The 144,179-nt window shown below is 49.9% G+C and overlaps 1 protein-coding gene across 1 annotated transcript; it reads right to left on the reverse strand.

Annotated features, from left to right (window-relative positions):
- Nucleotides 1-7,914: 7,914 nt before the first annotated feature.
- Nucleotides 7,915-59,470, reverse strand: LOC132208080 (complement C5-like). Its single transcript, XM_059643819.1, has 3 exons — nucleotides 59,400-59,470; nucleotides 54,881-54,993; nucleotides 7,915-8,238 (listed from the first exon to the last, which is right to left on the reverse strand). Exons 1-3 carry the CDS (start codon nucleotides 59,449-59,451, stop codon nucleotides 8,017-8,019), a joined length of 387 nt encoding a protein of 128 aa, XP_059499802.1. The 5' UTR covers nucleotides 59,452-59,470; the 3' UTR covers nucleotides 7,915-8,016.
- Nucleotides 59,471-144,179: the final 84,709 nt, after the last annotated feature.

The raw sequence follows: 144,179 nt of genomic DNA on the forward strand, positions 1-144,179 counted from the left end.
GCCTCACATTTTATTATCTTGGATTCTCCAGCATCTGCAGTTCCCATCATCTCTGACATCAGCTTCCCTGCGTCTCTGATGCTGCTTGTCCTGCTGTGTTCATCCACATCAACACCTTGTTACCCCCCATTCTCCTTTGTTTGTGTTTTCTTGCTCTTCCTCCCTCCCTCTGATTCTCACCTCTGCTGGCTCTAATTTCACTCCCTTGTCATGTTCCCTTATTTCCATCTTTCTGTCCCTTCTCTCTCTCTCTCCGCCCACAAACTCACTTTGGCTTTATTCACAGGGGGAGAGAGTACAAGAGGAAAGGAAACCAAAGCACGCAGCGCCTTCGGCTGAGAGAGAAATGAAGAACTATCGGAGATTTTCCAAACCCTGACACAGGGGTTGCCTCTCTCTCTCTCTCGACAGTCTCTGCGACTGCCCCATCAAACCCCACACCCATTCCCGTCCCATGGTGTCTCTCCACAAACCCACCTCCGGGTGGAAATGCAAACACAAGTTGCTGGAAATGCTCAGCATCTGTGAAGAAAAAGTCCCGAGGTAGCGTTTTGGGTGCGATGACCCTTTCCCTCCGAGCTCCGGCTAGAAATGCTCCAGCCTCTGAGACAGGGTCCCCTTGAGGTCGGAGAGCTGCGGCTCCATCTCGGCTGTTCGCTTGGCATCAGGAGCTCCCCTCAGCCCCAGGAAGGGGAATGATCACCCCCTAACCTTATACTGACAGTGGTTGTGTTCTTCCCTCATCCCTGGGAGCCCCTCCTGTCTTCTCACCTTGTCGCCGGGGTGCTATTCGACTACGGAGGGCTGTGCGATAAAGATCCTACTTCCCACAGCGGCAGAGGGAGGGGGCATCCCTTCGCTCCTAAAACACCCCCTCCCATCCAATCTTGTGGCAATGGCTGTTCGGCTGCAGAAAGCGGCGCTGCCTGTGACCCCAAACCTCCCTACAACACCCCTCTCCTAATCCGACCCTTTTGCAGTAGCTGCAGGCCACTCAGTCGCTGGGCTGTACAATAGTGACTCTCCCCATGTCCAATCACTTCCAGGACGGCTATCCTCCAACCCCGACCCCATCCCATCCGCCTCCTTCCCTCTACCATGTAGTATGAGAGCTGCAGGCTGGTCGGCTACGGAAACCCGCGCAAGCCTGGATAATAGACACCCTCCCGATGTCCCCAGCCTTCCCCTCACCCGGGGAGGGGAATTCTCACCCCCAAAACATCCATTCCCAACCCCTCGCTTTGGGATAGGAGCGGCGCAGGATGTGAAACAGGGACCGTGCTCATGTCCCCAGTCCTCCCTTCACCCCAAACCACCACCCCGCAGCTTACCTTGCAGTAGGAGATAGTTGTCGGCTGCTCAGCTACGGAAGGCGTCGCGGACCCGTGGCCGGATGCTCGGGGAGCGCGGGCTCGGTGCCAGGCAGCTGTGCCCAGGCGCCGGGTGAAGAGGCCTTCTCCCACCTTGGATCCCCGCTCCCGACGCAGGGCCGAGCCACTGAGCAGCGAGCGCTCCAGCAGCCCGGATGCCTGCTCCCAGCCCGGTGGTCATGCTGGAGGCCGCTGGAGAACATGAGGTTGTAGGGGTCCGGGAGCGTGGTGCGATGATCCCCGCTGCCGAACAGCTGGGTCCTCAGAACCCTCCTGGGAAAAGGGATCCAGACAGCGGACTCGTCGCCGAGGGAGAGCGGGGGAAAGGCGTGAGTAGGAACAGGAGAGGAAGGGGATTTACTGAGAGGGAGAAAGAGACAGACTCTGTGTGTGTGTGTCTGTGTGTGTGTGAGAGAGAGAGAGAGGGGATCAGAAATGCAGTCTGATTGCGGATGGGTTGGGTTTAAATAGAGATTTTTAAACTTCGTTCAAAAAAACTCACAATGCTCCCTGCTGAGCGGGTGGAGAGGCTCGGATAGAGAGGAAGAGAGACACAGGGGGGCGGGGGAGAGGGGACAGAGAGAGGTTCACAGGGGAGACAGGGGAGAGAGAACGGCAGAAGCACACAGAGAGGGAGCCAGATACAGGACGAGAGATAGAGAGGGGCGCACACAGAGACCAAAGAGACAGAGTGAGAGAGTAGAGAGGAGAGAGACAGAAGTGCACAGCGAGGTGGCAGAGACAAGACGACAGAGAGAGACAGAGACATAGAGTGAGGCACACACAGAGAGATGGAGAGACAGAGATTGTGTGTGTGGCGGGGGGTGGGTTTGGAGAAAATGGGAGAGAGAGAGACAGAGTCGTCGAGTTGTACAGCAGGGAAACAGACCCTTCAGTCCAACTCCTCCAGGCCGACCAGACACCGTAACTGACTAGTTCTGTTTGCCAGCCTGGAGCCCATATCCCTCCAGCCCCTTCCTATTCATGTGTCCCTGCAGGTGACTTCTCAATACTGTGAGTATAACAGCCTCTGTCACTCCTCTGGCAGTTCATGCCACACACAAACTACACTCGGGAGAACACGTTGGCGCCAAATCCCCCTCCCATCCTCTGAGAAAAGGATCCGGAAATGACATCACCAACCCAAGGAAACCGGAACACTTAAAGAGAAGGCGGGACCTAACTCCAGCACTTCCCTGGATGCTCCCTGAAGATTTTACCCGGAATGGTGCCGAAACGTCTGCAAACTAACCTTCCAGCTCAGTGAGCAATCTTACATCCAGAAACTCAACCCTGAGCTACAAATCTTCTCAAAACTCGATAATGCTTTGCCACTTGATTAACAGGTGCATCCTTTTTTTAAAAAAAACTAAACTTTTTTTGCTGGATGTATGACTGACTGACCAGTGTTTATTGTCCTTCCTTAACTGAGCCTTGGGAGCTCTGCAGACCAATGCTATCAACGTGGATTTCACAAGCTCCAAAATCTCCCCTCCCACCACTGCATCCCAAAACCAGCCCAGCTCGTCCCCTAATCTGTTCTTCCTCTGACCGATCCCCTCCTCCCAGCTCAAGCCAAACCCCCATTCCCGACCTCCAAACCTCTTCCCGCCCCCTTGACCTGTCCGTCCTCCCCAGACTGACCTAACCCCTCCCTACCTCCACACCCACACTCACCTCTACTGGCTTCATGTCCGCCCCTTTTACTTAAGACCAGAAGACATCGGAGTGGAAGTAGGGCCATTCGGCCCATCAAGTCCACTCAACCATTTAAATCATGGCTCAGGGGCATTTCAACTCCACTTCCCTGAACTCTCCCCGTTGCCCTTGATTCCTCGTGAGATCAAGAATTAGTCGATCTCTGCCTCGAAGGCATCCAACGTCCTGGCCCCGACTGCACTCCGTGGCAATGATTTCCACAAGCCCGCCACTCTCTGGCTTTACAATTGTCACCTCATTTCCGTTTCAAATTTACCCCCTCTAATTTTAAGGCTGTGCCCACGGGTCCTAGTCTCCCGGCCTCACGGAAACAACTTCCTAGCGTCCACCCCTTCTGAGGCAGACATTATGTTGTAAGTTTCTATTAGATCTCCTCTCAAACTTCTAAACTCTGATGAGTACAATCCCAGGATCCTTAGCCGTTCATCATATGTCAAACCTACCACTCCAGGGATCATCCGTGTGAATCTCCGCTGGACACGCTCCAGGGCTAGTATGTCCTTTCTGAGGTGTGGGGCTCAAAATTGGACACGGTATTCTAAATGGGGCCTAACTGGAGCTTTATAAAGTCTCAGAAGCACATCGCTGCTTTTATATTCCAACCCTCTTGTGATAAAGGACAACATTACATTCGCTTTCTTAATTACGGACTCTACCTGCAAGTTAACCTTTAGAGAATCCTGGACCAACACTTCTAGATTCCTTTGTACTTGAGCTTTACGAATTTTCTCACCATTTAGAAAATAGTCCATGCCCGTATTCTTTTTACCAAAGTGCAAAACCCCACATTGAATTTCATCAGCCATTTCCTGGACCACTCTCCTAAACTGTCTAACTCTTTCTGCCGCTTCTCCACCTCCTCAGTACTACCTGCCTGTCCACCTATCTTCGTATCATCGGAAAACTTCGCCAGAATGACCCCGGTCCCTTCATCCAGATCATCAATACGTAAGGTGTACAGCTGCGGCCCCGACACCGAAACCTGCGACACCAATCGTCACCGGTTGCCATGCCGAAAAACAGCCTTTTATCCCAACTCTCTGCCTTCTATCAGACAGCCAATCCTAAATCCAAGCCAGTAGCTCATCTCGAACACCATGGGCCCTCACCTTGCTCAGCAGCCTCCCGTGAGACACTTACGTAAGGCCTTTTGGAAGTCTAGATAGATAACATCCACTGGGTTTCCCTGGGCTAACATACTTGTTACCTCTTCAAAGAATTCTAACAGGTTTGGCAGGCACGACCTCCCCTTACTACATCCATGCTGACTTGTTCTAATCTGACCCTGCACTTCCAGGAATTTCAAAATCTCATCCTTGACAATGATTCAAGAATTTTATTAACTACCGAAGTCAGGTTAATCGGCCTGTAATTTTCCATCTTTTGCCTTGATTCTTTCTTAAACAAGGGGGTTACAACATCAATTTTCCAATCATCTGGGACTTACCCTGACTCCAGGGACTTTTGAAAGATCACATCCAAAGCCTCTGCTATTTCCTCAGCCACCTTCCTCAGAACTCTAGGATGTAGCCCTTCGGGGCCAGGAGATTTAGCAATTTTTAGACCTTTTAGCTTTTCTAGCACTTTCTCTTTTGTAATGCCTACTGTACTCAACTTTGCCCCCTGACTCTCCCTAAGTGTTGGCATACTACTCATGTCTTCCACTGTGAAGACTGACGCAAAGTACTTATTAAGTCCTTCAGCTACTTCCTTATCTCCCATCACCAGCCTTCCAGCATCAATTTGGAGCGGCCCAGTGTCTACTTTTGCCTCATGTTTGTTTCTTATGTATTGAAAGAAGCTTTCACTGTGATTTCTAATATGACTAGCTAGCCTAGCTTCATATTTGATCCTCTCCTTCCTTATTGCTCGTCTGTCTCCTCTGCACCTATCTTCCCCTCTGTCCATCTTCAATCTGCCTTCCCCCTCTCCCTGTTTATTTCAGAACTGTCTCCTCCTCCCTCTTTTCTGATGAAGGGTCTCTGCCCGAAATGTCAGCTTTTGTGTTCCTGAGATGCTGCTTGGCCTGCTGTGTTCATCCAGCTCCACACTTTGTTATCTTGGATTCTCCAGCATCTGCAGTTCCCATTTTCTTTTTATTTTGGGGGCAGCTGCTGTCAATACCCACCCAAACAAAAGCTTCATTTGTCATTTTCAAAATTGGTAATAGCCCACAATCTGCTGAGTGAACAAAAAAGTACCCATTTGCCTGTGACTCTCAGATGGATTTCTTTCCGATTTATTTATTCTTTAATGAGACATAGCTGTTGCTGATTGTCCAGCATGAACTGACTTCTTGAACAGCTTCATGTTGCTGTACAGAGACCCACAATGCTGTTCCAAAAGAGATTACAAAGATTGACTCAGTAACAACCATTCATTTCCAAATAAGTTTGTGAGTAGCTTGGAGGTGATTTTTACTGGGGTTAGTGCTACCATGTCTGATGTCCTTGCCCTTGAAGATGAGTTTTCTAAGTCTGGAAAGGTGTGTGTCAGAATAGTGGGTAAAAAATGTGGCAGTGCATCTTGTACAGGGACACATTATTGTCTCTTGGAGTTGGCTGTGGAGAGAATGGATACGGTGCCAATCAAGGGGCTGCTTTGGCCTCGACTCAAGATTGTTTTCAGTGTTGTTGGATCTGCACCGTCATTGACACACTTCTGACTTGAGAATTGGAGGAGGGCTGCAGGCTTCGGAGTGTCAGCAGTTTCTACATCAAATCGCAGAGTCGTCTTGCTTTGTCTCTGAGTCTGTGGTCCCGAATGATATCTAAAACCAGGTCATCTCTCTTGTGAGCTTGTTATTCTAAACTGGACATTGCGGTTTCTTTACTCAGAGAGTAGTCAGCGAATGGAACGCTTTGCTTGCAACGGTAGTAGATTCGCCAACTTTCGGTACATTTAAGTCGTCAATGGAAAAGCACATGGACGTACATGGAATAGTGTAGGTTAGATGGGCTTCAGATCAGTATGACAGGTCGGCACAACATCGAGGGGCGAACGGCCTGTACTGCGCTGTAATGTTCTATGTTCTAATGGTCTCTTCATTATAGAAAAGAGGTGATTGCATTTGAGCATGTGTGGAGGACATTCATCAGGATGTTCTGAGGGGGTGAAGCATTTTAACTCGATGGAGAGTCTGGATAAGTTTGAGATAATAGGAACTGTCAATGCTGGAGTCTGAGATAACACAGCGTGGAGCTGGAGGAACACTGCAGGCCAGGCAGCATCACTGTTTTATCTGGATAAGGTTGGCTTGTTTTCTTCCGAACAGAGAAGGTTGAAGAAGGTCCTGAAAAAATGGTCTGCGTTCTGATGGGTCTAGGCGAGGGAAGCAGAACGACCATTCATGGAGTGGGAGGTCGGGGGGGGCGGGGGGGAAGAGATACATACATTTAAGCTAAGAGGCTCAGAAGGAATTTCAGGAAAGAAAAGACACCCAGAAGGTGCTGGGTGTTTGGAATTCATTGTCTGGGACTTTAGTTGAGGTGGTGGATAATCTTTTCACATTAAAGAAAAAGGGTTGGTGCAGCACTTAAAATGAAATAACATTCAAGGCAAAGGGCCTATTGCTAAAACATGAGCCGAATGTGAACTTAGTGTGGCTTCAGTGGTTACAGACACAATGGAATGAAGTGCTTGTTCAATTCACACGGATGATCCCTGGAATGGTAGGCTTAACCTATGATGAATGGCTAAGGATCCTGGGATTGTACTCACTGCAGTTTAGAAAGTTGAGGGGAGAACTAATAAAAACTTACAAGATAATGTATGGTTTAGAAGAGGTGGACGCGAGGAGGTTGTTTCCGTTAGCAGGGGAGACGAGGACCCGTGGGCACAGCCTTAAAATTCGAGGGGGTCAATTTAAAACTGAAATCAGACGACATTTCTTCAGGCAGAAAGTGGTGGGCTTGTGGAATTCATTGCCGCAGAGTGCAGTGCAGGCCGGGATGTTGGATGCCTTCAAGGCAGAGATCGACAAATTCTTGATCTCAAAAGGAATCAAGGGCTATGCGGAGAGTGCAGGGAAGTGGTGTTGAAATGCCCATCAGCCATGATTTAAATGGTGGAGTGGACTTGATGGGCTGAATGGCCTTACCTCCACTCCTATGTCTCATGGCCTTCTGGTCTAATTCTGGAGAATTCTCTTATTCTATGATTCTGGAGCAGGGGACAGTGAGTGGACAGCACAGGACAGTTCACCTAACTTCTCCTTTACCAATCTTCTATCTGCCTCCCCACTTCTCCCTATTTTTTTCAGAATCCCCTTCTCCTCCCCCATTTTTGAAGAAGGGTCTCGACCCGAAACGTTAGCTTTCTTGCTTCTCTGATACTGCTCGGCCCGCTGTGTTCATCCAGTTCTACACCTTGTTCTCTCAGATTCTCCAGCATTGGCAAGTTCCTACTATCTCTTGAGGAAACTTACTTGTTTTTGCACCCAACCTGTGGTGAGAATGTGGAACGCACCGACTGTGTGGGTGGTAGAGGCAGAAAGCATGATAACATTTAACAAGTCTTTGATTGGGCATTTGCGATGCCAAGGCATACAAGGCTCTGGGTCGAGTGCTGGGAAATGTGATGAGAATAGTTCGGGACTTGCATCTTGTGAGGGCACATACAATTTGCTGAAGGGTCTGTTCCATTGCCATAGCACTCTATTATGCTGTCCCTCAATGATCCTACGACAAGTAAGTGAAGGTTTACAGAAACAGGTACTTTTCAAGGACAATGCCAAGAGGAAAAGTGATGCGCAGGCAAAGTGCATGTAAGAATTTAACCAAGGATTAACACCATTGAAGAACTGGAATTTGTGCCACTGCACCAAACCTGCAGATGAAAATGCAGTGTCCAGTTTGATTGCAAACTGCAACAACCACCAGTTAGTAACATGATCAATGGAAATATCTGAATGCCTGTTGTTGTGATCTCAAGCATTTACCTGCGTCGAGTGAAATCCACCACCATAGTTCTGTTGCATCGTTGGCCACCTCGCAATCGGTGTTGCATAGTCAATATCATTCCTTGACAATGCTTGAAGCAAGGCATAAGCAGTGGTTTCCACAGTCATCGCAGAAGCCTGTGCTGCTTCAATTGGATACGGCTTCTCGTCCTCCAACAATGGAGGCTTTCCAGTTACCAACATCAGAATCTGTCATTTGTTAAAGGGATTAGCTGAGAATAAAGTTTACATCATATAGATTTTTGTTTGCATTTTACCAACACAACAATGGTTTTGCTGGTCAAGATCCAGCATTATCTCACCACTGATGTCTATAACATTCTCCATACTTCCCGCTCAGTGATGGGTCCTTTTGTTTGGGAAAAATAGGCACCTTCAAATGCAAATGAATCAAGGTGAGCTTTAGTTTCTCATCAGGCTACATGGCAGTTATTACAAGATGTTACGAACAAAAGGTGAAGGAGCAGATGAAACCATTCACCAGTCTGGATGATCTTCTTGCCCTGCGGTGGCAAATAGCTGTCAGGGGGTCAGGGCTGCGGGGGCCAGTCTCTGGGAGCGGGTCAGGGCTGCGGGGGCCAGTCCCTGTGAGCGCGTCAGGGCTGTGGGGGGCCAGTCCCTGTCAGCGGGTCAGGGCTGCGGGGGCCAGTCCCTGTGAGCGGGTCACGGCTGCGGGGGCCAGTCCCTGTGAGCGGGTCAGGGCTGCGGGCGCCAGTCCCTGTGAGCGGGTCGGGGCTGCGGGCGCCAGTCCCTGTGAGCGGGTCGGGGCTGCGGGCGCCAGTCCCTGTGAGCGGGTCGGGGTTGCGGGGGCCAGTCCCTATGAGAGGGTCAGGGCTGCGGGGGCCAGTCCTTGTGAGCGGGTCAGGGCTGCGGGGGCAAGTCCGTGTGGCGGGACAGGGCTGCGGGGGCGAGTCCGTGTCAGCGGGACAGGGCTGCGGGGGACTGTGCCTGTGATCTGGTCATGGCTACGGGGGCCAGTCCCAGTGAGCGGGTGAGGGCTGCGGTGGCAAATAGCTGTCAGGTGGTCAGGGCTGCGGGGGTCAGTCGCTGTGAGCGGGTCAGGGCTGCGGGGACCAGTCCCTGTGAGCGGGTCAGGGCTGCGGGGGCCAGTCCCTGTCAGGGGGTCAGGGCTGCGGGGGCCTGTCCCTGTCAGGGGGTCAGGGCTGCGGGGGCCAGTCCCTGTGAGCGGTCCAGGGCTGCGGGGACCAGTCCCTGTGAGCGGGTCAGGGCTGCGCGTACCAGTCCCTGTCAGGGGGTCAGGGCTGCGAGGACCAGTCCCATTCAGGGGGTCAGGGCTGCGGGGGCCTGTCCCTGTCAGGTGGTCAGGGCTGCGGGGGCCAGTCCCTGTGAGCGGGTCAGGGCTGCGGGGGCCAGTCCCTGTGAGCGGGTCAGGGCTGCGGGGGCCAGTCCCTGTGAGCGGGTCAGGGCTGCGGGGGCCAGTCCCTGTGAGCGGGTCAGGGCTGCGGGGGCCAGTCCCTGTGAGCGGGACAGGGCTGCGGGGGCCAGTCCCTGTGAGCGGGCCAGGGCTGAGGGGGCCAGTCCCTGTGAGCGGGTCAGGGCTGCGGGGGCCAGTCCCTGTCAGCCGCACAGGTCTGCGGAGGCCAGTGCCTGTGGCGGGACAGGGCTGCGGGGGCCAGTCCAGTTCAGCGCGTCAGGGCTGAGGGGGCCAGTCCGTGTGAGCGGGTCAGGGCTGCGGGGGCCAGTCCCTGTGAGCGGGTCAGGGCTGCGGGGGCCAGTCCCTGGGAGCGGGTCAAGGCTGCGGGTACCAGTCCCTGTGAGCGGGTCAGGGCTGCGGGTACCAGTCCCTGTGAGCGGGTCAGGGCTTCGGGGGACAGTTCCTGTGAGCGGGTCAGGGCTGCGGGGGCCAGAACCTGGGAGCGGGTCAGGGCTGGGGGGGTCAGTCCCTATGAGCGGGTGACGGCTGCGGTGGCAAATAGCTGTCAGGGGGTCAGGGCTGCGGGGGCCAGTCCCTGGGAGCGGGTCAGGGCTGCGGGGACCAGTCCCTGGGAGGGGGTCAGGGCTGCGGGGGCCAGTCCCTGGGAGCGGGCCAGGGCTGCGGGGGCCAGTCCCTGGGAGCGGGTCAGGGCTGCGGGGGCCAGTCCCTGTGGGGGGACAGGGCTGCGGGGGCCAGTCCATGTCAGCGGGACAGGGCTGCGGGGGAGAGTGCCTGTGATCGTGTCATGGCTGCGGGGGCCAGTCCCTGTGAGCGGGCAAGGGCTGCGGGGGCCAGTCCCTGTGAGCAGGCCAGAGCTGCGGGGGCCAGTCCCTTTGAGCGGGTCAGGGCTGCGGGGGCCGGTCCCTGTGAGTGGGTCAGGGCTGCGGGGGCCGGTCCCTGTGAGGGGGTCAGGGCTGCGGGGGCTGGTCCGTGTGAGCGGGTCAGGGGGGCGGGGTCCAGTCCCTGGGAGCTGGTCAGGGCAGCGGGGGCCAGTCCATGGGAGCCGGTCAGGGCAGCGGGGGCCAGTACCTGGGAGCGGGTCAGGGCTGCAGGGGCCAGTCCCTGTGAGCGGGTCAGGGCTGCGGGGGCCAGTCCCTGGGAGCCGGTCAGGGCCGCGGGGGCCAGTACCTGGGAGAGGGTCAGGGCTGCGGGGGCCAGTCCCTGGGAGCGGTTCATTGCTGGGGGGGCCAGTCCCTGGGAGCGGGTCAGGGCTGCGGGGGCCAGTCCCTGGGAGGGGGTCAGGGCTGCGGGGGCCAGTGCCTGGGAGCGGGCCAGGGCTGCGGGGGCCAGTCCCTGGGAGCGGGACAGGGCTGCGGGGGCCAGTCCCTGGGAGCCGGGTTGGGCTGCGGGGGCCAGTACCTGGGAGCGGGTCAGGGCTGCGGGGGCCAGTCCCTGGGAGCGGGTCAGGGCTGCAGGGGCCAGTCCCTGGGAGCGGGTCAGGGCTGCGGGGGCCAGTCCCTGTGAGCGGGTGAGGGCTGCGGTGGCAATTAGCTGTCAGGAGGTCAGGGCTGCGGGGGCCAGTCCCTGGGAGCGGGTCAGGGCTGCGGGGGCCAGTCCCTGGGAGCCGGTCAGGGCAGCGGGGGCCAGTACCTGGGAGCCGGTCAGGGCTGCGGGGGCCAGACACTGAGAGCGGGTCAGGGCTGCGGGGGCCAGTCCCTGGGAGCGGGTCACGGCTGCGGGGGCCAGTCCCTGGGAGCGGGTCAGGGCTGCGGGGGCCAGTCCCTGGGAGCGGGTCAGGGCTGCGGGGGCCAGTCCCTGGGAGCGGGTCAGGGCTGCGGGGGCCAGTCCCTGTCAGCGGGTCAGGGCTGCGGGGGCCAGTCCCTGTGAGCGGGTCAGGGCTGCGGGGGCCAGTCCCTGGGAGCGGGTCAGGGCTGCGGGGGCCAGACACTGAGAGCGGGTCAGGGCTGCGGGGGCCAGTCCAAGGGAGCGGGTCAGGGCTGCGGGGCCCAGTCCCTGTGAGCGGGTCAGGGCTGTGAGGGCCAGACCCTGTGAGCGGGTCAGGGCTGCGGGGGCCAGTCCCTGTGAGCGGGTCAGGGCTGCGGGGGCCAGTCCCTGGGAGCGGGTCAGGGCTGCGGGGACCAATCCCTGTGAGCGGGTCAGGGCTTCGGGGGACAGTTCCTGTGAACTGGTCAGGGCTGCGTGGGACAGTCCCTGTGAGCGGGTCAGGGCTGCGGGGGCCAGTACCTGGGAGCGGGTCAGGGCTGGGGGGGCCAGTCCCTGGGAGCGGGTCAGGGCTGCGGGGACCAGTCCCTGTGAGCGGGTGAGGGCTGCGGTGGCAAATAGCTGTCAGGGGGTCAGGGCTGCGGGGGCCAGTACCTGGGAGCGGGTCAGGGCTGCGGGGGCCAGTCCCTGTGGGGGGACAGGGCTGCAGGGGCCAGTCCATGTCAGCGGGACAGGGCTGCGGGGGCCAGTCCCTGTGGCGGGACAGGGCTGCGTGGGCCAGTCCATGTCAGCGGGACAGGGCTGCGGGGGAGAGTGCCTCTGATCGTGTCAGGGCTGCGAGGGCCAGTCCCTGTGAGCGGGCAAGGGCTGCGGGGGCCAGTCCCTGTGAGCAGGCCAGAGCTGCGGGGGCCAGTCCCTGTGAGCGGGCCAGGGCTGCGGGGGCCAGTCCCTGTGAGCGGGCCAGGGCTGCGGGGGCCAGTACCTGTGAGCGGGTCAGGGCTGCGGGGACCAGTCCCTGTCAGGGTGTAAGGGCTGCGGGGACCAGTCCCTGTCAGGGGGTCAGGGCTGCGGGGACCAGTCCCTGTCAGGGGGTCAGGGCTGCGGGGACCAGTCCCTTTGAGCGGGTCAGGGCTGCGGGGGCCGGTCCGTGTGAGCGGGTCAGGGCTGCGGGGTCCAGTCCCTGGGAGCTGGTCAGGGCTGCGGGGGCCAGTCCATGGGAGCCGGTCAGGGCAGCGGGGGCCAGTACCTGGGAGCGGGTCAGGGCTGCAGGGGCCAGTCCCTGGGAGCGGGTCAGGGCTGCGGGGGCCAGTCCCTGGGAGCCGGTCAGGGCTGCGGGGGTCAGTCCCTGGGAGCGGGTCAGGGCTGCGGGGGCCAGTCCCTGGGAGCGGTTCAGGGCTGCGGGGGCCAGTCACTGGGAGGGGGTCAGGGCTGCGGGGGCCAGTCCCTGGGAGCGGGCCAGGGCTGCGGGGGCCAGTCCCTGGAAGCGGGTCAGGGCTGCGGGCCCTGTCCCTGTGAGCGGGTCAGGGCTGCGGGGGCCAGTCCTTGGGAGCGGGTCAGGGCTGCGGGGGCCAGACCCTGGGAGCCGGTCTGGGCTGCGGGGGCCAGTGCCTGGGAGCGGGTCAGGGCTGCGGGGGCCAGTCCCTGGGAGCGGGTCAGGGCTGCGGGGGCCTGTCCCTGGGAGCGGGTCAGGGCTGCGGGGGCCAGTCCCTGTGAGCGGGTGAGGGCTGCGGTGGCAAATAGCTGTCAGGAGGTCAGGGCTGCGGGGTCCAGACCCTGGGAGCGGGTCAGGGCTGCGGGGGCCAGTCCCTGTGAGCGGGTCAGGGCTGCGGGGGCCAGTCCCTGTGAGCGGGTCAGGGCTGCGGGGACCAGTCCCTGTGAGCGGGTGAGGGCTGCGGGGGCCAGTCCCTGGGAGCCGGTCAGGGCTGCGGGGGCCAGTACCTGGGAGACGGTCAGGGCTGCGGGGGCCAGTCCCTGGGAGCGGTTCAGGGCTGCGGGGGCCAGTCCCTGGGAGGGGGTCAGGGCTGCGGGGGCCAGTCCCTGGGAGCGGGTCAGGGCTGCGGGGGCCAGTCCCTGGGAGCGGGTCAGGGCTGCGGGGGCCAGTCACTGTGAGCGGGTCAGGGCTGCGGGGGCCAGTCCCTGTGAGCGGGTCAGGGCTGCGGGGGCCAGTCCCTGGGAGCGGGTCAGGGCTGCGGGGGCCAGTCCCTGGGAGCCGGCCTGGGCTGCGCCGACCAGTACCTGGGAGCGGGTCAGGGCTGCGGGGGCCAGTCCTTGTGAGCGGGTCAGGGCTGCGGGGGCCAGTCCCTGGGAGCGGGTCAGGGCTGCGGGGGCCAGTCCCTGTGAGCGGGTGAGGGCTGCGGTGGCAAATAGCTGTCAGGGGGTCAGGGCTGCGGGGGCCAGTCCCTGGGAGCGGGTCAGGGCTGCGGGGACCAGTCCCTGTGAGCGGGTGAGGGCTGCGGTGGCAAATAGCTGTCAGGGGGTCAGGGCTGCGGGGGCCAGTCCCTGGGAGCGGGTAAGGGCTGCGGGGACCAGTCCCTGTGAGCTGGTCAGGGCTGCGGGGACCAGTTCCCGTGAGCGGGTCAGGGCTGCGGGGACCAGTTCCCGTGAGCGGGTCAGGGCTGCGGGGACCAGTCCCTGTCAGCGGGTCAGGGCTGCGGGGACCAGTCACTGTGAGCGGGTCAGGGCTGCGGGGGCCAGTCCCTGTGAGCGGGCCAGGGCTGCGGGGGCCAGTCCCTGTGAGCGGGCCAGGGCTGCGGGGGCCGGTCCCTGTGAGCGGGTCAGGGCTGCGGGGGCCGGTCCCTGTGAGCGGGTCAGGGCTGCGGGGGCCGGTCCCTGTGAGCGGGTCAGGGCTGCAGGGGCCGGTCCCTGTGAGCGGGTGAGGGCTGCAGGGGCCGGTCGCTGTGAGCGGGTCAGGGCTGCGGGGGCCGGTCCCTCAGAGCGGGTCAGGGCTGCGGGGGCCAGTCCCTGGGAGCCGGTCAGGGCTGCGGGGGCCAGTCCCTGTGAGCGGGTCAGGGCTGCGGGGGCCAGTCCCTGGGAGCGGGTCAGGGCTGCGGGGGCCAGTCCCTGGGAGCCGGTCCAGGCTGCGGGGGCCAGTACCTGGGAGCGGGTCAGGGCTGCGGGGGACAGTCCCTGGGAGCGGTTCAGGGCTGCGGGGGCCAGTCCCTGGGAGCGGGTCAGGGACGCAGGGGCCAGTCCCTGGGAGCGGGTCAGGGCTGCAGGGGCAGTCCTGTGAGCGAGTGAGGGCTGCGGTGGCAAATAGCTGTCAGGGGGTGAGGGCTGTGGGGGCCAGTCCCTGTGAGCGGGCCAGGTCTGCGGGGGCCAGTCCCTGTGAGCGGGCCAGGGCTGCGGGGGCCAGTCCCTGTGAGCGGGCCAGGGCTGCGGGGGCCAGTCTCTGTGAGCGGGTCAGGGCTGCGGGGGCCAGACACTGAGAGCGGGTCAGGGCTGCGGGGGCCAGTCCAAGGGAGCGGGTCAGGGCTGCGGGGCCCAGTCCCTGTGAGCGGGTCAGGGCTGTGAGGGCCAGACCCTGTGAGCGGGTCAGGGCTGCGGGGGCCAGTCCCTGTGAGCGGGTCAGGGCTGCGGGGGCCAGTCCCTGGGAGCGGGTCAGGGCTACGGGGACCATCCCTGTGAGCGGGTCAGGGCTTCGGGGGACAGTTCCTGTGAACTGGTCAGGGCTGCGTGGGACAGTCCCTGTGAGCGGGTCAGGGCTGGGGGGGCCAGTCCCTGGGAGCGGGTCAGGGCTGCGGGGACCAGTCCCTGTGAGCGGGTGAGGGCTGCGGTGGCAAATAGCTGTCAGGGGGTCAGGGCTGCGGGGGCCAGTACCTGGGAGCGGGTCAGGGCTGCGGGGGCCAGTCCCTGTGGGGGGACAGGGCTGCAGGGGCCAGTCCATGTCAGCGGGACAGGGCTGCGGGGGCAAGTCCCTGTGGCGGGACAGGGCTGCGGGGGCCAGTCCATGTCAGCGGGACAGGGCTGCAGGGGAGAGTGCCTGTGATCGTGTCAGGGCTGCGAGGGCCAGTCCCTGTGAGCGGGCAAGGGCTGCGGGGGCCAGTCCCTGTGAGCAGGCCAGAGCTGCGGGGGCCAGTCCCTGTGAGCGGGCCAGGGCTGCGGGGGCCAGTCCCTGTGAGCGGGCCAGGGCTGCGGGGACCAGTCCCTGTGAGCGGGTCAGGGCTGCGGGGACCAGTCCCTGTCAGGGTGTAAGGGCTGCGGGGACCAGTCCCTGTCAGGGGGTCAGGGCTGCGGGGACCAGTCCCTGTCAGGGGGTCAGGGCTGCGGGGACAGGTCCCTTTGAGCGGGTCAGGGCTGCGGGGGCCGGTCCGTGTGAGCGGGTCAGGGCTGCGGGGTCCAGTCCCTGGGAGCTGGTCAGGGCTGCGGGGGCCAGTCCATGGGAGCCGGTCAGGGCAGCGGGGGCCAGTCCCTGGGAGCGGGTCAGGGCTGCAGGGGCCAGTCCCTGGGAGCGGGTCAGGGCTGCGGGGGCCAGTCCCTGGGAGCCGGTCAGGGCTGCGGGGGTCAGTCCCTGGGAGCGGGTCAGGGCTGCGGGGGCCAGTCCCTGGGAGCGGGTCAGGGCTGCGGGGGCCAGTCACTGGGAGGGGGTCAGGGCTGCGGGGGCCAGTCCCTGGGAGCGGGCCAGGGCTGCGGGGGCCAGTCCCTGGGAGCGGGTCAGGGCTGCGGGCCCTGTCCCTGTGAGCGGGTCAGGGCTGCGGGGGCCAGTCCTTGGGAGCGGGTCAGGGCTGCGGGGGCCAGTCCCTGGGAGCCGGTCTGGGCTGCGGGGGCCAGTGCCTGGGAGCGGGTCAGGGCTGCGGGGGCCAGTCCCTGGGAGCGGGTCAGGGCTGCGGGGGCCTGTCCCTGGGAGCGGGTCAGGGCTGCGGGGGTCAGTCCCTGTGAGCGGGTGAGGGCTGCGGTGGCAAATAGCTGTCAAGAGGTCAGGGCTGCGGGGTCCAGTCCCTGGGAGCGGGTCAGGGCTGCGGGGGCCAGTCCCTGTGAGCGGGTCAGGGCTGCGGGGGCCAGTCCCTGTGAGCGGGTCAGGGCTGCGGGGACCAGTCCCTGTGAGCGGGTGAGGGCTGCGGGGGCCAGTCCCTGGGAGCCGGTCAGGGCTGCGGGGGCCAGTAGCTGGGAGACGGTCAGGGCTGCGGGGGCCAGTCCCTGGGAGCGGTTCAGGGCTGCGGCGGCCAGTCCCTGGGAGGGGGTCAGGGCTGCGGGGGCCAGTCCCTGGGAGCGGGTCAGGGCTGCGGGGGCCAGTCCCTGGGAGCGGGTCAGGGCTGCGGGGGCCAGTCCCTGTGAGCGGGTCAGGGCTGCGGGGGCCAGTCCCTGTGAGCGGGTCACGGCTGCGGGGGCCAGTCCCTGGGAGCGGGTCAGGGCTGCTGGGGCCAGTCCCTGGGAGCCGGCCTGGGCTGTGACGACCAGTACCTGGGAGCGGGTCAGGGCTGCGGGGGCCAGTCCCTGTGAGCGGGTCAGGGCTGCGGGGGCCAGTCCCTGGGAGCGGGACAGGGCTGCGGGGGCCAGTCCCTGTGAGCGGGTGAGGGCTGCGGTGGCAAATAGCTGTCAGGGGGTCAGGGCTGCGGGGGCCAGTCCCTGGGAGCGGGTCAGGGCTGCGGGGACCAGTCCCTGTGAGCGGGTGAGGGCTGCGGTGGCAAATAGCTGTCAGGGGGTCAGGGCTGCGGGGGCCAGTCCCTGGGAGCGGGTAAGGACTGCGGGGACCAGTCCCTGTGAGCGGGTCAGGGCTGCGGGGACCAGTTCCCGTGAGCGGGTCAGGGCTGCGGGGACCAGTTCCCGTGAGCGGGTTAGGGCTGCGGGGACCAGTCCCTGTCAGTGGGTCAGGGCTGCGGGGAGCAGTCACTGTGAGCGGGTCAGGGCTGCGGGGTCCAGTCCCTGTGAGCGGGCCAGGGCTGCGGGGGCCAGTCCCTGTGAGCGGGCCAGGGCTGCGGGGGCCGGTCCCTGTGAGCGGGTCAGGGCTGCGGGGGCCAGTCCCTGGGAGCGGGTCAGGGCTGCGGGGGCCAGTCCCTGTGAGCGGGTGAGGGCTGCGGTGGCAAATAGCTGTCAGGGGGTCAGGGCTGCGGGGGCCAGTCCCTGGGAGCGGGTCAGGGCTGCGGGGACCAGTCCCTGTGAGCGGGTGAGGGCTGCGGTGGCAAATAGCTGTCAGGGGGTCAGGGCTGCGGGGGCCAGTCCCTGGGAGCGGGTAAGGGCTGCGGGGACCAGTCCCTGTGAGCGGGTCAGGGCTGCGGGGACCAGTTCCCGTGAGCGGGTCAGGGCTGCGGGGACCAGTTCCCGTGAGCGGGTTAGGGCTGCGGGGACCAGTCCCTGTCAGTGGGTCAGGGCTGCGGGGAGCAGTCACTGTGAGCGGGTCAGGGCTGCGGGGTCCAGTCCCTGTGAGCGGGCCAGGGCTGCGGGGGCCAGTCCCTGTGAGCGGGCCAGGGCTGCGGGGGCCGGTCCCTGTGAGCGGGTCAGGGCTGCGGGGGCCGGTCCCTGTGAGGGGGTCAGGGCTGCGGGGGCCGGTCCCTGTCAGCGGGTCAGGGCTGCGGGGGCCAGTCCCTGTGGCGGGACAGGGCTGCGGGGGCCAGTCAATTTCAGCGGGTCAGGGCTGCGGGGGCCAGTCCACGTGAGCGGGTCAGGGCTGCGGGGGCCAGTCCCTGTGAGCGGGTCAGGCCTGCGGGGGCCAGACCATGTGAGCGGGCCAGGGCTGCGGGGGCCAGTCCCTGTGAGCGGGCCAGGGCTGCGGGGGACAGACCCTGTGAGCGGGTCAGGGCTGCGGGGGCCAGTCCCTGTGAGCGCGTCAGGGCTGTGGGGGGCCAGTCCCTGTCAGCGGGTCAGGGCTGCGGGGGCCAGTCCCTGTGAGCGGGTCACGGCTGCGGGGGCCAGTCCCTGTGAGCGGGTCAGGGCTGCGGGCGCCAGTCCCTGTGAGCGGGTCGGGGCTGCGGGCGCCAGTCCCTGTGAGCGGGTCGGGGCTGCGGGCGCCAGTCCCTGTGAGCGGGTCGGGGTTGCGGGGGCCAGTCCCTATGAGAGGGTCAGGGCTGCGGGGGCCAGTCCCTGTGAGCGGGTCAGGGCTGCGGGGGCAAGTCCGTGTGGCGGGACAGGGCTGCGGGGGCGAGTCCGTGTCAGCGGGACAGGGCTGCGGGGGACTGTGCCTGTGATCTGGTCATGGCTACGGGGGCCAGTCCCAGTGAGCGGGTGAGGGCTGCGGTGGCAAATAGCTGTCAGGTGGTCAGGGCTGCGGGGGTCAGTCGCTGTGAGCGGGTCAGGGCTGCGGGGACCAGTCCCTGTGAGCGGGTCAGGGCTGCGGGGGCCAGTCCCTGTCAGGGGGTCAGGGCTGCGGGGGCCTGTCCCTGTCAGGGGGTCAGGGCTGCGGGGGCCAGTCCCTGTGAGCGGTCCAGGGCTGCGGGGACCAGTCCCTGTGAGCGGGTCAGGGCTGCGCGTACCAGTCCCTGTCAGGGGGTCAGGGCTGCGTGGACCAGTCCCAGTCAGGGGGTCAGGGCTGCGGGGGCCTGTCCCTGTCAGGTGGTCAGGGCTGCGGGGGCCAGTCCCTGTGAGCGGGTCAGGGCTGCGGGGGCCAGTCCCTGTGAGCGGGTCAGGGCTGCGGGGGCCAGTCCCTGTGAGCGGGTCAGGGCTGCGGGGGCCAGTCCCTGTGAGCGGGTCAGGGCTGCGGGGGCCAGTCCCTGTGAGCGGGACAGGGCTGCGGGGGCCAGTCCCTGTGAGCGGGCCAGGGCTGAGGGGGCCAGTCCCTGTGAGCGGGTCAGGGCTGCGGGGGCCAGTCCCTGTCAGCCGCACAGGTCTGCGGAGGCCAGTGCCTGTGGCGGGACAGGGCTGCGGGGGCCAGTCCAGTTCAGCGCGTCAGGGCTGAGGGGGCCAGTCCGTGTGAGCGGGTCAGGGCTGCGGGGGCCAGTCCCTGTGAGCGGGTCAGGGCTGCGGGGGCCAGTCCCTGGGAGCGGGTCAAGGCTGCGGGTACCAGTCCCTGTGAGCGGGTCAGGGCTGCGGGTACCAGTCCCTGTGAGCGGGTCAGGGCTTCGGGGGACAGTTCCTGTGAGCGGGTCAGGGCTGCGGGGGCCAGAACCTGGGAGCGGGTCAGGGCTGGGGGGGTCAGTCCCTATGAGCGGGTGACGGCTGCGGTGGCAAATAGCTGTCAGGGGGTCAGGGCTGCGGGGGCCAGTCCCTGGGAGCGGGTCAGGGCTGCGGGGACCAGTCCCTGGGAGGGGGTCAGGGCTGCGGGGGCCAGTCCCTGGGAGCGGGCCAGGGCTGCGGGGGCCAGTCCCTGGGAGCGGGTCAGGGCTGCGGGGGCCAGTCCCTGTGGGGGGACAGGGCTGCGGGGGCCAGTCCATGTCAGCGGGACAGGGCTGCGGGGGAGAGTGCCTGTGATCGTGTCATGGCTGCGGGGGCCAGTCCCTGTGAGCGGGCAAGGGCTGCGGGGGCCAGTCCCTGTGAGCAGGCCAGAGCTGCGGGGGCCAGTCCCTTTGAGCGGGTCAGGGCTGCGGGGGCCGGTCCCTGTGAGTGGGTCAGGGCTGCGGGGGCCGGTCCCTGTGAGGGGGTCAGGGCTGCGGGGGCTGGTCCGTGTGAGCGGGTCAGGGGGGCGGGGTCCAGTCCCTGGGAGCTGGTCAGGGCAGCGGGGGCCAGTCCATGGGAGCCGGTCAGGGCAGCGGGGGCCAGTACCTGGGAGCGGGTCAGGGCTGCAGGGGCCAGTCCCTGTGAGCGGGTCAGGGCTGCGGGGGCCAGTCCCTGGGAGCCGGTCAGGGCCGCGGGGGCCAGTACCTGGGAGAGGGTCAGGGCTGCGGGGGCCAGTCCCTGGGAGCGGTTCATTGCTGGGGGGGCCAGTCCCTGGGAGCGGGTCAGGGCTGCGGGGGCCAGTCCCTGGGAGGGGGTCAGGGCTGCGGGGGCCAGTGCCTGGGAGCGGGCCAGGGCTGCGGGGGCCAGTCCCTGGGAGCGGGACAGGGCTGCGGGGGCCAGTCCCTGGGAGCCGGGTTGGGCTGCGGGGGCCAGTACCTGGGAGCGGGTCAGGGCTGCGGGGGCCAGTCCCTGGGAGCGGGTCAGGGCTGCAGGGGCCAGTCCCTGGGAGCGGGTCAGGGCTGCGGGGGCCAGTCCCTGTGAGCGGGTGAGGGCTGCGGTGGCAATTAGCTGTCAGGAGGTCAGGGCTGCGGGGGCCAGTCCCTGGGAGCGGGTCAGGGCTGCGGGGCCCAGTCCCTGTGAGCGGGTGAGGTCTGCGGGGGCCAGTCCCTGGGAGCCGGTCAGGGCTGCGGGGGCCAGTACCTGGGAGACGGTCAGGGCTGCGGGGGCCAATCCCTGGGAGCGGTTCAGGGCTGCGGGGGCCAGTCCCTGGGAGCGGGTCAGGGCTGCGGGGGCCAGTCGCTGGGAGCGGGTCAGGGCTGCGGGGGCCAGTCCCTGGGAGCAGGTCAGGGCTGCGGGGGCCAGTCCCTGTGAGCGGGTCAGGGCTGCGGGGGCCAGTCCCTGTGAGCGGGTCAGGGCTGCGGGGACCAGTTCCCGTGAGCGGGTCAGGGCTGCGGGGACCAGTCCCTGTCAGGGGGTCAGGGCAGCGGGGACCAGTCACTGTGAGCGGGTCAGGGCTGCGGGGGCCAGTCCCTGTGAGCGGGTCAGGGCTGCGGGGACCAGTCCCTGTCAGGGTGTAAGGGCTGCGGGGACCAGTCCCTGTCAGGGGGTCAGGGCTGCGGGGACCAGTCCCTGTCAGGGGGTCAGGGCTGCGGGGACAGGTCCCTTTGAGCGGGTCAGGGCTGCGGGGGCCGGTCCGTGTGAGCGGGTCAGGGCTGCGGGGTCCAGTCCCTGGGAGCTGGTCAGGGCTGCGGGGGCCGGTCAGGGCAGCGGGGGCCAGTACCTGGGAGCGGGTCAGGGCTGCAGGGGCCAGTCCCTGGGAGCGGGTCAGGGCTGCGGGGGCCAGTCCCTGGGAGCCGGTCAGGGCTGCGGGGGTCAGTCCCTGGGAGCGGGTCAGGGCTGCGGGGGCCAGTCCCTGGGAGCGGGTCAGGGCTGCGGGGGCCAGTCACTGGGAGGGGGTCAGGGCTGCGGGGGCCAGTCCCTGGGAGCGGGCCAGGGCTGCGGGGGCCAGTCCCTGGGAGCGGGTCAGGGCTGCGGGCCCTGTCCCTGTGAGCGGGTCAGGGCTGCGGGGGCCAGTCCTTGGGAGCGGGTCAGGGCTGCGGGGGCCAGTCCCTGGGAGCCGGTCTGGGCTGCGGGGGCCAGTGCCTGGGAGCGGGTCAGGGCTGCGGGGGCCAGTCCCTGGGAGCGGGTCAGGGCTGCGGGGGCCTGTCCCTGGGAGCGGGTCAGGGCTGCGGGGGCCAGTCCCTGTGAGCGGGTGAGGGCTGCGGTGGCAAATAGCTGTCAGGAGGTCAGGGCTGCGGGGGCCAGTACCTGGGAGCGGGTCAGGGCTGCGGGGGCCAGTCCCTGTGGGGGGACAGGGCTGCAGGGGCCAGTCCATGTCAGCGGGACAGGGCTGCGGGGGCAAGTCCCTGTGGCGGGACAGGGCTGCGGGGGCCAGTCCATGTCAGCGGGACAGGGCTGCAGGGGAGAGTGCCTGTGATCGTGTCAGGGCTGCGAGGGCCAGTCCCTGTGAGCGGGCAAGGGCTGCGGGGGCCAGTCCCTGTGAGCAGGCCAGAGCTGCGGGGGCCAGTCCCTGTGAGCGGGCCAGGGCTGCGGGGGCCAGTCCCTGTGAGCGGGCCAGGGCTGCGGGGACCAGTCCCTGTGAGCGGGTCAGGGCTGCGGGGGGCCAGTCACTGTGAGCGGGCCAGGGCTGCGGGGGCCATACCCTGCGAATGGGTCAGGGCTGCGGGGGCCAGTCCCTGTCAGAAGGAGCGGACTGCGGGGGGAAAATCGAACTGAGCGGGTCAGGTCTGCGGGGAGCAAGTCGCAGTGAGCGGGACAGGGCTGCGGGGGGCAAGTCGCACTGAGCGGATCAGGACTGCGGGGGGCAGTGTCACAGTGAGCGGCTCAGGGCTGTGGGGGGCCAGTCCCTGTGATCGAGTCAGGGCTGCGGCTGCCAGTCCTTGTGAGCAGGTCAGGGCTGCGGGGGGCCAGACGCAGTGAGCGGGTCAGGTCTGCGGGCGGCAAGTCGCAGTGAGCGGGTCAGAGCAGCGGGGCGCAAGTCGCAGTGAGGAGGTCAGTGCTGCGGGGGCAAGTCCCTGTCAGCGGGTCAGGGCTGCGGTGGGCCAGTCCCTGTGAGCGGGTCAGGGCTGCGGGGGCCAGTCCCTCTGCGCGGGTCAGGGCTGCGGGGGGCTTGTCGCAGTGAGCGGGTCAGGACTGCAGGGGGCAGGTCCCTGTGAGCGGGTCAGGACTGCAGGGGGCAAGTCGCAGTGAGCGAGTCAGGTCTGCGGGGGGCAAGTCGCAGTGAGGAGGTCAGTGCTGCGGGGGCAAGTCCCTGTCAGCGGGACAGGACTGCAGGGGGCAGGTCCCTGTGAGCGGGTCAGGACTGCAGGGGGCAAGTCGCAGTGAGCGAGTCAGGTCTGCCGGGGGCAAGTCGCAGTGAGGAGGTCAGTGCTGCGGGGGCAAGTCCCTGTCAGCTGGACAGGACTGCAGGGGGCAGGTCCCTGTGAGCGGGTCAGGACTGCAGGGGGCAAGTCGCAGTGAGCGGGTCAGGTCTGCGGGGGGCAAGTCGCAGTGAGCGGGTCAGGGCTGCTGGGGGGCCAGTCCCTGTGAGCGGGTCAGGGCTGCAGGGGCCAGTCCCTGTCAGCGGGACAGGACTGCGGGGGGCAAATCGCAGTGAGCGGGTCAGGTCTGCGGGGAGCAAGTCGCAGTGAGCGGGTCAGGGCTGCGGGGGGCAAGTCGAAGTGAGTGGGTCAGGGCTGCGGGGGGCAGTGTCGCAGTGAGCGGGTCATGGCTGCGGGGGGCCAGTCCCTGTGAGCGAGTCAGGGCTGCGGGGGGCCAGACCCTGCGAGCGGGTCAGAGCTGCGGGGGCCAGTCCCTGTCAACGGGACAGGATTGCGGGGGGCAAGTCGCAGTGAGCGGGTCAGGACTGTGGGGGCCAGTCCCTGTGAGCTGGTCAGGGCTGCGGGGGCCAGTCTCTGTCACCGGGTCAGGGCTGCGGGGGGCAAGTCGCAGTGAGCGGGTCAGGGCTGTGGGGGGCCGGTCCCCGTGAGCGGGTCAGGGCTGCTGGGGGCTGGTCGCCCTGAGCGGGTCAGGGCTGCGGGGGGCAGGTCGCAGTGTTCGGGTGAGGTCTGCGGGTGGCAAGTCGCAGTGAGCGGGTCAGGGCAGCGGGGGGCCAGTTGCAGGGAGCGGGTCAGGACTGCGTGGGGCAAGTCGCAGTGAGCGGGTCAGGACTGCGGGGGGCAAGTCGCAGTGAGCGGGTCAGGGCTTCGGGGGGCAGGTCGGAGTGAGCGGGTCAGGGCTGTGGGGGGCAGGTCGGAGTGAGCGGGTCAGGGCTGTGGGGGGCAGGTCGCAGTGCCCGGGTCAGGGCTGTGGGGGCCATTTGCAGTGAGCGGGTCAGGACTGTGGGGGGCAAGTCGCAGTGAGCGGGTCAGGTGTGCGGGGTCAAGTCGCAGTGAGCGGGTCAGGGCGGCGGGGGGGCCAGTCCCTGTGAGCGGGTCCGGGCTGCAGGGGCCAGTCCCTATCAGCAGGACAGGACTGCGGGGGCAAATCGCAGTGAGCGGGTCAGGTCTGCGGGGAGCAAGTCGAAGTGAGCGGGTCAGGGCTGAGGGGGGCAGTGTCGCAGTGAGCGGGTCATGGCTGCGGGGGGCCAGTCACTGTGCGCGAGTCAGGGCTGCGGGGGGCCAGTCCCTGTGAGCGAGTCAGGGCTGCGGCGGCCAGTCCCTGTGAGCGGGTCAGGGCTGCGGCGGGCCAGTCCCTGTGAGCGAGTCAGGGCGCGGGGGGCAAGTCGCAGTGAGCGCATCAGGGCTGCGGGTAGCAGTGTCGCAGTGAGTGGGTCAGGGCTGCGGGGGCCAGTCCATGTGAGCGGGTCAGGGCTGCCGGGGGGGCCGGTCCCCCTGAGCGGGTGAGGACTGCGGGGGGGAAGTCGCAGTGAGCGGGTCAGGGCTGCGGGGGCAAGTCCCTGTCACGGGACAGGACTGCGGGGGGCAAGTCGCAGTGAGCGGGTCAGGACTGCGGGGGGCAAGTCGCAGTGAGCGGGTCAGGTGTGCGGGGGGCAAGTCACAGTGAGCTGGTCAGGGCTGCGGGGGGCCAGTCCCTCTGAGCGGGTCAGGGCTGCTGGGGCCAGTCCCTGTGAGCGGGTCAGGGCTGCGGGGGCCAGTCCCTGTGAGCGGGTCAGGGCTGCAGGGGCCAGTCCATGTCAGCGGGTTGGACTGCGGGGGGCTAGTCGCAGTGAGCGGGTCAGGGTTGCGGGGTGCCAGTCGCAGTGAGCGGGTCAGGGCTGCGGGGGCAAGTCCCTGTCAGCGGGTGAGGTCTGCGGGGGGCAAGTCGCAGTGAGCTGGTCAGGGCAGCAGGGGGCCAGTCGCAGGGAGCGGGTCAGGACTGCGGGGGGGAAGTCGCAGTGAGCGGGTCACGTCTGCGGGGGGTAAGTCACAGTCAGCGGGTCACGGCTGCGGGGGGCCAGTCGCTGTGAGCGGGTCAGGGCTGTGGGGGTAAGTCCCTGTCAGCGGGTCAGGGCTGCGGGTGGCAAGTCGCACTGAGCGAGTCAGGGCTGCGAGGGGCAGTGTCGCAATGAGCGGGACAGGGCTGTGGGGGGCCGGTCCCCCTGAGCGGGTCAGGCCTGCGGGGGGCCGGTCCCCCTGAGCGGGTCAGGGCTGCGGGGGGCAAGTCGCAGTGAGCGGGACAGGGCCGCGGCAGGCAAGTCCCTGTCAGCGGCACAGGGCTGCGGGGGGCAAGTCGCAGTGAGCGGATCAGGGTTGCGGGGTGCAGTGTCGCACTGAGCGGGTCAGGGCTGCGGGGGCAAGTACCTGTCAGCGGGACAGGATTGCGGGGGGCAAGTCGCAGTGAGCGGGTCAGGGCTGTGGGGGGCCGGTCCCCGTGAGCGGTTCAGGGCTGCGGGGGGCCAGTCCCCCTGAGCGGGTCAGGGCTGCGGGGGGCAGGTCGCAGTTTTCGGGTGAGGTCTGCGGGTGGCAAGTCGCAGTGAGCGGGTCAGGGCAGTGGGGGGCCAGTTGCAGGGAGCGGGTCAGGGCTTCGGGGGGCAGGTCGGAGTGAGCGGGTCAGGGCTGTGGGGGGCAGGTCGCAGAGCCCGGGTCAGGGCTGCGGGGGCCATTTGCAGTGAGCGGGTTAGGACTGCTGGGGGCAAGTCGCAGTGAGCGGGTCAGGTGTGCGGGGTCAAGTCGCAGTGAGCGGGTCAGGGCGGCGGGGGGGCCAGTCCCTGTGAGCGGGACAGGACTGCGGGGCTAAGTCGCAGTGAGCAGGTCAGGACTGCGGGGGGCAAATCGCAGTGAGCGGGTCAGGTCTGCGGGGAGCAAGTCGCAGTGAGCGGGTCAGGGCTGCGGGGGGCAAGTCAAAGTGAGCGGGTCATGGCTGCGGCGGGCCAGTCCCTGTGAGCGAGTCAGGGCGGCGGCGGGCCAGTCCCAGTTAGTGCGTCAGGGCTGCGGGGGGCAGTGTCGCAGTGAGTGGGTCAGGGCTGCGGGGGCCAGTCCATGTGAGCGGGTCAGGGCTGCCGGGGGGGCCGGTCCCCCTGAGCGGGTGAGGACTGCGGGGGGGAAGTCGCAGTGAGCGGGTCAGGGCTGCGGGGGGCAGTGTCACAGTGAGCGGGTCAGGGCTGCAGGGGCAAGTCCCTGTCACGGGACAGGACTGCGGAGGGCAAGTGGCAGTGAGCGGGTCAGGGCTGCGGGGGGCCAGTCCCTGTGAGCTGGTCAGGGCTGCGGGGGCCAGTCACTGTCACCGGGTCAGGGATGCGGGGGGCCGGTCCCCGTGAGCGGGTCAGGGCTGCGGGGGTCAAATCGCAGTGAGCGGGTGAGGTCTGCGGGGGTCAAGTCGCAGTGAGCGGGTCAGGGCTGCGGGGACAAATCCCTGTCAGCGGGACAGGACTGCGGAGGGCAAGTCGCAGTGAGCGGGTCAGGGCTGCGGGGGCCGGTCACTGTCAGCGGGATAGGACTGCGGGGGGCAAGTCCCTGTCAGCGGGTCAGGGCAGCGGGGGGGGCAAGTCGCAGTGAGCGGGTGAGGTCTGCGGGGGTCAAGTCGCAGTGAGCGGGTCAGCGCAGCGGGGGGCCAGTCGCAGGGAGCAGGTCAGGACTGCGGGGGGCAAGCCGCAGCGAGCGGTTCAGCGCTGCGGGGGCAAGTCCCTGTCAGCGGGACAGGACTGCGGGGGGCAAGTCGCAGTGAGGGGGTCAGGGCTGCCGGGGCCAGTCGCTGTGAGCGGATCAGGGCTGCGGGTGGCAAGTCGCAGTGAGCGGGTCAGGTCTGCGGGTGGCAAGTCGCAGTGAAATGGGTCAGGTCTGCAGGGGGCAAGTCGCAGTGAGCGGGTCAGGTCTGCGGGGGCCAGTCCCTGTGAGCAGTTCAGGGCTGCAGGCACCAGTCCCTCTGAGGGAGTCAGGACTGCGGGGGGCAGTGTCGCAGTGAGCGTGTCAGGGCAGCGGGGGGCAAGTCGCAGTGAGCGGGTCAGGGCTGCCGGGGCCAGTCGCTGTGAGCGGATCAGGGCTGCGGGGGGCAAGGAGCAGTGAGCGGGTCAGGTCTGCGGGTGGCAAGTCGAAGTGAAATGGGTCAGGTCTGCAGGGGGCAAGTCGCAGTGAGCGGGTCAGGTCTGCGGGGGCCAGTCCCTGTGAGCAGTTCAGGGCTGCAGGGACCAGTCCCTCTGAGGGGGTCAGGACTGCGGGGGACAGTGTCGCAGTGAGTGTGTCAGGGCAGCGGGGGGCCAGTACCCGTGAGCGGGTCTCGGCTGCGGGGGGGCGGGTCGCAGTGAGCGGGTCAGGGCTGCGGGGGGGCCAGTCGCAGTGAGCAGGCCAGGGCTGCGGGGGCAAGTCCCTGTCAGCGGGACAGGACTGCGGGGGCATGTCGCAGTGAGCGGGTCAGGGCTGCGGGGGCCAGTCCCACTCAGCGGGTCAGGGCTGCGGGGGGCAGTGGCGCAGTGAGCGGGTCAGGATGTGGGGGCCAGTCACTGTCAGCGGGATAGGACTGCGGGGGGCAAGTCCCTGTCAGCGGGTCAGGGCAGCGGGGGGCAAGTCGCAGTGAGCGGGTCAGGGCTGCGAGTGGCAGTGTCGCAGTGAGCGGGTCAGGGCTGCGGGGGGCAAGTCGCAGTCAGCGGGTCAGGGCTGCGGGGGGCAGTCGCAGTGAGCGGGTCAGGGCTGCGGGGGCAAGTCAATGTGAGCGGGACAGGACTGCGGGGGCAAGTCCCCGTGAGCGGGTCAGGGCTGCGGGGTGCAAGTCACAGTGAGCGGGTCAGGGCTGCGGGGGGCCAGTCGCAGCGAGCGGGTCAGGGCTGCGGGGGCCAGTTGCAGTGAGCGGGTCAGGACTGCGGGGGATAAGTCCCTGTGAGCGGGTCAGGACTGCGGGGGGCAAGTCGCAGTGAGCGGGTCAGGGCCAGTCCCTGTGAGCTGGTCAGGGCGGCGGGGGCCAGTCCCTTTCACCGGGTCAGGCCTGCGGGGGGCAAGTCGCAGTGAGCGGGTCAGGGCTGCGGGGGCCAGTCCCTGTCAGCGTGTCAGGGCTGCGGGGCCAAGTCCCTGTCAGCGGGACAGGGCTGAGGGGGGCAAGTCACAGTGAGCGGGTCAGGGCTGCGTGATGCAAGTTGCAGTGAGCGGGTCAGGGCTGTGGGGGGGCCAGTCGCAGTGAGCGGGTCAGGGCTGCGGGGGCAAGTCCCTGTCAGCGGGACAGGACAGCGGGGGGCAAGTCGCAGTGAGCGGGACAGGGCTGCGGGGGGCCAGTTGCAGTGAGCGGGTCACGTCTGCGGGGGGTAAGTCGCAGTGAGCGGGACAGGACTGCGGGGGCAAGTCCCCGTGAGCGGGTCGGGGTTCGGGGGTCCGGACCCCCTGAGCGGATCAGGGCTGCGGGGGGCAAGTAGCAGTGAGCGGGTCAGGTCTGCGGGTGGCAAGTCGAAGTGAAATGGGTCAGGTCTGCAGGGGGCAAGTCGCAGTGAGCGGGTCAGGTCTGCGGGGGCCAGTCCCTGTGAGCAGTTCAGGGCTGCAGGGACCAGTCCCTCTGAGGGGGTCAGGACAGCGGGGGACAGTGTCGCAGTGAGCGTGTCAGGGCAGCGGGGGGCCAGTACCCGTGAGCGGGTCTCGGCTGCGGGGGGGGCGGGTCGCAGTGAGCGGGTCAGGGCTGCGGGGGGCAGGTCGCAGTGAGTGGGTCAGGGCTGCGGGTGGGCCAGTCGCAGTGAGCAGGCCAGGGCTGCGGGGGCAAATCCCTGTCAGCGGGACAGGACTGCGGGGGCAAGTCGCAGTGAGCGGGTCAGGGCTGCGGGGGCCAGTCCCACTCAGCGGGTCAGGGCTGCGGGGGGGAGTGGCGCAGTGAGCGGGTCAGGATGCGGGGGCCAGTCACTGTCAGCGGGATAGGACTGCGGGGGGCAAGTCCCTGTCAGCGGGTCAGGGCAGCGGGGAGCAAGTCGCAGTGAGCGGGTCAGGGCTGCGAGTGGCAGTGTCGCAGTGAGCGGGTCAGGGCTGCGGGGGGCAAGTCGCAGTCAGCGGGTCAGGGCTGCGGGGGGCAGTCGCAGTGAGCGGGTCAGGGCTGCGGGGGCAAGTCAATGTGAGCGGGACAGGACTGCGGGGGCAAGTCCCCGTGAGCGGGTCAGGGCTGCGGGGTGCAAGTCACAGTGAGCGGGTCAGGGCTGCGGGCGGCCAGTCGCAGTGAGCGGGTCAGGGCTGCGGGGGCAAGTCCCTCTCAGCGGGACAGGACTGCGGGGGGCAAGTCACAGTGAGCAGGTCAGGGCTGCGGGGGGCATTGTCGCAGCGAGCAGGTCAGGGCTGCGGGGGCCAGTCGCAGTGAGCGGGTCAGGGCTGCGGGGGCCAGTCAATGTGAGCAGGACAGGACTGCGGGGGCAAGTCCCCATGAGCGGGTTAGGGCTGCTGAGTGCAAGTCGCAGTGAGCGGGTCAGGGCTGCGGGGGCAAGTCGCAGTGAGCGGGTCACGTCTGCGGGGGGTAAGTCGCAGTGAGCGGGTCAGGGCTGCAGGGGGCAGGTCACAGTGAGCGGGTCAGGGCTGCGGGCGGCAAGTCGCAGTGAGCGGGTCAGGTCTGCGGGGGGCAAGTCGCAGTGAGCGGGTCAGGGCTGCGGGCGGCAAGTCGCAGTGAGCGGGTCAGGGCTGCCGTGGGCAGTGTCGCAGTGAGCAGTTCAGGGCTGTGGGGGGCCAGTCCCTGTGAGTGGGTCAGGGCTGCGGGGGCCAGTCCCTGTGAGCGGGTCAGGGCTGCGGCGGGCCAGTCCCAGTGAGCGGGTCAGGGCTGCGGGGGCCAGTCCCTGTGAGCAGTTCAGGGCTGCAGGGGCCAGTCCCTCTGAGCGGGTCAGGGCTCCGGGGGCAGTCCCTCTGAGCGGGTCAGGACTGCGGGTGGCAAGTCGCAGTGAGCGGGTCAGGACTGCGGGGGGCAAGTCGCAGTGAGCGGGTCAGGGCTGCGGGGGGCAAGTCGCAGTGAGTGGGTCAGGGCTGCTGGGGGCCTGTCACTGTGAGCGGGTCTGGGCTGCGGGGACCAGTCCCTGTGAGCGGGTCAGGGCTGCGGGGGGCCAGTCCCTGTGAGCGGGTCAGGGCTGCGGGGGGCCAGTCCCTGTGAGCGGGTCAGGGCTGTGGGGGGCAAGTGACAGTGAGTGGGACAGGACAGCAAGGGGCAAGTCCCTGTCAGCGGGTCAGCACTGCGGGGGGCAAGTCGCAGTGAGCGGGTCAGGGCTGCAGGGGGCAAGTCGCAGTGAGCGGGTCAGGGCTGCGGGGGGCAGTGTCGCAGTGAGCCGGTCAGGGCTGTGGGCGGACAGCCCACGTGAGCGGGTCAGGGCTGCGGGGGGCAGTGTTGCAGTGAGCGGGTCAGGGCTGCGGGGGCAAGTCGCTTTGAGCGGTTCAGGACTGCGGGGGGCAAGTCACAGTGAGCGGGTCAGGTCTGCGGGGGGCAAGTCGCAGTGAGCGGGTCAGGGCTGCGGGGGCAAGTCCCTGTCAGCGGGCCAGGACTGCAAGGGGGAAGTCCCTGTCAGCGGGTCAGGTCTGCGGGGGGCAGGTCGCAGTGAGCGGGTCAGGACTGTCGGAGGCAAGTCGCAGTGAGCGGGTCAGGACTGCAGGGGGCAAGTCGCAGTGAGCGGGTCAGGGCTGCGGGGGCTCATCCCTCTGAGCGGATCTGGCTGCGGGGGCAAGTCCCTCTGAGCGGGTCATGGCTGCGGGGGCCACTCCCTCTGAGCGGGTCAGGGCGGCGGGCGCCATTCCCTCTGAGCGGTTCAGGGCTGCAGGGGCCAGTCCCTCTGAGCAGGAGACAGTGACACCTGTCCAAGTCAGGCAGGGAATCCACTTCCATCAGTCACCACCCCTATTCCCCACAGTCACGGCATCACATTGCACTCAGTCACTGCATCCCATTTCCCTCAGTCAGTGCATCCCATTACATTCAGTCACTGCATCCCATTTCACTCAGTCACTGCATCCCATTTCACTCAGTCACTACAACCCATTTCACGCAGTCACTGCATCCCATTTCACTCAGTCACTACATCGGATTTCAGTCAGTCACTCCCTCCCATTTCAGTCAGTCACTCCCTCCCATTTCAGTCAGTCCCTCCCATTTCAGTCAGTCTCTGCATCCCATTTCCCTCAGTCACTGCATCCCATTACAATCAGTCACTGCATCCCATTTCATGGAGACAGTGAATCCTATTCAACTGCGACAGTGAACCCATTTCCATCAGTCACCGCCCCCTATTCCCCACAGTCACGGCATCACATTACACTCAGTCACTGCATCCCATTACACTCAGTCACTGCATCCTATTTCACTCAGTCACCGCCCCTTTTCACTCAGTCACTGCGTCCCATTTCCCGCGAGCACTGCGTCCCATTTCACTCAGTCACTGCACCCCATTTCACTCAGTCACTGCATCACATTTCACTCAGTCACTGCGTCCTATTTCCCTCAGTCACTGCGTCCCATACCCTCAGTCACTGCGTCCCATTTCCCTCAGTCACTGCGTCCCATTTCCCTCAGTCACTGCAACCCATTTCACTCAGTCACTGTATCCCGTTTCTCACTGACACTTCATCAAATTTCCGTCAGATACTGCATCCCACTTGCGCAGTCACTGCATCCCATTTCACTCAGTCACTGCACCCTCATGTCACTCTCTTACTGCATGCAATTTCCATCAGTCTCTGCATCTCATGTCACTCATTCAGTGCATCCCATTTCACTCAGTCACTGCATCCCATTTCCCTCAGTCACTGCATCCCATTTCCCTCAGTCACTGCATCCCAATTCCCTCAGTCACTACATCCCATTTCAGTCAGTCACTCCCTCCCATTTCTGTCAGTCACTCCCTCCCATTTCAGTCAGTCACTGCATCCCATTTCCCTCAGTCAATGGATCCCATTTCACTCAGTCACTGCATCCCATTTCACTCAGTCACTGCATCCCATTTCACTCAGTCACTCCCTCCCATTTCAGTCAGTCACTCCCATTTCAGTCAGTCACTGCATCCCATTTCACGCAGTCACTGCATCCCATATCCCATAGTCACTGCATCTCCTTTCCTCAGTCACTGCATCCCATTTCACTCAGTCACTGTGTCCCGTTTCTCACTGACACTTCATCAAATTTCCATCAGATACTGCATCCCACTTGCGCAGTCACTGCATCCCATTTCACTCAGTCACTGCAGCTGATGTCACTCTCTTACTGCATGCAATTTCCATCAGTCTCTGCATCTCATTTCTCACAATCACTGCATCCCATTTCACTCAGTGAGTTAATCACATTTCACTCAGTCACTGCATCCCATTTCCCTCAGTCACTGTATCCCGTTTCTCACTGACGCTGCATTCAATTTCCGTCAGGTACTGCAACCCATTTCCTCAGTCACTGCCTCCCATTTTCCACATTCACTGCATCTCCTTTCCCACATTCACTGCATCTCCTTTCCCTCACTCACCGCATCGCATTTCCCTCAGTCACTGCATCCCATTTCCCTCAGTCACTGCGTCCCATTTCACTCAGCCACTGCCTCCCATTTCACTCAGTCACTGCCTGCCATTTCACTCAGTCACTGCCTGCCATTTCACTCAGTCACTCCCTCCCATTTCACTCAGTCACTGCATCCCATTTAACAGAGACAGTGAATCTTATCCAAGTGAGACAGTGAATCCATTTCCATCAGTCACCGCAGCCTATTCCCCACAGTCACGGCATCACATTTCCCTCAGTCACTGCGTCCCATTTCACTCAGTCACTGCGTCCCATTTAACTGAGACAGTGAATCTCATTGAACTGAGACGGTGCATCCCATTACCCTCAGTCACTGCATCTCTTTTCCCTCAGTCACTGCATCTCATTTTCCTCAGTCAATGCATCCCATGACCCTCGCTCACTGCTTCCCATTTCACTCAGTCACTGCGTCCGATTTCACTCAGTCACTGCGTCCCCTTACCCTCAGTCACTGCATCAAATTACCCTCAGTCACAGCATCCCATTTCACTCAGTGAGTGCATCCCATTTCACTCAGTCACTGCCTCCCACTTCACGCAGTCACTGCATCCCATTTCACCGAGTCACTGCCTGCCACTTCACACAGTCACTGCCACCCATTTCACTCAGTCACTGCCTCCCACTTCACTCAGTCACTGCATCCCAATTAACTGCATCGCATTTCACTCAGTCACTGCATTACATTTCCCTCAGTCACAGCATCCCAATTCACTCAGTCACTCCCTCCCATTTCAGTCAGTCACTCCCTCCCATTTCAGTCAGTCACTCCCTCCCATTTCAGTCAGTCACTTCCTCCCATTTCCCTCAGTCACTGCAGCCAATTTCCCACATACACTGCAGGTCCTTTCCCTCAGTCACTGCAGCCCATTTAACAAAGACAGTGTACACTATTCAGCTGAGACAGTGCATCCGTTTCCGTCAGTCACCGCACCCTATTCCCCACAGTCACCGCATTCCATTTCCCTCGGTCACTGCTTCCCATTTCACTCACTCACTGCATCCCATTACCATCCATCACTGAGTCCCATTTCACTCAGTCACTGCATCCCATTTCAGTCAGTCACAGCATCCCATTTCAGTCAGTCACTGCATCCCATTTCACTCAGTCACGGCATCCCATTTCACTCCGTCACGGCATCCCATTTCACTCAGTCAATGCATCCCATTACCATCCGACACTGCATCCCATTTCACTCAGTGACTGCATCCCATTTCCCATATTCAGTGCGTCTCCTTTCCCTCTGTCACAGCATCCCATTTCACTCAATCATTGCAACCCATTTCCCACAGTCACTGCATCTCCATTCCCTCAGTCACTGCATCGCATTATCCTCAGTCACAGCATCCCATGTCCCTAAGTCACAGCATCCCACTTCACTCAGTCAGAGCATCCCATTTCACTCAGTCACTGCATCCCATTTAACTGAGACAGTGAATCTTATTGAACTGAGACAGTGCATCCCATTACACTCAGACACAGCATTCCATTTCCCACAGTCACTGCATCTCCTTCCCCTCAGTCACTACATCTCCTTCCCCTCAGCCACTGCATCCCATTCCCCTCAGTCACTGCCTCCCATTTCCATCAGCCACTGCATCCCATTCCCCTCAGTCACTGCCTCCCATTTCACTCAGTCACTGCCTCCCATTTCACTCAGTCACTGCCTCCCATTTCACTAAGTCAATGCAACCCATTTCCATCAGCCACTGCATCCCATTACCCTCAGTCACTGCATCACATTTCACACAGACACTGCATCGCATTTCCCTCAGTCACAGCATCCCATTTCACTCAGTGACTACGTCCCATTACACTCAGTCACTGCGTCCCATTTCCCTCAGTCACTGCAACCCATTTCCCACAGTCACTGCATCCCATTACCCTCAGTCACAGTATCCCATTTCCATCAGTCACAGCATCCCAATTCACTCAGTGAGTGCATCCCATTTCACTCAGTCACTGCCTCCCACTTCACGCAATCACTGCATCCCATTTCACCGAGTCACTGCCTCCCACTTCACCCAGTCACTGCCACCCATTTCACTCAGTCACTGCCACCCACTTCACTCAGTCTCTGCATCCCATTTCACCGAGTCACTGCCTCCCACTTCACACAGTCACTGCCTCCCACTTCACCCAGTCACTGCATCTCCTTTTGGCAGTAACTGCATCGCATTTCACTCAGTCACTGCATTACATTACCCTCAGTCACAGCATCCCATTTCACTCAGTGACTGCCACCCATTTCACTCAGTCACTGTATCCTACTTCACTCAGTCACTGCCTCCCACTTCACTCAGTCACTGCCTCCCAATTCACTCAGTCACTGCCTCCCATTTCACTCAGTCACTGCCTCCCATTTCAGTCAGTCACTCCCTCCCATTTCAGACAGTCACTCCCTCCCATTTCCCTCAGTCACTGCATCCCATTTAACGAAGACAGTGAACACTATTCAGCTGAGGCAGTGCATCCGTTTCCGTTAGTCACCGCACCCTATTCCCCACAGTCACCGCATTCCATTTCCCTCAGTCACCGCACCCCATTTCATTCAGTCACTACATCCCATTTCATTCAGTCACTACATCCCATTTCATTCCGTCACTGCATCCCATTTCACTCAGTCACTGCATCCCATTACCATCCATCACTGCATCCCATTTCACTCAGTCACTGCCTCCCATTTCACTCAGCCACTGCCTCCCATTTCACTCAGCCACTGCCTCCCATTTCACTCAGCCACTGCCTCCCATTTCACTCAGTCACTGCCTGCCTTTTCACTCAGTCACTGCATCCCATGTCCCTCGGTCACTGCACCCCGTTTCACTCGGTCACTGCGTCCGTTTCACTCGGTCACTGCGTCCCATTTCACTCAGTCACTGCCTCCCATTTCACGAAGTCACTGCAACCCATTTCCATCAGCCACTGCATCCCATTACCCTCAGTCACTGCATCACATTTCACACAGACACTGCATCGCATTTCCCTCAGTCACAGCATCCCATTTCACTCAGTGACTGCGTCCCATTACACTCAGTCACTGCGTCCCATTTCCCTCAGTCACTGCAACCCATTTCCCACAGTCACTGCATCCCATTTCCCACAGTCACTGCATCCCATTACCCTCAGTCACAGTATCCCATTTCCATCAGTCACAGCATCCCAATTCACTCAGTGAGTGCATCCCATTTCACTCAGTCACTGCCTCCCACTTCACGCAATCACTGCATCCCATTTCACCGAGTCACTGCCTCCCACTTCACCCAGTCACTGCCACCCATTTCACTCAGTCACTGCCACCCACTTCACTCAGTCTCTGCATCCCATTTCACCGAGTCACTGCCTCCCATTTCACTCAGTCACTGCCTCCCATTTCACTAAGTCACTGAAACCCATTTCCATCAGCCACTGCATCCCATTTCACTCAGCCACGGCATCCCATTTCACTCAGCCACGGCATCCCATTTCACTCAGTGACTGCATCCCATTTCACTGAGCCACTGCATCCCATTTCACTCAGTCACTGCGTCCCATTTTCCTCCGTCATTGTGTCCCATTTCCCACAGTCACTGCATCTCCTTTCCTCAGTCACAGCTTGCCATTTCCCACAGTCACTGAATCACCTTTCCCACAGTCACTGCATCCCATTCCACTGAGTCACAGCATCCCATTTCCCTCAGTCCCTGCATCGCATTTCACTCAGTCACTGCACCCCATTTCACTCAGCCACTGCACCCCATTTCACTCAGTCACTGCATCGCATTTCACTCAATCACTGCATCCTATTTCACTCAATCACTGCATCCTATTTCACTCAATCACTGCAACCCATTTCCAAAAGTCACTGCGTCTCCTTTCCTTCAGCCACTGCATCCCAATTCCCTCAGTCACTGCATCCCATTTCACTCAGTCACTGCATCCCATTTCACTCAGTCACTGCATCCCATTTCACTCAGCCACTGCTTCCCATTTCACTCAGCCACTGCTTCCCATTTCACTCAGCCACTGCTTCCCATTTCACTCAGCCACTGCATCCCATTTCACTCAGCGACTGCATCCCATTTCACTCCGTCCACTGCATCACATTTCACTCAGTCACTGCATCCCATTTCACTCAGTCACTGCATCCCATTTCACTCAGTCACTGCCTCCCATTTCACTCAGTCACTGCATCCCATTTCACTCAGTCACTGCCTCCCATTTCACTCAGTCACTGACTCCCATTTCACTCAGTCACTGCATCCTATTTCACTCAATCACTGCAACCCGTTTCCAAAAGTCACTGCGTCTCCTTTCCTTCAGCCACTGCATCCCAATTCCCTCAGTCACTGCATCCCATTTCACGCAGTCACTGCATCCCACTTCACTCAGTCACTGCATCCCATTTCACTCAGCGACTGCATCCCATTTCACTCAGCGACTGCAGCCCATTTCACTCCGTCCACTGCATCACATTTCACTCAGTCACTGCATCACATTTCACTCAGTCACTGCATCCCATTTCACTCAGTCACTGCCTCCCATTTCACTCAGTCACTGCATCCCATTTCCCAAAGTCACTGCCTCCCATTTCACTCAGTCACTGCCTCCCATTACACTCAGTCACTGCATCCCATTACACTCAGTCACTGCGTCCCATTTCCCTCAGTCACTGCAACCCATTTCCCACAGTCACTGCATCCCATTTCCCACAGTCACTGCATCCCATTACCCTCAGTCACAGTATCCCATTTCCATCAGTAACAGCATCCCAATTCACTCAGTGAGTGCATCCCATTTCACTCAGTCACTGCCTCCCACTTCACTCAGTCACTGCATCCCATTTCACTCAGCGACTGCATCCCATTTCACTCAGCGACTGCAGCCCATTTCACTCCGTCCACTGCATCACATTTCACTCAGTCACTGCATCACATTTCACTCAGTCACTGCATCCCATTTCACTCAGTCACTGCCTCCCATTTCACTCAGTCACTGCATCCCATTTCCCAAAGTCACTGCCTCCCATTTCACTCAGTCACTGCCTCCCATTTCACTCAGTCACTGCCTCCCATTTCACTCAGTCACTGCATCCCATTTCCCAAAGTCACTGCCTCCCATTTCACTCAGTCACTGCCTCCCATTTCACTCAGTCACTGCCTCCCATTTCACTCAGTCACTGCATCCCATTCCCCACATTCACTGCATCTCCTGTCCCTCAGTCACTGCATCCCACTTAACAGAGACAGTGAGTACTATTCAGCTGAGACAGTGCATCCGATTCCGTCAATCACCGCACCCTATTCCCCACAGTCACCACATTCCATTTCCCTCAGTCACCGCATCCCATTTCACTCAGTCACTTGATCCCATTTCCCTCAATCACTGCATCCCATTGCCCTCAGTCACTGCATCCCATTGCCCTCAGTCACTGCATCCCATTTCACTCAGTAACTGCATCTCATTTCACTCAGCCACTGCGTCCCATTTCCCCCAGTCACTGCGTCCCATTTCCCTCAGTCACTGCGTCCCATTTCTCTCAGTCACTACATCCCATTTCCCTCAGCCACCGCATCCCATTTCACTCAGTCACTGCATCCCATTACACTCAGTCACTGCATCCCATTTCACTCAGTCACTGCATCCCATTTCACTCAGTCACTGCACCCCATTTCACTCAGTCACTGCATCCCATTTCACTCAGTCACTGCCTCCCATTTCACTCAGTCACTGACTCCCATTTCACTCAGTCACTCCATCCCATTTCACTCAGACACTCCATCCCATTTCAGTCAGTCACTGCATCCCATTTCCCACATTCAGTGCATCTCCTTTCCCTCTGTCACAGCATCCCATTTCACTCAGTCACTGCATCTCCATTCCCTCAGTCACTGCATCGCATTATCCTCAGTCACTGCATCCCATGTCCCTAAGTCACAGCATCCCACTTCACTTAGTCAGAGCATCCCATTTCACTCAGTCACTGCAACCCATTTAACTGAGACAGTGAATCTTATTGAACTGAGACAGTGCATCCCATTACACTCAGACACAGCATTCCATTTCCCACAGTCACTGCATCTCCTTCCCCTCAGTCACTACATCTCCTTCCCCTCAGCCACTGCATCCCATTCCCCTCAGTCACTGCCTCCCATTTCCATCAGACACTGCATCCCATTCCCCTCAGTCACTGCCTCCCATTTCACTCAGTCACTGCCTCCCATTTCACTAAGTCACTGCAACCCATTTCCATCAGCCACTGCATCCCATTACCCTCAGTCACTGCATCACATTTCACACAGACACTGCATCACATTTCCCTCAGTCACAGCATCCCATTTCACTCAGTCACTGCTTCCCATTTCCCTCAGTCACTGCAACCCATTTCGCAAAGTCACTGCATCCCATTTCACTCAGTCACTGCCTCCCATTTCACTCAGTCACTGCCTCCCATTTCACTCAGTCACTGCCTCCCATTTCACTCAGTCACTCCATCCCATTTCATTCAGTCACTGCATCCCATTTCACTCAGTCACTGCATCACATTTCACTCAGTCACTGCATCACATTTCACTCAGTCACTGCATCACATGTCACTCAGTCATTGCAACCCATTTCCCACAGTCACTGCATCTCCATTCCCTCAGTCACTGCATCGCATTACCCTCAGTCACAGCATCCCATGTCCCTAAGTCACAGCATCCCTTTTCACTCAGTCACTGCATCCCATTTAACTGAGACAGTGAATCTCATTGAACTGAGACAGTGCATTCCATTTCCCACGGTCACTGCATCCCATTTCCATCAGCCACTGCATCCCATTCCCCTCAGTCACTGCCTCCCATTTCACTCAGTCACTCCATCCCATTTCAGGCAGTCACTGCATACCATTTCCCATCGTCACGGCATCTCCTTTCCTCAGTGACTCCATCCCATTTCACTCAGTCACTGCATCACATTTCACTCAGTCACTGCATCACATTTCACTCAGTCATTGCAATCCATTTCCCACAGTCACTGCATCTCCATTCCCTCAGTCACTGCATCGCATTACCCTAAGTCACAGCATCCCACTTCACTCAGTCAGAGCATCACATTTCACTCAGTCACTGACTCCCATTTAACTGAGACAGTGAATCTCATTGAACTGAGACAGTGCATCCCATTACACTCAGACACAGCATTCCATTTCCCACAGTCACTGCATCTCCTTCCCCTCAGTCACTGCATCTCCTTCCCCTCAGTCACTGCATCTCATTTCCCTCAGTCACTGCATCCCATTCCCCTCAGTCACTGCATCACATTTCACACAGACACTGCATCACATTTCCCTCAGTCACAGCATCCCATTTCACTCAGTGACTGCGTCCCATTTCACTCAGTCAATTCGTCCCATTACACTCAGTCACTGCGTCCCATTACACTCAGTCACTGCATCCCATTACACTCAGTCACTGCGTCCCATTTCCCTCAGTCACTGCAACCCATTTCCCACAGTCACTGCATCCCATTTCCCACAGTCACTGCATCCCATTACCCTCAGTCACAGTATCCCATTTCCATCAGTAACAGCATCCCAATTCACTCAGTGAGTGCATCCCATTTCACTCAGTCACTGCCTCCCACTTCACTCAGTCACTGCATCCCATTTCACTCAGCGACTGCATCCCATTTCACTCAGCGACTGCAGCCCATTTCACTCCGTCCACTGCATCACATTTCACTCAGTCACTGCATCACATTTCACTCAGTCACTGCATCCCATTTCACTCAGTCACTGCCTCCCATTTCACTCAGTCACTGCATCCCATTTCCCAAAGTCACTGCCTCCCATTTCACTCAGTCACTGCCTCCCATTTCACTCAGTCACTGCCTCCCATTTCACTCAGTCACTGCATCCCATTTCACTCAGTCACTGCCTCCCATTTCACTCAGTCACTGCATCCCATTTCCCAAAGTCACTGCCTCCCATTTCACTCAGTCACTGCCTCCCATTTCACTCAGTCACTGCCTCCCATTTCACTCAGTCACTGCATCCCATTCCCCACATTCACTGCATCTCCTGTCCCTCAGTCACTGCATCCCACTTAACAGAGACAGTGAGTACTATTCAGCTGAGACAGTGCATCCGATTCCGTCAATCACCGCACCCTATTCCCCACAGTCACCACATTCCATTTCCCTCAGTCACCGCATCCCATTTCACTCAGTCACTTGATCCCATTTCCCTCAATCACTGCATCCCATTGCCCTCAGTCACTGCATCCCATTGCCCTCAGTCACTGCATCCCATTTCACTCAGTAACTGCATCTCATTTCACTCAGCCACTGCGTCCCATTTCCCCCAGTCACTGCGTCCCATTTCCCTCAGTCACTGCGTCCCATTTCTCTCAGTCACTACATCCCATTTCCCTCAGCCACCGCATCCCATTTCACTCAGTCACTGCATCCCATTACACTCAGTCACTGCATCCCATTTCACTCAGTCACTGCATCCCATTTCACTCAGTCACTGCACCCCATTTCACTCAGTCACTGCATCCCATTTCACTCAGTCACTGCCTCCCATTTCACTCAGTCACTGACTCCCATTTCACTCAGTCACTCCATCCCATTTCACTCAGACACTCCATCCCATTTCAGTCTGTCACTGCATCCCATTTCCCACATTCAGTGCGTCTCCTTTCCCTCTGTCACAGCATCCCATTTCACTCAGTCACTGCATCTCCATTCCCTCAGTCACTGCATCGCATTATCCTCAGTCACTGCATCCCATGTCCCTAAGTCACAGCATCCCACTTCACTTAGTCAGAGCATCCCATTTCACTCAGTCACTGCAACCCATTTAACTGAGACAGTGAATCTTATTGAACTGAGACAGTGCATCCCATTACACTCAGACACAGCATTCCATTTCCCACAGTCACTGCATCTCCTTCCCCTCAGTCACTACATCTCCTTCCCCTCAGCCACTGCATCCCATTCCCCTCAGTCACTGCCTCCCATTTCCATCAGACACTGCATCCCATTCCCCTCAGTCACTGCCTCCCATTTCACTCAGTCACTGCCTCCCATTTCACTAAGTCACTGCAACCCATTTCCATCAGCCACTGCATCCCATTACCCTCAGTCACTGCATCACATTTCACACAGACACTGCATCACATTTCCCTCAGTCACAGCATCCCATTTCACTCAGTCACTGCTTCCCATTTCCCTCAGTCACTGCAACCCATTTCACAAAGTCACTGCATCCCATTTCACTCAGTCACTGCCTCCCATTTCACTCAGTCACTGCCTCCCATTTCACTCAGTCACTGCCTCCCATTTCACTCAGTCACTCCATCCCATTTCATTCAGTCACTGCATCCCATTTCACTCAGTCACTGCATCACATTTCACTCAGTCACTGCATCACATTTCACTCAGTCACTGCATCACATGTCACTCAGTCATTGCAACCCATTTCCCACAGTCACTGCATCTCCATTCCCTCAGTCACTGCATCGCATTACCCTCAGTCACAGCATCCCATGTCCCTAAGTCACAGCATCCCTTTTCACTCAGTCACTGCATCCCATTTAACTGAGACAGTGAATCTCATTGAACTGAGACAGTGCATTCCATTTCCCACGGTCACTGCATCCCATTTCCATCAGCCACTGCATCCCATTCCCCTCAGTCACTGCCTCCCATTTCACTCAGTCACTCCATCCCATTTCAGGCAGTCACTGCATACCATTTCCCATCGTCACGGCATCTCCTTTCCTCAGTGACTCCATCCCATTTCACTCAGTCACTGCATCACATTTCACTCAGTCACTGCATCACATTTCACTCAGTCATTGCAATCCATTTCCCACAGTCACTGCATCTCCATTCCCTCAGTCACTGCATCGCATTACCCTAAGTCACAGCATCCCACTTCACTCAGTCAGAGCATCACATTTCACTCAGTCACTGACTCCCATTTAACTGAGACAGTGAATCTCATTGAACTGAGACAGTGCATCCCATTACACTCAGACACAGCATTCCATTTCCCACAGTCACTGCATCTCCTTCCCCTCAGTCACTGCATCTCCTTCCCCTCAGTCACTGCATCTCATTTCCCTCAGTCACTGCATCCCATTCCCCTCAGTCACTGCATCACATTTCACACAGACACTGCATCACATTTCCCTCAGTCACAGCATCCCATTTCACTCAGTGACTGCGTCCCATTTCACTCAGTCACTGCGTCCCATTACACTCAGTCACTGCGTCCCATTTCCCTCAGTCACTGCAACCCATTTCCCACAGTCACTGCATCCCATTTCCCACAGTCACTGCATCCCATTACCCTCAGTCACAGTATCCCATTTCCATCAGTAACAGCATCCCAATTCACTCAGTGAGTGCATCCCATTTCACTCAGTCACTGCCTCCCACTTCACGAAATCACTGCATCCCATTTCACCGAGTCACTGCCTCCCACTTCACCCAGTCACTGCCACCCATTTCACTCAGTCACTGCCACCCACTTCACTCAGTCTCTGCATCCCATTTCACCGAGTCACTGCCTCCCACTTCACACAGTCACTGCCTCCCTCTTCACCCAGTCACTGCCTCCCACTTCACCCAGTCACTGCCACCCATTTCACTCAGTCACTGCCACCCACTTCACTCAGTCACTGCATCTCCTTTTGGCAGTAACTGCATCGCATTTCACTCAGTCACTGCATTACATTACCCTCAGTCACAGCATCCCATTTCACTCAGTGACTGCCACCCATTTCACTCAGTCACTGTATCCTACTTCACTCAGTCACTGCCTCCCACTTCACTCAGTCACTGCCTCCCAATTCACTCAGTCACTGCCTCCCATTTCAGTCAGTCACTCCCCCCATTTCAGACAGTCACTCCCTCCCATTTCCCTCAGTCACTGCATCCAATTTCCCACATTCACTGCATGTCCTTTCCCTCAGTCACTGCATCCCATTTAACGAAGACAGTGAACACTATTCAGCTGAGGCAGTGCATCCGTTTCCGTTAGTCACCGCACCCTATTCCCCACAGTCACCGCATTCAATTTCCCTCAGTCACCGCACCCCATTTCATTCAGTCACTACATCCCATTTCATTCAGTCACTACATCCCATTTCATTCCGTCACTGCATCCCATTTCACTCAGTCACTGCATCCCATTACCATCCATCACTGCATCCCATTTCACTCAGTGACTGCATCCCATTTCACTCAGTCACTGCCTCCCATTTCACTCAGCCACTGCCTCCCATTTCACTCAGCCACTGCCTCCCATTTCACTCAGTCACTGCCTCCCATTTCACTCAGCCACTGCCTCCCATTTCACTCAGCCATTGCCTCCCATTTCACTCAGTCACTGCCTCCCATTTCACTCAGTCACTGCCTCCCATTTCACTCAGTCACTGCCTCCCATTTCACTCAGTCACTACCTGCCATTTCACTCAATCACTGCCTGCCTTTTCACTCAGTCACTGCATCCCATTTCCCTCAGTCACTGCACCCCGTTTCACTCGGTCACTGCGTCCGTTTCACTCGGTCACTGCGTCCCATTTCACTTGGTCAATGCGTCCCATTTCACTCAGCCACGGCGTCCTATTTCACTCAGCCACGGCGTCCCATTTCACTCAGCCACGGCATCCCATTTCACTTCGCCACGGCATCCCATTTCACTCAGCCACGGCATCCCATTTCACTCAGCCACGGCATCCCATTTCACTCAGTCACTTGATCCCATTTCCCTCAATCACTGCATCCCATTGCCCTCAGTCACTGCATCCCATTGCCCTCAGTCACTGCATCCCATTTCACTCAGTAACTGCATCCCATTTCACTCAGCCACTGCGTCCCATTTCCCCCAGTCACTGCGTCCCATTTCCCTCAGTCACTGCGTCCCATTTCTCTCAGTCACTACATCCCATTTCCCTCAGCCACTGCATCCCATTTCCCTCAGTCACTGCATCCCATTTCACTCAGTCACTGCATCCCATTACACTCAGTCACTGCATCCCATTTCACTCAGTCACTGCATCCCATTTCACTCAGTCACTGCACCCCATTTCACTCAGTCACTGCCTCCCATTTCACTCAGTCACTGCCTCCCATTTCACTCAGTCACTACCTGCCATTTCACTCAATCACTGCCTGCCTTTTCACTCAGTCACTGCATCCCATTTCCCTCAGTCACTGCACCCCGTTTCACTCGGTCACTGCGTCCGTTTCACTCGGTCACTGCGTCCCATTTCACTTGGTCAATGCGTCCCATTTCACTCAGCCACGGCGTCCTATTTCACTCAGCCACGGCGTCCCATTTCACTCAGCCACGGCATCCCATTTCACTTCGCCACGGCATCCCATTTCACTCAGCCACGGCATCCCATTTCACTCAGCCACGGCATCCCATTTCACTCAGTGACTGCATCCCATTTCACTGAGCCACTGCATCCCATTTCACTCAGTCACTGCGTCCCATTTTCCTCCGTCATTGTGTCCCATTTCCCACAGTCACTGCATCTCCTTTCCTCAGTCACAGCTTGCCATTTCCCACAGTCACTGAATCACCTTTCCCACAGTCACTGCATCCCATTCAACTGAGTCACAGCATCCCATTTCCCTCAGTCCCTGCATCGCATTTCACTCAGTCACTGCACCCCATTTCACTCAGCCACTGCATCCCATTTCACTCAGTCACTGCATCGCATTTCACTCAATCACTGCACCCTATTTCACTCAATCACTGCAACCCGTTTCCAAAAGTCACTGCGTCTCCTTTCCTTCAGCCACTGCATCCCATTTCACTCAGTCACTGCCTCCCATTTCACTCAGCGACTGCATCCCATTTCACTCCGTCCACTGCATCACATTTCACTCAGTCACTGCATCCCATTTCACTCAGTCACTGCATCCCATTTCACTCAGTCACTGCCTCCCATTTCACTCAGTCACTACCTCCCTTTTCACTCTGTCACTGCCTCCCATTTCACTCAGCCACTGCCTCCCATTTCACACAGCCACTGCCTCCCATTTCACTCAGTCACTGCCTGCCATTTCACTCAGTCACTGCCTGCCTTTTCACTCAGTCACTGCATCCCATTTCCCTCAGTCACTGCACCCCGTTTCACTCGGTCACTGCGTCCGTTTCACTCGGTCACTGCGTCCCATTTCACTCGGTCAATGCGTCCCATTTCACACAGCCACCGCGTCCCATTTCACTCAGCCACGGCGTCCCATTTCACTCAGCCAAGGCATCCCATTTCACTCAGCCACGGCATCCCATTTCACTTCGCCACGGCATCCCATTTCACTCCGTCCACTGCATCACATTTCACTCAGTCACTGCATCCCATTTCACTCAGTCACTGCATCCCATTTCACTCAGTCACTGCCTCCCATTTCACTCAGTCACTGCATCCCATTTCCCAAAGTCACTGCCTCCCATTTCACTCAGTCACTGCCTCCCATTTCACTCAGTCACTGCATCCCATTCCCCACATTCACTGCATCTCCTGTCCCTCAGTCACTGCATCCCACTTAACAGAGACAGTGAGTACTATTCAGCTGAGACAGTGCATTCGTTTCCGTCAATCACCGCACCCTATTCCCCACAGTCACCACATTCCATTTCCCTCAGTCACCGCATCCCATTTCACTCAGTCACTTGATCCCATTTCCCTCAATCACTGCATCCCATTGCCCTCAGTCACTGCATCCAATTGCCCTCAGTCACTGCATCCCATTTCACTCAGTAACTGCATCCCATTTCACTCAGCCACTGCGTCCCATTTCCCCCAGTCACTGCGTCCCATTTCCCTCAGTCACTGCGTCCCATTTCTCTCAGTCACTACATCCCATTTCCCTCAGCCACTGCATCCCATTTCCCTCAGTCACTGCATCCCATTTCACTCAGTCACTGCATCCCATTACACTCAGTCACTGCATCCCATTTCACTCAGTCACTGCATCCCATTTCACTCAGTCACTGCACCCCATTTCACTCAGTCACTGCACCCCATTTCACTCAGTCACTGCATCCCATTTCACTCAGTCACTGCCTCCCATTTCACTCAGCCACTGCCTCCCATTTCACTCAGCCACTGCCTCCCATTTCACTCAGCCACTGCCTCCCATTTCACTCAGTCACTGCCTCCCATTTCACTCAGTCACTGCCTGCCATTTCACTCAGTCACTGCCTGCCTTTTCACTCAGTCACTGCATCCCATTTCCCTCAGTCACTGCACCCCGTTTCACTCGGTCACTGCGTCCGTTTCACTCGGTCACTGCGTCCCATTTCACTCGGTCAATGCGTCCCATTTCACACAGCCACCGCGTCCCATTTCACTCAGCCACGGCGTCCCATTTCACTCAGCCACGGCATCCCATTTCACTCAGCCACGGCATCCCATTTCACTTCGCCACGGCATCCCATTTCACTCAGCCACGGCATCCCATTTCACTCCGTCCACTGCATCACATTTCACTCAGTCACTGCATCCCATTTCACTCAGTCACTGCATCCCATTTCACTCAGTCACTGCCTCCCATTTCACTCAGTCACTGCATCCCATTTCACTCAGTCACTGCCTCCCATTTCACTCAGTCACTGACTCCCATTTCACTCAGTCACTGCATCCTATTTCACTCAATCACTGCAACCCGTTTCCAAAAGTCACTGCGTCTCCTTTCCTTCAGCCACTGCATCCCATTTCACGCAGTCACTGCATCCCATTTCACTCAGTCACTGCATCCCATTTCACTCAGCGACTGCATCCCATTTCACTCAGCGACTGCAGCCCATTTCACTCCGTCCACTGCATCACATTTCACTCCGTCCACTGCATCACATTTCAATCAGTCACTGCATCACATTTCACTCAGTCACTGCCTCCCATTTCACTCAGTGACTGCATCCCATTTCACTCAGTCACTGCCTCCCATTTCACTCAGTCACTGCCTCCCATTTCACTCAGTCACTCCATCCCATTTCATTCAGTCACTGCATCCCATTTCAGGCAGTCACTGCAAACCATTTCCCATCGTCACTGCATCTCCTTTCCTCAGTGACTCCATCCCATTTCCCTCAGTCCCTGCATCGCATTTCACTCAGTCACTGCACCCCATTTCACTCAGCCACTGCATCCCATTTCACTCAGTCACTGCATCGCATTTCACTCAATCACTGCATCCTATTTCACTCAATCACTGCAACCCGTTTCCAAAAGTCACTGCGTCTCCTTTCCTTCAGCCACTGCATCCCAATTCCCTCAGTCACTGCATCCCATTTCACTCAGTCACTGCATCCCATTTCACTCAGTCACTGCATCCCATTTCACTCAGCCACTGCTTCCCATTTCACTCAGCCACTGCTTCCCATTTCACTCAGTCACTGCCTCCCATTTGACTCAGTCACTGCATCCCATTTCACTCAGTCACTGCCTCCCATTTCACTCAGTCACTGCCTCCCATTTCACTCAGTCACTGCAACCCATTTCCAAAAGTCACTGCGTCTCCTTTCCTTCAGCCACTGCATCCCAATTCCCTCAGTCACTGCATCCCATTTCACGCAGTCACTGCATCCCATTTCACTCAGTCACTGCATCCCATTTCATTCAGCGACTGCATCCCATTTCACTCAGCGACTGCAGCCCATTTCACTCCGTCCACTGCATCACATTTCACTCAGTCACTGCATCACATTTCACTCAGTCACTGCATCCCATTTCACTCAGTCACTGCCTCCCATTTCACTCTGTCACTGCATCCCATTTCCCAAAGTCACTGCCTCCCATTTCACTCAGTCACTGCCTCCCATTTCACTCAGTCACTGCCTCCCATTTCACTCAGTCACTGCATCCCATTCCCCACATTCACTGCATCTCCTGTCCCTCAGTCACTGCATCCCACTTAACAGAGACAGTGAGTACTATTCAGCTGAGACAGTGCATCCGTTTCCGTCAATCACCGCACCCTATTCCCCACAGTCACCACATTCCATTTCCCTCAGTCACCGCATCCCATTTCACTCAGTCACTTGATCCCATTTCCCTCAATCACTGCATCCCATTGCCCTCAGTCACTGCATCCGATTGCCCTCAGTCACTGCATCCCATTTCACTCAGTAACTGCATCCCATTTCACTCAGCCACTGCGTCCCATTTCCCCCAGTCACTGCGTCCCATTTCCCTCAGTCACTGCGTCCCATTTCCCTCAGTCACTGCGTCCCATTTCTCTCAGTCACTACATCCCATTTCCCTCAGCCACCGCATCCCATTTCCCTCAGTCACTGCATCCCATTTCACTCAGTCACTGCATCCCATTTCACTCAGTCACTGCATCCCATTTCACTCAGTCACTGCACCCCATTTCACTCAGTCACTGCACCCCATTTCACTCAGTCACTGCATCCCATTTCACTCAGTCACTGCATCCCATTTCACTCAGACACTCCATCCCATTTCAGTCAGTCACTGCATCCCATTTCACTCAGTCACTGCACCCCATTTCACTCAGTCACTGCATCCCATTTCCCACATTCAGTGCGTCTCCTTTCCCTCTGTCACAGCATCCCATTTCACTCAGTCACTGCATCTCCATTCCCTCAGTCACTGCATCGCATTATCCTCAGTCACTGCATCCCATGTCCCTAAGTCACAGCATCCCACTTCACTTAGTCAGAGCATCCCATTTCACTCAGTCACTGCATACCATTTAACTGAGACAGTGAATCTTATTGAACTGAGACAGTGCATCCCATTACACTCAGACACAGCATTCCACTTCCCACAGTCACTGCATCTCCTTCCCCTCAGTCACTACATCTCCTTCCCCTCAGCCACTGCATCCCATTCCCCTCAGTCACTGCCTCCCATTTCCATCAGCCACTGCATCCCATTCCCCTCAGTCACTGCCTCCCATTTCACTCAGTCACTGCCTCCCATTTCACTCAGTCACTGCCTCCCATTTCACTAAGTCACTGCAACCCATTTCCATCAGCCACTGCATCCCATTACCCTCAGTCACTGAATCACATTTCACACAGACACTGCATCACATTTCACACAGACACTGCATCACATTTCCCTCAGTCACAGCATCCCATTTCACTCAGTGACTGCGTCCCATTTCACTCAGTCAATTCGTCCCATTACACTCAGTCACTGCGTCCCATTACACTCAGTCACTGCGTCCCATTACACTCAGTCACTGCGTCCCATTTCCCTCAGTCACTGCGTCCCATTACCCTCAGTCACAGTATCCCATTTCCATCAGTAACAGCATCCCAATTCACTCAGTGAGTGCATCCCATTTCACTCAGTCACTGCATCCCACTTCACTCAGTCACTCCATCCCATTTCAGGCAGTCACTGCCTTCCACTTCACTCAGTCACTGCATCCCAATTCACTCAGTCACTGCTTCCCATTTCACTCAGTCACTCCCTCCCATTTCAGTCAGTCACTCCCTCCCATTTCAGTCAGTCACTCCCTCCCATTTCAATCAGTCACTCCCTCCCATTTCAGTCAGTCACTGACTCCCATTTCCCTCAGTCACTGCATCCATTTTCCCACATTCACTGCATGTCCTTTCCCTCAGTCACTGCATCCCATTTAACTGAGACAGTGAATCTCATTGAACTGAGACAGTGCATCCCATTACACTCAGACACAGCATTCCATTTCCCACAGTCACTGCATCTCCTTCCCCTCAGTCACTGCATCTCCTGCCCCTCAGTCGCTGCATCTCATTTCCCTCAGTCACTGCATCCCATTCCCCTCAGTCATTGCCTCCCATTTCACTCAGTCACTGCCTCCCATTTCACGAAGTCACTGCAACCCATTTCCATCAGCCACTGCATCCCATTACCCTCAGTCACAGCATCCCATTTCACTCAATCAATTTGTCCAATTACACTCAGTCAATTCGTCCCATTACACTCAGTCACTGTGTCCCATTTCCCTCAGTCACTGCAACCCATTTCCCACAGTCATTGCATCCCATTTCCCACAGGCACTGCATCACATTACCCTCAGTCACAGTATCCCATTTCCATCAGTCACAGCATCCCATTTCACTCAGTGAGTGCATCCCATTTCACTCAGTCAGTGCATCCCACTTCACACAGTCACTGCCTCCCACTTCACCCAGTCACTGCCACCCATTTCACTCAGTCACTGCCACCCACTTCACTCAGTCACTGCACCTCCTTTTGCCATTAACTGCATCGCATTTCACTCAGTCACTGCATTACATTACCCTCAGTCACCGCATCCCATTTCACTCAGTGACTGCCTCCCATTTCACTCAGTGACTGCCACCCATTTCACTCAGTCACTGCCTTCCACTTCACTCAGTCACTGCCTCCCAATTCACTCAGTCACTGCTTCCCATTTCACTCAGTCACTCCCTCCCATTTCAGTCAGTCACTCCCTCCCATTTCAGTCAGTCACTCCCTCCCATTTCAATCAGTCACTCCCTCCCATTTCAGTCAGTCACTGACTCCCATTTCCCTCAGTCACTGCATCCATTTTCCCACATTCACTGCATGTCCTTTCCCTCAGTCACTGCATCCCATTTAACGAAGACAGTGAACACTATTCAGCTGAGACAGTGCATCCGTTTCCGTTAGTCACCGCACCCTATTCCCCACAGTCACCGCATTCCATTTCCCTCGGTCACTGCTTCCCATTTCACTCACTCACTACATCCCATTTCAGTCAGTCAGTGCATCCCATTTCACTCAGTCACTGCATCCCATTTCACTCAGTCACTGCATCCCATTTCACTCAGCCACTGCATCACATTTCACTCAGTCACTGCATCCCATTTCACTCAGTCACTGCATCCCATTTCACTCAGTGACTGCATCCCACTTCACTCAGCCACTGCATCACATTTCATTCAGTAACTACATCCCATTTCATTCAGTAACTGCATCCCATTTTACTCAGTCACTGCATCCCATTACCATCCATCACTGCATCCCATTTCCCTCAGTGACTGCATCCCATTTCACTCAGCCACTGCCTCCCATTTCCCTCAGTCACTGCACCCCGTTTCACTCGGTCACTGCGTCCCATTTCACTCAGCCACGGCATCCCATTTCACTCAGCCACAGCATCCCATTTCACTCAGCCACAGCATCCCATTTCACTCAGCCACTGCATCCCATTTCACTGAGCCACTGCATCCCATTTCACTCAGTCACTGCGTCCCATTTCCCTCCGTCATTGCGTCCCATTTCCCACAGTCACTGCATCTCCTTTCCTCAGTCACAGCTTGCCATTTCCCACAGTCACTGAATCACCATTCCACTGAGTCACAGCATCCAATTTCCCTCAGTCCCTGCATCCCATTCCATTCAGTCACTGCATCCCATTTCACTCAGTCACTGCATCCCATTTCCCACAGTCACTGCATACCCATTACCCTCAGTCGCAGCATCCCGTTTCCACAGGCACTGCATCTCCTTTCCCTCACTCACTGCATCCCATTTATCTCAGTCACTGCATCCCATTTCACGCTGTCACTGCATCCAATTTCACGCTGTCACTGCATCCCATTTCACGCAGTCACTGCATCACATTCCCCACAGTCAGCGCATCCCGTTTCCCACAGACACGGCATACCATTTCACTCAGCCACTGCATCCCATTTCCCACAGTCACTGCATCTCCTTTCCTCAGTCACATCTTGCCATTTCCCACCGTCACTGAATCACCTTTCCCTCAGTCACTGCACCCCATTTCACTCAGTCACTGCATCCCATTTCACTCAGCCACTGCATCCCATTTCACTCAGCCACTACATCCCATTTCCATCAGCCAATGCTTTCCATTTCACTCAGTCACGGCATCGCATTTCACTCAATCACTGCATCCTATTTCACTCAATCACTGCAACCTGTTTCCCTCAGTCACTGCATCCCATTTCCATCAGTCACTGCATCCCATTTCACTCAGTCAGTGCATTCCATTTCAATCAGTCAGTGCATTCCATTTCAATCAGTCACTGCATCCCATTTCCCTCAGTCACTGCATCCCATTAACTTCAGTCGCAGGATGCCATTTCAAACAGACACTGCATCCCAGTTCACAGTCACTGCATCCCATTTCACACAGCCACTGCATCCCATTTCACTCAGTCACTGCAGCTCATTTCACTCAGTCACTGCAGCTCATTTCACTCAGACACTGCACCCCATTTCACTGAGACACTGCATCCCATTACCATCAGTCACTGCACCCCATTTCACTGAGACACTGCATCCCATTACCATCAGTCACTGCATCCCATTACCCTTAGTCACTGCATCCCATTACCATCAGTCACTGCATCCCATTACCCTCAGTCACTGCATCCCATTTCCCTCAGTCACTGCATCCCATTTCGCTCAGTCACTGCATCCCATTTCGCTCAGTCACTGAATCCCAGTTCACTCAGTCACTACATCTCCTTTCCATCAGCCACTGCATCCCATTTCCCTCAGTCACTGCATCCCATTTCCATCGGTCACTGCCCCCATTTCCTTCAATCACTGCATCCCATTCCACTCAGTCACTGCATCCCATCTCACTCAGTCACTGCATCTCCTTTCCCTCAGTCAGTGCATCTCCTTTCTCGCAGTCACTGCATCTCCTTTCCTGCAGTCACTGCATCTCATTACCCTCACTCACTGCATCCCATGACCCTCACTCACTGCATCCCATTACCCTCACTCACTGCATCTCATTACCCTCAGTCACTGCATCCCATTACCAAGAGTCACTGCATCCCATTTCCCACAGTCAGTGAATCTCCTTTCCCTCAGTCACTGCATCCCATTTCCCACAGTCACTGCATCTCCTTTTGTCATTCACGGCATCCCATTTCACTCAGTCACTGCATCCCATTTCCATCAGTCACTGCATCCCATTTCCCTCAGTCACTACAACCCATTTCCCGCAGTCACTGCAAACTATTTCACTCAGACACTGCATCCCATTTCCCTCAGTCAGTGCATCCCATTTCCATAAGTCGCTGCATCCCATTTCCACAAGCCACTGCATCCCATTACCCTCAGTCACTGCATCCCAGTTCACACAGTCACTGCATCCAATTTCACTGAGTCACTGCATCCCGTTTCACTGAGTCACTGAATCGCATTTGTTGTTCTCACTTGAATGCAATGGTCATGAATCTCCTCCAATGGCTGGTCATGTATTTCCAATGCAAAATTTTACCAAGTTTTGATTTTCAATTTTGATTACATGTGTTTCGTCTATTCTATAAGATGCTGCAATAAACTCAAATTTGATAAATCATAATTCAACCACCATTACCTACAGAGTTAATTTCATCAAACAGATCCAATTAGAATTGTCACATTCCCAAATCCTGATTCAAGTTTTTCTAATTATGGGCCACGTGGTTAAGAAAAAAGACACTTAGAATCAGAGAGATGTACAGTCGGGAAACAGATCCTTTGGCACAATTTGTCTATGTTGACCAGATATCCTAAATTAATTTAGTCCCATTTGCCAGCATTTGGCCCATATTCCTCTCAACCCGTCTTATTCATATACCCATCCACATGCCTTTTAAACGTACAAGCCTCCACCACTTCCTCTGGCAGCTCATTCCATACATGCACCACTATGAAAAAAATCCGGTCCATTTTAAATCTTCCCTCTCTCATTTTTAACCTATTCCCTCCAGTTTTGGATTCCAGCAACCCGGGGAAAAGATCTTGGCTGTTCGCTCTATCCACGTCCCTCGTAATTGTATAAACTTCTATATGGTCAGCCCTGAACTCCAAAGTTCCAAGAAATAGCTGCCTGTTCAAGCCCACGGTATACCTCCAACCTCCGATGCTCGTAACATCCTTGTAGATCTTCTCTGAACCCTTTCAAGTTTACAACATACAACAATACAGCGCAGAACAGGCCCTTCGGCCCTCAATGTTGCGCCGACATCCTTCCTCTCGCAAGGAGACCAAAATCGATTGCAGTATTCCAAAAGCAGCCGAACCAACGTCCTATATCGCTGCGAAGTGATCTCCCAACTCCTATACTCAATGCACTGACCGATAAAGGCGAGCACACCAAATGTCTCCTTCATATCCTTTCTACCGGTGGCTGTACTTTGATGGAACTACGAAACTGCACTCCAGTGTCTCTTTATTAAGCAACTCTCCCCACAACCTTCAGTGTATACGTGCTGCCCTGATTTGCCTTTCCAAAATGTAGCACCTCACATTTATCTAACCTCAACTCAATCTGCCACTCCTCAGTTTATTGGCCCTTGTCAATGTCCCATTGTATTCTGAGGTGACCTTCTTGGCTGGCTACTACACCTTCAATCATTGGGAAACTTACTAACCACACCTTCTATTTTCATATCCAAATCATTGCATCACTTCAACTCCCCCTCCCACTCCCTGGACGACATGTCCATCCTGGGCCTCTTCCAGTGTCACAACCACACCACCCAGAAACTGGAGGAGCAGCAACTCCTATTCCGCCTCGGGAGCTTCCAACTCAATAGCCTTAATATGGACTTTGCCACCCTCAAAATCTCCCCACCCGCCAGCCTCATCCCAAGATGCAATTCTTGTGTCTCAAACGCTAGTTCCTCCCCTCATCCCCGCCTCCATGACCTGTCCGCCTTCTCTCCCACCTATCCACTCCTCCCACCTCACTGACCTACTCCCACCACTGCTTGGAATTATTCTTCTTTTCACACTTCATCAGCTCGACGTTATTTCTAAAATCTATTTTCCAATTGTTGGAAAAAGTGAGATAAAGAGAAGTAAAAGAAGTTACATTCTTACCACTCGGGAAATCTCTGAATATTCTTCTGTTGAAAGGCCGCCAAGGAACGATGCAATTCTTGTGTCACAAACGCTGTGAGGGAGACATCTTTTTCGGTTCCACCAACTCCACCCTAAGGAAGACAAACCCACGTAACATATCTAGTGACTTAAAACATACTCTATTGTTGCCCAAGGTGGAGAGCTGGATGAACACAGCAGGTCAAGCAGCATCAGAGAAGCAAGAAAGCTGATGTTTCGGGACGAGACCCTACTTCAGAAAATTGGCGCTAGAGAATCTGAGATAACAAGGTGCAGAGACGGATGATACTGCTTGGCCTGCTGTGTTCATCCAGCTTTACACCTTCTTATCTCAGATTCTCCAGCATCTGCAGTTCCTACTACCTCTATTGTTGCCCTTTCACTTTACTGAACTAATATGAGCCAGTAGTTTTGTTTAGGCTCGTGTAATCTTACGGTTATTGGCCTGTACAAAATCCTGAATTAATTTTGATTGACTGACGGGAGGGGAGATGAATTTTATAGAAATTTTTGTTTTCTACCAATTTGCAGAGGTCATCGTGGGCGATTGAAGGACAGTGTTATTATCCTCCAGGTCTGCGGACTGCATCGTTACCAACTTGCCCATTTGCATATACATAAAATATTCATTATGTACCAATGAAACATAATAAACCAATACTGTGTACTAAAAACAACCCTCACATATCAATGGAAATTTAAATATTTATCATAGAGTTTGAAGGATTGAATTCAATGATACAAAGCAAAAACCAGTGAAGATGAGTGCAGTTGGTCAGCACTTTTGCCACTAAGTGGAGGTTGGCAGTTTGAGGCCACCCAGGAACAAGCAAGCTCTAACTCCAAGGGCAGCACGGTGGCTCAGTGGTTAGCACTGCTGACTCACAGCGCCAGGGACCCAGGTTCGATCCCACCGTTGGACGATTTTCTGTGCGGAGTTTGTACATTCTGCCCATGCCTGCATGGGTTCCTGCTGGGTGCTCTGGTTTCCTCCCACAGTCCAAAGATGTGCAGGCTCAGTGTATGGGCCATGCCAAACTTGCCCATTGTGTTTAGGGATGTGTAGATTAGGTGTGTTAGTCATGGGAAATGTACGGTTACTGAGGAAAGGGTCGGGGGATGAGTCAGGGTGAGATGCTCTTTGGAGGGTGGCCGTGGGCTTCTTGGGTCAAAAGGGGCTTGTTTCCACACCGTAGGGACTCTATGATATGGAAGTATCTTTTGAAGTGGGCATTCATGGGTATGCTGTAACAGAGACCTTGAAATACTGCACAACAAATATTTGGAACTAGACTGTCAATTCAGACACCATCAAAAAAGGTCATGGAAGTTGTCACCGATATAAAGCAGGACTGATGAAAATCCAGCAGGAAATGGTGTCAAAAGGCACAGTATCTTTTATTCATCTCCAGTTATTTTGTCCAAGGCACTGGATGCTGGCAGGATTGAAACATTTAAGAAATGCTTCACAAATCACATATAAGGACCTGCACATCTTTGAACAATGGGAGGAAACTGCAGCACCTGGCAGGAGCCCCTCGCAGACGCGGAGAGGACGTGTCAATTCAACACAGATAGTTACCCAAGACTGGAATCTCAATTGGCTCCCCAGTGCATGAGCAGCTCTCACCACTGAGCAACTACCTTGCCCAGAAGGAGTTTTATAAGCGCATACATTATTTCCATTAAGACAGATCCAATCCTCTATGTCCAATCAAAATAACATATTGTAGATATCATGACAACAATCATAAATGATTTTGAATAAGTAAATCAAAAAAATTGAAATAGTTTCCAAGCCTAAATACTAGATAAGGTGCAGTTAAGATGAATAGCGCAACAACAAAAAGGCCATATTTTATGTGACCATCGGTAACACTTGAAAACTTGCAACAATTTGTCGCCAGTAGTGCTCTGAAGTGGCTTGATGGTGCACTCCTTCAGACACTGGAATGAAACTCCAAAGATCACAAATTCTCCTTCAATACCGTGTTGTAACAGTGACTGCATCAACCTGTGTTTATGCGTCTGACTGGAAACCCACACAACATGCATAAACAAAAAAATAATCTGAGGTGATAGGAGAAAAAAATGTATGTCTGCAACGTCTTTGAAAAGCAATTATTTGTAGCGGCTGCAAGCCCATAAGGAATCTCGTTTCACAGATTATATTCATTTGCACTGCAGGTCATGCCAGTCAGAATCAGTTTTCGTTTCATGACAGATAACTAAAATGTCCATTACAATGAACTTTGGTTGATCAGAAGATTTTAAGTAAGGACTATGTCTTGTGTGAGCTGACGGCATTAGGGGATGGAGAAGGTACATGCACTGCTGGCATCTTGACACCATTGAATGAGCAAGCGTGGACGCAAAGGTTGTAACAGGTAACAATTGTACAGGCAATATCTTTTGAGCTCCTTCCGAGCAGGCCTGGAATACTCTAAAGCTGTGCTAGACCTTCACTTCCTCCACCTTACGTACGCTGCCTTTTCTTTTTGACAAGAAGCACCTCTGTACCCGTCATCCAAGGCTCCTTAATCTTACCCCTTCTTACCTGTCTCAGAGGAACAATTTATACATCACTCGCAACAACTGCTCCTTGAACAGCCTCCACATGTCTGCTGCTCCCTTTCTGTGGAACAATTGCTCCCAATCTGTACTTCCCAACTCCTGTCTGATAGCATCATAGTTTCCTTGACCCCAGTGAAATATCTTCCCCTGGTAACTGCTCCTTTCCCTTTCCATGGCTATGGTAAATGGGAGGCTCTTGCGGTCACTGTCGCCAAAGTGTTCTCCCACCACGAGATCTGACACCTGTGCTGGCTCATCGCCGAGCACCAAATCCAAAATGGCCTCCCGCCTCGTCGGCCTGTCCACATACTGAGTCAGGAAACCCTCCTGAACACACCTGACAAAAACGGCTCCATCCAAACCATCTGCACTAAGGAGGTTTCAATCTATATTGGGAAAGTTGAAGTCACCCATAACAACAACCCTGATACGTTTGCACTTTTCAACAATCTGCCGGCCAATGAGTTCTTCGATCTCCCAACTGCTATTTGGGGTCTGTAGAAAACCCCCAGTGAAGTGACTGCTGCCTTGCTGTTCCGAACTTCCACCCACACTGACTCAGTCGACAAACCTTCCTGGGCAACCTCAGCCCATACCACCGCAGGAGACGAGTCCTCAAAGGTTCTTTCAGCCGCCGTTATACTGTCCTTGACCAACAAAGCCACACCTCCCCCTCTTTTACCACCTTCCCAGACCTTAATGAAAGATCTAAACCCGAGAACCTGCAACATCCATTCCTGACCCTGCTCTATCCATGCCTCCGAAATGGCCACAACATCGAAGTCCCAGGTACCTATCCAAGCTGCAACCTCACCTACATTATTCCGGATACTCCCGGCATTAAAGTCGTCACACTTCAATCCAGCTTGCTGTCTGCCAGCACACTTCTGTGACAGTGAGGTCCTGACCATGTCCTCCCTATGCTCATCCTCCTGTGTACTAGGGCTACACCTCAGTTTCCCATCCCCATTCTGAGCTCGTTTAAATCCAACCGAATGGCACTAGCCAATTTCCCACCCAGGATATTTGTGCCCCTCTGGTTCAAGTGGAGACCGTCCTGTTTGTACAGGTCCCACCTTCCCCAGAACGAGCCCCAATTGTCCATGTGCCTGAAGCCCTCCCACCTGCACCATCCCTGCAGCCACGTCTTCAGCTGAAATCTCTCCCTGTTCTTTGCCTCGCTATCACGTGGTACGGGTGACAAACCAGAGATGACCACTCTGTTTGTTCTCGCTCTCGGCTTCCACCCGAGCTCCCTCAAATCCTGCCTGACATCCCTATCCCTCTTTCTACACATGCCGTTGGTGCCTATCTGGATCACGACTTGGGGCTGGTCACCCTCTCCCCTCAGGACCCGAAAGAGACGATCCGAGACATCACAGACCCTGGCACCTGGTAGGCAACACACCAATCGTGGGTCTCTTTCGTTCCCGGCAAATCTTCTATCAGTCCCTCTAACTATTGAGTCCCCAATGACTATCACTCTCTTCCTATCCCCGCTTCCCTTCTGTGCAAGAGGGACAGACTCTGTGCCAGAGACCTGCACCCTACTGCGTACCCCTGCTAAGTCGTCCCCCGGAATAGTATCCAAAATGGTATCGTTGTTTTTCAGGGGAGCTACCGCAGGGGATTTCAGGGGAACGATCACAGGGGAAGGTTAGTCAAGCTACACCGGCTAAACGTGCATTTTTGGCTGAAGAAACATGTGTTTCAATGTGAGCTAATGGAAGAAGCCATGGAGTCAAAGCTAAACATTTCGACAATAAGACAACCATTCTTAAAAGCAGCAGACAGCGTGAAAAAGAAATGAGCTGCTTTAACATCCACTTAAAATTTATGTGGAATATCAGATGGAATTTTCTTATTGACTCCATTGTGCAATCATGTCGAGCTAAAAATGTCAACTGCATTAATTAATACTAACCAGAAACGGACTTTGTAGTAAATGGTTTGACGATTTTCTGTATCTGGAACATCCCTTTTCCTTCTCGAACGAAGATCGTACCAACCTGTGGTACCAAACTGTGAGTCAAACGGATGGGACACATAATCTTTAAATTCCTCATCAAAACAGTCTAATCGTATGGTTCTGTGCAATAAAAGAGAAAGAATAAACATGTTTCCCACAATTTTGCTGATGTTTACGAACAGAATGCTCAAATTCAAAAAGTTTGGGCTGGCATGTCTGCTTCCTCCAGCCTGTTTAAACTGTTCCATTCAATGTGAAATTTGTGATAAGTTTTAGCACACAGGTCTATGTGATCTGCGCCACCACCTTCTATTAGTCATACATGCTTTCCCCCTCTTCCTGTAATACATTCCTTGAAGTGTTCAATGAGATTTTGATTTTAAATCTTATCGTCATATTCTTTTGATTCTCAAGCATCAATGAATCTGATGTTGCCGCCATTCCATGCAGTGCACAGCACGTCAAACAGGAGTCTTACTCTTGCCATGAGCACTGAGGTGGTGTGGGGTCACAACTGTCTCATAGTTCAGAATGAAATTCTACGTATAGGGCTATGAAGAATCATGCAGTTAATTTTATTTGACACGCTATTTCTTTTCTTCACAAATATGCTGGATTTAAAGTGATCTTCACCCTCATTTAAAATGAATTCAATATCCAACCATCTGTAAAACTAGCATATCCAAATTTTAATTTGAGTTCAGTGTTACACAAATATATGGCTTTTTTAAAAATTATGTTTGAGTCAACATTAACATTTCATTCCCTGACAGCGGGTGAACTTACTTTTAAACTCCAATTTTCCTTCGGTATTAATGGAGAGGTGAGCCTTTTTGCACCGAAAGGCTGCACCAGTTTATGCTAAAACTTACGGAACTGTAAGTTTCACAAATATGTTCCTCTTAAACACTAATTCCTATTGAAGCAGTATGAAGCTAAATTCATTCAACTGGACAGCAAAAACGGTCAAGATTTTAAAAGCAAGCAACTATTTTGAAGTCACTCTTCGAACTAAATTCCATCTTGGTGTGTGAGAGTCCATAGGTTCCTCACTCTCAACGAACCATTCAACTGTCATGCAATTACTGAAACACACAGACAAAAAACATCAATGTTGACAGACACTAAGATTTTGAGAGTGATTTGGAATTCGTACTCAATACCCGCTGGGGAAAATCTGTTCCAATCTGGAGAGTACTCACTTATTACCATCCCACCTACCTTCCCCAGCACCTCCTCCCCCACCACACTAGTTGTTTCTGAGCTCCCTTCCACCCTCCATTTCTCAGGAAGGGTCCTGACCCAAAACCCCAACTTTCTTGAGCCTCTGATGCTGCCTGCCCTGCTGTGTTCCTCCAGCTCCACAATGTGTTATCTCAGACACCAACATTGGCAGGTCTTACCATCTGGATAACTCATTCTCACCATGCAACAAGTGTTTTATAGTCATTTTCTGATCAGATTACGCATGTACATGTATATACATAAATATACATATAACACTTTTATGCCTGAACCACTAACCTAGAGGATATTTTAAAAGAGTCTCTTCATATCTGCATGAAAGAGAAATCATCAAGGTCATAACTTTCATTTTAGGAATAACTCGAACATTCAAAGTACTCACAGTCAGTGTCCCATTTCCTTGACCAGTCAATTTGATGTGAATCTTTCTTCCAAGTGGAAACTATAACAGCAATTATATTTGAGAGTCAAACACTTCATTGCATCACCAATATTTCCTTGTCTGTTTGAAGCATAAGATAATGAAATAATCATGGACAGATTGGCCAACAGTGTAATTTAATGTGTGTTATGGCAACTCAAAATCACAACCATTGAAGTGATCTTTAAAAAGCTGCTGTCATACACCAGAGCACTTTTTGAGATGCAGTGATGAACATACTTCCTGAGATGCAAATAATATATGCCAAATTAAATCCAAAGAATACCTTTACAATTAAAAAGAAGCTAAAAATCTCTTTACATTGCGAAGCTTGTCAGATTGCTATTAGTCAATGGAAATCGTTCAGAACAATTATTTATTCCCAGATGAAAAGGAAGTGTATACATTTCATGACAACAAAATGTGAGGCTGGATGAACACAGCAGGCCAAGCAGCATCTCAGGAGCACTTTTGTGCTCCTGAGATGCTGCTTGGCCTGCTGTGTTCATCCAGCCTCACATTTTGTGGTCTTGGATTCTCCAGCATCTGCAGTTCCCATTATCTCAGATACATTTCATTTTCACATCTTATCCAAGAGAGAGAAAAAAAACACCTTCATGAATGCATTGTCAAACAAGAAGGCTCACAAAAAAAGTCATTTGGCCCATTGAATATTCCTCCATCATTCGGTGAGATCATGGTTGATCTCATTACATTTATCATGACACAGCATTTCCACCAAACCCTCCAAATAGCTAATACATTCCGATCCAAGTAACATCCTGGTAAATCTCTGTTTCTGCGCCATGCCTTGTCTTTCTAAATATTTTTTCAGTCATCTACAAATTTAGCCACAGCACATGCACCTCTTTCCTCCAAGTCATTCATAAACAAGCACAAGAGCGACCTCATTTCTTACTGACAAGCCAACCCTGGCATCTCTGTCCATTTGTATCGGAGATAATGGGAACTGCAGATGCTTCAGAATCCAAGATAACAAAGTGTGGAGCTGGATGAACACAGCAGGCCAAGCAGCATCTCAGGAGCACAAAAGCTGACGTTTCAGGCCGAGACCCTTTTCTCATGATCATTGTTTCTTGATTTAAAAATTAACCTGGCCGTTACAGCCTAGCATATGATTAATGGCATTACCTCTAAAATCTTCTTGGCTAAAGTGTTCAATAAATTGCTACAACCTGAAAGAAGTAATTCTTCCCTGAATTCATGGGCAACCAATTTGAAAATGTGGCCTCTGGTCGTAAAATCTTTCACAAATGAGAGTAATCTCTACGGATATACACTATCAAGCCTCTTAAGAATCTTACATGTTGAAAAAATAAGATTTTTTTCAATCTTATAAACGCCAATGAATGTAGTCCCTGCCTGCCCAACTTTCATAAGCATAGCAATCCCCTCTGCCATTTCTCAAATCAACCCAGTCAACATGAGGTGTTCGGCCTCCGCAGCATTCGCTCTGTGGCCGTACATGACTTGTAAGTTACCATCCTGCTGCTACGTCTCTACTTCTATTTACGATGCAGTCCTCTGTCCATCCGAACGTACTACCCTTGAACACATGGGCTCTTTTCTTTTGAGACACCTTATGAGCTGCACCTTATCAAATGCTTTTTTGAAATCTCAATGTACGACATCAACTGGTGGTCCTTCATCAGTAATGTTTGTTTCCTTCTCAAAGCACTGTAGCAAGTTTGTCAAGTATTATTTCCCCTTTATAAAAGGATGTTAACTCTGTAGGATGTTATAGCACACTAAGTACCCTGTTATTTCATCTTTCATTGCAGGCATGAACATCTACCCAGGTTGACCTAAATTGGCAATACATGCTTACTACTTTGTCCAAGTATCTTTGTAATAATGGTGTTCTGTTCACAATCTTTCAATCCTCTGAGAATTTTCCACAATCTAAGGATTCTTGGAAGATTATCATCAGTGCCTCCATTGTATCTGTAGCTGCGCTGTTCAACATGAGAGGATACATATCCCCTTGGATATTTTCTCTACTGATTGGAGTCATATTTGGAATTCTGTGCAGTGACATTCACTTTTAACAGTTTGCTAAATACTACCAGGAACAGAAATTGTGATTCAGCTGCAACTAAACTAAAGCTTTCAGCACAGAAGGAAGTCTTTCAATTCATTATGAACCTAATAACTCCTGAAAAGGGCAATACAATTTGCCTCAGTCCATAAATGTTCTTCCTCCAACATCCTGAGATGCATCATCTGTATTTCAACAAATTTACCACAGATTCTGTTTCAATCATCCTTTCAGCAATACGCATGACAACAATTCGGCATTCTTAGTCCCCCTGTCGCCTCCGTTGCACACGTGCATTCTTAGATGATTATTTCTTTGTGTGCCTGCTTTTTTGCTCGAATGGATAAAGGTAAATTTCTGTTCTTTTGTCATCAGAGCTATTGCCTCCTCATTCTCATCCTCCTTGTTTTATCCTGTGCTGGAATATTTAATTTGTTGACTTATCTGAAATATGTTGTTGAATGGATCGGGTTTTGTAACATTGCATTCCCCATAGACCATCTACCGATGCTGTTGCTTGTTCTAACAGTTATTATCTTGCAGAGAGGAAAATGCAGTTTGAAAGCAATGGAACATTATCGATGAAGAAGTTGATGCATAAATTGCTGCGATCTTCCAAACGACAAACTCACCTTCAATTCTTTCTTGGTCAGAGCATTATGTCGGCGCAAATGAATCGTGTTCTCAAAGGGACTTCCAAAACCATGGAATTGAATTTGCATGTTGATTTCTTCTTCCCTCTTCAGAAATGCAAAGTAGTATCGTGATGAAGCTTCCAAGGCGATGATTGTGTCCTTCAATGAACGGAAAAGTGACTTTTAGCTTCATGGAAATATTTCACTACTTCTATAGACATGAAAGGCAAACATTCTCCCTGCATATGACCCAGTCTCATTTTATCGTATCTTTCTGATTTTACATGCCACGGGATAATCATCGCAGTGTAACAGAAATGTTGATCATGGAAATTTATCACTGTTTTCATAAATAATGGCAAATTTTCAACATCTTGCAATTGTATGAAGGCTCAGTCTCATCACACCTCACCTGCTGCACAAAGACATTCTTACACTGCTTTCAATGTTAGGGCTCAAACAAAACACAATCATGACACAAATGCATCAACACACCACTTTCAACAGGATCTGATATCCTTGCCAGGCACTGGAGGGGTTGCGGAGACTGGTGAGTGGATAAAGTCGTTCCTCTGTTCAAGCAGGAAAACAGGGACTTTCCAGGAAACTCCAGACTGGTGAGTGTCTCATGTCTCAAAGGTATGGGCTAATAAGGGACAGCCAGCATGGCATTATGCGGGGCAGGTTATGTCTTACCAAGTCAGTTGAAGTTTTCAAGGAGGTGACAAGGGTGATCAATTCGGGTAGAACAGTTGATAGCATATACATGGATTTTATGAACGTTTTCAACAAGGTCCCTCATGGTATGCTCATCCAGAAGATTAAGATCCATGAGATCCATGGTGACTTGGCCTGCCCATATAAGGCAGACGGTCGCGGTGGAAGGCTAACAAAGATCACACAGTATAGGGCTGGAGGAACACAGCAGGCCAGGCAGCATCAACAATGTCAGCTTTCCTGTTCCTCTGATGCTGCCTGACCTGCTGCGTTCCTCCAGCTCCACACTTGGTTAACTCTGATTCCAGCATCTACAGTTCTTGCCGTCTCAGTGGTGGAAAGCTGTTTTTCTGGCTGCAGCTCAGTGACGAGTGGTGTTCCGCATCGATGTGACTTCTGCTGTTTGTGATATATGTAAATGACTTGGTGGCAAATGTAGATTGGGGATTACTAAGTTTGCAGATGATATAAGGACCAGTGGACTTGTGGACAGCATGGAAGGTTGTCAAAGGACACAGCAAGATACAGACCAATTGCAAACACGAGCGGAGAAATGGCCGATGGAATTTAATCTGGGCAGGCATGAGGTGTTACATTTTAGGAGACCAAGTGTTAAGGAAAGGGATACACAGTTAATGGCAGAACCCCAAACAGCAGTGATGTCCAGAGGGATCTTGGGGTCCTAGACCATAACTCCCTGACAGTAGCCACACAAGTAGATAGGGTGGTCAAGAAGGTATATCGCATGCTTGCCTTTATTCATAGGGGAACTCAGTGCAAGAGTCAGGATGTCACACTGCAGCTTTACAAGACTTTGTTGAGACCACACAAAGTATTGCATCCAATTCTGGCCGCCACATTACACTTAGGATGTGCAGGCTTTGGACAGGGTGCAGAAGAGATTTACCAGCATGCTGACTGGAATAGAGGGTATGAACGAGACGGAGGAGCTGGAAAAACTCTTCGTTTTCTCTGGGGCAGTAGAAGCTGAGGGCAGGCTTGATAGAAGTCTATAAAATTAGGAGATATTTCAATACAGCTAACGGTCAGAAAACTTCTCCCCCGGAGTTGAAGTGTCCACTATTAGGGGGCATGCATTTACGCTGAGAGGGGGGAAGTTCAAAAGAGATGTGAGGGGCAAATATTTCACACTGAGCATGTTAAAAGTGTGGAATACATTGCCCGGGGTGGTAGTGGATGCAGATACGATGAAAGCATTTAAAAGGGACTTTTAGTTCCGTGCACGAATATGCAAGGAATGGAGGACTATGGATCAAGGACAGGCAGAAGGGATTTTTTCATTTGTTGTCATGTTTGGCCCAACATGGTGGGCCGAAGGGCACATTCCTGTTGCCGTCGTGTTCCAAGTTTTATGCTCACTTGTATCATGATTACAAAAAGTAGGATTGGGAATAATTTTTGAGAAGCGTTTGAGAACATTATTTCATGTTAGGACAAACGGGATAAGGATGAGGTGACACAGCACAATCAGATCTTGGAGCCCATGATGAATCATAGGGACCTCACAAGCACCAATGATCAGAGGGATCTCAGGATCTTGATGTGTATGCCTGTTGATCCCACAATGTAATGGACGAGGTCGTTGAAGTGGTTTGGAAGGCAGATTGGATACTTGTCTTTATTAGACTTAATATTAAGTGACAGAGTTTCAGAATAGGCAGGGTATGTACAACACTGTTGGGCCGAACCAACATTAAGTCAACGATGAGAAAATACAGTGAGAATTGGACAACGATCAGGCTTGGCCTGAGAAAGGATAAGTTACATTTGCACCATACAAGTGCTAAGCAGCAATCAGCTCCAACAAGAGAGAATATGGCCACATCAAAAAAAATCCATGTCCTTACCCTCACATCATCGTTACATTTATTTTTTTTAAAATGTGCAAGTGCAATCCAAGCCATGCAAGGCTACGGGCCAGGTGTTGGAAATGAGGTCAGAACAATTCAGTGCTTGTCCTTGACTGTCACAGAATCTGTCAGCTTAAGAATGCATTTCTCCTGTATTGTAGACTACTGAGGTGCTTGGCTATCCACTAAACCAAGGTTAACACTGATCTAAAACTAAACTGGGTCAGTTATATAATCAGCAGTAGCCAGGTCCATAGTGCAAACCACCCTGCTGTGGGACAGAGTAAGGCAAATCCAAGTGAGCGAGTGTGGTTGGAGACTCATTCGTTGGGGGCATAGATTCTGTTGCCACATTTGAGACACCAGGGCTGCGTGTTGCTTCCCTGGTGCAAGGTCAAGGACATCTCTGAGTGGTTGCAACAAATTCTAAAAGGGGAGGGTGAGCAGCCAGAGGCCACGGTGCACGTTGGTACCAATGACATCGGCAGAAAGAGGGATGACATTCTGCGGACTATGTGCAAGGAGTTAGCAAAGAGGCTGAAAGGCAGGACCGAGAGGGTAATAATTTATGGGTTGCCATGAGTGCCACATCTTAGTGAGCTAAGTCATAGAAAGATAGGTGAGATGAATGCATGGTTAAGGAGCTGGCACAGGGGGCAGGGTTTCTGGTTCATGGATAATTGGGACCGTTTCTGAGCAAGGGGTGACCTGTCTAAGAGGAATGGGAGGCAAGACGCTGTCAGCGGGTCAGGACAGAGGGGACAAGTCGTTGTGAGCGGGTTACGACGGAGGGAACAAGTGCCTGTGAGCAGGTCAGGAAGGAGGGGCAAGTCACAGTGAGCGGGTCAGGGCTGCAGGGGCAAATCCCTGTCAGCGGGACAGGGCTGCGGGGGTCAGTCCCTGTCAGCGGGACAGGGCTGCGGGGGCCAGTCCCACTGAGCGCGAAAGGACTGCAGGGGGCAATTCGCTGTGAGCGGGTCAGGGATCGGGGGCCAGTCCCTGTGAGCGGGTAAGGGCTGCGGGGGCCAGTCCCTGTGAGCGGGTCAGGGCTGCGGGGGCCAGTCCCTGTGAGCGAGTCAGGGCCGCAGGGGTCAGTCCCTGTGAGCGGGACAGCACTGCGGGGCCCAGTCCCTTTGAGCGGGACAGGGATGTGGGGGGCAGTACGCGGTGAGCGGGACAGGACTGCGGGGGGCAAGTCGCTGTGAGCGGGTTAGGACTGCGGGGGGCAAGTCGCTGTGAGCGGGTCAGGGCGACGGGGGCCAGTCCCTGTGAGCGGGAAAGGGCTGCGGGGCCCAGTCCGCTGTGAGCGGGACATGGCTGCGGGGGGCAGTACGCGGTGAGCAGGACACGGCTGCGGGGACCAGTCCCTGTGAGCGGGTCAGGGCTGCAGAGGCCAGTCCCTGTGGGCGGGTCAGTGCAGCGGGGGCCAGTCCCGATGAGCGGGACAGGGCTGCAGGGCCCAGTCCCAGTGAGCGGGAAAGGTTTGCGGGGTGCAGTAGGCGGTGAGCGGGACTGGACTGCGGGGGGCAAGTCGCTGTGAGCAGGAGAGGACTGCGGGGGGCAAGTCGATGCGAGCGGGTCTGGGCTGCGGGGGCATGTCCCTGTGAGCGGGACACGGCTGCGGGGGCCAGTCCCTCTCAACGGGTCAGGGCTGCGGGGTCCAGTCCCTGTGAGCGGGACACGGCTGCGGGGTTCAGTCCCTGTGAGCGGGTCAGTGCTGCGGGGCCCAGTCCCTGTGAGCGGGTCAGGGCTACGGGGGCCTGTCCCTGTGAGCGGGACATGGCTGCGGGGGGCAGTACGCGGTGAGCAGGACACGGCTGCGGGGGGCAGTACGCTGTGAGCGGGACACGGCTGCGGGGGGCAGTACGCTGTGAGCAGGACACGGCTGCGGGGGGAAGTACGCTGTGAGCGGGACAGGGCTTCGGGGCCCAGTCTCAGTGAGCGGGAAAGGTTTGCGGGGTGCAGTAGGCGGTGAGCGGGACTGGACTGCGGGGGGCAAGTCGCTGTGAGCAGGAGAGGACTGCGGGGGGCATGTCGATGCGAGCGGGTCTGGGCTGCGGGGGCATGTCCCTGTGAGCGGGACACGGCTGCGGGGGCCAGTCCCTCTCAACGGGTCAGGGCTGCGGGGTCCAGTCCCTGTGAGCGGGACACGGCTGCGGGGTTCAGTCCCTGTGAGCGGGTCAGTGCTGCGGGGCCCAGTCCCTGTGAGCGGGTCAGGGCTACGGGGGCCTGTCCCTGTGAGCGGGACATGGCTGTGGGGGGCAGTACGCGGTGAGCAGGACACGGCTGCGGGGGGCAGTACGCTGTGAGCGGGACACGGCTGCGGGGGGCAGTACGCTGTGAGCAGGACACGGCTGCGGGGAGAAGTACGCTGTGAGCGGGACAGGGCTTCGGGGCCCAGTCCCTGTGAGCGGGACAGGGCTGCGGGGCCCATCCGCTGTGAGCGGGACACGGCTGCGGGGGGCAGCACGCTGTGAGCGGGACACGGCTGCGGGGGGCAGTATGCTGTGAGCGGGTCAGGGCCGCGGGGGCCAGTCACTGTGAGTGGGTCAGGGCTGCGGGGGCCAGTCCCTGTGAGCAAGTCAGGGCCGCGGGGGCCAGTCCCTGTGAGCGGGACAGGGCTGCGGGGGCCAGTCCCTGTGAGCGGGTCAGGGCTGCGGGGGCCAGTCCCTGTGAGCGGGTCAGGGCTGCGGGGGCCAGTCCCTGTGAGCAGGTCAGGGCTGCGGGGGCCAGTCCCTGTGAGCGGGTCAGGGCTGCGGGGGCCAGTCCCTGTGAGCGGGTCAGGGCTGCAGGGGCCAGTCCCTGTGAGCGGGTCAGGGCTGCGGGGGCCAGTCCCTGTGAGCGGGTCAGGGCTGCGGGGGCCAGTCCCTGTGAGCGGGTCAGGGCTGCGGGGGCCAGTCCCTGTGAGCGGGTCAGGGCTGCGGGGGCCAGTCCCTGTGAGCAGGTCAGGGCTGCAAGGGCCAGTCTGTGAGCGGCTCAGGGCTGCGGGGGCCAGTCCCTGTGAGCGGGTCAGGGCTGCGGGGAGAAGTCACTTCGGGCGGATCAGGACTGCTGGTAGAAGTCACTGTGAGCGGGACAGGACTGCCGGGGGGAAGTCACTGTGACCGTCTCAGGAATGCAGGGGCAAGTTGATCCAGTGAATTCAAATATGAAATTACACGAAAGACAGCAATGAATTTAAAGCATCAAGAGGAAAGGGATTTGGAATCGAGCATTAGTTCGTGGGGATGGAGCAGCGCTTGGAATATTGCCTTCAGTTCTGGTTGCTTCATTACAGGGAGGATGTGGAAGCTTTAGTGAGGGTGTAGAAGAGAGTTAGCAGGATGCTGCATGGAATGGATGGCAGGTCTTAGGAGAAAGGGTTCGGGGGCGAGGACTTTTTTCATTGGAGCAAAGAAGAATGAGAGGTGACTTGATTGAGGTACACAAGATGATGAGAGGCATAGCTGGAGTGGATAGTCAGAGATTTTTTCCCAGAGCAGAAATGACTATTACGAGGGGGAGAAATTTTAAGGTGACTGGAGGAAGGAGGAGGGGAGATGTCAGAGCTAAGTTCTTTACACAGAGAGTGGCGGGTGTGTGGAATGCACTGCTGGCAGTGGTAATGGAGTCAGATACATTTAGAGACTTTTAAGCGACTCTTGGATAGGCACATGAAGGACAGTAAAATGAAGGGTATGCAGGGTAGCTTGATCTTAGTGGGATCATAGGTCGGCACAACATCGTGGGCCGAAGGGCCTGTACTGTTCTTTGTTCTCTGTTCAGCCAAAGGTTCTTTTCTTTTGAGGAGCGGGGAATTGATTGTCGTTTTTAAAGACAGAACTGGAGGACAGAGAAAGATATCAAGGAAGGTTGCACGTTAGTGACAGTATCAACAAGTCCTCAGCAGATGCACTCTCTGAGTAACTACACTGTTTTGAAGGCGAGAGGACCAATGATATCATTAAGCCCCCCTTGTTTTTGTATTGTGTATGTCTGACATATGCGCAAATGGACAACCTCACTCTCCTGCTAAGCTGCAGAATGAATAATGCTGCAATATTTGTCAACTCCCAAATGGGCATTGATACATTAGTAAATCTCACATCAATAAACTTACATCTCAAGGTTCTCACCTTCTAGGACTGTTTGTACTGGGAAATAACCCAAACGAGGATGCTTGGCCAAGTATTTCTTTGATCTGAACTTATTTTTCAGCACCTTGGTGAAATCACGCACATCTTCACCTGATGTTGTCTAAAAATGTAAAATAAATCAAATTTAGTTCAGAATTAACAATGAACCAATCGACTCAACTCACTCGATAATCCATGCTCTCCCTGCTAAATGTCTTTGAAGATGTAAAATTGAAGAGTCTGCAACTCTGAGGGATAAAGTCGGCTATCTTTCTGTAAGATTATGATAAAGTTAGATATGTCTGAATGTGAGTTTCAGACTATTAAGCTTCAGTTTCATAGAGTCAGACAGCATGAAAACAGATCCTTTGGTCCAACCAGTCTATGCTGATCACAATCCCAAACTGAACTAGTTCCACCTGCCTGTGCTTGGCCCATATCTCTCCAAACATTTCTGTCATCTTTCTATCTTCTGGCTACAACATCACCTGAGAAGAATTCTCCATCTTGTGGCCAAATACTAGAACTATACAATTAAGTCATTTCAAATGATACACAGATCCAGGATTCACATTAGTGGCCTTTCTGGTTGAACTGCTAATTATTTTAACAATAGTGCATTTTTTTGTCCAATTTTGCCATATAATCCAGTGATCCAAAATTCATCTCATTGGGTTTAATTTTTTTGGTTTTCTGTCCTGTGTCAAAGATGAGATCAATACATTGGTGAGAAATTATCTTGGTTTGGAGATTCAAAGTCACTATAGTCCCAGATGGGACCACAGGGCTGCTCTCACAGTCAAGAGAGATATCTGGAGGTGGTTTAAATTGAAGGTTACCACACCTCCGATGAGGAGACAGGTTGAGAAGGAGACTCCTTCATTGTAACTTCAGACAGTGTAGTATCCCATGCTGTTGGTATCATTCTGAATTACAAACCAGCCAACTGAGCTAACTGGCACCCAGGCAAAATATAGAATCAGTTTGGGTAGAGATAAGGAGCAGCAAAGGAAAGAAGTCACGGCTGTGACAGTTTCAGATTCATAGATCCCCTGACAGAAGATACAGTCCTAGATAGCAGAGAGGCTATAGACCAAGAAGTAATGGGATCTTGTCAGAAAGATGTTACAATAAACTGTGAATTCAATTGGCACAGGTAGTCTGGAAGATTCTTTTTTATTCACGGGATGTGGATGTTGCTGGCTAAGCCCAATTACCCTGGAGAAGGTGGTGGTGAGCTGCCTTCTTGAATAACTGCAGTCCTTAGAGCAGTGCTGTTCAGAAAGAAGCTCCAGAATCTTAACTCAATGACTATTAATGAACAGCGATATAGTTCCGAGTCAAGATGGTGTGTGGCTTGGAGGGAAACTTGCATGGGGCACTAATTATACATTAGTGATGATAGAACAGATGTTGAAGGTGGTGGGTGGGGTACCAATCCAACAGGCTGCTTTGTCCCATATGGTTCAAGCTTCCTGAGTGTTGACGGAGCTGCACCAGTCCTGACCAGTGGAGATTACATTCCTGACTTGGGCTTTATAGATGGTGGACAGGCTTTGTGTAGACAGGGGGCTCATTATTCACTGCAGAATTCTTAACCTCTGACCTGCTCTTGTCGTCACAATAATTATAAGTTTGGTCCAATTCAGTTTCTGGAAACCTGATAAGCCTCAGCATATTGGCAGTAAAGGAGAGGAAGTCATGGGGCAATGGTTAGATTCTCCTTAATGGTGACGTTCATTGCCTGTAACTTGCACAGCACAACTACCACTTGCTTCTCTTCAGCTCAAAACTAGTTATGTTCCGTGGATATGGACTACTTCAGCATCTGAGGAGCTATGAGTGGTGCTGAACATTGCACAATCAACTGAGAACATCCCCACGTACGACCTTCTGACGGAGGGATGGCATTTGATCAAATAGTTGAAGATGGTTGAGCTCAGGGCACAAATTTACGTAACCCCCGCAGTGATGCTTTGGAGTTGGGGCAACTGACTTCCAACAACCACAACCACTTCCTTTATGGTAAGGTTCCAGCCGGCAGAGGGTTTTTCACCTGATTCTTACTGACTGCAGCTTTGCGACGGCTCCTTGATGTCATATTTGGTTGAATGGCACCTTGATGTTAAGAGCAGTTATCTACCCCTCAGGATATATTCATAGAGTGCATTTGGAGTCTTAAAACTGTACCACTGGAACCAAGCAGGGATTAAGATATTTTAGACCTGATAGTATGTTTTGAGATACAACTCATCAATAGTATAGGATTCTCTGGGTAAGAATGATCAGGATGTGGGAGAATTTTACATCAAGGTCGAGGTTGAGAATTCGGTCTGAAACTGTTTAATATCTTAAACTTTCATTGAAGATAATTCAGGAGTATAAAGGCAGAGTTGAACTGGGAAAATAGTTTAAAAGGTAAGACCATAGAGAAACAATGGCAGATGTTTCAGGGGATATTTCATAACTCTGAACAAAAATATTGTCAATTTAGAATGAAAGGATGTACAGCTAGAATGCACCATGGTGCCATCTGTTGCTATCTAAGAAAGTTAAAGATAGTATAAATTGAAAGAAAGATTGGAAAATTGTGGAACTGGAAATATTTCAGATGTGAACAAAAGATGACCAAAGTAATAATGAGGGAGACATTAATATAAATACAGTAAAGGCTTCCACAAGTGTATCAAAAGGAAAAGAGTAAAGACAGTGAATAATGGCTCATGAGAGGGTGAGACTGGGGAATTCATGATGGGAAATGAAGGTAATGGCACAAGCTTTGAACCAATATTTTCCATCTGATTTCACAGTAGAAAACATACAAAAAATATCAATGGGCGAAAAGTAGGGAGCGAAAGGGAGAAGGAAATCCTCAAGGAAACATTGAGGAAAACTGAGAAGACGAAGTTAACAGGTTCCCTGGGACCTAAAGACTTGGATCCCAGGTATGCAAAGAGTCCAACTCCACATCGTACCATCAGAGCTTTATTTCTTTTAATAATACTCCATAAACTTCAACCCCTAATTACTAGCTCCCATATTTATACAACCAACTCACACTCAATTCATCCTCAATTAATACAGACATAAAACCTGTTCCCTCACTTCGTTAGTTCTCAGGCATCCCTTCAGACTAAATTAGATGATAACATGGAGAATTATAAGAGTTGACTGCAGAGATGAGATTAAATTAGGTTCCCTACAGTGTGGAAACAGGTCCGACAGCCCAACAAGTCCACATCGCCCCTTGCAGCATCCCACCCCACCCCTATAACCCAAACACCACTGAACACAATGGGCAATTCAGCATGGCCGATCCACCTAGCCTGCACATCTTTGGACTGCGGGAGGAAATTGGAGCACATGGAGCAAACCCATGCAGACACAGGGAGAATGTGCAAACTCCGCACAGACAGTTACCCAAGGCTGGAGTCGAACCCGGGCCCTGGCGCTGTGAGGCTGAAGAGCTAACCACTGAGTCACCGTGCTGCCCAAATGGATGTATTGGCTGTAATCTTTTCTAGATTGTGGAAAGATCCCAGCAGAATGCAGCGAAGTACGAATTTACTTCGTCTAAAGTTTGTCATTGGGAAATTGCTAGAATTTATTATTGAGAAGGCAGCAGCAAACCATTTAGATCATATTCAGGCAGATTTGATAAGTTAAGTGAAAAGGATAAATTTAAAAATATGGTGAATCCATTTGAGTTTCTACTTCAAGGAATTCTAATTCTTCAACAAACCGGGTCGTTGAAGCGAAATTAGCAGATGTCGTTAATTTGGATTTCCAAAAGGCGTACATGAAGCACAAAAATTTAGCTTCTATGCACAGCATGTATTTTAGAAGGCACGTGAGGTGCAAATCTTTATTTCAAGGAGGGAAGGAGTGAAAATCTTGCCACACAAGACATTGGTGACGCCACTCAAGGAGCACAGTGTACAGTTTTGGTCTATTAAGCGAGGATATGCTTACAACAGCAGTTCTCAGAACGTTCATGATGTTAATTCCAGGGGTAAAAAGGGTTATTTTGTGCAGAGTGAACTGGACAATGTTCAGGCTCAGCTGGTAACATGCTGGGTCAAAATCCAAAATTCCCTCCCTAATGACATTGTATCTACCAACAGCAAATGTACTTTCAGCAGTTCAAGAAGGAAACTAACTGCTACCTTCTCAAGGGCAACGAGGGACAGTTGTGCTTCAGACCTCAAATGCCCGTTCTCATTTAGAAAATAATCTACGCCTCCATTTTTCCTACCAAAGCACATAACCTCACAGTGTCCCACACAGTCTCTGTCTGCCACTTCTTTGCCCAGTCTCCGAGCCTATGCAAGTCCTTCTTCAACTTCCTCACTGCTATCTGTCCCTCCATCTGTCACTGTGTCGACTGTAAACTCAGCAACAATGTCTCAGTTGCTTCGTACATATCATTAAGGTATTACGTGAACTGTTGTGGTCCCAACACTGATCCCTGCAGGACTCCACTAGTCACCAGCTGCCATCCTGTAAAAGACCCCTTTATCTACACTCTCTGCCTTCTGACAGTCAGCCAATGCTCTATCTATGGCAGTACCTTGCTAAAACACTATGGGCTCTCATCTTATTTGGTACCTTCTCAACAGCGTTCTGGAAATCCAAACAAATCACATTCACTGGCTTCCTTTTGTCTAACTTGCTCACTTTCTACTCAAAGAATTCTAACAGATTTGTCAAGTATAACTTCCCCTCGATGAAGCTGTGCTGATTCAGCCCGATTTTGTCATGTACTTCCAAGGTCTCTGCAATCTCATCCTTAATAATGGACTCTAAAATCTTACCAATGATTGAGGTCAGGATAACTGGCCTATAATTTCCCTTCTTCTGCCTCTCTCTTTTCATAAACAGGGGTGTTGCTTTAGCCATTTTCCAAATCCCTGAGATCCTCCCTATCTCCAGTGATTCCTGAAAGATCACCACTAATGCCTCAACAATTTCCTCAGCTATCTCCTTCAGAACTCTCCATCTGGTCCAGGGGTGATTGGTCCACCTTCAGACTTTTCTGCTTCCCGAGCACCTTTTCCTTAGTTATGGCTATGAAATTCACCACTGCCCCTAACTCTCAAAGTTCTAGTATGCGATGGGTGTTTTCCACCATGAAGACTGATACAAAGTACCTGTTCAGTTCCTCTTCCATTTCTTCATTCCTCATACTGATTCTTCAGCCTCCTTTTCCAGTGATCTACTGCTACTTTTTAATGTCAGTTGCAATACTGGTCGAAGACGATATCACAGCTGTACTGAAGGAGGGCCCCATGGAGGGCTCAAGCATTGAGGCAATATGGGTAGAACTCAGAAATAGGAAGGATGCAGTAACAATGGCTGGGGCTGTACTACAGGCCTCCCAACAGCGAGCGTGAGATAGAGGTACAAATATGTAAACAGATAATGGAAAGGTGTAGGAGAAACAGGGTGGTGGTGATGGGAGATTTTAATTTTCCCAACATTGACTGGGATTCACTTAGTGTTAGGGGTCAAGATGGAGCAGGATTTGTAAGGTGTGTCCAGGAGGGTTTTCAAGAGCAGTGTGTATGTAGTCCAACTCGGGAAGGGGCCATACTGGACCTGGTGCTGGGGAATGAACCCAGCCAGATGGTTGAAATTACAGCAGGGAGTGACTTTGGAAATAGCGACCACAATTCCCTAAGTTTTACAATACTCATTGACAAGGATGGCAGTGGTCCTAAAGGAAGAGTTCTAAACTGGGGGAAGGCCAACTATACCAAGATTTGGCAGCATCTGGGGAATTTAGATTGGGAGAAACTGTTTGAAGGTAAATCCACATTTGATATGTGGGAGGCTTTTAAAGAGAGTTTGATTAGCGTGCAGGACATGTTCCTGTGAAAATGAGGAACAGAAAAGGCAAGATGAGGGAACCATGGGTGACAGATGAAATTGTGAGACTAGCCAAGAGGAAAAAGGAAGCATAGATTAGGTCCAGGCGACTGAAGAGAGATGAATCTTTGGAAGAACACGGGGAATTTCGAGCGCATCTGAAACGAGGGATGAAGAGGGCTAAGAGAAGACATGAGATATTGCTGGCAAACATGGTTAAGGAAAATCCCAAAGCCTTTTATTCATATATAAAGAGCAAGAGGGTAACTAGAGGAAGGATTGGCCCACTTAAGGGCAAAGAAGCAACGTTATGCACTGAGTCAGAGAAAATGGGTGACATTCTTAACAGAGATAATGGGAACTGCAGATGCTGGAGAATTCCAAGATAATACAATGTGAGGCTGGATGAACATAGCAGGCCAAGCAGCATCTCAGGAGCACAAAAGCTCCTGAGATGCTGCTTGGCCTGCTGTGTTCATCCAGCCTCACATTGTATTATCTTGACATTCTTAACAAATACTTTGCATCGGTATTCATCAAGGGGAGGGACATGACAGATGGTGATGTGAGGGATAGATGTTTGCTTACTCCAGGTCAAGTTGACACAAGGAAGGATGAAGTGTTGGGTCTCCAAAAAGGCATTAAGGTGGGGATCTATACCAGGTTACTGAGGGAAGCGAGACAGGAAATAGCCGGGGCCTTAACAGATATCTTTGCAGCATCCTTAGACACGGGTGAGGTCCCGGAGGACTGGAGACTTGCTCATGTTGTCGCCTTGTTTAAGAAGGTTAGCAAGGATAACCCAGGTAATTATTGACCAGTGAGCCTGACGTCAGTGGTCGGGAAGCTACTGGAGAAGATACTGAGGGATAGGATCTGTTCCCATTTGGAAGCAAATCAGCTTATCAGTGATAGGCAACATGGTTTTGTGCAGGGAAGGTCATGTCTAACCAACTTAATAGAATTCTTTGACGACGTGACAAAGTTGATTGAAAGGGAAAGGCTGTAGATGTCATTTACATGGACTTCAGTAAGGTGTTTGATAAGGTTCCCCATGGCAGGCTGATGGAGAAAGTGAAGTCGCATGGGGTCCAGGGTGTGCTCGCTCGATGGATAAAAAAAAAATGGGCTCGGCAACAGGAGACAGAGAGTAGCAGTAGTAAGGAGTTTCTCAAATTGGAGACCTGTGACCAGTGGTGTTCCACAAGGTTCTGTGCTGGGACCACTGTTGTTTGTGATATACGTAAATGATTTGGAGGAAGGTGTAGGTGGTCTGATCAGCAAGTTTGCAGATGACACTAAGATTGGTGGAGCAGCAGATATTGAGGGGGACTGTCAGAGATTACAGCAGAATATAGATAGACTGCAGAGTGTGGCAGATAAATGGCAGATGGAGTTCGATCTGGGCAAATGTGAGGTGATGCATTTTGGAAGATCTAATTCAAGGGCGAACTATACAGTAAATGGTAAAGTCCTAGGGAAAATTGATGAACAGAGAGACCTGGGTGTTCAGGTCCATTGTTCCCTGGAGGTGGCAAGCCAGGTGAAGAGGGTGGTCAAGAAGGCATACGTCGTCAAAGAATTCTATTAAGTTGGTTAGACATGACCTTCCCTGCACAAAACCATGTTGCCTATCACTGATAAGCTGATGCTTTCCTTCATCGGACGGGGTACTGAGTACAAGAGTTGGCAGGTCATGTACTGTTGTATAAGACTTTGGTTCAGCCACATTTAGAGTACTGTGTACGTTACCAAAAGGACGTGGACGCTTTGGGCAGGGTGCAGCGGAGGTTCACCAGGATGTTGCCTGGTATGGAGGGTGCTAGCTATGAAGAGAGGTTGAGTAGATTAGGATTATTTTCATGAGAAAGATGGAGATTGGGGGTACCTGATTGAGGTCTACAAAATCATGAGGGGAGAGACAGGGTGGATAGCAAGAAGCTTATTCCCCAGAGTGGGGGACTCAATTACTAGGGGTCATGAGTTCAGAGTGAGAGGAGGAAAGTTTAAGGGAGATAGGCGTGGAAAGTTCTATACACAGAGGGTGGTGGGTGCCTGGAACGCGGTGCCAGAGGAGCTGGTAGACGCAGACACATTAGCGTCTTTTCAGATATATCTGGACAGATACCTGCAACAGGTATGAGATTGTTGCTCCCTGTACGGTTGAGGAAAAGGACTGTGGACAGGATGAGCCAGCTGACCATGGCACCGTGGCGCACAAGGTCATTCAAGAGGGGGGGAGCAAAAAGACAGGTAGTTGTTATCAGGGATTCTATAATTAGAGGGACAGATAGTATCCTGTGCAAGCTGCATCGGGCGTCCCTCACGGTGTGTTGCCTGCCCGGTGCCAGGGTGCGAGACATCTCCGACCGGGTTGAAAGGATATTGGAGCAGGAGGGGGAAGATCCGGTTGTTGTGGTCCACGTTGGGACTAACATCATAGGCAAAGCTAGGGTAGAGGTCCTGCTCAGGGATTATGAAACACGAGGAAAGAAATTGAAGTACAGGTCCTCAAGGGTCATAATCTCTGGATTACTGCCCGAGCCATGTGCCAATTGGCATAGGGAAAAGAAAGTTAGGGAAGTAAACATGTGGCGAAGGAATTGGTGTGGGAAAGAGGGATTCCATTTCATGGGGCATTGGCATCAGTTTTGGAACCGGGGGGGATCTGTACCATCGGGACAGTCTCCACCTGAACTGATCTGGAACCAGTGTTCTAGCAAAAAAGATGAATAGGGTGGTCAGTCAGACTTTAAACTCGTGAGTCGGGGGGAAGGGAAAGTGAAAGAGACAGGGAGTATGGAGTTAAATGGAAAGATAAGCAACAGGATAGCATGTGTACAGGAGGATTTAAGCTCGAGGCAGACTAGGAATACAGCAAAAAGGAAGGATAACTTAAGGCATCTTGGCATGTCCAACCTCTCTCATATTGATAAGAAAGCTCGCATTAAGACACTTCATCTAAATGCTCTTAGCATTCGCAACAAAGTAGATGAATTAACAGCACAAATCCTCTTGAATGATTATGATGTGATAGGCAGCACAGAGACATGGTTGCAGGGAGCTCAGGACTGGCAGTTAAACATCCAAGGATTCACAACATATCGAAAAGAGAGGGAGGTGGGCAGAGCGGGTGGGGTTCCCTTGTTCGTTAAGAATGGAATGAGATCTACGGCACTAAATGACATAGGGTCAGAAGATGTGGAGTCTATGTGGGTGGAATTGAGGAACCACAAAGGCAAAAAAAACTATAATGGGAGTTATGTACACACCTCCTAACAGTGATCAGGATGAGGGGCGCAAGATGCACCAAGAAATAAATAGGGCACGTCAGAAAGGCAAGGTCACGGTGATCATGGGGGACTTCAACATGCAGGTGGATTGGGTGAATAATGTTGCTGGTGGATCCAAAGAAAAAGAGTTCATGGAATGTTTGCAGGATGGCTTTTTGGAACAGCTTGTGATGGAGCCCAGAAGGGAACAGGCTATTCTGGACTTGGTGCTATGCACTGAGCCAGACTTTATAAAAGATCTTAAAGTAAGGGAACACTTAGGAGGCAGTGATCATAATATGGGAGAGTTCGGTCTGCAGTTTGAAAGAGAGAAGGCAAAATCGGATGGAATGGTATTCCAGTTAAATAAAGGTAATTACAGGGGCATGAGAGGGGAATTGACGAAGATCGACTGGAAGCAGAGCCTAGCGGGGAAGACAGTAGACCAACAATGGCAGGAGTTTATACGTGTTACTGAGGACAGAGTACAGAGGTTCATGCCAAAGAAAACAAAGATTATCTGGGGTGGGATTAGACAGCCATGGCTGACAAAGGAAGTCAGGAAATATATCAAAGTAAAAGAGACAGCCTATAAAGTGGCCAAGAGCACTGGGAAATCAGAAGATTGGGAAGGCTACTAAAACAGACAGAGGATAACAAAGAGAGCAACAAGGAAGGAGAAGATCATTTTGAAGGTAGGCTAGCTAGTAATATTAGAAATGATAGTCAAAGCTTCATTCAATACACAAGAAACAAATGAGAGGCCAAAGTAGATATTGGGCCGCTCCAAATTGATGCTGGAAGGCTAGTAATGGGAGATCAGGGAATAGCTGAAGAACTCAATAAGTACTTTGCGTCAGTCTTCACAGTGGAAGACATGAGTAGTATGCCAACAATTAGGGAGAGTCAGGGGGCAGAGTTGAGTACGGTAGGCATTTCAAAAGAGAAAGTGCTAGAAAACCTAAAGGGTCTAAAAATTGATAAATCTCCTGGCCCCGATGGGCTACATCCTAGAGTTCTGTGGGAGGTGGCTGAGGAAATCGCGGAGGCATTGGTCGTGATCTTTCAAAAGTCACTGGAGTCAGGGAAAGTCCCAGATGATTGGAAAATTGCTGTTGTAACTCACTTGTTTAAGAAAGGATCAAGGCAAAAGATGGAAAATTACAGGCGATTAGCCTAACCTCAGTAGTTGGTAAAATTCTAGAATCCATTGTCAAGGATGAGATTTCTAAATTCCTGGAAGTGCAGGGTCAGATTAAAACAAGTCAGCATGGATTTAGTCAGGGGACGTCGTGCCTATTAGAATTCTTTGAAGAGGTAACAAGTATGTTAAACCAGGGAATCCCAGTGGATGTTATCTATCTAGACTTCCAAAAGGCCTTTGATACAGTGCCTCACAGGACGCTGCTGAGCAAGGTGAGGGCCCATGGTGTTCAAGGTGAGCTACTGGCTTGGATTGAGGACTGGCTGTCTGACAGAAGGCAGAGAGTTGGGATAAAAGGCTCTTTTTCAGAATGGCAACCGGTGACGAGCGGTGTCCCGCAGGGTTCAGTGTTGGGGCCACATCTGTTCACCTTATATATTAATGATCTGGATGAAGGGACTGGGGGCATTCTGGCGAAGTTTGCCGATGGTACGAAGATAGGTGGACAGTCAGGTCGTACCGAGGAGGTGGGGAAGCTGCAGAAAGATGTAGACAGTTTAGGAGAGTGACCCAGGAAATGGCTGATGAAATTCAATGTGAGTAAATGTGAGGTTTTGCACTTTGGAAAAAAGAATACAGGCATGGACTATTTTCTAAATGGTGAGAAAATTCGCAAGTCAGAAGTGCCAAGGGATCTGGAAGTGTTGGTCCAGGATTGTCTACAAATTAACTTGAAGGTCGAGTCCGTAATTAAGAAAGCGAACGTAATGTTGTTGTTTATCTCAAGAGAGTTGGAATATAAAAGCAGCGATGTGCTTCTGAGGCTTTAGAAGGCTCTAGTTAGGCCCCATTTAGAATACTGTGTCCAATTTTGAACCTCAGGAAGGACATACTAGCCCTGGAGCATGTCCGGCGGAGATTCACACGGATGATCCCTGGAATGGTAGGTTTAACGTATGATGAACGGCTAAGGATCCCGGGATAGTCCTCGTTAGAGTTTGGAAGGTTGAGGGGAGATCTAATAGAAACTTGCAAGATAATGTATGGTTTAGAAGGGGTGGGCGCTAGGAAGTTGTTTCCGCGAGGCGGGGAGACTTGGACACGTGGGCACAGCCTTAAAATTAGAGGGGGTAAATTTAAAACTGAAATGAGACGACATTTCTTCAGCCAGAGAGTGGTGGTCTTGTGGAATTCATTGCCACAGAGTGCATGGAGGCCGGGACGTTGGATGCCTTCAAGGCAGACATCGACAAATTCTTGATCTCAAAAGGAATCAAGGGCTATGGGGAGAGTGCAGGCAAGTGGTGTTGAAATGCCCATCAGCCATGACTGAAATGGCGGAGTGGACTTGATGGGCCGAATGGCCTTACTTCCACTCCTATGTCTTATGGTCTTATGGACAGGTACATGGATAGGCAGGGAGCAAATGGACACAGACCCTTAGAAAATAGGTGACAGGTTAGACAGAGGATCTCGATCGGAGCAGGCTGGGAGGGCCGAAGGGCCTGTTCCTGTGCTGTAATTTTCTTTGTTCTCTTTATTTGTACTCTTGCCTTTCTCATACCTTTTCTAGCTGAAAAAAACTCATGCAATTTTTTTCCATATTACCCTCGTTAATATTGCCCTCAAATTTCATCATCTTCCCCCTTATTGCCTTTTTAAATGTCCGCCGCTAGTTTTCGAAAGGCTTCCCAATCCACTGGCTTCACACGAACCACAACACATTTTATGCTTTTTCTTTTGCTTTCATCCTGTCCCTGACTTATCTTGTTAGCCGTGGTTGCTGATCCTTTCCTGATCTCAACTCCACTCTCCTGCCTGCTCCCCATGGCCCTTTCTCCCTATTTTTCATCAGAAACATATCTATTTCTTTCTTGAATCGGTCGATTGGTGCTGCCTCCATTGCATTCAGGGGCAATGAATTCCACAGATTCACAACTCTCTCCTCATCTCCATTTTGAACATTCCATCTCTCACTCGATAGCTACTGCTTCTTGTTTGAGACTGTCCCACAATGGCGAACATGTGCTCAATGCCCATCTTTTCAATCCCCTTTACGATTTTATATACCTCAATCAGAACCACCCCCTCACTCTCTCGAACACCAGCAAGTACAGGCACAAGCTACTCAGCAACTTCTCATATGACAGCCCTTTCATCCCGGGAATCAATCAGTCCAACCTCCTCTGAACTGCCTCCAGTGCAGATGTATCCATCCTCAGTAAGGGGATCAAAACTGGACACAATACTTTGGTCTCACCAACACCCAATGTGTTCGGAAAAACACTGTGTTACTTTAATGATCCAGTCCTTTGGTGATAAATGCCAGAGTTCCATCTGCCTTTCTTATGCTATGCTCTTCCTGCATACCCACTTTCAGCTACAAAGACAGCCAGACAACTCTGCACTGACACACTTTGAACCTTCCCTCCATTTAAATAAAAATTCGCCCTTTTTTTCATGGACAAAATAGGCAAGCCTTGTGCTTATGCACATTAACCACCTGCCAGATTCTGGTCCATTCTCCTCGCCTGTCAATATTCAGCTGTCTCTGTTTTATTTCACATCACAGGCTGTTTTCCCATCTCTTTCAGAATCATCCACGCATTCTGTTATGTTACATTTTGTCTCTGCTTACATATCATTTGTATACGTTACAAATAGTTCAGGTCAGAGACCTGAACCCCGCAGCAACCCACCAGTAACAATTCACCATCCAGGCAAAGACTCATTTATCCTGACACTCAGCTTTCTGTCAGTTAGCCAGCCCTTTATTCAAACCAATATTCTACCCTTAATCCCCTTGGATCTAACCTTCTGGTTCACTTTTTTATGCAGCAACTGGTCAAATTCTTTCTGGAAATCTCGATATGCCACATCCCTCGGATCCCTGTACAAGATCCTCAATTCTGCCACCTCATCAGCTCCTGACTTCATTACAGCTTTTGTTCAAACATGGTCAAAAGAATTGAATTCCCGAGGTGAGCTAAGGATGGCTACATTTGACCGAGTGTGGCATCAAAGAGCGCTCGCATAACTGGAGCTGGTGGGAATCCAGCAGAAACTCACCACTGGTTGGAATAATATCTGTACAGAGGACGATATTTTTTCATTCTTGAATCGGAAAGAGGTAATTGCTGGTGAGACCAGCTTTTATTGCCCATCCCAAATTGCCCAACTGATATCTGGAGTTCCATGTTGGCCACAGCAGGCCACGCAGTTTCCTTCCCTAAAGAACATAAGTGAATCAGATGGGGTTTTCCGACAATTGGCAATGGATTTACAATCATCATTAGACGTTTAATTCCAGATTTTCATTGAATTTAAATTCCATTATGTGCCATGGTGGAATTTGAACCAGGTCCTCAGAACATTACCTGAGTGTTTGGATTAATAGTCTAGTCATAATACCATTAGGTCATCGCCTCTCATGATTGGCATTTTGGTTGTTAGAGATCACCTGCAGGAGGTCCTGAGGGTACAGTCCGAAGCCTAACCATCTTCAGCTGATTTATCCCATCATCTCTCCATCATAAGCTCAGAAGTGGGGATGTTCACCAGGGATAGCAGAATATTCAGCATCATTCACCACTCCTCAGATACTGAATCTGTCCATGTCCAAATGCAACAAGGCCGGAACGATGTCTCGGCTTGGGCTGGTAATTGGCAAGTCGCATTTATACTGCACAAATACCAGGTAATGACCATCTCCAGGAAGAGAAAATCCATAAATTGTCCCTTGACATTCAAAGGTGTCACCATCACTGAATTGTCCGCTATCAAAATCCCGGGTTTTACCACTGAACAGAAATTCAACTGGACTTCCTATTTAAATGCAGTGGCTACTAGAGCAGGCCCAAAGCTCCGATTACTGCATCAAGTGACTCACCTCCTGATTCCCCAAGCCTGTCCACCAGCTACATGGAACAAGTCAGAAGAATGGTGGAATAATCCCCACTTGCCTAGATGGGTGCAGCTGCGAAAGCACTCAAGAAGTTCGACACCATCCAGGAAAAAACAGCCTACTCCCTCCAGTGCTCATAGCAGCAGTGTGCACCATCTATGAGATGCACTGAGAAATCTGCAAAAGATCCTGAGACAGGACTTTCCAAACCTACGACAAATTTCATCTACAAGGGCAAGCGGAACAGATATATGGGAACAGCACCACCTACAACACCCTGTCTAAGCCACTCACCATCTCAACTTGGAAATATATTGCTGTTCTTTCACTACCACTGGGTCAAAGTCCTGGAAATTCTCCCCTGACTGACTGAGTCTACCTACAGCACATGGGCTACATTGATTCACCAATTACAAGGGTAACTAAGGATGGGAAGTAAATGCTGGCCCAGTTAGCGATGCCAATGGCCCAGAAACAAATAACAATTAAGTATCACCTATCTCCTCCTAATTCCAGTTTCTCATGCAGCACCATTCTGATTATTCTATAAAACCTGGTCTTTCTGTGGCAATGCTCAAAGCTACACACAGTACTCATTTGTGATCAGATCACATTCTGCACAATATTAAGAGCCATCACTGGCTGATGAGTATGATTGCCCAGCTTGGAAATTCCATATCACAGGTCGTGAGCTCTGTGCGGGTTGATTAGCCTCAACTAGAGCCACATATCTGACCACATGTTTAGGAGGTCTTTCAGTGTGATGGAAGTGGTCTTGGCCTTGAGAACACCAGCATTCCTTTCTCCAGTTCCTTTCCCACACTTCAACTTCTTGTCTGGTGCTGTTGAAGAATTATGTGCCTTCATACAGGAGATTCACCAAGTTGGTTTCTTCTGAATTGGGGATATCCCATACTTTGATCTCGATGTAGTATTTCTTGAAGGAACATTTCAAGGCCTTTGAAATGCTTCCTTTTACTTCTTGATCAGATGCCTTCCTTGAGTTGGCAAAAATTTACTTTGGTAGTCATAACTTAGGCATCCAAAGTACATGGCCAGCCCAATGGGGTTTGTTTCAAATCATCATAGCATCAATGCTGATGCTAGGAGGTTTTTCCTCCTAGCTGATGTGGAGAATCCATGACAAAACTGTGCTGAAAGGGTCTTGAAGTGGCAGCTCTATGTTATCCAGGTTTCACAGTCATATAGAAGAGGCTGAACGATGCATGCCTTGAACTCAAGGATCTTGCGATCAGCACAGATGTCACAATTGAGCATTCTCATCCTCTGGAGTCCAAAGGTGCCACTCGCAGATTGGACGTAATGTTAGAATCTTTGTATCGATGTCAGCCTTAAAAGAGAGAGAGCGTCCCATCTAAGGGAAATGTTCTACATTTGGGAGGATTTCTCTATTAATTTTGATGAAAAGATGGGCCACAACTTGACAGATTGGTAAAGGATTTGAGTCATCTTGAGGTTCGAACACAGAACATAACAGCGCAGTACAGCCCCTTTCGGCCTTGATGTTGTGAAACCAACCTGAAGCCCATCAAAACTACACTATTCCATTATCATCCATATGTTTATCCAACGACCATTTAAATGCCCTTCAAGTTGGCAAGTCTACTACTGTTGCAGGCAGGGCATTCCATGCCGTTACTACTGTCTGAGTAAAGAACCTACCTCTGGCTTCTGTCCTATATCTATCACCCCTCAATTTGAAGCTATGCCCCACTGTGTCAAACATGGCCATCCGAGCCAAACGACTCTCACTGTCCACCCTATCTCATGCTCTGATCATCTTGTATGGTTCTATTAAGTCGCCTCTTAATCTTCTTCTCTCGAACGAAAACAGCCTCAAGTCCCTCAGCCTTTCCTCATAACGCCTTCCCTCCATACCAGGCAACATCCTGGTAAATCTCCTCTGCACCCTTTCCAACGCTTCCACATCCTTCCTATGATGCGGCGACCAGAACTGTACGTAATACTCCGAGTGCGGCTGCACCAGAGTTTTGTACAGCTGCAACATGCCCTCATGGCTCCGAAACTCAATCCCTCTACCAATGAAGCCTAACACACGGTATGCCTTCCTAACAACCCCATCAACCTGGGTGGCAAATTTAAGGTTGAGGCTAATTCTTCAGTATACTTCTGCAAAGGCCTTAAGGGAGATTTGAAGACTTCTGCGAGCGGAAATGACGTTGTGAACCACATACTGAAGTTCCGTAAGCGAGGTCAGTGTCATTTTCTTCTGTGATTTTAACTGGTTGAGGTGAAAAGGTTTTCCATCCATCCTGTTCAGGCCACTGGGAAGCTTGTTCTTGATGAGATTAAGAATGGTGGTGACAAAGCTGGAGAAAAGAGTGGGCGTGAGCCTCAACTTGACCTCAAAGAGCTTCTGCACAACATTGTATTTCTGGTATTGAAGCCTGATTTAGGCTGTTGGCCTTTTATCATTTTAGCAAACTACTTCAACTTTGAGGGCAGATTGTATTTAAATGGTTAAATCCCTAAGTTTCCACAGATCGGAATAATTCTATCAAGTGGAACAATGTATTACTCACTGAAGTGCAGTACTCCACCATTGGGTAATGTAACTTGTGCCCCTTGGATGTGCGTCCCGAAAAGAAACAGCTTCGGCAGATGTCATAATTTAAGTGTTTGAGGCTGCGGCACCTATTAAGGAAGAACAAGAAGTAAGAGAAATGTTCATTTTTGTTTGGATATTTTTAACCATCCAAGGAATGCAAGTTAAGTAGTTAAATTATGTATTTTTTTTTATTTTGAAGAAACGGCAAAATTGTGTGGGGAGAAGCAAATGCTAGGTCAGTCGAGGAAAACTGTCCCAACTCCCCCAGTCAATTTTCATAATGGGATATCCCATCCCTGGAATTATTTAAATTGCTTCTGCTCTGCAACGTTCCCATAGTATTGAAGGTTTTCATCTGCCACGGTGGCATAAACCTATTTAGAAGTAACCTTGCCAGAATCTTCCTGGAAAAGCTAAATCTGACGAGCAGCGATTGTAACATGTGAAGCTGTAAAGGCAACACTGAAGGAGGAGGACACACATTTTCAGCTCAGACAGCAGAAGGGAAGTACTCCAGGGAAAGAGAAGAAATAGCGAAGAAATAAACTGCAATAATGGCTGAGTCACAGTGGTATAGTGGCAATATCATTGAACTAAATGCTCTGGAGAATGTAGGTTCATGTTCCAACACTGTAGCTGGTCAAATTTACATTTCATTAAAAAATACCCAGAACTAAAAGTTATTTCCAGCAACACGATCATGAAACTATCAACAAATGTTGGTAAAAACCCATCCGATTCACTCATGTCCTTTCGGGGAGTATTCGATCATCCTTACACCACTACATGTGGCTGCAGAGCCACAGCAATGTAGGTAGCTCTGAACCACCCTCCCAGCCATCCACTCAGTTCAACGGCAATTAGTGAAGGACAACAAATGATAACTTCACCTGTGATAGCCAAATCCCTTGCAAGAATGGAAAATGTTCTCATGAAATGGAAGGACTTGATCAATGTAGTGTGAAATTATCAACAGATGAATGGATAGAACTGCATACAGAATGTAGGTCATCAATACGATGAGATGGTGCAAAACAGAGGATATTGCCTTCAGGATTCCTGTCATGAAGCCAAACTCTGAGACTCAGCAAGCACTCAAATGTGTGAGCAGAAACTAAATAGCCATGAAAACCAACATAAAAGTACAAACAGCAGGCTCTTAAAATTTTTGGAGATATGCAAGGCAATATTAAATTATGCACTGAAGTGGTTAAGTTCAGTTAATCCTCTTGTAAATAGCACTGCTAACAGGAAACTCACTGTCAATTACAGATTAGTCCAGAATTTTCAAGGCAATAGATAAAGTGAAGCAGAATACCAGTTTCCGTGAGGAACAAACATAATTTGGAAGTTAAAGGGATGAAAGGAATTACTTTTCTGAACAACATTCGGAAGAAACACAGACAGACGGTAGATTGAGAAGATGAAACATGAGAAGATGGTAAGGAAAGAAATAGATTTGGAAGCAACAGTGTGTAGAATTGTGGAAGTTCACTGGCCTCACGCAACATCAGGAACCAATACATTTGATCTTTAGAGAACAGAATGTCAGAGAAGGGGGGCTCTCTTCCCAAATGGTCAAGCTTACAAAATGTAGGAAAAAGGCTGCCTTCCTCTTGGTGCTTCTCACTGGATGAACACGCGAGGAAAGTTGTGCTTATTGGTTGCGGACCTATTGGTGGTTGGTTCATTCATATCAGGCAGATTCTCCAACAGCGGGTGAAGGTGTGGTCACAGTCTTCGCTCGGGGCAACTGAATCTATTCCTCTTCTTTGTTCTTTCATGCAAGTTCTGTGTTTGGATTCCTGATTGCGGCTACAAAATCTCCTATCTGTCCCTCGAACTGCCAAGTCTGCGATCACTCACGTCCTGTTTACCTCACCCTTTTCCGCCGTGTCCCAGAGCCAATTACACTTTACTTTAAAGTAATTTTAAGTCCAAATCACAGTAAAAGGAAGCCATTTGGTCCATCATGTTTGAACTAGATCTCCAAATACATATCACAAATTAGTGCCTTTTCCTTAACCTGCACATTATTTCTCTTTAATTAATCAACTAGTGCTTTCTTGCATCTTTTACTGAAACTGCCTCCTCTAGGTAATGCATTCTATAGACTGTGATAAAGCTATTTCTTACACTGCAGTTACTTCTTTAGTCAATCACTTCAAACCTCTGCATCTTATTCTCAATTCTGTCACAAGTAGCAAAGTCTTCCCCTCGTCTACTCTGACCAGACCTCAAATGATTTTGCAAGATTCAAAATAATCTCTTCTAAGTCTCAGCATCTTCGAGGAAAGCTGTCCCAATTCCTCTAATCAATTTTCATAATGAGATATCTCAACCCTGGAATCGTTATTGTAAATTGGTCCTGCTCTGTCTCTCTCCAACATTTTCACAAAGTTCCCTTCGCACGGAAGGTTTTCATTTGCCATGGTGGTATAAACCTATTCAGAAGTAACCTTGCCAGAATCTTCCCAGCAATGCAAAGGCTGGTGATCTCATGGTTCTTTGAGCAATCTGACATTTCTCCTTCAGTTTTGTACAAGATATGGCATCTTAAAGATTCTGTGAAATCCTGCCCTGTTCCTCATAGTCCACGAAAAGCTAACAGATCTTGGCCTTCAGAGTTAGGCCACCATTCCTCAAGCTTCAGATGGAATTCAATTGACTCCGGGTCGTTGTTGCTCTTGATTTAGTTACGGCAGTCATAGTTTCATCCACAGTTGGGCTCTCACTCCAGTTCTTCTCAGACAGAGAGTTGTTTGATCAGATCAATGGCAGTAACACGCACCTTCTCCAAGATGGCCAATCTTAGAAATGTCGGAGAATAGTTAACCAAAAAGGTTCAATTTACCCCTTAGAAATCCTGTCCAAATCTGCAATTTAATTTACTAGTTGTGGACAAGAAGTTTTATCGATCATTTAGCAACAACACAGCAATCACTTTCATAGGATGCACACACACTGATTACAGGACTAATAAAAAGGCCTTTCTGTAAATTCCCAATAATTGCAAATTACAGAACCAACCGGAAGTCGAGTCACAATCCGTTCTGAGCCACAGTGTCTGTGATCAATGCAACTGCGAACAAAATACCAAAAGCGTGCAGCACTCACCTCTCACAAAAAATTAAGGTAAAGAAGTTGATACTTAATTTGTCCTAATTACTCCTCTGGTCCATGAATTTGTTCGGGTTTTGTGATGATCTCAGTTGTGTTGTTGACTGATGGAGTTTCTAGTAGAACATCTAAAGTAAAAGCTTTCTTTAAAAAATAACTCCCTCTAACTTTCTGCTGGTTTGCACATCTCACCTGAAACCTACGAGTGGGTACTCTTTGCAGATGTTACACTTAGCCTGATGTTTTGCAGTTTCAGCAGCTGCCACACGGTGTCGAACAGGCAGCCACACCATGGACTGAGGCTCCAATCTCATCCACTCTACAAAGTGTTTAACATCAATCTCTGGTTTGTTCTGGCCCTAGAAGAAAATAAAAGATCAGCTGCATGATTAATTATGTCAAGTTTACATCCGCTATCCTCAGACATATCTAATACACTATCATTGGGGTTTCTGACATTGTTTTTATTAAATTAATGATTAAAAACATTGACTATTTATAAACATGATAGCCTTGGATTAGTGGTGGTACATGTTGGCCTCTGGAACTAATTCAAACCGAAAATGAGCACAAAATTCATACTGGCAAGTAGACCCGCTTGACCTTCTGAAGTGGCGCAGAGCACACTTACACGTTGGAAGCAACTGCGGACACTTGGTTCAATGTTGCTGCCTCCAAATGAAGGTACCTCACCCAGCTGCCGCGGGATCTGGACTGCATTGTGAAGCAAAAGGCTCAGGCTTTGTTGGTCACATAATTCTGTGGGTTCAGCTCCTTGTTTGAAGAGGTCTGCAAAAGTTATCCATAAGAAAAAACTTGATATTCCGAAACTTAAGGGAGGTAGTTAAGAGTTCAATACATCCAATATATCTGCCTCAATTGCCTTGCTTTGTAAATTATCTTAAAACATTATTTTATGATCTTGATTGGCTATTTGCAAACAACTGTGGAAACAAAAACTTCTGTTTCTTGGCACCAATGGACAATGTATGTTGTATGATTCTCCAAGGAAGTCATTTCTTTCTTGATTGTAAATCTCAAACCTCTCTAATATCTCCTCGTTCTTTTCACAGAGATAATCTTTGTGTGGACCTGGAAAACATGGGCACTGTCCTCAATGAATATTTTGTGTCAATCTTTACAATGGAAAAGGACACTGCAAGTATTGATATCAGGGCAGAGGACCTAGGAACATCAGAAGTTTAGACATCAGAAGATGCAACTGGTTCAGCAAATTTAAAAGTGGATACATCTACAGGCCGAACTGAAATGTATACCAGCGAGCAAGGGAAGTGAGGGAGGAGATATTTGGGCCCCTGTCAGCAATTTTCAAACCCTTGTCAATCACACGTGAAGTCATGAAGGACGATGAACATTGTCCTACGATGAACAAATGGAGAGAGGAACAGACCAGGAAATTAAAGGCCAGTCAGAATAATCTCAGCACTGGAGAAGCTATAAAGAGGCATTCTTAGGGGTAGAATGTACTTGCATGAACTAATCAGGGATAGTCAGTATGGATTTGTTAAGGTGAGGTCACGTTTCAGAAATTTGATCCTTTTTTGAGGAGATGTTGGAGTGTTGATGAGCTTATGCATTCGATGTGGACTTAGTAAAGCCCCCCTTGGCAGACTGATCAAGAAAGCAACAGTCAACGGGATCAAAGGCAAAGAGGCACGCTGGAGCCAAAACTGGCTGAGGCAGAGAGCACAGGGTGATTGATGGTAGAGGGATATCTATTTGACAGGATGTTTGCTTTGAGTGGGGTTGTGCAGGGCTTGCCACAAGGACCCTTGAAATTTGTCAACGAGATTCATCATTTTGGCTTAAACACAGTGTGTATGACCGTGTTGCTAGCGAATGACTAATTTAGTGAGGAGGATATCGACGGAATGGTCATGTAAATAACAGCCATGGGATCAAAGGCAAAGTGGTACACTGGACCCAAAATTGGTTGACAGACAGAAAGAATAAACTTCAGGAGGAGATCAGCACACTGGTCAGCTGGACACAGCAATTGGAACTCAACCAGGAAAAGTGTGAGCTGACGAACTCGGGAGGGCTAACAAGGCAAGGGATCACACTATGAAGGGTGTGATCCTGGACATTACTGAAAAAACCAAGATGCTGCCTGGGCTGGGGGTTCTCATGGAATCATAGAGTACAGAAGAGGTCCTACGGCCCACTAAGGCTGTACCTCTAAAAACACACTGCGACATATACTAGTCCCATTTTTACACACTAGACCATTCTCAAAAATATTATGCCATTACAAGTGCTCATCCAAGTACTTTTCAAAGGGTGTGAGGTTTCCTGTTTCAACTTCCCTCCCAGGCAATGCATTCCAGACCTTTACCACACTCTGGATGAAAACGATTTTCCTCAAACCTCCGCTAAATTTCCCGTGTTTCTCTTTAACATTATGCCCCACCGTTATTGATGATTTAACTAAGGGGAACAATGCTTTCTACTCAACCTATCTTTACCTCTCATAATCTTATATGCCTCTATCAGGACCTCCACTCAACCCCGAAAACTTCTCTGCTTCACAGAAAATAATCTGAATTTTTCCAGCCTTTCTTCACAGCTAAAATGCTCCAACATATGCAACATCCTTTTCATTCCCTCCAGTGCAATCACATCCTTCCTGATGGGTGGTGACCAAAATGCCACACACAACTCCAGCTGTGGCCTAACCAAACTTTTAAACAGCACAAAGTGACCTCCCCACTCTTACCATCTGATAAAGGGAGATGTCCCATATGTCTTTGTAACAACCCTTACTAGCCTGACCTGACCCCTTCAGGAATTTATGAACTAGCACCCTAGGATCCCTTTTCTCCTCTAAGCTTCCCAGTGTCCTGCTATGCATTAGATTTAGACTTAGGTTTTATTATCACACATATTCAATACAGGGTACAGGAGTGCAATACCACCTCAGACGGTGCCATCTCAGGTACAAAGTACCTCGGTACGAAATTTCAGTTGCAAATGTAGAAAATTTATCCATCCTTCTTTACTCAGTCGTAGGGGAGTGGAACGCAAAGCCGGAGAGGGTAGTGGAGTCGGCCTCATTAGGGGCATTTAATCGGCCATTAGACAAGTACATGGATGACAGTATAAGGTAGTGGTGGAGGTGAGACAGACCTTAGGATGAGGGTAATAGTTCGGGACAACATCGTAGGCCGAAGGGCCTGTACTGAGCTGTACCGTTCCATGCTCTATGTTATAAAAATAATTGAATACGTTAAAAAGTTCAGCACTACAGTCTTCTTAGTATAACAGTAGAAAAATAAAAACAAAAGTTTAAAAAGTCAAACATTACAGTCCTTTCTTAAGCCACGAGTTTTCAGACACTCTGACCGAGGCTTCCCCCATGACGGTTCGTATTCCCCTGCGCTGGGCTAAGGCCCGCCCATCCTTGCCAGTGGACTTCACTGCTGACTGCCGTTGCTGACCTCCATCGGGCACGACAGGCTTTGCCACATTAAGTACTCTCTTATCTTAATCCTTCTTCAGGCTATATCAATCTGCCACTGACCTGCCCATCTGACCGATGCCAAGATTGAAGCAGACAAGGGGAACTGGTAAAGATGTTTAAGATTTTGAAGGGCATAGAAAGGATAACTGGAAGCTGCTTTTTCCATTCGTAGACATGTCAATACACAGGGGGCATAGATTGAAGTTCACAGGTAGAAAGCTAAGAGGGGAGTTGAGGAGAACCTATTTTCCCAGTGTGGTGGGAGTCCTGAGCTCACTGACTGAAAGTGTGGCTGATTCAGAAAGTGTCTGAATATTTAAGTATTTAGATATTCACTTGTGTTGCCGTAGGCTCCAGGGCTATGAGCCAAACAATCAAAACGGAAAGCAATGTACTGTGAGTTCGATGCAGACAGATCTTTGTTGAGCAGCGCAGGAACTACGGACCGCACGGCCTCCTCCTGTGCAAAAAACATCCATGAGACTATAATTACACAGCTTTTCTTTGAGGCATTTCTCCACTTGACTGATTCTTTGTAAATGCAAGGCCGATAAAATAAATCCTTTTCTTAAAAGCTTCCATCTCACTGAGAAAGCTTCAGGCCAATTTGATAATCTGCTCTCAAAAATCTGCTCATGTTTTGATAGTTATGACAAATTCTACTATCAGGGCTGACACAATCCACAACATTCTAAATCAATCAATAATATTCCAGAAAGATGATCATTTGCCTATCCGACCAATTTTAACTGTTGCTTTAAAAAATAGAGAAATAAATCTGGATCTGTCAAAAACTAATCAGTTCTTCCTTGGACCATACCCGTACGTACCAGCTTTCAATGAAATATGCCCATTAGTTTGTGAGATACATTGCTGACCAACAGAACAACAAATGGGCAAAAACATTACCTCACATTCAGTGTTATCACTTCTGCAAGTGAGCAGTAGAGTCATACAGCACTTCCAAATCTTTTTCCCAGTGCGAATGATGAAAACATTATTGGTCACAAAAACAGCCGCTAAGGTTAGTGCCTTTGAGAAACAATAGCATCATACATATGTAGCGCATCATTTATCTTGCAGGAATGCACTGTGCACATTCTGCACAGACCAAGTTATGACTTAACACTCATGTGGCAGTGACTAAATACAGAAATATACTAATACAGCAAACCTTTTGTTAAACAGCACCTGCGGTACCAGGAATGAGCTGAATAATCAAAAATTCCAGTTGATCAATAGGTCCACACACGCAAAAAACACACACTCAATAATAGGAACATAACGCATGGGATATACACATTGTATCAGTGATAATGGGAACTGCAGATGCTGGAGAATCCAAGATAATAAAATCTGAGGCTGGATGAACACAGCAGGCCCAGCAGCATCTCAGGAGAACAAAAGCTGACGTTTTGGGCCTAGACCCTTCATCAGATGAAGGGTCTAGGCCCGAAACGTCAGTTTTTGTGCTCCTGAGATGCTGCTGGGCCTGCTGTGTTCATCCAGCCTCACATTTTATTATCTGGGATATACACATCACTGTTCTCCCTCATTTACAGCATAAATGACTTCAGTAATGAGGCAACTTTGCCTCAATTAAAACTTACTGGCAGAGTGCCTTTTCACTTGCATCCTCACCATACATCACAAGATGATGAGAATACAGTAAACATCTGGTGTATAATTTTTGTCAGTTTATTGAGTGTGCTAGTTTGTTGAACAAAGTTTACATACAGTTAAATCTACAGTTTACATGTGTATCAGCAATGATAGATTTAGTACTGACACTTGTATTTTTCCTCCAGATGACCCTTGTAGAGTCACGTCAAGCCAATTTTCAAAGAAAGCACTCTGATTCTTCCACTCATACTTCTGGAAAAGGAAGTTGCAGAACGTCACTGACTGACTTTACTTATTTGAATACAGCGTAAGGTACATAGAACATCGAACAGTACAGGCCCTTCAGCCCACAATGTTGTGCCGAACTTTTACCCTAAACCTCAGGTCTATCTAACTCCACCCCTATCTTATATGACCATCCATATGCCGGTCTAATAGTCACTTAAATGCCCCGAATGAGGCCGACTCCGCAACCCACTCCAGCTGAAACAAAGATCTCTTTGAATTGTCATTTGTCACACATGTATTGAATCAAAAAACAAATTTCTCACTTCCATAGATTTCTGTAGCATCTTAATATGATTTGTGAAGATTATACTCCACCCTTTCATTTTATAAATACAACTTTAAACAAAATGCCACTATATAGAACTTGTATGTTGGTATTTGTGCAGATGCCAATTCAGGTTGTGTGATCTGTTTCGATGCAACGAGTGATAAACACTTCGAATAAAATGGTTGAGAGCAGTATATGTGAGATTTAATACCATGCTTTATCTACAGATAACTCATCTGCAGGTAGTTATTCATGAGACTCAACTGACATCATGTCTCAGGGGAGCTTGTGACCTCTGGGTTAGGTGTTGTTTGACCATTGCCTACTGGTCACTGGTTGAGAGGAAAGAGAACTACTAGCTGCTATCCATTTTCAACAAGTGATCATGATAATCTACCTGCGTTTCAACGTCCCATCAACATGCAAGAATTGTTGCTCGAAGAGGCTTCTGTGTAACAAACAGGAGCAGAATCAAGATCAACCTTGCTTTCCCTATCTGAACAAGCTGCCAACACCAGAAATATGGGACCGTCTTAATCATTCTTATACAATTAACTTTTACAATAGACAACAGGTGCAGAAGTAGGCCATTCGGCCCTTCGAGCCAGCACCACAATTCATTATAATCATGGTTGATCATCCACAATCAGTATCCTGTCCCTGCCTTATCCCCATAACCCTCGATTCCACTGTCTTTAAGAGCTCTATCCATCTCTTTCTTGAAACTATCCAGAGACTTGGCCTCCACTGCCTTCTGGGGCAGAGCATTCCATACATCCACTGCTCTCTGGGTGAAGAAGTTTTCCCTCAACTCTGTTCTAAATGCCCTACCCCTTATTTTTAAACTGTGTCCTCTGGTTCTGGACTCACACATCAGCGGAAACATGCTTCCTACCTCCAGAGTATCCAATCCTTTAACAATCTTATACGTCTCAATCAGACACCCTCTCATCCTTCTAAGCCAGGTCCCTGTACAGCTGCAGAAGGACCTCTTTGCTCCTATACTCAATTCCTCTTGTTATGAAGGCCAGCATGCCATTAGCTTTCTTCACTGCCTGCTGTACCTGCATGCTCGCTTTCATTGACTTATGGACAAGAACACCTAGATCTTGTTGTACTTCCCCCTTGACCTAACCTGACTCCATTTAGATAGTAATCTGCCTTCCTGTTCTTGTCACCAAAATGGATAACCACACATTTATCCACATGAAACAGCGTCCGCCATGCATCCGTCCACTCCGCTAGCCTGTCCAAGTCACCCTGTCTTCTCATAACATCCTCCTCACATTTCACACTGCCACCCAGCTTTGTGTCATTGGCAAATTTGCTAATATTACTTTTAGTGCCTTCATCTGTATCATTAATGTATATTGTAAACAGCTGCGGTCCCAGCACTGAACCTTGTGGTAGCCCACTGGCCACCGCCTGCCATTCCGAAAGGGACCCGTTTATCACTACTCTCTGCTTCCTGTCAGATAGCCAATTTTCAATCCAAGTCAGTATTTTGCCCCAAATACCATGTGCCCTAATTTTGCTCACTAATCTCCTCTGTGGGGCTTTATCAAAGGCTTTCTGAAAGTCCTGGTCCACCCCATCCACTGGCTCTCCCTTGTCCATCTTCACAGTTATATCCTCAAAAAATTCCAGAAGATCAGTCAGGCACAATTTCCCCTTCGTAATTCCTGCTGACTCTGACCTATCCTGTTACGGCTATCCAAATGAGTTGTAATTTCATCTTTTATAATTCACTCCAGCATCGTTCCCACCACTGACGTCCGGCTAACCGATCTATAATTTCCTGTTTTCTCTCTCCCTCCTTTCTTGAAAAGTGGGACAACATCAGCCACCCTCCAATCCGCAGGAACTGATCCTGAATCTAGAGAACATTGGAAAATGATTACCAATGCGTTCACGATTTCCAGAGCCACCTCCTTAAGTACCCTGGGATGCAGACCATCAGGTCCCAGGGACTTATCAGCCTCCAGACCCAACAGTCTATCCAACACCATTTCTTGCCTCACATAAATACCCTTCAATTCATCCATTACCCTAGGTCCTTCAGCCATTATTATATCTGGGGGATTGCTTGTGTCTTCCCGAGTGAAGACAGTTCCAAAGTACCTACTCAACTCTTCTGCCATTTCCTTGATCCCCAAAATAAATTCACTTGTTTCTGTCTTCAAGGGCCCAATTCTAGTCTTAACCATTTTTTTTTTCAACACACCTTTTACTATCCTCCTTGATAATTGGAACTGCAGATGCTGGAGAATCCAAGATAACAAAATGTGGAGCTGGATGAACACGGCAGGCCAAGCAGCATCTCAGGAGCACAAAAGCTGACGTTTCGGGCCTAGACCCTTCACCCAGGCCTGAAACGTCAGCTTTTGTGCTCCTGAGATGCTGCTTGGCCTGCTGTGTTCATCCAGCTCCACACTTTGTTATCCTTACTATCCTCCTTCATATTTTTGGTCAGTTTTCCTTCGTACCTCATTTTTTTCTCCGCGTATTGCCTTTTTCGTGATCTTCTGTTGCTCTTTAAAAGCTTCCCAGTCCTCCGGCATCCCGCTCATCTTTGCTATGTTATACTTCTCTTTTATCTTTAGAGAGTCCTTAACTTCCCTCGTCAGCCACGGCCGCCCCTGCCTCCCCTTAGGATCTTTCTTTGGAATGAACTGATCCCGCATCTTTTGCATTATATCCAGAAATACCTGCCATTGTTGTTCCACTGCCATCCCTGCTACGGTATTGAACCATTGAACTTTGGCCAGCTCCTCCCTCATCGCTCCATAGTTCCCTTTCTTCAACTACAATGCTGACACTTCCAATTCTCCCTTCTCCCTCTCAAATTGCTGATTAAAACTTATCATATTATTGTCACTACCTCTAATGGCTTCTTTACTTCAAGGTCCCTGATCAAATCCGGTTCGTTGCACAACACCAGATCCAGAATTGCCTCCTCCCTGGTAGGCTCCATACTGACTCTGCATCTCCTGATTCTACGTCTCCACTCGCAAAGGGCTGAAGATTTTATATTTCTTTACATTCATAATTTCATATCTATTTTACTATTTCTTCTTTCTTTATTATTTCATATTTCTTTACTTCTGACTATTTTAAATACAACAGGTTTTCTTATGCTACATCAGTGACGACATTTCAAAGGTAGTTTAGCTGCCTATAAAGTACTTTTTATGCCTGAGACCATAAAATGAGCTACATAAATGCACTTCTTTCTTTTATTAACTTCTGTAGTTGTGTTTCTTTGCCAATGGAGGATTGGCTACAATTACACAGGGTAATGTAGGTGAAATACATTTCCTATGACAAAATTCCAAACCAAAGTTACGAAATTAGAATAATAAACTATTGGCTGTTTGCAACTGAACACTGTAGATGAGCAAAGGTCACTTAATCAGTAAAGTACTAATTAAGTATGTTCCCGACATGGAGAATACAAATGAAAACTACGGTAATGCTCATAGGAAATTGGACAACGTTCTATTTTATGATCATAGCAATGCCATATCATCAACACATGTTTTAATAGATAATAAGTCACTCCGGGATATTTATTCATTTGTTTTATATCCTCAAGATCATCTTCGCAAATCCTGTGAACAGGGACCACTGAACAGCTTACTTAGCCTTTCTTTTACACCTATAATATCCATGTTTTATCCCTCTCCCCTCGATGTTTGTCTGCAGGAAGATGAGTTAACAGGGGGCTTACAGTTTTAATTTGTACAGATATGTGTCCAATGTTTGTAAATATCTGACTGTAGCTAGAATCTATGCAGTTGTAATAAATAGGCATTCTTGTTAAGAACAGAAATCTGGACCGTGGTCTTCATCAGTTTGGATCTAAAAGACAAGTAAATTAGGGAAACTTAGATACTTTTCAAAATCTTCCACATTGGGATGACTCTGGAAACTGCAGGCTCGAATTGCAGCATGGTACCCTTCTGAATGTAACACCTGAAATCACGAAAGTAATAACTTGCTTGAAAATGAACATGGACTCTATGGGTTAAGGTGACACAAGCCCACGAGCTACAACATGGGGAAAAATACAGTGGATGCTATTTTTAATGAACAGTGTGTCAACATCAACTGTTCTGTCTGAGAGTGAAATCTGAGAAATGAAAAGTGAAAACTGCCAGGTTAGAAAGTTCCAGCTACGTGCTTACCTGATGGAAATGCATTGATTGTGATATTAATATATATATATGATTGTTAATTGAGAGTACTGATGAATTTTGCTTTTTGTTTCTGTGACGATCTAAATAATCCATTTGTCAACACAATAAAGTAGATATTGTTATTGTAAAACACCCCTGAAAATCCAAAGAAAATTTCAAGAGGGGCCAAATAAGTCGTGTTGGGGAACAAAGAAATGGCAGAGGAACTGAACAAGTATTTTGCATCAGTCTTCAGGTTGGAAGGCACCAGTAGTAGAACTTTAAGGGAGTCTGAAGCAGAAGTGAGTGTGGTGGCCATCTCAAAGGAGAAGCTGAAGGGTCTGTGTGGAATTTGTACATTCTCCCCATGTCTGCACGGGTCTCCGCCAGGTGCTCTGATTTCCATCCACAGTCCAAAGATGTGCAGGCAAGGTGGATCAGCCATGGCAAATGTGAGCTTGCGGGGAAACAGTACAGGGCTGGGTCTCGGTGGGATGTTCTTTGCGGAGATGGTGCAGACCCAATGGCCTCTTTCCGCTCTGTAGGAATTCTATAATTCCGAGAAGATGGTAAATTACATGGACCAGATGGACTGCCCCCCAGAGTTCTGAAGGAGATAAGTGAAAAAACCATGCAGTTATTGGTGATCTTTCAGGAATTACTGGAGTCAGGGTGGGTCCCAAAGGAGTACAAAATGGCAAATATAACGCCCCTGTTTAAAATGGAGGGAGGCAAAAGACAAGAAATTATAGACCTGTTAGCCTGGCGCTGGTCATTAGGTCAGATTTTAGAGTCCATTATTAAGGATGAGGCCGGAGAGTACTTGGAAGTACATGGTAATACTTGGAAATACATGCTAAATTGGGCTGAGAAAACACAACTTTGTCAAGGGAAGGTCTCTGTTAGATTCTTTGAGAATGGAACCAGTGAGTTAAAACAAAAGAGAACCATTGAACTTTATCTGTTTGGATTTCCAGAAAGCCTTTGAGAAGGTCCCACACAGGAGGCTTCAAAATTTAAAAAAATGAGCTTATGGTGTTCGGGAGTAGGTACTGCCACGGACAGAGAATTGGCTAACTGGCGGAATGCACAGAGTGGCAATAAAAGGGTCTTTTTCAGGATGGCAGCCAGCAACTATAGGAGTTCCGCAGTCATCAGAGTTCAGACTACAGCCATTCACATTATACATTAACAATCTGGACAAAGGAACTGATGGTATTGTTGTCCATAGTGGGTTGTTGCTAAGTTTGCAGATGACATTTCGATAGGTGGAAAGGCAGGCAGTGTTGAGGGGGTTGGGAGGTCACAGAGAGTCTTTCGAGAAGTGGCATTACAGGCATAGACTATTTTCTAAATGGGGAAAGGCTTCAGAAATCTGAAGCACAAAGATGCCCCAGTTCAGGATTCTTTTAACATGCAGGTTCAGTTGGCAGTTGGGAAGGCAAATGCAATGTCAGCATTCATTTCAAGACGGCAAAAATACAAGAGCAGAGATGTATTGCTGAGGCTGTGTAAGGCTCTGGTCATATTGCATTTGGAATATTAAGAGCAGTTTTTGGCCATCTATCTAAGGAAGGATGTGCGGGCCTTTGTCAGGGTCTAGCGGAGGTTCTCAAACATAATCCTGGGGATGAAGGGACTGTCATGTGAGGAGTGGCTGAGAACTCTGGGTCTGCACTCGACGGAGTTTAGAAGGACGAAGGGGGTCACACTGAAGGTCAGTCAGGCCTGGATAGAGTGCACACGGAGATGTTGTTTCCACGAGTCGGAGAGACTAGGACCTGAGGGCACAGCCTCAGAGTCAAAGGGACCACCCTTCAGGATGGAGATGAGGAGGAATTTATTCAGTCAGAAAGTTGCGAATCTGTGGAACTCATTGATGTAGAAAGCTGTGGAGGCCAAGTCAGAGTTGATTTCAGGCATAGATAGATATGTTCTTGCTTAGTATGGACAAAGGAGAATGGGATTGAGAATGATAGATCCCACTCAATGGGCTGAATGATCTAATTCTGTTCTTAAATCTTCAGGTCTAAAACACTGGAATGAATCAGTTTAGTGTCATTTTTATTGCACTGCAAGGACAGTATCTCTCCAAAAGACCGAAGAAATTTTCTCACTCTGTTGTTGCAAACCTATTCAATAACTGGCAACAATGCTCCTGTTGTGCCTCTCTCAACCGACACTAGTTAGTTCTGGACATGCATATGGTCACAGAAATTTGAGGGTGCATCCATGAGGATCAATGGTCGGCACAACATTGTGGGCTGAAGGGCCTGTTCTGTGCTGTACTGTTCTATGTTCTATGTTCTATGTTCTCCACTCAAAGTAACTGGACCATCCCGGTATTACTGGCACTCGTGCCATGTTTGAAGGCTATTGTGGACCAGTAAATTGCTCAGAATCCAGAACTGCCTCATACCGTTCATAGCATTTGTCCCAGACAGGGCAGGAAAGGGGAAATTAGCACCTTACTTTACAGTTAGGGACCTGGAGGTCCTGGTGGATGGATTAGTGCAGTGCAGAACTGTCCTCTTTCCCAAGGACAAGCACAGGAGGCCACGACACAAGACTCGGCCAGACTGATCCAAGGCTGTCCAGTACCAATGCAGGCTCAACCACCAAAAGAACCATCCAGCAGTGCTGCAAGATCAGTGACCCCTGCTCCAACAGAAGAAGAGCCTCATTGTTCTGTGCTACCTCACATTCACCCTCTCTCTAATTCTGCACCACCCTTCAGCACAGCTCATGTAATACCATTCTCACCAAAGCATTCAATGTCTGTCTTCACTTGCTCTCGCCTACTTGAGGGCCCAAGGCTATTAATCCTCTATGTCTCTGTGCCTCTTGCTCTCACCCAGGAGACCTCACCTCCCTTCCCAAACATACATGAGCACTAACAAATGCACGAGCTCATTTCATCTCACTCAATCCCTCCCCCTTTGTTTCATCCAGGAAAAACAGCCCACAGTAGGGCAGAAAGAGCCAACACAGGTAGTGAGGTGTCTAACGTTCGACTTCTCACAACCTATGAGGACAGTGTCCTGACGATGGTCATCCTGAGCAGCGAACTGATTGCATCCAAGCCCCTCGAGTGATATCAGACAATGCCCTGGAGTTACCTAGATCTGCTGCCTGAAACTGCCTCCCTTGACTGGAGACCATTCCCCTCGGAACCTGAAGCATGACCATGAGGTTGGAGACAATGCAATGTGTTCTGTGCTTCTGCAGCTGGCACATGCTGCAGGTGTGAGATCAACATATCACGGTGCTGAACAGCAACACACCCACTCCTTTGATTGATGACTGCTGACAAACATGACAAGCTGTCTGGCTTTGTCTCGATGCCAAAAGGTTAATCAATATACTCGCATTATGAGTCTGTGAGGTGTGGCGGAGGGGGCAACCCATAAAAAGACAAGGCAAATGAAGACAAGGCAGAGGAGCTGTTAGCATTCATGCAGGGACAAAATGAGAGTGGAGAGCTCAAGCAAGGTGTCCTGATGTGTAACGTGGCCCAATACACGAATGGGTGCCTGTTCCTGCATATAAAAGTGCCCTGGCAGTAGCACTGCAATGAGGGGGGCTGCTGCAATCCAAAATGCAGCAATGAAGTACAGAAGAGTAGTGAAAGCAGATGTGAGATGTGCTGAGGCTGGAACATGCCACATGTCAAAACTGTGGAGATGGGGTGCTACTGAAGGGTGTGGCTGCAGATGCTGGTGACTACTACCCAAGTTGGAGGTCCAGAGGAGCATTGAGCAATGTGCAAACACCACACACCCACTCAGAATTTCATTTTGGTAATTCTGAGAGTCTAGTTTCTGTCTGGCAGGTAGAAAAAGTATTAATGAGGGTGGTACTGAGAAATAATCCATGCCTTTCAGTACTCCCTAGTGTGAATTTCCGCTCAATGTCTGCAATTTTACTGGAAAATGCAACATTTTGGTTTTGACATCCAGAAGGACCTTGAGCTGCAATCAATATGAAGGGTACGCACCTAATGAACAATGTCAAAATTGACAGTCACAATAATGATATAATATTGGAACACATCTCATGCAGACGAAGCTCAATTTAATATAAATGAAATATTGGAGGTGATTAGGGGTGTATAGAAGGACACTGAAAGTTTAACCCCGGACTTTCATCTCCAAGTCCTAGAATTATATCCAGCCCGGACTGAAAGAAAATAAAATTCTCTCCGCTTGCAAGGATTCCCCAATATACTGTCACAGTCCTCATACATTTCCAAGTGAAGTGCATAACATTATTCCTAAATGGAGTTTAGTAAACAATCTGACTGAGATTAGCTGAAGGACAATTAGTCTGGAAAATACCACAATGACACAGTTAGAACATAGAACATAGAACAGTACAGCACAGAACAGGCCCTTCAGCCCACAATTTTGTGCCGACCATTGATCCTCATGTAAGCACCCTCAAATTTCTGTGACCATATGCATGTCCAGTAGTCTCTTAAATGACCCCAATGACCTTGCTTCCACAACTGCTGCTGGCAACGCATTCCATGCTCTCTCAACTCTCTGTGTAAAGAACCCGCCTCTGACATCCCCTCTATACTTTCCTCCGACCAGCTTAAAACTATGACCCCTCATGTTAGCCTTTTCTGCCCTAGGAAATAGTCTCTGGCTATCAACTCTATCTATGCCGCTCATTATCTTGTATACCTCAATTAGGTCCCCTCTCCTCCTCCTTTTCTCCAATGAAAAGAGTCCGAGCTCAGTCAACCTCTCTTCATAAGATAAGCCCTCCAATCCAGGCAGCATCCTGGTAAACCTCCTCTGAACCCTCTCCAAAGCATCCACATCTTTCCTATAATAGGGCGACCAGAACTGGGCGCATTACTCCAAGTGCGGTCTAACCAAAGTTTTACAGAGCTGCAACAAGATCTCACGACTCTTAAACTCAATCCCCCTGTTAATGAAAGCCAATACACCATATGCTTTCTTAACAACCCTGTCCACTTGGGTGGCCATTTTAAGGGATCTATGTATATGCACACCAAGATCCCTCTGTTCCTCCACACTGCCAAGAATCCTATCCTTAATCCTGTACTCAGCTTTCAAATTTGACCTTCCAAAATGCATCACCTCGCATTTATCCAGGTTGAACTCCATCTGCCACCTCTCAGCCCATCTCTGCATCCTGTCAATGTCCCGCTGCAGCCAACAACAGCCCTCTATACTGTCAACGACACCTCCTTGCTTCGTGTCATCTGCAAACTTGCTGACCCATGCTTCAATCCCCTCATCCAAGTCATTAATAAAAATTACAAACAGTAGAGGCCCAAGGACCAAGAGCGCTGTGGAACACCACTCACCACTGACTTCCAGGCAGAATATTTTCCTTCTACTACCACTCGCTGTCTTCTGTTGGCCAGCCAATTCTGTATCCAGACAGCTAAGTTCCCCTGTATCCCATTCTTCCTGACCTTCTGAATGAGCCTACCATGGGGAACCTTATCAAATGCCTTGCTGAAGTCCATATACACGACATCCACAGCTCGACCCTCATCAACTTTTCTAGTCACATCCTCAAAGAACTCGATAAGGTTTGTGAGGCATGACCTGCCCCTCACAAAGCCATTTATTCCTTGACATTAACTGGATGATTTGAGAACAAAAACAGCGGGATTTTGTACTTTCTGTTGTGGCAAGTTTGGAAATAGAGGACATTTAATCAGGTGGAAGGATGGTACCACCTACAATTCTGCTTAGAGCCAGATTAAATCCATGGTGAGAAGACTTGTCCATAACTTCCCAACTTCATTGCGAGTTAAAGTCCCTAACTGAGCAACTGACGCACACATACATCATCCCACAACTGGTATTGACTCAACAGTGGGCAGGGGTGTCACCATTAAGAAATGTAACAGGCCTTCAAAGGCATTCAATGTGCAACATCAAGAAGGGGAAGCGGCGTGCTAATGGTGGTTCACTCAATCCTGGCCCGAGATCTAGCAATAATCGTAGGTTGGTTGCCATGGTAACAGAGATCATCACCTCCCAAGTGACACTGCTGCTCAGTACACCTGCTGGGTTCTGGTTAGCCAACAGCTCATGGCGAATGAAATCGCACCAGATCGGCCGCCGGTCTATTAAGTGCCAGAGGGGAGAAAGATGTAGCTGCCGACGCATGAGAGGAGCAAGGTCAGGATGACATACCCCTTGAGGGCAGCGACCTGAGGCTGGTGTTCCCCTGAAGGGAAGATGGTTGGGGCAAGCCGTTCCCTCATCAGTTCTCGAGTCAATGGCCTAGACCCTCGTCGCTTCCACAGGATTCCATCCAGAGGCTAAACAGCTGCCTATTCATCAGTGCATGCAACTTCTTCAACTCTGATTCACAGCTGGGCCTGCAGGTAAATCTGCAAAACCACTGTCCCAGAGTACAGTTTCTTTGCATAAAAGGCACATTTTCAAGCTAGGAAGTCAAGGTTAACCAATCTCTTCCAACATTTAGAACTTTTGATGTTGGAAGTCAGTCAAGTACAAAGTCGCAGCTCATCAGGAACTAAAACAAAGTTGCTGGAATAGCTCACCAAGTCTGGCAACATCTGTGATGGGAAAAAAAAGCAGCGTTAACACTTTGGGTGCGGTTACCATTCCGCCACTCATCAGGCATGTTTATTACTGGAATATTAATTGAGTAGAAACTAAACAAAATTGGATAAAAGGCAGGAGATGGAGAGTGGTGATGCAAGGAAGTTTTCCATCATGGAGACCTGTTGCCAGCAGTGTTCCACAGGGATCATTGCTGGGTCTGCTTTTGGTTGTCATTTATATAAATGATTTAGATGAGAATATAGAAGGCCTGGTTAGTAAGCTTGCAGATGATACCAAAATCGGTAGTACAGTCGACAGCGAAGAGGGGAAATGCCAGTTTTAAGGAAAGGTCACCGGACCTGAAACGTTAACTTTGTTTTTTCCTTCAAAGATGCTGCCCGACTTCCTGAGCTTTTACAGCAACTTTGTTTTTGTTCATAATTTACAGCATCTGTAGTTCTTTCGGTAGTTAGGAAGGTGTTTCATTACTCAGACCTTTGAGGAGAAGAGTTGGAATGCCATGTTGAAGTTGTACAGGATATTAGTGAGGCCTCTTCTACACTGTTGTGTCCAATTCTGGTCAGTGTTCAAGGAAGGATATTATTAAGCTGGAGAGGGTTCAGAAAAGATTTACCAGGATGTTGCCAGAAATGGATGGTTTGAGATTTAAGGTGAGAATAGACTGGGGCTTTTTTCACTGGAACATAGGAGGTTGAGGGGTCACCCGATGAATGTTTATAAAGTAATGAGGGATCTAGATAAGGTGAACGCCAAATGTCTTTTCCCTACTGTGGAGGATTTCAAAACTAGGGGGCATATTTTTAAGATGAGAGGAGAAAGATTTAAAAAGGAAATGAGGGGCAATCTTTTTACACAGAGGATTGTTCTAATGAGTTTTGAGAAGCTTTGTAGCTCAGGTTGAGGTTCTGGATGTGAGTTTGCTCGCTGAGCTGGAAGATTCGTTTTCAGACGTTTCGTCACCATTCTAGGTAACATCATCAGTGAGCCTCCGACGAAGCGCTGGTGTTATGTCCCGCTTTCTATTTATCTGGTTAGGTTTCCTTGGGTTGGTGATGTCATTTCCTGTTCTTTTTCTCAGGGGATGGTAGATTGGCTCCAAATCAATGTGTTTGTTGATGGAATTCCGGTTGGAATGCCGTGCTTCTAGGAATTCCCGTGCATGTTTCTGTTTGGCTTGTCCTAGGATGGATGTTTTGTCCCAATCAAAGTGGTGTCCTTCCTTATCTGTATGTAAGGATACGAGTGATAGTGGGCCATGTTGTTGGATTGTTCATATGTGGAATGAACTTCCAGAGGAATTGGTGAATGTGGGTACAGTTTCACTATTTAAAAGACATCCAGATAAGTACATGAATAAGAAATGTTTGGAGGGATATGGCCGAGTGCAGGAGGCAGGCAGGACTACTTTAGTTTGGGATTATGGTCAGCAAGGACTAGTTGGACTGAAAGGTCTGTTTCGTGTTGTGTCACTCTATGATTCTATAAATACAATTTTATTTAAATGCTAGCGTTATCTTCTTTAGCATTGATCAAGGGTAGGTTATGGACAAAATAGAGCTTTGTATTTAGTCTGATCTCAGCTGTTTAAGGAGACTGGTGAAGTCTTTCTTGTCAGAAAAGTGGCCTAAAAAGTCATAAACAGGAAACAAATACAAGATTGGGTTGCCTCTTGAGGTTAACCACAGATCTATGGAAATGTCTGGCTCACATTCAGGAGGACTTTGCAATGTGTGACTTACTGGTGTTTTATACCACTACAACAATTGAATACGATGGATTTGCTTTACAAGAAAAATGGTGAAGGGCTATTTTGTTTCACTTTGTAATTTACAACACACTATCAAGGTCATTGATGTTTGACATTGAATGAATCAAATTCCATTTTAGTTGAGGAATCGAGTGGTAATATCAGGTTTGGCCTTTGAAATGACAAGTGTTATGATCCCAGTTGATGATGATACTGGACAATTCAGATCCCAGGGTGAGATAAATTTTCATTCTTTTTACTGTGGTATTCAATTACTGAAAGTGCTCACAAGCGGATGCCTATGTGTATTTTTAACAGAAGAACACAGAAAATTATTAGATTAAAACCCACCTCTTGTCCTTCTCACTGCACACGGTATAGGTGTACAAATCAAACTTAAAACTTGCGCAGCATTCCTCCAGTATAGAATCCAAGCTCACAAATAACATTATTATGTGAAGGCTGTTCAATATTGCTCTCCAGAGAGAGAAAAATGTTTTCACTTTCTATTAATGTTCTCTTATCATTATTTTAATTTTACTTGGATGGATTTCATTTTAACAGCATTGAAACCTTCATTTTTTTTAGTTTTATGAATCACAGAAACCCAGTAAGCAGGTACAGCAGGTATTAAGGAAGGCAAATGGAATTTTGGCATTTGTTGCTAAAGAAAGCGAGTATAAAAATACAAAAGAAGGTTGCTGCAACTATGCAAGGCATTAGTGAGACCACACCTGGAGCCCTGTGTACAGTTCTGGTCTCCTTACTTAAGGAGAGATGTCATTGTATTGGAGGCAGTCCAGTGGAGGTTCACCAGGATGATTCCAGAGACGAGAACCTGTCTTAAGACAGACAGAGTAGTTTCGGCCTACATTCTCAGGTGTTCAGAAAGATGAGAAGGGATCTAATTGAGGGATATAAAATGTTCAAGCAGATTGATAAAGTTGACATGGAAAGGATGGTTCCTCATGCGGGCAATAGAACAAGAGGTCATAGGTTTAGCATAAGGGGAAGAAGGTTTAAAGAGTTGATGAAAAATTTCTATGCTGGAAGGGTCATGAATCTCTGGAATTCACTCCCTGAGAGGGCATTGGGGGGCTGTGACATTGAGCAAATTTGAAGAGGAGATAGAACGATTTTTGAGTTCATAATGGATTCAAGAATTATGGAGAGCAGGTAGGAAACTGAAGTTGCAGCAGAGATAAGATCAACCACAATCGTATCAAACAGCGGGGCTCGAGGAGCTGAATTGTCTTACTCCTCCTAGTACTTAAGTTCATTATCATTTTTGGCTTGGAGCTGTGAACTGTGAGCTGAGAGTGACCTTTGGACTGTGAGCAGCAGCTTATGTGAAAAAAGAAGAAACAATTTGATATTTGTTTCTGAGGCTAGGTCTGGAAGTTAATTGCAGGTCAATTCTTCTTCCAAGAAAACTCGATTGATGTGTCACTAACAAAGAGAAACCAATATTGAACTGTCTTTAAATCAGAAGGATTGTCCCTGCAAAAGCTACAGGACAGAGGTTTGATTGCCAACTGGTTGTCCTCCCATTATCAACTTAATCTAAGTGAAGAGGTCCTCTGTTACAAGTAATAATTAAATATCCCCCCAAAGCCTACTGAAAGGTATTTGCATAGCTCAGTGTTTTCAGAAACCAAGACAGAAGCTCAGAAATTACTGGAAACGCTCAGCAAGTCTGGCAGCATCTATGGACAGAAGTTAGAATTCACGTTTCCGATCCTGTGACACTTACTTAGAAATAAGGAATTCTGAGGAAGGGTAATCTGACCCAAAATGTTAACTCTGTTTTCTCTCCACAGATGCTGCCAGATCTGCTGGTTTTTTACAGCAACTTCTGTTTTTGTTTCTGATTTACAGCATCTGTAGATTGTTCAGATTTTAGCTTTAAGACACTATCTCATCTGACTGTGAGATTTCAGATGATGGACAAAAACAAAATTTCCGGAAAAGCTCAGCAGGTCTGGAAACGTCTGTGAAGGTAAAAAAGAGGTACGATGTCAGATCTGGTGACCCTTCCTCAGAACTGATCAGAGGAAGGGTCGCCAGATCTGAAATTTTACTTTGTTTCCTTCACAGATGCTGCTGGACCCGCTGAGCTTTTCCAGCAGCTTTGTTTTTGTTCCTGATTTACAGCATCCACAGGGCTTTCCGTTTTAAAGATCATGCAGTCTGGTTAAGTAAACTGGCCAGTTACACTTGATTTATTTTTTTCCCTTTAATATATTCCTTAATTATATCTGTTTGTCTGTCTTTCTGTCTTTGTTAGAATGGGGGCTAGAATCAAAGAAGATGATGTTTAAGTCATGGGCATTCATCAGAATACCTTTTTGCTTAACTTTCTTTTAAAAGATACATATTGTTAATAAATTGTAAAATCTTTTGTTTAAGCTATAAACCTGGTGTCTGGTATTGTTATGCACAAAGTCTGGCACTGACTTTTCAAAAAATCTGATTAGGAAACATTGGGATCAATTTTGAACGTCACCAAATACTTCATATCAATGTGTTCCGAACAGAGGCAGGGAAGCTGATTTAATACGGCTGTGACTTCAGGTCATAAAATCAGTAATAACATACTTATATGAAATAAATAAAGACAGTCTACCACAATCTCTTACTAATCAAGTTCACTTTGATTATGACATTAATTTCTCACAGTATTTGTACTTCATAAAGCAACCACATTGATATTGTCTCTAATTCAGATAAGTGGGCAAGTTAAGGGCACTGTGACAGTCAGCCAGTGTTACTCAGAGCAGCGGATGAGAGCTCTGTGACGGGCAATCAGTGTTACCGGGAGGAGGGAGTGAGAGGCCTGTGGCAGTCAGTCAGTGATTCTGAGAGGAGCGGTTGAGGGCCCTGAGATAGTCAGTCAGTGTTACTGAGAGCGGCGGTTGAGGGCCCTGTGATGGGCAGTGTTACTGAGAGGAGCGGATGAGCGCCCTGTGACGGGCAGTGTTACTGAGAGGAGCGGGTAAGGTCCCTGTGATGGGCAGTGTTACTGAGAGGAACGGGTGAGGGCCCTGTGATGGGCAGTGTTACTGAGAGGAGCAGGTGAGCACCCTGTGACGGGCAGTGTTACTGAGAGGAGCAGGTGAGGGCCCTGTGATGGGCAGTGTTACTGAGAGGAGCGGGTAAGGTCCCTGTGATGGGCAGTGTTACTGAGAGGAACGGGTGAGGGCCCTGTGATGGGCAGTGTTACTGAGAGGAGCAGGTGAGCGCCCTGTGACGGGCAGTGTTACTGAGAGGAGCGGGTAAGGTCCCTGTGATGGGCAGTGTTACTGAGAGGAACGGGTGAGGGCCCTGTGATGGGCAGTGTTACTGAGAGGAGCAGGTGAGCACCCTGTGACGGGCAGTGTTACTGAGAGGAGTAGGTGAGGGCCCTGTGATGGGCAGTGTTACTGAGAGGAGCGGGTAAGGTCCCTGTGATGGGCAGTGTTACTGAGAGGAACGGGTGAGGGCCCTGTGATGGGCAGTGTTACTGAGAGGAGCAGGTGAGCGTCCTGTGACGGGCAGGGTTACTGAGAGGAGCAGGTGAGGGGCCTGTGATGGGCAGTGTTACTGAGAGGAGCAGGTGAGCGCCCTGTGACGGGCAGTGTTACTGAGAGGAGCAGGTGAGGGCCCCGTGATGGGCAGTGTTACTGAGAGGAGCAGGTGAGCGCCCTGTGACGGGCAGTGTTCCTGAGAATAGCGGGTAAGGTCCCTGTGATGGGCAGTGTTACTGAGAGGAATGGGTGAGGGCCCTGTGACTGGCAGTGTTACTGAGAGGAGCGGGTGAGGGCACTGTGATGGGCAGTGTAATTGAGAGGAGCGGATGAGGGCACTGTGACAGTCAGTCAGTGTTACCGAGAAGAGGGCATGAGGGCCCTGTCCAGTCAGTCAACGTTACTGAAAGGAGCGGGTGAGGGCCCTGTGACAGGCAGTGTTACTGAGAGGAGGGGGTGAGAGCCCTTTGACAGTCAGTCTGTGTTACCGAGAGGAGCGGGTGAGGGCCCTGTGACAGGCAGTGTTACTGAAAGTAGGGAGTGAGGGCCCTGTCCAGTCAGTCACTGTTACTGAGAGGAGCGGGTGAGAGCCCTGTGACAGTCAGTCAGTGTTACCAAGAGGAGCGGGTGAGGGCCCTGTGACAGGCAGTGTTACTGAGAGGAGGGGGTAAGAGCCCTGTGACAGTCAGTTACCGAGAGGAGCGGGTGAAGGCCCTGTGACAGGCAGTGTGACTGAAAGTAGGGAGTGAGGGCCCTGTCCAGTCAGTCACTGTTACTGAGAGGAGCGGGTGAGAGCCCTGTGACAGTCAGTCAGTGTTGCCAAGAGGAGCGGGTGAGGTCCCTGTGACAGGCAGTGTTACTGAAAGTAGGGAGTGAGGGCCCTGTCCAGTCAGTCACTGTTACTGAGAGGAGCGGGTGAGAGCCCTGTGACAGTCAGTCAGTGTTACCGAAAGGAGCGGGTGAGGGCCCTGTGACAGGCAGTGTTACTGAGAGGAGGGGGTAAGAGCCCTGTGACAGTCAGTCAGTGTTACCGAGAGGAGTGGGTGAGGTCCCTGTGACAGGCAGTGTTACTGAGAGGAGCGGGTGAGAGCCCTGTGACAGTCAGTCAGTGTTACCGAGAGGAGCGGGTGAGGGCCCTGTGACAGGCAGTGTTACTGAATGTCGGGAGTGAAGGCCCTGTGACAGGCAGTCAATGTTACTGAGAGGCGCGGGTGAGGGCCCTGTGACAGTCAGTCAATGCAACAGAGGAGCGGGTGAGGGCCCTGTGACAGGCAGTGTTACTGAAAGAAGCGGGTGAGGGCCCTGTGACAGTCAGTCAATGCAACAGAGGAGCGGGTGAGGGCCCTGTGACAGTCAGTCAATGCAACAGAGGAGCGGGTGAGGGCCCTGTGACAGGCAGTGCTACTGAGAGGAGAGGGTGAGGGCCCTGTGACACAGTCAGTCAGTGTTACCGAGAGGAGCGGGTGAGGGCCCTGTGACAGGCAGTGTTACTGAGAGGAGTGGGTGAGGGCCCTGTGACACAGTCAGTCAGTGTTACCGAGAGGAGCGGGTGAGGGCCCTGTGACACAGTCAGTCAGTTTTACTGAGACGAGCCGGTGATGGCCCAGTGACAGTCAGAGAATGTTATTGAGAGGAGCGGGTGAGATAAGGCTCTCACTGAAAAGCATGCATACGAGCAGAGACCTGAGTGGGAACACTGGTTTGTGTTCCCTCCAATTGAGCAGGCGGATGAATAAATTAAAAGCAAAGATCAGTGTTCTGTTCAGTTAAGGTATGCCTGGAATTAAGCTCTGACCCATGATTGGTGCATCCTACACGACATGTCAAATGCTGAGTGCTCCTGCTGGTCTGCATGACCATGTGTACAGCAGGTGCCTCTTATTGGAGCAACTGGAGCCCAGGGTCTTGAGCAACAAGTGGGAGCATTTCAAAGCATTGGTGAGTCTGACAGGTTTGTTGATAAAAACCGAAAGAACTGCATATGCTGTAAATGACGAACAAAAACAACGTTGCTGGAAAAGCTCAGCAGGCGTGGCAGCATATGTTGGAGGAGAAAACAGAGTTGAGGTTTCCGGTCCGGTGACCCTTCCCCAGAACTGATGGTGGCTGGGAAAACATCGGTTTCTATGCAGAAAATAGGGAGGAGGGTAGTGTAGGGAGTAAACAATAGGATAGAGCCCAAAGAGAGAGAAAGACAGGTGGACAGATAAAGGAGTTGCAAACAATCAGGCTGGGAGGGTGAACAGTTGTGAATGGGGACTGTTCGTCACTAACAACAGGGAATGTGTCGTGGCAGGCTGCGTGGTAACAAAGCCTGGTGTGTGGGGTAGCGGGGGCTGGGATATGGGAGAGTTTAGGCCCTAAAATTACAGACCTCAATATTGAGTCTGGAGGGCTGTCAGGTCCTCAAGTGGAAAATGAGGTGCTGTTCTTTCTGCTTGCGCTGGGCTTCAGTGGAACACTGTAGCAAGCCGGAGACAGAGGTGTTGGCCAGGTTTGTTGACAGTATATGTTTCAGGGTGTTGTTTTGTGATTGAATGCAAGTTTTATGAGGAGAAACTGATAGGCTAAGTGCGTTTTCCATGCAGCAGAGGAGGCTGATCGACGTATACAAAATTATGAGAGGCATAGATTGATTGTGAGAACCAGTAAATGAGTTTAAGTCAGAGGGCATAGATTTCAGGTGAACTGTCAGCTATTTAGAGGGGATCTGAGGCAAGTGTTTTCACCAAAAGTGATACAAACATGTAATATGCTGCCTGGCAAGGTGGAGAAGGCAGGTACGCTTGCAATATTAAAGAAGCAACAGATGAGCATTTAAAGGGCCAGCGTATGGTCGGTAATGACTCAGTGCAGGTAAATGGGATTAGTAGTTTGATGTTTGTTAGTTGGCATTGATGTTGATTAAGTGAGCGTGTTTCTGTACTGCATGACTTTATGAAGCAGGAAAGGAGATATCAGAGGTCCTGGCAAAGATTTTCAAGTCATTTCTGGCCACAGCTAAGGTGCCAGAGGACCGCTAATACTCTCAGCAGAGAGATCTCGGTGTCCATGTACACAGATCCTTGAAAGTTGCCACTCAGGTTGACAGGGCTGTTCAGAAGGCATACAGTGTTTTAGCTTTTATTAGTAGAGGAATCGAGTTCCGGAACCAAGAGGTTATGGTGAAGCTGTACAAAACTCTGGTGCGGCCGCACTTGGAGTACTGTATACAGTTTTGGTCACCGCATTATAAGAAGAATGTGGAAGCTTTGGAAAGGGTGCAGAGGAGATTTACTAGGATGTTGCCTGGTATGGAGGGAAGGTCTTATGAGGAAAGGCTGAGGGAATTGAGGCTGCTTTCATTCGAGAGAAGAAGGTTGAGAGGTGACTTAATTGAAACATATAGGATAATCAGAGGGTTAGATAGGGTGGACAGGGAGAGCCTTTTTCCTAGGATGGTGACGGCGAGCACGAGCGGGCATAGCTTTAAATTGAGGGGTGAAAGATATAGGACAGTTGTCAGAGGTAGTTTCTTCACTCAGAGAGTAGTAAGGGTATGGAACGCATTGCCTGCAGCGGTAGTACATTCGCCAACTTCAAGTACATTTAAGTCGTCATTGGGCAAGCTTATGGACATACATGGAATAGAGTAGGTTAGATGGGCTTCAGATTGGTACGACAGGTCGGCACAACATTGAGGGCCGAAGGGCCTGTTCTGTGCGGTAATGTTCGATGTTCTATAGATGTGTTGTCTTTGGGCTTTGTATTTTGACAAAAGGTTAAGTCATAACATGAGAGCCCACGGTGTTGGAGGTAGCATATTAGAATGGATACAGATTGGTTCATAGGCAAGAAACAGCAATTGGAGATAAAGGGTTCTTTTTCAGTTTGGTGACCCATGACCAGTGGGGTTCTACAGGAATCGGCGGTGGGACTACAACTGTTTACAACATATATTAGTCATTTGAAGGAAGGAGGGTGGATCCTGACAAGTAGTTCAGAGGGGATAGATTTTGAGATGAATTCTAAGTTAAAATGTTTGAGTCAGCGAGTGAGTGATTAAGTCTGGAAGGGTGAGGAACCAAATGGCATGTAAGACAGAAGTGAGTTTGATATGGTTAAATAGAATGTATTTCATTAATGTGGGCAGTGTATAGAATAAGACGGATGAGCTGAGTGTACAGACAGGCATGTGGGAGTATTATATCATAGCTAAAACTGAGGCGTGGTTGAAAGATGGGCATGATTGGCAGCTCATCACTTGTCGTTTTCGGGTATTCAGACCAGATAGAGAGCAGGACAGACAGAAGAGTGGGCCATGTAAAGAAGGTGGGTCACAATATTGAACAAGGAATCAATGAAGAAGGATTATAACTTGGAAGGATCACAAAGCAAAGTTATATGGAAGGAGGCAACAAACATAAAAAGGGCAAGCTTACTGTTGTGTGCTCCTGAACAGTCTGAGAGATACAGGATTGAAATATAATTAAATTTCAGACAAGGGTAAGAATAATAAGGCCGTAATAGGGGACTTTAACTACCCAACCACTCACTGGAATAGTTTAAGTTTTCAAGGTAGGAAGGGAGCAAAATACTTGAGTTGCATTGCATTCGGGGGCGGGGGAGGGGGGAGGGGGGGCGGGGTGTGCACAGTTCTGGACCTAATATTTAGTAGTGAATCCAGGCAGGTCGAAGGCATATCAGGAGGAGGTTTGTCCAAAGCCAAACTCTGTTGTCACGCGGGTGCCAGCAGTCACTTCCCCGAGAGCAGACCCTGCGATGTTGACAATTGCTGGCCAAGATAGAGGCGAGAGAAGCAGTTGCAACAGCTGGCAAATATCCACTCTGACTTTCATGTCAGTAATTGTCACTGTCTAATTCCTCACTTCAAGGTGAGGTGAGATACTCATGAGACCTAAATACTCGCACAAAGGCCTTTTGCTGCACACTAGTGAAACTCATCTCTCACCGTTGAAACCTTTGATGGAAAACTGGATTTTTTTTCTCAAAGCCAAGCATTTCTTTCTAATCTTGTCATAGTTTTTCCAACTGATCCAGCACTGCCCACATCATCCAGAAAGGCTGGGAATATTTAGCCCACTGTTAGCTTCACTGATATTTTTACAGTAAATCCAGGCCATCATGGACTACCAGAACACATGACCAAAAAGTCCCAGCTATCTCTCTGTTTGTGATGTTTATTAAGGGCTAAACAGGGAAACTGTCTTTGAAGGACTGGACAAAAAAATGTTGGATTCAACAAGTTAACAACATTACTGTTTTGCCTTCATGTAATATACTTGCAGTGCAATCAAATATTTCAGACAGAATCAATTAAAGATCTACTAATGCAACCTGAACAGGCCTATCCAGTTGTTGATTCAATCAGATTTGGGACCTTTGGCCTTTGACAAACCAAACAATGACCATTATAGAATGGGTTGGTAATTCTTTATTATCTACAAGATTTAGGGACAACAAATTGTCATAGTGGCATAAACTCTATAAATGGAAAGTAGAGTTTTCATTTCTGTCGAGTTTAACAAGGTTTAAGATTGATAGCTTAATCTGTATTAGGCTGACTCTTGAATAACATTACCAAAGAAAGTTTCAACATATTTGCCCCCAAAAAAGTCAGATATTTTGTATATATAAATCCAGGAAATAGTGGAGATGTACAGCAGATTAATCAGCCAGAAAAAATATGTTGATCCTTCATTTTTTTATTCATTTGTGGGATGTGGGCGTCACTGGCTGGCCAGCATTTCTTGCCTATCCCTAGTTTCCCTTGAGAAGGGGGTGGTGAGCTATCTTCTTAAACCGTTGCATTCCTCCTGCTATGGGCTGACCCACAATGCTATTTGGGAGGGAATCCCAGGTTTTTGGCCCAGCAACAGTGAAGGAACAGCCCTTTCATTAAGTTATCATCTCTTGCGTTTTCAGCATATAGAATACTGCCAAAAACAGACACAATTTGCCACAGCTTTCCACTTTGCACTCATCAGGACAAATGCAAGAATGCTAAGTTTCAAAGGATCATAATTTATAGCACAGAAGAAAAGGGCTGATCGATTGACAAGTTGACTCTAACTAGTCCAAGTGTTACCGCGCTATTGGGTAATTTTAAAAAAGTGCAGAAATTGGACAAATCACTTGGTTCAGGAGAAAGCACCTGTGAATGTAACTAGGTCGCATCTAGCTCGAACGAATAAGATACATTACAAGATTAACCAATTAAATTGTTTTTTAGTGCAGCTACTGACACACACTTCGGATTCTTTGGTAAGCAATGCCCCAATCACAGAATCACATCTAATGCCATGTGAAACAAAATGTCTGCTAACAAGTAGCTGATCAAATTAAACATGTTCTTTCAGCCATTCACAATAGGCTTGTGCTCACGCTCAATCAGCCTACGCTTGCAAGACCCAAAGGCGGCCAGAGTCAGGACAGCAATCCGAACATTGATAGCTTTCTCTACATTGGGGAAACCAAGCGGAGGCTTGGGGACCGCTTTGCAGAACACCTCCGCTCAGTTCGCAACAAACAACTGCACCTCCCAGTCGCAAACCATTTCCACTCCCCCTCCCATTCTCTTGATGACATGTCCATCATGGGCCTCCTGCACTGCCACAATGATGCCACCCGAAGGTTGCAGGAACAGCAACTCATATTCCGCCTGGGAACCCTGCAGCCATATGGTATCAATGTGGACTTCACCAGTTTCAAAATCTCCCCTTCCCCCACTGCATCCCTAAACCAGCCCAGTTCATCCCCTCCCCCCACTGCACCACACAACCAGCCCAGCTCTTCCCCCCCACCCACTGCATCCCAAAACCAGTCCAACCTGTCTCTGCCTCCCTAACCGGTTCTTCCTCTCACCCATCCCTTCCTCCCAGCCCCAGCCGCACCCCCAGCTACCTACTAACCTCATCCCACCTCCTTGACCTGTCCGTCTTCCCTGGACTGACCTATCCCCTCCCTACCTCCCCACCTACACCCTCTCCACCTATCTTCTTTGCTCTCCATCTTCGGTCCGCCTCCCCCTCTCTCCCTATTTATTCCAGTTCCCTCCCCCCATCCCCCTCTCTGATGAAGGGTCTAGGCCCGAAACGTCAGCTTTTGTGCTCCTGAGATGCTGCTTGGCCTGCTGTGTTCATCCAGCCTCACATTTTATTATCTTGGAATCTCCAGCATCTGCAGTTCCCATTATCTCTAAAACTCTATGCCGTCAGGTTACGCTCAGAGAAGGAAATAAAACAGAATGTGTGGAAAAGTGGTCACACAAGAATGGAAGCAAGAAAATCCCTACAACACTCTGAAAGGCACAGGCAGGAACCACCATGGGTGGCACTATAAAATCAAGTCAACACAAAGAGGAGACATGAGAGTCATTTGGCAGAAAATATAAAAAACAACAAGCTTTCTCCAAATATCTATCAAGAAGGGCAAACAAGACACCACCACAATTAGGAGTAAGGTGAAAAAGTGGCAGCATTATTACTTTCAGACTTCTGCATACATGCAACAAACCAAAAGAATTTGAAATAACAAGGCAGAGGTTTTGGCGAAATGGCATCAGACCCAGTTCTAGATATTGGTAGTCCTCACACTGACCGGATGAAAAGACAATATAGACATTTTCTAATCAACCTGTTACACACCTCTGGAGCAGGTGAAACTTAAACTTGTTGGTCTAAAGACAGGGACACTATCACTGCACCACAAGGGTCCTGTGAAGACACAATGTAACAAACACACACAAGTAATACCTAGGTGCTACATAATTTGTCGCAAAATGTTAAGAAACAATTAGAAAGATCAGGGAACACTGGCCTCTATTACAAGGGGAACTGAAAAAAGGTGGGAATTCTAGCTGCCCCAATATACAGCAGGGTATAGTTTTGACCTCCTTCCTTCAGGATATGTTTATATTGGAAGCAGTTCAAAAGAACATTCTTTATGTTGATTCTTAGAGTGAGGACTTGACTACGTGGAAAGCCTGAGCAAGTTAGGCCTTAACTCATTGGAGATTAGAAGAATAAGAACTGGTCTTTTTGAAACCCAAGATTCTGAGAGGTCTTAACGGGGTAGATGCCGAAAGGATTCCAGGACTAGGCATACTGTTTAAAATTAAGGGGTCTCCTATGTAAAATAGGATGAAAAGAAAATGTTCTCAGTCATCAGTTTGGAATTCTCTGGCCCAGCTCGCAGTGGAGGCCAGGTTCCTGACTAATTCCAGGTTGCCTAACAGATTTTAGAGTTCTGGAGTTGAGGGCTACGGAAGGCAGGCAGGAAAGTGGAGTTAAGGCCCAATCAGATCAGCCATAACACTGAAAAATTCAGCAGGGTCAAGGGATAAATGGCTTACTCCTATTTCTGAGATCGATTTGGGCTTTGACTGAAGTGCCATTAAAAATCACCGATTCAATATTTGCAGTGGTGACTAGAGAAAATGTTTAAGTAAAAATGTGACTTTATATTTAAGATATTGAAGTTGCACATGGATTTGCAAGGCTATATCATGGTTCTTAAATCTTGAGAGGAAGCAATTCACTTTGTCACTTTGGTTCCCTGCAAGCATTATCCACAATTCGCCCCACTCCATTTTCCCTTCTCTACAACTCTACACTTTTTTCAGCTTTGTGTAAATAAATTCCTTAATGGAACTTGCTACAGACTGTGCTTCTAATAGTCTAACCCTGCCACCTACAAAGACTTTCGAGTCGGTGTATGAGAACTGTTGAGTATGTGTGTCTTTATTTCTGTGCAGCCATTTAAATTATAACATTTATTCTACCTTGTTTCTGCATCAGTTCTCACGACACATGCTGAATTTCGTCTGCCACACTAGATTTTGCATCTGGTATAAAGTATTTCGTTCCTCATTCCATCTTACAGGAAAGATGTGAATTAATGGATGGATCCCAAAGCAAGAAATCAAGGTTGATTCTTACAATGAGTTTCAGAGACAGTAGGAACTGCAGATGCTGGAGAATCTGAGATGACAAGGTGTACAGCTGGATGAACACAGCAGGCCAAGCAGCATCAGAGGAGCAGAAAAGCTCATGTTTCAGGCCGAAACCAATCAGAAGAATGGTCTAGGCCCAAAACATCAGCCCTCCTGCTCCTCTGATGCTGCTTGGTCTGCTGTGTTCATCACCTCTACACCTTGTTATCTCTCTTTTTTCTAAGAAGTGCTGATTTGTCGGAGCAATTTCTGGTTGTGAGGCTTTAATGTCTCTGAAAAAGATTCATGAGGGACCCTGAATGGAAAATAAATATCAGAGATTTATTGGGTTGGGCAAATTCCCTCAAGAATAATGCCAACTGCATGGACACGATTCCCATTCCAACTGAGGTAGATCTGGAATCTGCCTCCTCAGTCTGTCCCTAAAAGTGAAAGGGAATAGCAAACCACTGCTGGTTAAAAATAAGATTGTCAAGAAAATTGCTCAGGATCAAGCATCTGCAGATAATGAGCTTAAAACTTGCCTTAAAGCAATCCACACATCAATGACTGGAAGAACGAAATGAAAGAAAACAGATAGAGGAGGCTCTTGGTTCCAGAATCGAACAGAAACTGATGAAAGGCTTGGAAGGAATGGCTAGCTAAAGCAACGGTCTGCTACTATCAAAAACACTGCACTTTTAAGAAGCTACTCAGCCAGAATTAGGTTATTTTTAAACACACAATTAGTCTTCAACCCTTATTTCCCAAATATTGAGTGGGCAGTGCCGTGGATAAGTGGTTAGTTGTGCTGCCTCACAGCGCCAGGGACCTGGGTTCGATTCCCCACTTCGGCAGCCGTCTGTGTGGAGTTTGCACGTTCTCCCCATGTCTGCGTGGGTTTCCTCTGAGTGCTGCGGTTTCGTCCCACAGTCCTAAGGCATGCAGGTAAGGTGGATTAGCTGTGGGATGTGCAGGATGACAGGCATAATGTAGGGGGATAAATCTGGATAGGCTGCTCTTTGGAGGTTCGGCGTGGACTCGATGGAGCAAATGGTCTGCTTCCACACTAAGGATTCTATGACTGCTGCATGAACTGAGCTCTACCTTGAACGTAATATTCAGTCATACATTTGATCTACTGCTTTGCTCTGTGCCATGGTTCGCACACTGTGAAAACTGTATGAAATGCAATGCAAATGCAACACAAATGCTTTTCACAGTGTGTTAAACTCCAGAGACATTAAATTCAAATAAACAAAATCTCTCTCTCGCTCAACAGGCATCTACATGAAGGAAACAACCCCTGCACAAGAACTCAGGCTTTAATCAGCTAATAACCATGATATGTAACACCTTACTCCTCCCCCATGTTTATGCATCAATTTGTTAATTCCATAAAAACAACATGCTTGGTTCTTGCAGACAGATACAACCCCACTTCACAGTCATTCTGCCTTTGGATACAAATTTCACTCAAAAATTAATTCAGCATCTTTTTCGCTTATCCTGAAACTGCAATAAAAGCCAAAAACATCCTCTTTGACAATTCCCCTTTTTAACATGATAACAAGACCTTATTCTACTAATTCAAAAATTGTTGCCATAGAGAGGCCAAGGGCAGGAGGTCAGGAAATGAAATGTCAGTTCAATCAATCCAGGTACCTGACAGCAAATGGATGCTCGTATAAGCATCATCCACTCTCTGGTCCAACTTTACAATGCTGTGAATAAGGCACTCTTGTTAATCCATACTATATGGATTTCTTTCACTAAATTAGCAGTGGAAATTAGGCCACAGTTAAAGGTCAGCAAAACTAATTACAAACTCTCAGGCATATGAATAATTCATGCAGTCGATGGTCAAATGCTACTAAGTTCCAGAAAATTGAGAAAACTCCCATAAATTGTGGCCCCAATTGTTTGGCTGGAAACCATGGCCAGAACAGGTTTCTTGCATTTCTCCACAGTAAATACTACTTCAAAACAATTAGAACAATGATAAATGGAACACACATGTATTCGATCAATGTATTTAAAACTGGTGAATAACTATCCTCCTCAATTAAAAGCTGGATAGGTTTATGGGGTTTAAAGCAGAGTCTATTTAAGAATGACCACTGTATTTACTTTCAGCTGTTCGAATATATAAGAGGATCATTACATGTTTAATTTCTCAATTTAAACAAAGACATGGCACTCCACAGCAGGATATGCTCTCTGTAAATTGTGACAGGCATCTCTGGTAATTAACTAAAACACAAATCAACTATTCCACTGAATTTTCCCAACATTTGAACACACTTTGTAGTTCTCTATAAACTTAACATAAATGTACTTTGACTTTTACTGCTGTTGTATGTTCATAAAATTCCATTATGCGTGGCACTAACACAGTTTTCAACCTACTTAGAAACGGATCAACAACACATTGAAGTATGTAAGAGAATGTGTGCTGTGGTATTAACCACTGCATCAACAGAAATTAAACGCAAAGTGAATAACATGGAATGAAGAACTAAATATTAGGCCATTAGATAAAATCATGTTTTTCTTACTTTATCTGTTCAATTTTTCTTAGCAACTCCTGCAAGCTGAAGTTCAGGCCATTCATCATTATGTCTCACCTTGACACAGCCCACATCTTTCTGCAATAGGTTGTCCCATTACTGCTGTTGTGCTGCAGTTTTACATCTTCAAGAAGATTACCTCCTGTTTTAACCTGTCCTCATGTTTCTCTTACACACTAAATCCATCAGATTGTGGTTTACATATTAGCAGCTTCACACATCCATCAATTCAAAAGAACTCATCCAAAGATACCCAGATCCAGGGTGCTCAGTAGTCTTTTGCAGCTTTCAGCCATCTTCCATTGTGCTTTCTTCGTCCCAGGCAGTTCTCACCCTAAAGTTCAGTCAAAGACTTTGCTAGTTCTCGCTTCTTCCAACAGCCCAGCTATTTTACCTTTAACGTACCCAATTTTTGGGTCTGTCTGAATCAAACAGTTGGTCTAAACCGCTGGCAATTTGGAAGTCAAAAATAACTGACCGATCGTCACATAAGAAATTTTTAAAAAGGACTTTCTGCGCAAAGGTAAGAAAACCAATCCTCGAAGGGAGTCTGTTGTAAACATATAACCAAACAGTGACATCAAATGGGACTTCAGTCCCCAGGGCAAGGAAGACCACAGCAAAATACCAGACCACTCCCAATGATCTGTAAATTAATGTGTTCATGTAAAAGTCCCTCAGATTTATTACCATCTTTGCTACAGGCTGAGAGTTCAGAGATCTGTGCCCATCAGTTCCACTGTGCTTCTCTACCTCATACTACAGATCACTGCACTGCCTAGTTTAATACGAGGCCCTCAAGCTCTTATTCAACTGCTGCACTGAATGCCTGCCGTAATCTTCTATTCCTAGCTGCTGTTTATTATGTTAATCAGCATCCTGCAGCCTCCTTGTTCTCTGAAGCCAGGTACACTCCTGTTTCCTGAGGCCTCATTTTTGGCAAGACTTCAGTCCTGGAGATATGAGCAAAGAGCCAGAACCTGATTTAATAAACAGTAAACATACACCCAAAAAGCATATTGCAACATACTCCTGCTGCTGGCTTTCAGTGTAAAACTCTCTCTACTGGAACAAAAAGCAGATCTAAGTTTTCAGGTACTCAGAGATTTGTTACATGTTTTACTCAACGTAACATTGACATTTATTGCAGTACTGAGCTGAAAAGCTTTTTTGTTATTTCTGACTAGCCTTCTCGGTTATCTACATTCTACTCAGCTTCTTTTGTTAAGAGATATAAAAGGTAAAGTCACCATAGACTCAAAGGAGCATGGGGCAAGAGATTACTGGTGGTGAGCTTAACCTGAAGGTCACCATGCCTCTGAGCTACGGGTGACGTTGAAACATTGGGAAATTCATGGTAACCTCAGCCAGTGTCGGAAGTGAACCCACGTTTTTGGCATCGCTCATAAACCAGCTGCCCAAACAACTGAATCAAATCCCAGTACCTTTATCTATACTGGTACATTTAGTGGCACTCGGGGCTTGAGGCTGCATTTGCATAGATTGCAATTAAGGATACATTTCAAGCTACAGAGGTAAGATTCAGTCAAAATTAGAGAATCCCACGTTGTGCAATGGATCTCAGATAGCTAAGAGAACTGAGTGAGCTTTAACCTGCTGTAGCAGTAAAGGTCAAGTTAAGACCAACAAAAGAGGATTTTGTTTCTTTCGAAGCTCCAAATTTACTGAAGTTGTTAGAGTAGGAGCCCTTTAAGTATTAAAGTTACCTGTAGATATAAATTCATATGTAGCTGAGAAAGAGGTGACACGGTGGCTCAGTGGTTAGCACTGCTGCCTCACAGTACCAGGAACCTGGGTTCAATTCCACCCTCAGGCAACTGTCTGTGTAGAGTCTGCTTGTTCCGCCAGGTGCTTTGGTTTCCTTCCACTACCCAAAGATGTCCAGGACTGGCCATGCTAAATTACCTCATAGTGTCCAGGCTAGTTGAGTTAGCCATGGGAAATGCAGGGTTTCCTGGATCGGGTGGATCGAGGTGGGATTGTCTTCAGAGGGTCAGTGTAAACTCAATGGAATGAATAGCCTGCTTCCACACTGTAGGGATTCTATTCTATTCAAATGACAGTGAACTAAAATGTTTAATCATTCTTGTAACTGTACAGTCAATAAAATGCACTAGAGGCAACTACACCTGGGCTGTGTGGAGAGAGACAATGGGAACTGCGGATGCTGGAGAATCCGAGATAACAAAGTGTGGAGCTGGATGAACACAGCAGGCCAAACAGCAACCTCCGAACTTGTCTGATGAATGGTCTCGGCCCGAAACGTCAGCTTTTGTGCTCCTAAGATGCTGCTTGGCCTGTTGTGTTCATCTAGCTCCACACTTTGTCAACTCTACACATAGACTGTGTAGTTTATTTTGCAATTACTGGGGCTTCACTCCCCTACGCTTACAGTTCCTGTTTTGACAAAAATATTCCTGTAAGAATCAGTGTTAAAAATTTTAAAATTAATTGGAATTTGTCATTCGTTCCCTTCGCAGGATTTATAATTGGCGTCTCCCTGACATTTTAGATTTGGCAAAGCTGTTATTATTGAACAACCAACAAATACAAAACATTTGATTAATCCTGGAAAAATAACACAAATGAAGCAATGCTCCACTGCTTGGGCCTACATTACAAAGGCTTACAATACAACTGGCACGGAATGTCCCTCTGGGAACAGCACATTTGCACAACTCCGACAGAGGCTTTGCAAAGAACAAACCAAAAATATACCAATTGATAAATATTTATGTTAAAATCTACTACAGATTAGAGAGCATTAGTCAACGATAGAACATTGCAAAGTTTCTCATAAGAACATCTTCACCCAGAGTGCCAGATATGAACCATAATTTTGAGTAGGTTACTGCATTGACATTTGAAAACACACAATAATGCAAATAAAATCAATATCTCGCTTACTTAATGAAATAGTTCCACAACTGCAGATTGAGTAAAAAGGTTTGGAGAATCAGCAAATTGATTATCTTTGCCATCTGACACAATGTTCATCAAATCCAACCTGTTTTGATGAGATACTTTTGACTGTATAATCATGCCTCCGTACGAAAGCCTCTTCCTTTCCATCCATTGAATTCAGTACTCTCTGACTTTGGAGTCAACTGCACATTAACTGCCCTGGGCAATCTAAAAACATTTCCGAGTTGAAAACTTATGGCCAACTCCCAATGTAAAGAGATTTCTAAATATACAGTTATTAGCTGAGAAAATGGAAGCAGGTTCACTTACATGCCAATGTACAGGCCTAAACATGCACTTTAGTTTTGAAAAACTGAATGGTGGCTGGGAAAACGTCAGTTTGTATAGGTAGAAAATGGGGAGGTGGGTGGGGTCAGGAGCAATCAACAGGGTAGAGCCCAAAGAGAAAGACAGTTGGACAGATTTAGGAGTTGCTACTCATCAGGCTGGGAGGGTGAATAGTTGTTAATGGGGACTGTTAGTCATTAACAATAGCGGGTGTGTCGGGGGAGGCTACATGGTAACAAGGCCTGGTGTGTGGGGTGGGGGTGGCTGGGACATGGGAGAGTTTAGGCCCAAAAATTATTGGACTCAATATTGAGTCCGGAGGGCTGGAGGGTCCCCAAGCAGAAAATGAGGCGTTGTTCCTCCAGCTTGCACTGGGCTTCACTAGAACACTGCAGCAAGCCGGAGACAGAGATGTTGGCCAGGGAGCAAGGTGGTGCATTGAAGTGGCAGACATATTTTTCAAAAATCTGATCTCAGATTTAGTCACACCCTTCCCTCCACCAGTTTGTCACTGTTAGAAAATTTGGCCAGTTCACATTAAACCCCTGAGTCCATGTTGGTGGTGGTAACTACAAATAGGCAAGATCCTAACATGATCCTAGGACACCCCAGCAAGTACTCTTACCGGTCTCAATCTTGATACCACTTCTCAAATGAAAACTCATCGCTTCAGCCAGTTTCAATCCATTCCTGTATTTTGTTTTCATTCCACCACAATGAGCTTCAATAGCTCTGTTGCATGGAATTTTGCTGAAGTTTCTTTTTTAAAGTCTAGATATATGTCAAATCAGGTAATGATCTAAATGAATTGCGAAGCAGACTCATAGATCCAAATGACCTTCTCCTATTTCTGCATCTTGGAATTCCCACAGTCTACCTGGAACATGATTTCCTCTAAAAGTTCAAAGCGGTTAGTCAGCCAGACTGCCCCCTTCCAAACCTACATGTTGGCCAATGTTAATTAGATTAGCTGTTCGACCCTGAAATTCACTCCTCACAATCATTTCCAGTATTTTACTCCGATCTTGGTTAAGTGTAACAAACTTTAAGTTTTAGAATCCTTACAATGTGGAGACAGGCCCTTCGGTCCAAAAAGTTCAGTTGGATCCTTGGAACATCCCACCCAGACCCATCCCCCGAAAACACACCTCATCTACACATTCCTGAACACGATGGGCAATTTAGCATGGCCAGTCCACCTAACCCGCACATCTTTGGACAGTTGGGAGTAAACCGAGCACCCGGAGAAAACTCACACAGACACAGGGAGAATGTGCAAACTCCACACAGACCGTCACCCAAGTCTGGAATCAAACCCGGGTCCCTGGTGCCAAGAGGCAGCAGTGCTAACCACTGCACCACCATGCCGCCCTTAAAGACATGTCCTTTGAGTCAGAAACGAACCAGCAACCAGAAGATCTTTTTGGATCTTTATTTGAAAGTTAACCTGTTTCCAATTTGTATTACAAGATATTCCCAGAATATAATTTCCTCCTAACAATTACCAGCACCTCACAAATAAAATCCCTTGGCTCCCTCAACACCTGAAATACATGCTATTAAAGCCACTTGCAAAACTCAAGACTGCATTCTCAACAAAGCAAAATGGAAAGTATTTTATTGAAAGAACGAACTACCTTCTGAATCTCCTTCCCTTGCTCTCCACTTTTCATCTCTGAACTGATAGATTGCCACAGCACATACCAGTAGAAATCAGGAGCCATAGACAAGAGTGATCTTTATCATTACTATTCCGAGGTCCCACAGACAAACTACTCTTACGTTGAGTTGATACAATGTAGCCCCTGATTATTCATTCAACCTGGAACTATTTTGTTACAAATCAATAAGGCACTTTCATCACAACAGGAGCAGATTCAATGCTGTCAGTTATTTCAATGCCCTCTCATTTTTGAATGGTTTTTTGTTACTTCATTATTATGTGTTCCTGCTTTAGTGCATCAGCAGCCAGGTAACCAACAAATTCTCTGATGTATCACTGGCAATTATGGACTTTGGACCAGGTTCATTAATGCTTTGATTTTTCTCTCTCCTTCTACTTTCAGGAATCCCAGTGTTTCTTTGCCTTCCAACTGACCTACCAGTGTTCAAGGATATTGTTTTCCATACAGCAAGATATTATTTTCAGAATTATACCCCCAAAATATAATCTAGCAATTTAACACAAGAAATTCAACTGGCATACGCCAGCGAGAGTTATCACATTCGTAACTCTTATTACAATTGTTTGTAGATTCTCTACATCCTCTCAGCATTGTCTGGCCAATACTTTCCTCCATTTACTGTGTTAACAGCAAAGTCACAAAGTGAAATTATATTCTATTTGTGTCAAATTTCAGAAGTACAATGGATTCAATGGTAAAGAAATACTAACTCAAATACAGCAGCTATAGATAATCAGATTAACCTTCCAACCAAAGCAGAGCAACAACCAAACGACAGACTGCCAAACTATACAACCAAAACAACAGCAAATTCAAAATAAGAAAAGCCATGATTAAACTGCTCTCATGAGAATGCACTTGATAACTGCACTCGGATACAGGGAAAAATACCAAGCCTGGAGGAAAAGCGCAGCATACCCATAAGGTAAACTCAGGTTGCTGAAGGCATGCTTCACAAGAAATAAATTAAAGAAATTTTGGCTTTGCTGCTGGCAAACACAGCAAATGGCTGGTGAAAACAAATGAGACGTTTCTGAGGGAAGGCTCAACTTCAAAAACATGTGCTCTAAAGAATCAACATGACAAAACAAAATCAGAAAATCAGATGACACCAAAAACAGAAGTTGCTGGACAAGCTCAGCAGGTCTGGCAGCATCTGTGAGCAAAAATCAGAGTTCACGTTTTGGGTCGGGTGACCCCTCCTCAGAACACAACCGTCTTGTTTGTCCGTTTCTATGCATAATGCAAAATGTAAAACAGTTGTCTAATTGCAAAGATTTTCATCATGTTTTAGTATTTCAGCCAGAACATACAGCTTATTAGATGATTAAATTGGTCTTTCATGACAAGCCTGCTCATAAAGTTGTGTCTAAACTGCAGTGGGTAATCACTTCGGCAATGCTGGATGTGTCAAAATGTCAAAATGCTGCTTGGCCTTCGGTGTCCATCCAGCTCCACACTTGGTTGTCTCTGATTCTGCAGCATCTGCAGTTCCCATCATCACTGATACAATTTTGTGACTTACCCATTTTCAAACCAAATATTTCAGAAGATATTCTAGACAATAGAAGAAATCTGTTAAATGACTTTATGTTGAATCTTTCAGGGTAATACTAAGAGTATGTTTTTGCATGTTACAGTTTTCAAATCAGATGCACAGCAACAGGATGCCTCTAAGTATTTCTAAACAAGACAGATGTGATTTTTTGTGGTGGCACAGAAGCAGAACAGTTGTTGCCAGTCTCCAAAAGTCTATTACTTTAGCATATCAGAGTCTCTGGGGTAATCTCACAGCATACTCATGACAAGATCACTCTCAACCACACACAAATCAAATCTAATTCTAGACGGATTCTTCTCTTTACTTCTATTTATTTTAAAGCAAACATTTGTACAGAAAAGAATTTTACAATCAGACTGTTTGAATCAACTGCTTTAGAAAAAGGCCGACAACAAACACACAGCACGCAGTTCTGGGCAAATTATTGAGGGTCTGTCTACCAGTCCTAACTATTTCTTCATGAGGACCATAAATCTTTTTGAATCCTTATATTTCCTTGTCGACCTTGTCAGCATTTCATGATAAAGTACATATAAATGCTTAAAACAAGTCAAAATCCTGGAATTCCCTCCCTAATGTCATCGCGAGAGTAGCTATATCACATGGCATGCAGCGGGTTAAGAAAGCAACTCACCACCACTTTCTCAAGGGCAACTCAAGACAGGCAGTGATGTCCATATCGCAAAAGTGAATAAAAATTGTATATTGAAATAAAGATACACAATACTAAGTCTCACCTCAGGTGAGGAAACTACTGGAAGCAATTCTGTGGGACAGAATCGATCCACACTTGGAAAGGCAGGGCAGTCATGGTTTTATTGAGGGGAGGCCATGTCTGAATAACTTGATTGCATTTTTTGAAGAAGTAACCAGGTGTGCACAAGAGGGGATTACATTCGACATAATCTACTTGGACTTCAGCAAGGCTTTTGTCAATGTCCCACATGGGAGACTAATAGTGAATAGCCCAAGGGATCTGAGGAAATTTGGCTACTCGGATCCAGAATTGGTCGAATGTCAAAGCACAGAGGTTGATGATTGCTTGGTGTTTTGGTGATTGGAATTCTGTGTTCAGCGCAGGGATCAATGTTGTACTTATTGCTGTTTGTGTTATTTATAAACGATTTAGATGTCTACATAGCAAGGCGGATCAGTTAGTTTGCGGATGGTGCAAAAATTGGTGGAGTAGTCATTCATGAGGAGGTTAGCTTTAGATTACAGGAGAATATAGATAGGCTAATCAGCAGCAAATGGAATTCAATCTGGATACACGTGAGAGAATGCACTTCAGCAGGACAAATAAGGAATAGGAATATATGATGAAAGGTGGAAGCACTGAGGATCCCAGGGATTTTGATATACATGTACACTAGTCCCTTAAGGTATCAGGTCGGGTAGATAAAGTAATGAAGAAGGCATAAGGGACACTTACCTTTACTAACTAAGGCATTGAGTTTAAGAGTAGGGTGGTTATGCTGGAACTATGCAAAACATTGTTTAGGACACAGCTAGCGTAATGGGCACAGGTCTGGAATCCACAGTGAAGGGTTGGTGGGGATGTCACTGCATTGGAGAAGGTGCAGGGGAGATTTATCAGGATGCTGTCCAAGGTGAAGAGTTTTTGAAATGAAGGAAGAATGAACAGTCTAAAGTTGTTTTCCATACAACAGAACAGATGAAGGGAGAATATGATTGAAATGTATAAAATTATGAGAGGCATAAACAGAAAGAAACTTTTCGCTTTGGTGCAGGGATCAATGACTGGTCACGTAGATTTAAGGTAAGGGGCAAGAGATTCAGAAGGGATGAGAGGAAAAATGTTTTTACCAAGAGGGTGTAGGAATCTGGAACTCACTGCCAGTAAGGGTGGCTGAGGCAGAAACCCTCGTAAGATTTACGAAATAAAAGGGGATACTTGCTATGCCAAGGCATACAAGGCAAATGGTACAAATGCCGTAAAATGGAATTAGAATAGTTAGGTGGCTGTTTTTCACAGGCACAGTGCCAAAGGTTCCTTTCCTGAGCTAGAGGCCTCTATGAGACAATAACCAATTCATAAGCATAATAGGTAGTTCATAATATCAATAACTTTGGTGAAAGATATTGGCTGAGAAATTCAAATTCGATTGCCTAACATGACCATTTCTGGGAAATAGCTCAGAATGACTCCCAAAGTGAGCAGTGAATAAAGAAAAGGATTTAATCTAATTACCAGTAGATACTGTTTCAACAAATCTCCTGTGCTGTGTTAAAAACCTGCCTGCCCTGCCCAAAATCCACAAGCCTGCCTGCCTGGGTCGACCCATTGTCTCAGCCTGTTCCTGCCCCACCGAACTCATCTACACCTATCTGGACTCCATTTTCTCCCCCTTGGTCCAGGAACTCCCCATCTACGTCCGTGACACCACCCACGCCCTCCACCTCCTCCAGAACTTCCAATCCCCTGGCCCCCAACACCTCATTTTCACCATGGACGTCCAGTCCCTACACACCTGTATTCCGCATGCAGATGGCCTCAAAGCCCTCCACTTCTTCCTGTCCCGCAGGCCTGACCAGTCCCCCTCCACCGACAGCCTCATCCGCCTAGCCAAACTCATCCTCACCCTCAACAACTTCTCTTTCGATTCCTCCGACTTCGTACAGACAAAGGAGGTGGCCATGGGTACCCGCATGGGCTCAAGCTATGCCTGCCTCTTTGTAGGTGACATGGAACAGTCCCTCGTCCGCACCTACACAGGCCCCAAACCCCACCTCTTCCTCTGTTACATTGATGATTGTATCGGCGCCGCCACTTGCTCCCCAGAGCAGCTCAAACAGTTCATCCACTTCACCAACACCTTCCACCCCAACCTCAAGTTCACCTGGGCCATCTCCAACACATCCCTCACCTTGCTGGACCTCTCAGTCTCCATCTCAGGTAACCAGCTGGAAACTGATGTCCATTTCAAGCCCACCGACTCCCTCAGCTCCCTAGAATACACCTCCTCCCACCCACCCTCCTGCAAAAATTCTATCGCCTATTCCCAATTCCTCCACCTCCGCCGCATCTGCTCCCAGGATGAGGCATTCCACTCCCGCACACCCCAGATGTGCACGTTCTTCAAGGACCGCAACGTTCCCCCCGCAGTGGTCGAGAACGCCCTTGACCGCGTCGCCTGCATTTCCTGCAACACGTCCCTCACACCCCGCCCCCACCACAAGAGGATCCCCCTCGTTCTCACACACCACCCCACCAACCTCCGGATACAACGCATCATCCTCCGACACTTCCGCCATCTACAATCCGACCCCAGCACCCAAGCCATTTTTCCATCCCCACCCTTGTCTGCCTTCTGGAGAGACCACTCTCTCTGTGACTCCCTTGTCCGCTCCACAGTCCCTCCAACCCCACCACACCCGGCACCTTCCCCTGCAACCGCACGAAGTGCTACACTTGCCCCCGTACCTCCTCCCTCACCCCCATCCCAGGCCCCAAGATGACCTTCCATATTTAGCAGATGTTCACCTGCACAACTGCCGATGTGGTATACTGTATCCATTGTACCCGGTGTGGCTTCCTCTACATTGGGGAACCAAGCGGAGGCTTGGGGACCGCTTTGCAGAACACCTCCGCTCGGTTCGCAATAAACAACTGCACCTCCCATTCGCAAACCATTTCCACTCCCCCTCCCATTCTTTAGATGACATGTCCATCATGGGCCTCCTGCAGTGCCACAATGATGCCACCTGAAGGTTGCAGGAACAGCAACTCATATTCCGCTTGGGAACCCTGCTGCCCAATGGTATCAATGTGGACTTCGCAAGCTTCAAAATCTCCCCTTCTCCCAATGCATCCCAAAACCAGCCCAGTTCTTCCCCTCTCCACAGTGCATCCCAAAACCAGCCCAACTTGTCTCCGCTTCCCTAACCCGTTCTTCCTCTCACCCATCCCTTCCTCCCACGTCAAGCAGCACCTCCATTTCTGACCTACTACCTCATCCCGCCTTCTCGACCTCTCCGTCTTCTCTGGACTGACCTACCCCCTCCCTACCTCCCCACCTATACTCTCCTCTCCACCTATCATCTTTTCTCTCCATCTTCAGTCCGCCTCCCCCTCTCTCCCTATTTATTTCAGAACCCTCACCCCATCCCCCTCTCTGATGAAGGGTCTGGGCCCGAAACGTCAGCTTTTGTGCTCCTGAGATGCTGCTTGGCCTGCTCTGCTCATCCAGCTTCACACTTTGTTATCTTGAATTATCCATGTAATGGATTATAAAGTAATTTGAATGAAAGATAGAGCATAACCCAGGAATATGGGTATAAATTACATAGTTGAGATTATGTTACGAATACTGAGATTTATAAAGCTTTCCCTGGACAAAGAATTCACTGAGCATGTTGGTCACAAATCTGTAAATATTTTTAAGCCACTCAACTCAGAATCACACTGCGTGCTGAACTAAATCTTTTCACATTTTTGACACACGCAATACAATTCATCAAAAGATATTGCTTTCAGCAGAAACACACATGGCTGTAAAAATTGCACAGCTCTTCATAAAAGTCAGTCAACTCACTATATCTCCTTGAACATAATGAAAACTTGACTGAAATCATCTGTATTACACAAGAGCTAATTAGAAGCCGAACTCTGGCAGCTCCTGTTCATATGACAGCACCACACAATTAATAAAACAGCTCCACAAAGTGTTCACTGTCAAAAGACCGAGATTAGTGCTGAATGGCCCGGGTAACTGGAGGTCGAGTCCAGAATTTTAACTCATTGTACGAGTCAAGGTTGCGCTTGGTTATATAAATTAATGTTATGATTGGAACAGCGTAGTTTCTCTAACTGTGTGTGACTGAAATTAATCAGAGCTAACATTTCAGGTCCAGTGACTGTTCCTCAGAACTGGACCCGAAACTGGACAATAACCGGCTCATTGTTGCTCATTTTGGGATCCATCAGGGCCAACGTAGCTTCTAACTTTCATACAATTTTGGTCCAAACACAGACAAAAGAATGGTTTTCCAAGGCTGACAGAAAAGTAACTCACCTTGACATCAAGAAGCCTTCCGAAAACTGAAGTCCATGGGAATCAGGTGGGAAATGGTCTTGAAGATATAGACAGCAAAAGGCAGGATGGTTGTGGTTGCTGGAGATCAATCAGCTCAGTACCAGGTCATCGCTGCAAAGTTCCTCAGTCTGACCAGCTTCAGCTGCTTTATCAATGAACGTAACTCCTTCACAAAGTCAGAAGTGGGTATCGGCACTGATTACTGCAGTCCATGTCCATATGCAGCAAGGCCTGGGCAAAGTTCAGGCTAGGGCTGACAAGTGGTAAGAATTATGCATTACAAAAAAATGTCAGGCAATGACAATCTCCAGTAAGGGAGAATCTAAATCTCTTTACTTGACAAAAACTTGACAAAGTTGCTAGAAAAGATCAACAGGCCTGACAGCATCTGTGAAGAGAAATTGGAATTAACATCTCAGGTCCGGTGACCCTTCCTGAGATATATATTCGAAAGTGCTGAATTTGGAGGCCTACAGAGACAAAGCAAGGTAGCTCTTTCAGGGGCCAGTACAGACAGGCTGGGACAAATGGCCACCTTCTATACTGTCAAATTCTATGATTCCTCAGTTCAGAAATATTAGAATTTGATTGTGATGCAGGATAATGGAGGCAAAGTTGATCACCAAAAAAAAATTGCTGGTGGCAATTTCATTTGCAGTTCTGAAAGATAAATACTTGTAATTCCAAGAAATAAATCACAGAAGACACGGACTTACCTACTACAATGGAATATGTCAACGTGACAACTGATAAATGTAACAGCTCTTCTCCCTCCCAGCAATTTACACCTTTTTGATGATTTCTGTAATAATCAGCAGTTTCTACATAACTTGCTCAAAGACTCCAAAATAATACTTGCTTTAATCTAAATTCTACAAGCTAGTATTTGGAGCAAAAAAATACAAATATTTATAAACAATACTGTCACGTGCTGTCGGTAGCTGCGCACTGTGAAAGGTCAGGCCATTAGGTAATTTCGTTACCATATAAACTCGCTCCTGATTTTATAGATAACACAATCTCTTCAAGGCAAGCCTGACCAAATATTATTAAATGGTCCTGCTAATATTGCAGCTTCATGATTGTTTATTTTGAAGATTACTGAACTGATACAATGGGTCAGAATAAATTTCTACTCAGGCAATTGTAAAAATTCACTTTTTCACAGGAACTGAGAATATCTTGGCAATAGGGAGAATAACATGTTCATTCTAATTTTCTCTTTCTCAGGCTCCTGGGCCTGTTTCTTTCTATTTCAGGCGATATGCAAGTGGAGGGAATTCATTAAGGGATTGGTTCACGATCTCAACACCAAATGGCATCAAAGGGTGGCATTTAGAACAAGAATACAGGTAGTGTTTTGTGTTTTGCAATGATGTTGCCAATAGGATTTTAACAGAAGAGCATGCTTGGATGCCATCACAAAATATACATACATAGTTCTTACTTTAAGCAAACAATTTATACCTGAAGCTGTTTCCAAAGTTCTCACCTTCTGCTTCATATTATCGAGTTGGCACGAATCCTAGAACTAATGAGGCACTTCAACCTGGGGACAGCTATATTGTCAATTGACACCAGAGTCATAGAATCATACAGCAACGGAGTAGAACTGTACCTGCATCTACCAATTCCTCTGGCAGTTCATTCCACAAGCGAACTACCCTCTGTGTAAAAAAGTTGCCCTTCAGGTCACGTTTAAATCTTTCTCCATTTATTTTAAAAATGTGTGCTCTAGTTTTGAACTCCCCTACCCTAGAGAAAAGACCTTTGCTATTCATCTTATCGGTACCCCTCATGATTTTATAAACCTGTATAATGTCACCCATCAACCTCCTAAAGCTCTAGTGACAAAGGTCACAGCCTATCCAGCGTATCATTACAGCTCAAATTCTCCAGTCCCAACAACATCCTGCTATGTTTCCCGAACCCTCTCCAATTCAATCACATCCTTCTTATAGCAAGGCAATCGGAACAATACTCAAAAAGTGACCACCTACCAACTCCGAGAACTCAATGGTCTGATCAATGAAGGCAAGCGTGTTAAATGCCTTCTTAACCACCTCGTCCAACTTGCAAAGGATTATGTAACATCAATCCTTTGGTCACTCAGTTTTACAACTCCATCCACAGTTCTATTAACTGCAAAAGTCCTGCCCTTATTTGGTTTACCAAAATGCAATACCTCGCATTTATCCAAATTAAACTCCATCTGTCACCCCTCAGCCCAATGGCCAATTGTTCAAGATCCCACTATAATTTTAGACACCTCCTAAATGCTCATCCAAACTGATCATTTAATTTCAGCAACATTCAAAAAATTATGAAAGAATATTGTCATCTATCAAGTTGCCTTTTTAACAAAGTTGTGAAGTGAGGGCCTTGAGAGTAGTTGGATGTTTGGAAGGTGCCAAGGGTTTTTGGTGAATTTCTGCTGTGCATCTTTTAGACAATGCACGCTGCTGCTACTGAGCATCAATGGTTGGAGAAAGTGGGTGTTTGTGGATGTGATGCCAATCAAATGGACTTTTTTGTCCTGGATGGCATCAAGCTTCTTGAGTGTTGTTTGAGCTGCATCCATCCAGACAAGTGGGAAGCATCCCATCACACTCCTGACTTGTGCCGTGTACAAGGTGGACAGGCTTTCATAAGTTAGGTGGCGAGTTACTTGCCGCAGTATTCCTAGCCTCTGACCTGCTCTTGTAGCCACTATGTTTACGTGGCGAGTTCAGCTGCATTTCCAGTCAATGGTAACCCTAAGGATGGTGAGACAGGGGGATTCCATGACACCACTGAATGTCATGGGCTGGAGATTCGGTTGTCTCTTATTGGAGATGGTCACGGCCTGGGGTTTGTGTGGTATGAATGTTACTTGTAGCTTCTCCGGCCAAGCCATTTGTACATTTGGGATGTTAGATTCTTAGCTCGGGAGAACGGTTGTTTCATGTTTGAAATGTATACTCAGCAGTAGACGAATCTGTAGCTACCTTTGCTTCCTTGATAAATTGTTGTTTTCCAATTTGCTTTTTCCACTAGGCACTGTCTTCCAACATGATGAGAGACAACGGGAGAGAAAGCGTTCCAGCTCTTGTCATGAATGAATCTTTTTTCTCTTTTTCTGCTCTCTTCTCAATAACAGCTGTTGAAATATAGTTTAGTGGGAATTTCAGAGTTTAGCTGCACTATCTTTCCAAGCTGGCTGACTGGCAGTTGAGCTCTCCATTCAGAATGTGTAAAAGTACCATATATGTGTGAACTACAACAGGAAACGTGAGTTTCTTGATGCTGATTCAGTTGCCTGTTTCAATGACTACAGATGAAATCATGATTTAAATGCAGATTAATTTATTCATTCATTCCACATAGGTTGCCCGAAGCTTGCCGCAGTCCATAGTCAGAAGACAACAGCCATCATTTTAGGTCCATGCTTCTGTCGTTTTGAAAGAAACTTCAGTCCATGCAAGTTTCCGCTATAACAATCAGATAATGGAAATTGAAACAAAATAGTCCATACTTAGACCTATCTGACAGGTTTCCAACTCTAGATCCACACAGCTCCACGGGTCGGGAATTCCACAGGATATCAACTCACAATTTTAGTCATACATGTGGTTTCTGACAATCTGGAGACTGCAAGTTTCTTTGCATTAATTCAGCTCACAGGGCTCATTAGTTCCTCCTCAACCATTTCCCTCAAAGTCACAATGCACACTTGAAACACTTTAAAAGAGGCAGCAATAAATGTTATTTTTTTCTACATCTTTTTGCACTGTCATTCACACTTTCAGTACTGCAGCACTTCTTCCATTTGACAGTTTGTCATTACAAAGTTACTAAGGCTCTCACCCTGACTTTCAACTGACTAAAAGTTAAGACGCCTGAGAAAAGTAATACAGTGAAGTGCTTATTGCAATTATGCTAATGCAGCTCATTAAAATTATTTCTTCCAAATATGATCTGCAACAAATTGTAAGGATGAGACTCGAGGCTGGGTGTAGATGAATGCTTTTGATAGACTGCTTCAATCTTGTCACTATTATAACTCAATCTCACTATTATAACCAGAGATAATGGGAACTGCAGATACTGGAGAATCCAAGATAACAAAGTGTGAGACTGGATGAACACAGCAGGCCCAGCAGCGTCTCAGGAGCACAAAAGCTGACGTTTCGGGCCGAGACCCTTCATCAGAGAGAGGGACGGGGAGAGGGTTCTGAAATGAATAGGGACGGAGGCGGAGGCGGACCGAAGATGGATAGAGGAGAAGACAGGTGGAGAGGAGAGTATAGGTGGGGCAGGCAGAGAGGACATAGGTCAGTCCGGGGAGGACGGACAGATCATGGAGACGGGATGAGGTCGGTAGGTGGGAAATGGAGGAGTGGCTTGAGGTGGGAGGAGGGGATAGATGGGAGGAAGAACAGGTTAGGGAGGCGGGGACGAGCTAGGCTGGTTTTGAGATGCAGTGGGGGGAGGGGACGAACTGGGCTGGTTTTGGGATGCAGTGGGAGGACGGGAGATTCGAAGCTTGTGAAATCCACATTGATACCATTGGGCTGCAGGGTTCCCAAGCGGAATATGAGTTGCTGTTCCTGCAACCTTCGGGTGGCATCATTGTGGCACTGCAGGAGGCCCATGAGGGACATGTCATCTAAAGAATGGGAGGGGGAGTTAAAATGGTTCGCGACTGGGAGGTGCAGTTGTTTACTGCAAACCGAGCAGAGGTGTTCTGCAAAGCGGTCCCCAAGCCTCCGCTTGGTTTCCCCAATTTAGAGGAAGCCACACCGTGTACAGTGGATACAGTGTACAAATTGGCAGATGTGCAGGTGAATATCTGCTTAATATCGAAAGTCATCTTGGGGCCTGGGACAGGGGTGAGGGAGGAGGTGTGGGGGCAAGTGTACCATTTCCAGCGGTTGCAGGGTAAGTTGCCGGGTGTGGTGGGGTTGAAGGGGAGAGTGTGGAGTGGACAAGGGAGTCTCGGAGAGAATGGTCTCTCCGGAAAGCAGACAGGGGTGGGGATGGAAAAATGTCTTGGGTGGTGGGGTTGGTTTGTAGATGGCGGAAGTGTCGGAGGATGATGCGTTGTATCCGAGGCTGGTGGGGTGGTATGTGAAGACGAGGGGGATTCTTTTAGGGCGGTGGTTGCAGGGGCGGGGTGTGAGGGATGTATTGTGGGAAATGCGGGAGACACGGTCAAGGGCGTTCTGGACCACTGCGGGAGGGAAGTTGCAGTCCTCGAAGAATGCAGACATCTTGGATGTGCGGGAGTGGAATGCCTCATCCTGGGAGCGATGTGGCGGAGGCGGAGGAATTGGGAATAGGGGATGGAATTTTTGCAGGAGGGTGGGTGGGAGGAGGTGTGTTCTCGGTAGCTGTGGGGGTCGGTGGGCTTGAAATGGACATCAGTTTCTAGCTGGTTGCCTGAGATGGAGACTGAGAGGTCCAGGAAGGAGAGGGATGTGTTGGAGATGGCCCAGGTGAACTTGAGGTTGGGGTGGAAGGGGTTGGTGAAGTGGATGAACTGTTCGAGCTCCTCTGGAGAACAAGAGGCGGCGCCGATACAGTCATCCATGTAACAGAGGACCTGTGCAGGTGCGCAAGAGGGATGTTCCATGTCACCTACAAAGAGGCAGGCATAGCTTCGGCCCATGCAGGTACCCATGGCCACCCCCTTTGTCTGTACGAAGTGGGAGGAATCGAAGGAGAACTTGTTGAGGGTGAGGACGAGTTTAGCTAGGCGGAAGAGGGTGTCAGTGGAGGGGGACTGGTCGGGCCTGTGGGACAGGAACAAGCGGAGGGCCTTGAGGCCATCTGCATGAGGAATGCAGGTGTATAAGGACTGGACGTCCGTGGCGACATCCACTATTATAACATTGTTATAAACAACATGGATACAAAGTTCCAAAGCTCTTGTCTTGACTAAATCAAGCTTTGTACAGCTTCATTTACTGTTCAGGTTTCATACACAATTCCTCGAAATCCTTTCACCATCTATATATCGTGGCAAATAATTAGTCGCGTGTTATGAAAGTAAAGAGTCAAAATTCATAGTCTCCATGTGCAAGAGTCCACAACACAAATAACCCACAATTCTACAATCTGTGAAATATCAGTTGGAATGCAAGCTGATTAAAAAAGCTCAAAGGCAACAGAAATGAGAATTAATGCTATTGGTGAAACTCCAAAGGTTAACAGATCACATTGCATGCATCTTTGTATACATGGGAAGGTAATAAATGAGATTTGATTTGACATATAACTGTCACATGTAGACAGACACAGTGAAAAGTATTGTTTTACATGCTAACCCAACTGGGCTGATACGGCATCAGGAAAGCCAGTGCCAGACATGAGACTGCTGAGTGAGAGGCTTTATTTCAGGGGATAACGTTTGGTGTAGGAACCAGAGGAATGGACCTGCACGAGTAACGGACATGGTCAATGTGAGGTCAGTTCTAATGACATATAACGATCAAGTAGATGCAACAGCCCTGAACGAGAATGTCACCAAGACCATACGAATGCTGCAAACTCGCAAACAGTGCAGGGGCACAACGTGCCCAGCTCCTCGACAGCCTTTCCAATAGTTCGAGAACATGTGTGTTCGACTTCTCCGTCAAGCATCGAAGATACCTCGGAATCGGAGATGGTCACTGCCTCGACGCCTTTTCCACTTGCAGAATAAAACTGATTTCTTGCGAGATACTCTCCGCGCAAGAGGCAAGCTACTGCACATTACACTCTGCCCGTATCCAAGGCAGGATTAGAGGAACCTGACCCGATGCTAGAACATCCAGAAACCACAAAAGAAAAAGAACCAGCCTGTGTCCTTGAACTCAGAAGGGGAGGAATATATTGAATGTAACGAGGTCAGCCAGATGGACAGCACAGAGTGAGTTTCCTGAATGGGGCTTAATCTAGTCCAGTCAGGAAGCCCTGGCTGATTGATAAGAACTGGAGTGTCAGGGCTCTCCATTTGTAAATAAAAGGTGACTTGGTGACAGGATACCAGCTCTGTGGAGTTATTTCAGGTCCCTCTTCAAAACAAAATTTTTGATCCCTTCCACTGCGACAAATTAAAAATTCTGAGTGAAAACCAAGAGGACTGCGGATGCTGTAAATCAGAAACAAAAGCAGAAGTTGCTGGAAAAGCTCAGCAGGCCTGGCAGCATATGTGAAGGAAAATCAGAGTTACCATTTCAGTGACCTTTCCTTAGTTCTGAACAAGTACATTCGTCAAATGAGTGGTGCAAACTCGCAAACAGTGCGGAAGCATGACATGCCCAGCTCCTCGACAGCCTTTCTGATAATTTTGAGCATCTTGCTAAATCTCCTCTACACTCTCTCTAAAGCTTCCACATTTCTCCTCTCATGAGGCGACAAAAGCTGAACATAAAAATACAAGTGTGGAGTAACCAGAGTTTCAGAGAGCTGCAGCATAACCTAACGGCTCTTAAAATCAATTCTCCTGTCAATGAAAGCCAACACACCATATGTCTTCTTAAAAACCCTCTCACCTTGGGTAGCAACTTGGTGGGAGCTTTGGATATGGACCCCAAGATCCCTCTGTTCCTCCATACTTCCATTAACCCTGTAATCTACATTCAATTTGAACTTACAAAATAAATCACTTCACACTTTTCTGGTTTGAATTCCATCTGCCAGTTCTTTGCCCAGCTCTGCATCCTGTTGCAACCTACAACAGCCCTCCACACTATCCACAACTCCAACAACCCTTGTGTCATTGGCAAACTTACTGACCCACCCTCCCACTTCCTCTTCCAAATCGTTTATAAAGATTACAATCAGCAGGCGTCCCAGAACAGATTCGTGCAGAACACCACGAGTCACCGAGCTCCAAGCTGAATACTTTCCATCTACTACCAACCTGTCTTCTATCGGGCAGCCAGCTATGTATCCAGACAGGCAAATTTCCCTGAATCTCATGCCTCCTTACTTTCTGAATGAGCCTACCATGTTGAAGCTTATCAAATGTCTTGCTAAACTCCATAGACATCACATCCATGGTCTACCTTCATCGATGTATTTTGTCACATCCTCAAAGAATTCGCTTGTGAGGCCTGACTTACCCCTCTGAAAGCCATGCTATTTCTAATCAAACTGTGCTTTTCCAAATAATCATAAATACAATACTATTCATATTGGGATGTACCCACATCACATGGACTGCAGTGACTTACTCTCACCTTCTCAAAGGCAATTAGAAATGGACAATGGGCACACTCCATGAATGATTTAAAGGAAAAAAAAACTCCAACATGTCTGTCATTTTTGTTCCACTGACACAGTCATCCTCTTCTTTCCACCCTCTACCCAGTTAGAAATTTTAGGTTGAAGCTCCAAATCAGGACTTGAGCAAAAAATGATGGCAATGTTGAGGGAATGCTGCAATGCTGATGTACCTACTCTTGGCATTCTTTCTGAAGCCTGAATTCAATGCAAGTCTGCAATAAAAAAGTTAGCCAGAACGTGTCCATTAAACCATTCTCAATTGCCATTTGGTTCACTAATGCCCGATACAGAAGGAAACCTGGCCTAGGATACATGTGATTCCAGTCTTCGCATTCATAAAATCACAGAATCATATGGTACAGAACAAACCCTTCAGTCTCGGCCAGGCATCATAGTTTACGCTTAACTGCCTTCTAAGCAATTTGGCATGAGCAATAAACAGTCACCTAGCCAGCAACACAAGGCCCATTTAGAAAAAGTACTGATAATATTGGCTTCCAAGAGTTACTGACATCCACACCATCAAGAAGCTGAAATAACATAAACAGTGATGCAAAAATTGACTCAGCGGCACCTAACTAAGCTCCCTGACAATGAGCAGAGACTCAGAATCTCCAAGCTGGTAACCTCAATGTCATTACTGATCAAAGCAAAGGATGCAGAGGTACATGCTGTTAATCTTAGTTGTGTGTCACTGGTCAAGTTCAAAAAGGGGGCCACAATGATGATTAAGAGCGTCTAAGTTGGCGGTTGGTTGGCTGACTGTCA

This window comes from Stegostoma tigrinum, unplaced genomic scaffold, assembly GCF_030684315.1.
Source record: "Stegostoma tigrinum isolate sSteTig4 unplaced genomic scaffold, sSteTig4.hap1 scaffold_280, whole genome shotgun sequence".
In the NCBI taxonomy this organism is placed as follows: domain Eukaryota; kingdom Metazoa; phylum Chordata; class Chondrichthyes; order Orectolobiformes; family Stegostomatidae; genus Stegostoma; species Stegostoma tigrinum.

What these genes read in the sequence shown, in the direction of transcription:
- LOC132208080 (XM_059643819.1), bottom strand. Translation starts at nt 59,451, where the DNA reads ATGTTCCAGATACAGAAAATCGTCAAACCATTTACTACAAAGTCCGTT. An exon ending in TACTACAAAGTCCGTTTCTG is followed by an intron (nt 54,994 to 59,399) that starts GTTAGTATTAAT and finishes TGTCTTCCTTAG; the next exon opens with GGTGGAGTTGGTGGAACCGA. An exon ending in ATTCAGAGATTTCCCGAGTG is followed by an intron (nt 8,239 to 54,880) that starts GTAAGAATGTAA and finishes AACAAATGACAG; the next exon opens with ATTCTGATGTTGGTAACTGG.